Genomic DNA, 144,179 nt, shown 5'->3' with positions numbered 1-144,179 from the left:
CCATATGGTAGATTATGGAAGGTGAGTAAAAACTGGCATTAGGGAAAAAATTCACAGCATCCTTGACTGGTTTGCTACATGTAAATCATAGGAACTTGACTGTTCAAGACAGATTGTACATTATCATTAGTATGAATCCAAGTTGCTTCATGGTTCCTCTGCTAGTTGGAACATATTTTTAGTCTCAATCTCAAAACCTGTCAGAATTAGTTTTGTTAAAGCTAACAGAATGATACAGGTCAGATCAATTATGAAAAATTTAATTAAGACAGACCCATATGAAGCACTATAAAAAGAATGCAGCTGCAGATATGCCTACAAAGAAATGAAAGCACTTAACTGTATGAACATCCATGACATCATAATGTCCTTTAGTCTTTCATCTCTTTGCATGTGGGCTACACTGAAGGGAGGAAAAATCTGCCTCCTCTTGTCCTCTTTAGAAAACGGTGATATTTTTTCATACATTTTTCCCCCGAGTACACAAATTATCCCCCAACATAAAACTTTCTAGGAGAGTTTAGATTTACTTTCAGAAGCTACAGCAAACACTACCACTGATATGCTTAGTGCTCATAAAACACTTTTTTTCTTAAATTCAGAGAATATTTCCACTACTTAAATTATATTTGCCAACATAGGATGCTACAAACAAATTTTGCACAGTTTCAGCAACTTCCGTATTTCAGCGAAGTCTTTTTTTATTTGTTCATCATGCTTTTGAAAATATTAAAATTTAAAGGAAAAGAAATGTTTAAAGGGGGGGGAGGGATAGCTCAGTGATTTGAGCATTAGCCTACTAAACCCAGGGTTATGAGTTCAATCCTTGAGGGGGCCACTTAGGGATCTGGGGCAAAATCAGTACTTGGTCCTGCTAGTGAAGGCAGAGGGCTGGACTCAATGACCTTTCAGGGTTCCTTGCAGTTCTATGAGATAGGTATATCTCCATATTTAAAGAGACATTTGCAATAATGAGTTAAATTCACAAACATCTTCACTAGAGGGACACAACTTGAATCTTATAAAACTAACTCTTTTTGAAAAAAAAAAAAAACAAGCCTCTGATAGACCCTATTTTTAGAAGCATGTCCTGACATTCTAATTTAAATTCCATTTCTTTAAAATAAGAGAATTTTCTGCTTTCTTGTTTATGCTCCAGGCCCCAGCCCTGCAAATTCTTATGCATGTGCTTAACACTCTCCACAGGAGTGGTGCCATAGAGGAGGAGTGAAGAAGTGGTTTGGTGAGGTACCACAAGACTACTCACATAAGAAAAGTCAAACACATAGAAGTGTTTGCAGGATCAGGAACTTTGAGGGTCCTTTCAACAAGCAAGAGGGAGCCAATCTGAAGTACTCCTACAGACACATTTGGGTCTGCTCCTCTCAGCAAACTTCTGCCAGCCTCAGCAGCAGCTACGTTGAGGTAAAGTCTTCTGACCTCCCAACTCCTGTCTGAGACTTGCAGAGCAATCTTACGGAGTGCAGAACTCGCCCTGGGCTCCCTTTGGGTCATAGCCCTACAGAGGGATCTGAGAAGGGATCCCAGGTGTCCGTTGCTCCCTGGCTTGATGCAAAGGCTTGGGGAGTGAAGAAGGGAGCTCCCATTTTTCACCCCCAAACGCTTGGCTCCCATTGCTCTCAGTCTTGCACTGAGGGGCAAAGAAGTGGTTTGGTGGAGCAATAGACTGCTCTCTTGTCTCCTGTCATGCCCCAATTTCATGCAGAGGCCAAAAAGAACAAATAATTTCTGCCCCCAACCTCAGAAGCAGCAGCAACTCTGCTGCCAGCATTAATGGTTAAAATACATGTGCTGCCAGGCCTAAAGGAGAGCATGCAAGAGACAGGAAGTGCAACTGACAATCAACAAAACAGCAAAATCAACAAGACAAACTACTATCAAAAAGTCACAAAGGAAACAAACTGAAAAAGAAAAAAAATGCCTTTTCTCAAGCACTCCTTTCTGTCGCGGTGATAGTCATAACAAAAGGTCAAACATTTTCAGACATAAATGCCGCTTACATGTAAAAATGCCCTCTGCCACTACTACAAAACAGGAAGGAAATGATCAGTACCCTAAAGTGAAATATTCCAAGTAGTTTATATTAATTGAGCTAGGCATCTAGTGGAGTCCAAACATTAAGAAGTATGTCTGATCTATTGGGCTTGCTGGTATAGAATCTTTCAAATGTACACAGAATGCCAAAAGCATAAATCCAGTGACCAACATGGTATAAGATATGTCAAAGGGTGCATTTCAATTCTTTTAGTAGAAAGATATTTTATAACTCAAATACCTATACCTTATAAATATGGAAATTAATATCAATTTCAGAGTGGCCTGTTTTTTACTAATTTTTTTTAAGTTGACTGCTGGAGGCACAAGGAAACCAAATGATTTCTCCAGTGTGAGCTAGTCAAAAAATTTCCAAGTTTCTACATTTTCTAATAAAAAGGAAACATTTTGTTGCAAAAATCCTCCCCGCTAATTTTTAACCAGCTCCACTTAGAGAATGATTCAGCTGGGATTTAAATTAAAATCCTTACAGGTCCTAGCACTTTACTTTAACCACTAGTTCATATTGTCTCCCTTTTTTTTTTAAAAGAACATTTTCACTAAGTCCAGGTGAACTTTCATGTTCTTGCTACCTCCCATCTTCAGTATTTGCAATAAAATGGGATTGTCTTTGGGAGTTTGTAAATCAAACTTATTTCTTACACCAAATTTAGGATTTAAAAAAAATAGGATCTCTCCCTAATCCCAATTTTTTTTCTTGAGCTAAAAGTTGGTTAAAATGATTAGACACCCTATTTCAGCAAACCACTACAGATTTTCCAAGACCTATCCCACCATGACACCATATGACTTCAATAAGATTACTCAGTTGTTTAAGAATTTGGCTAGATCAAAGCATAGGATAAAGATCCTTTACCAGTGTTTTGAAAGACATGGGCATGTCTACATTATGGGTGCTACAGTGGTGCACTGAAGGTATACTGCTGTAGCTTCATAACAGATGCTTCCAACATCGACAGAAGGGGTTTTTCCAATGACATAGGTCATCCACCTCCTGGGTTAATGGAAGAATTCCATGCCTACACTGGGGACTAGGTTGGTTTAACTACAGCAGTCAAGGATGTGAGTTTTTCACATCCCTGAGCAACTCAGCTAGCTCAATCTAAATTTTAAGCATAGACCAGTGTGACCATTGTGTCTGGAGGGGCCTCAATGAGATTGCTCAGTCAGGGCAAACTGCAAAGAATGGGGCAGATAATCACCAAAACTGGTGGTTATTCCAGTGATTAGATTCATCAAGCCAGCAACAAAGCAGCGTCTACAATACCGTACTAGTTATCAAGAAGCTAAAATATAGCTCCCCTAAACAATCGAGCTCTGGGCTCCCATCCAGAGAGCCGAGTCACATATGGTGAGGATTATTTAAAATTTTATTCGCTGTATATAAAATTCTACCAATACCAAGAGATCAGACATTACCCACCATGTCAATAAATATTTCAGACTTTACCCAAATACACGCTTACAGCCAATTCTCATTAACTAAAAAGAATGATTGTTAAAATATCATTATACTTACAGATATGAATGAAGTTCTTAGGTCAGTTTCATAGTACAAATGGTGAGCCGCTGAGTTGCAAAAAGTTCTTTCACAATCAATTCCATACATAGGCATGGGAACTAGGGGTGCAGGGGGTGTTGCAGCACTCCCAGGTTTTATTAGGGGCTTCACTGTTGGCCCCCCACACCCAGGTCCTGGCTGCCAGCCCCCCACACTCCTTAGGTTCCCACACCCCTGCTGCCAGCCCCCTGCCCCCGGTCTCAGCTGCCAGCTCCAAGGGGCAGAGCGATCAGGGGTAAGGGGGCTGGCTTTCAGCACCCCCACTATTTGAAGTGTTCCTGCACCACTGATTCCATAAGTTATAATGCAATAGGTAGTCCATGTGCAGAGGCTGTACAAATTCTTGGAGCTGTAGACCTTGCACCCCAAAACCTCCTCTGACAAGGCAAGCAGACTTGAGATGAAAAAAGGATCAGGTACCAAAGTTATTTTATAGATTGTTGGCAGGCTGCGATATCCTCTTGACAGCAGGTAATACAAAGGCAAGGTAATGTACATTGTTGCTTTGAACAGTCAATTCCTATTTCCTATGTATATACAGGTAATTAGCTGCATTGATGAGCATAAGGCCATTAACCATCCAAAGGGACATCAGTAATTTACCACAAACTTCAAAGAGAAATAAAGACAATATTATTACACCACGTTTCATCTAATTCAGTGGTGGGCAACCTGCGACCGTTCAGCTCCCATTGACCAGGAACGACAAACTGCAGCCACTGGGAGCTGCAGGTGGCCATGCCTGCAGACGGTCAGTGTAAATAAACTGTCTCACGGCCCACCAGAAGATTACCCTGACAGGCCACAGGTTGCCCACCATTGATCTAATTGCTAATATTCCTTTTTGCTCTCTGAATTATTAGAACAGGCCTGCACAACCCGTAAAACAGTGAGAGCCATATTTCTCCAAAGAAAACAGCTGAGGGCCGAAACCGCCCCCCCGGCCCTGCCAAACACCTCCCCAGCGCCACTCAGCCCCCCTGAAATACTCCCTCCCCAGCACTGTCCGCCCTGCAGAAACAAACTCTCCTTCCCCAGCGCTGCCTCACCGAAACAGCGATATTGAACCTTGGTAATATGTTATAGTGAGCCCTAAGGTAGTATAATTAAGGTAAAAGAAAAATGTCTTTTTGCTAGTAGTAGAATAAGATCTTCCCCCAACTTTGTAATCAATTGCCCTGTTGAATGAATGAGGTGTGACTGAGGAAAGCGTGGAAGACAGGCACCTCCAGACAGCTGCAACCCTTGGAAAGGGGATGGGAGCCAGACCAGATCAGTAGAACAGGTCAGCCACTGACTCCTCGCTCGCCTCCACAGCCCCCAACCCACCCCCAGCTCGCCTACTCACCCCCCGCCACTGCCCACCCGCCTCTTCAGCCCCCATCTCTCACCCGCCACTTGCCTACTTACCCCCCGCGGGCCGCACAATGACCCCACCTATTCACCCCCTGTGGGCTGTACAATGAGCCCACGCGGGCCGCATGTGGCCCCCGGGCTGCATGTTGTGCAGGCCTGTATTAGAATATAGTAACAAACTAGTAACGGGAATAGAAGTTTACCATCTACAAGCTAATAAAGTCACATTGTTAACATATAAGAAGATATAGGTTAACAGGCAACTATAATTAGTATTTACTTATAATTCTCTACAATACAAGTTTGCATTTTAAACACTCTGACCTATCCAACATGACCTTGATAACTATCTATAAGAAATGGCCCTGTTCATCATTTCAATACTACTCGAATACTTTTTAAAAGGTTGATCTTGGATTACTTATAGCCTGCTGGTTGCTTAACCCTTTCTGGCTCAGTGTCACCGCCAGTATCAAGCATTCATCTGGTTGCTTTCCCAAATTCCTCCCCACATTTCAAATGATGGGCCCAGACAAGCAATTTAACATCTCCCACAGCAACTGAAACCTCTGCCAGTGCTTCTTGTTCTGTTATGAATTATGATGCCAGGAACTATGCCTCCACAAAGGCCAAATTAGAACAATTCATCAAGATGTTACTGGACAGGCATTACATCAGCTAAGCTTTCAGGTAGAGATGGAAGGGCAGCCAGACAATGCAAGTTCTAAGTTTGATACATTTTGATCTCTATCTATCAGCACTAAGAATTTTTGTATTAATCCTATGTAGTGCTGAATATCCACAGCTCCCACTGAAGTCAACAGTCAAGAGACAGAGGTCCGTACACAAACATCTTCTCTCCTGCTTTGGTGGAACTGCTTTTCCTACCTTGTTTAAAAAAATAAAACAGGGGTGGGGTGGAATAAATGTAAGCACTTGGTTTAAAAAAGACTGTCCATTCCAGAGCTGACAGGAAAGATGTTTCCAATGTCCAAAGGGAAGAGTGTACAAAAGAAACTGGAACAAAGACATTCCAACAAAGGTGACTATGTTCACTAGTCCTGAAAATATAACCCCCCCCCCCTTTTCACACTTGGGGATTCATATTAAAGAGCATTAATATAGCTCTGTCATACACCCCAGCTAATCGAACAGAAGACACTAAGCAGTACCTCAAAAATCAAAAAGTTTTTTTTTCACTACTTCTTTTCAAACATTGCATGACTTGCAGTGGCATTTAACACTAAAACAGACCTTCCTTTGGCTGAATTTATCTGGCTGACCTGTGCAGCAGAATGGGTCATGAGAAGAACGCAGAGTTCTATCTCACCCTAACAGCAAATGCAAAGGGAATATTGCTCAAACTCTGCTTCTCTTTACCTGCCTCAACGGAACCCAGCAAGAAGAAATATTTACCTCGTATGGATCGTAGAGTTGAATTATAACATTTTAGGACCATGAACTCACATTGTCTTTCTTTGTCTTACATACTAAGGAGATAGCACTTAGCTTTTTAAGAGAAGCCTAAGAACACAAGTAAATTGTACGTGGCACACCAGAATTCATAACCCTCACAATATTATCACAAGTCTTGTGATATTTGATGTTTTACTTTAAGTCCCAGCTTCTGGAAATAGCTGGCTATGTAAGAAGTTCAATTTTCATTGTTTTAAAAAGTACATTTCTAGCCCTCCTGGTTGCAGAGAAAAGCTTGAAAACATGAGTGAATCTTAAATCAGAGTTGACTGATCTAAATTTAAGTGATTTAAATTACTGATTTTAATCATGATTTAAATCAGCAAGCAGGAAATTTTTAATTTTGATTTGCATTTGTACTTAAATTATTTTCCTAAAGAAAGGTTGATTCTCATTAGGTGGTTACAATCAAAACATGTTGATTTACAACTAGATATACAATGATTCAATGCTTCTTTCTGCTAATCAGGAAGCTAAACTATATCTTTATACATTTATTTAAGTAATTATCTAGCTTAACTTACATTTATTCAGTTTCTTAATTTTTACTTTTTTTATTTATGTTAGAAAATAGTGAATGATGAATTTCTTATTTACTAGATAGTGATTACTTTTATATTTATGATTTGTGTCAAGCTCCATTTGGATAGAAATTAAAATTCAATTTTAAATGCTAAAAAGAATTTCAAAAAAATAATTAAATAAAACTAAATTTAAATGCATTGGATATATAAGAAAAATATATCAAAAGTTTATCAAAATGTGTTTTGTTTTTAAAACTAAGTGGTTTATTAAACATAGGAAGTGTTATCTGTAGCTGAATTGAAGTAATTGTTCCTGGTCACTAGGGCCTTCAAGATTTTAAAATCAGTAGATCTCATCCTCTCACGCCTAGTTTTTATTCATAGATTGGAAGAGGAAAACAAGCTTTCTTGCTTTTTCAAATCCCAATTTTTTTCTTAACTTTGAAAGAACTAGTCATGAACTGAATGAGGTGAATAAATTAAAATGAAGAAAATATTCTGTCTGCACTAACAGAAAAGGCTACCACTGTCAACACCCTCTGGTTCTATGTGCTTAACCAGTGACTTCTACCACTTCAGTGGTGAGGCTTTCTTTAAAACTTGAAAGCAAATGTACTGCTTAATATTTTTAAATTAATTTAAATGACTTTAATAGGATTCTAAAACTTTAAGCCTCAACATAGGCTGTCAATTTCGAATTTACATAAGAACATAAGACTGGTCATATTGGGTCACATGAAAGGTCCATCAAGACCAGTATCCTGTCCTCTAACAGTGGCCAATGGCAGGTCCCCCAAAGAGAATGAACAGATAGGTTATCATCAAGTGATCCATGCCCTGTCACCCAATCCCAGCTTCTGGCAAACAGAGGCTAGGGACACGGTTCCTGCCCATCCTGGCTAATAGCCATTGATGGACCTATCTTCCATGAATCCATCTAGCTCCCTTTTGAACCCCATTACAGTATTAGCCTTCACAACAGCCTCTGGCAAGGAGTTCCAGAGGTTGACAGTGCGTTGCATAAAAAAAACCTCCTTGTTTTAAACCTGCTACCTATTAATTTCATTTGGTGACCCCTTGTCCTTGTATGAGAAGGAGTAAAGAACACTTCCTTATTTACTTTCTCTATACCACTCATGATTTTATAGACCTCTATCATATCACCCTTTTATCGCCTCTTTTCCAAGCTGAAAAGTCCTAGTCTTATTAATCTCTCCTCATATAGAAGCCATTCTATACTGCTAATCATTTTTCAGAGTGGTAGCCATGTTGGTCTGTATCAGCAAAAAGAACAAAGAGTACTTGTGGCACCTTAGAGACTAACAACTGGCATCACATTACCTATCCTCCAGTCATTTGGTACAGAAGTTGATTTAAATTATAGGTTACAGATGACAGTTAGTAGTCCTGCAATTTCACATTTGAATTCCTTCAGAACTCTTGGGTGAATACCATCATATCCTGGAAACTTATTACTGTTTAGTTTATCAATTTGTTCCAAAACCTCCTCTAATGACAAAATGGGACAGTTCCTCAGATCTGTAACCTGAAAGAATGGCTCAGGTTTGAGAAACTCTCTCACAACCTCAACAGCGAAGAAATCATTTAGTTTCTCCTCAAGGGCCTTATCTTTGCGTGCTCCTTTAGCAGCTCAATCGTCCAGTGGCCCCACTGATTGCTTAGCAGGCTTTCTGCTTCTGATGTATTTCAAAAAAAAATTGCTGTTACTTTTGGAGTCTTTGGCTAGCTGCTATTCAAATTCTTTTTTGGTCCAATTATATTTTTACACTTCATTTGCCAGAGTTTATGTGCTTTTCTATTTTCCTCATTAGGAAATATCTTCCACTTTTTAAAGGATGCCTTTTGCCTCTCATTGCTTCTTTTACCCTGTTGTTTAACCATGATGGCTCTTTTTTGTTCTCTTACTACGTTTTTTAAATTGGGATATACATTTAAGTTGAGCCTCTATTATGGTGTCTTTAAAACATTTCCACACAGCTGGAAGGCATTTTACTTTTTGCGCTGTACCTTTTAATTTCTGTTTCACTAACCTCCTCATTTTTGTGTAGTCTCCCTTTCTGAAATTAAATGCTACAATGTTGGGCCACTGTGGAGTTTTCCCCACCATAGGGATGTTAAATTAAATTATATTGTTGTCACTATTACCAAGCAGTCCAGCTATATTCAGCTCTTGGACCTGATCCTGTGCTCCACTTAGGACTAAATCAAGAATTGCCTCTCCGCTGGTGGGTTCCAGAACTAGCTGCTCCAAGAAGCAGTCATTTAAGGTGTGAAGAAACTTTATATCTGCATCCTGTTCTGAGGTGACATGTACCCAGTCAGTATGGGGATAGTTGAAATCCCCCATTATTATTATTGAGTTTTTTATTTTAATAGCCCCTTTAATCTCTCTGAGCATTTCAGAGTCATTAACACCATCTTGCTATAGTCTTATTTTTCAAGCATGGAATTACTATCCACAGAGATTCTATAGTACAATTTAGTTAATTTAAGATTTTTACTTCATTTGATTCTACGCTTTCACATATAGTGCCGCTCCTCCACCAGCACGACCTGTTCTGTCCTCCTGATATATTTTGTACCAGGCCCATTGATTATTCTCATTCCACCAGGTTTCTGTGATGCCTATTATATCAATATCCTCATTTAATACTAGGCACTCTAGTTCACCCATCTTATTATTTAGACTTCTAGCATTGGTATATAAGCATTTTAAAAACTTGTCATTTTTTGGCTGTCCCCTATTGCATGACATAATTGAATGGGACTTTTTCATTTGACTGTTTCTCATCAAATCTTCCCTGTATTTTATCATTTTCCATCCTCTCCTCCTTATTAGGACATAGGTAATCTCCATTTATAGATCCTCCCCTAATAGATGAGTCTGTCCAAACCATATGCTCCTCCAAACCTGTCAGCTTTACCCCAGCCCTTAGTTTAAAACCTGTTCTATAACCTTTTTAATTTTAAGCACCAGCAATTTGGTTCCATTTTGGTTTAGGTGGAGCCCATCCTTCCCGTATAGGCTCCCCCTCTCCCAAAAGCTTCCCCAGTTCCTAATAAATCTAAACCGCTCCTCCCTACACCATTGTCTCATCCACACATTGAGACCCTGCAGTTCTGCCTGTCTAACTGGCTCTGCACATGGAACCGGAAGCATTTCAGAGAATTCTACCATGGAGAACATGGAGGTCCTGGACTTCAATCTCTTACCTAGCAGCCTAAATTTAGCCTCCAGGACCTTTCTCCTATCCCGCCCGATGTCATTGGTACCTACATGTACCACGAACACCAGCTCCTCCTCAGTTCTACACATAAGCCTATCTAGATGTCTCAAGAGATCGGCAACTTTCGCATCAGGCAGGCAAGTCACCATGCAGTTCTCCCGATCATCGGAAACCCAGCTATCTATGTTTCTAATGATCGAATCACCCATTACAAATTCCTGTCTCTTCCTAATAACTGGAGTTCCCTCCCCCGGAGAAGTATCCTCAGTGCGAGAGGATACCACATCATCATCTGGGAGGACGGTCCCAACTATGGGATTGTTTCCCTCTGCTCCAGTTGGATGTTCTCCTTCCCTGAGGCTTTCATCCTCAACAGCACAGAGGCTGTCAGACCAGGGGTGGGACCATTCTACTGTGTCCTGGAAAGTCTCATCTATGTACCTCCCTGTCTCCCTTCGCTCCCCCAGCTCAGCCACCCTGGTCTCCAAAGTCCGTATACAGTCTCTGAGGGCCAGGAGCTCCTTGCACCAAAATGCATTCATATGCCATCAGCTCTTAGGGCAGGTAATCATACATGCTGCATTGGGTGCAAAAAACTGGGTAGCTCCCACTCTGTTGCTGGACTTCTGCCTGCATTATCTTTTTACTGCCAAAGCTTGTTCCCTTGTTGGTGCTTTGTTTTTAATTAAGCGGTATTTTGACCTTTAAGTGCAAAGACTGTTAGGTGTATCTAGCCCCTGCTCACACTCCCTCTGTAAACTCCCTTGCCAAACTCCCCTGTTAGCTGCTCTGGTCGCTTAGGAGCGGGCTTTTTAAAGCCCTGCTCTGCCTGAGTAGCCCCAACCCCTGGTTAAGGGCTGATTGGATGCCTTGTCAAGAAGCTCCTAGCTCTCAGCTTTGCCTAGCAGGCTGCTAGGCTCAGCACACACACAGTCAGCACACGGTCCCCTAAACAAACAGACCACACAGTATATTTCAGTCAAGCAGCAAGCACACCACAAACACAAATACTACAGACAACAAACTTACCCCAAGGATCCCGCAATCGGTCCTCCTTCACCTAGAGAGTTCCTCTGCAAACTCCCCTGTTAGCTGCTTCTGTTTGCTAGCTCTGTTTAAATGTTTATTTTAAAAGAATGAAGCTGTATTTAAATTGTATTTTTGATTTAATGCAAATAAAAATATGATCTTGGTATTTTAAAAAAAAAATCCTGCCTGCAAGACCCAAAAAGCCAAAAGGCAAATACTCAACATTTTTTTAAAAATCTCATGATTTTAAAGCCAATCTCAGTTTTTTGGCTTGACTAATGATTTTTTAACACTTGCAGTTGCTAATACTGGGTAATAAGTATGATATAATGAATTATAGGACAAACTGGCAGCCAGCCTGCAAGGAAACAAGTCACATGCAGCAGCGGCTCCAGGCACCAGTGCTCCAAGCACGTGTCTGGGGTGGCAAGTTGTAGGGGGTGCCCTGCTGGTCGATACGAGGGCAGCAGTCAGGCTGCCTTTGGCAGCTTGCCTACAGGAGGTCTGCTGGTCCCATGGATTCGGCAGCAATTCGGAGGCGGGTATGCCGAAGCCACCGGACCAGCAGACCTCCTGCAGGCAAGCCGACAAGTCTGAGGGACCGGGGACTTCCCGCAGGCACACTGCTGATGGCAGCCTGCCTGCCATGCTTGGGGCAGCAAAAAAGTTAGAGCCACCCCTGATCACATGAGACCACATGAAACTGAAACAAAGCGTATTGAAGTTGTATATATGATCCATTAGATGATAGAGTGAAATGAATAAGGAATCACTATCTGTGCCTCTTTCTAACATGAATTATGTCTATTCCTACTCTTGTTCTGTATAAATTTCAAATAATTATTCTACTTAAGGAAGGTTTATCCATTTTACAACCATAGGATTAAATTAAACAAGATTAAAGGAAAACATTCCAATAGTATTGATGATTGATATAGCGGTGGAGTAGGTTTATCACCCAACCCATAGGCTGTAGGCTAATCAATATTTCAGCAGAACTCTGGCTTTCAGCATATGGAAGAATTATACATTTGAATAGCATTTATTATTATTATTGATAGATTATAACGTTTTGAGTGGAGAAAGAAATAAGTAACAATAAGAATAAACAATACAGTACATTTTTAAGGAAAAAATATATCATGGTCCTTCTTCTGCCTCTGTTTACTCCTCACACATCTTCCTCTTTGTGTAACTGGAATGAGGAAAGTGTCTTTCTTGTTCTATTCCGCAAAACTAGTTTCCTGCCTTGTTACAGGTCCCATACAGCTCAGGCTACGTCCAAGAATGGAGTTCGGGTCCAACGAAAGGCAGACTCTCTAGAGCTTGCTCAAACAGGCAACTTTCAAATATAGTCTTTTCCCATAGCTTAAAATCTGTTGAAAAAAATTCCAGATATGCAAATTAGATTCAAAATTCAAGAGTGGGGATTAAATATGTTTTTATTAAACCAAGCCAAGTTAATTACTCATATCAAAGCTAGGTCCAAGCCACCAAAATCAAATCTAGGTTTCAAACCCAAAAGAGGAACTTGCAAAGCATTTAACCCAAAGCAGAGAGAGGGAGGAATCTAGAACTATAATGAAATGTCTTTCCACTGCTACATTTATCATGTAGTAAGCATGGAGACACTGTACTAGTGCATGTTTCTCACTAAATTTAGGTAGGTCCATTTACTTTTTTTTTCAAGCAACAATCTTGATATTTTTTCAATTCTGGAATTCAAATTTTGTTCAGACAAATCAATTGTATTGAAGCATGTTCAGATTTAGAAGTGGGCATTTCAATGTGAAATTAGCTATTTGTTAAATGCTCAAGAAATGTGTTATGCCGGAGTAGTGGAATGGCATAGAAAAAAATGCAAATATTGTGAAATGCTGTGATTAGTAGGAGTAGGAGGGGCAAGGGAAGTCATTTTCTTTCCCCATTAGTTATAGGAATGAGTTGGAACTAGACACCTGCATAGATGATTTATACAATTCTCATTCTGGGACATATCACGTTTCAGGTCTTGAGTACTAAAGCAAAAAGAAAAGCATAATAACTTACAGAAGTACCTGCCTCCAAAGGCTAGGTCTGAGTCAAAACATCATGCTAGGTGTGATGCCATCTTCTACCAATAGCACAGAAGTAGTCAACTGAAGACAAACCTGAAAACATGGATAGGAAACATAACTGAAGATGTGGCCTACTGCAGGAGTCACACAACAGATAAATTACTTATGATACCCCGGAAGAATAATATCTATAGGAAGGAAGTATGTTTTTTATTGCCCTGGGCAGCAATAGTTTTCTTTCATCTTATTGTTGCTCCCTTTTTCCTCATCTAATTTATTTTTCTTCCATTATGGATGGGCTACAGATTTTGTTATGGTAGGATTACTCATTAATGCTGGACAATTAGAGTGCATAGACTGAATTCTTCATTTTTAGAAAAACAATCCTGGAGCATTGATTCTTGGGTGAGAAAATACCCTTCATAATTTATGAACTTTTCAAATAGGTTAGAAAATGAGTAGCTCAGTTTTTGAACTTAATAACCCTGAATGGGGGAATCCCTGTAAAAATCCTTAGATGGTGATTTCAGCAACAGTAATGTATTATTTCACAGATTTCCATTGCTCTAAGTTTATCAAGAAATTTTCAAGACTTCTCGCTATACATCAGAAAGAATTCTGTTATCAATAGACTAGAACTGATCCAACAATAATGAGAAAACTGACCTATATAGCCTACTTGGGAATTCCAGAGGAAACATAGCCTGGAGACCTAAAATCCATGAGATAAAATCTTGGTTCTATTGAAGTCAATTGGAGTTTTGCCATTGACTTCAAAAGAGCCTAGGTCCAAAATCATGAGACTCTTGAAGAATCTAGTAAATGCAGATGGATGTGGTGTTTAACAGTAAGAGAGTTACAGAAGCATATTCTTTCTACCTCCATCTGCATGGTAGAAAGTTTTCCCAGAAAGTTCATATGGCTAGTGTGATATAATGCCTTGATGACTGCGTGGTGGAAAAATTAATAGTAATCATCTGTAAAAAGATTGCTTTCAGTTGGAGAACAGTTTTACTCTAGCAATACCTAACATGTAAAGTAACAGGTTTCAGAATAGCAGCCGTGTTAATCTGTATCTGCAAAAAAACCAGGAGTACTTGTGGCACCTTAGAGACTAACAAATTTATTTCAGCATAAGCTTTCCTGGGCTACAGCTTACTTCTTTGGATGCATAGAATATCTTCTGTCTGTGTGTTCCATTCTATGCAACCAAAGAAGTGAGCTGTAGCCCAGGAAAGCTTATGTTGAAATAAATTTGTTAGTCTCTAAGGTGCCACAAGTATTCCTGTTCTTTTTGAGTATTCAAACAGTAATTCACTATTGCCTGGTGTAAAATACATCAAGATTATGCCATGAAACAATTATGTCAAATTCTCCTCACTTAGGACAAAGTTCTACGGGTAAAATACCTGAGTAATTTACTAGTATGCACTATTTTAAATACAAGAATAATAGTAAGTCTTTCTTGCTAGATTCAGACACCATAGATCAGTCACTTTAGTCTAGTATGTGGAATCATGAAAAGATGAGCAGTATCCAGTCTGCATCGCTGCAAGTGATCAATTCAAGGGCAGATAGACTCTGCCCTTCATATCATCACCGGTGCAACCTAAACAACTTTAGCCACCAGCCTTCCAGCCCTGGCCGCCATTGCTCCTCCAGCGGATAGGCATGAAGGCAGGGCCCTGGCTGCATTATTGCAAGCAGGCTACTATCAAAACAGTTTACTTCACAATTTCATCTCAAAGCCACATCAAAAATGCTGGGTAAAGGAAGATGCCCTTTTTCTGAAATAGTTGTGTCTCAGACAGCACATCACACACAACCTATCTAAGGAACAATGCAACAGCTGGCACAGGGTGACAGGACTATATTTTGAATTGATGATGCATTACTTGGAAGATAAACAACTCAGATTTGCATCCCTTAGTCTCTCAGTTGTCACATGCCCATCAGAACACCCATAGGAACTGAAAGATCCTTCCTCATTCATTGTGGTGATGGGGGTATAACTTACATCTTTACTGTTAGGAATTCTTGAGATCCCTGTCCTGCCCCTGTGAAGCTCAAAGATAAACAGTGCCATCTTATTATGGACCTCCCTCTCTACCATCTTAAGGTAGGTGGATGTATTTGACATCTCCAGATGATGCTGCCATGATAGAGTGGTTACATCACTTACCCAATTCTAATTCATTGTATCATCAGAAGCCATACACCAGAGGACTGCAAATGTATCCCTGCTGTGTAATTCCACAGAAGCCAGTTGTGAAATTCTCCCTTTGTTTACAATATTTTAATAAATATATTTTGCATAAATACATTTGTATACATTGCTTAAAGAAAATCAGAGAGCTCATTTTCAGAGCAGAAGGACAGCTCTTTGAAAGTGCTTCATTAAGTCCATTTGTCCCACGAATTGACCATCTCAAGTGCACAGGTTGCTGAAAACATTTGTCATCTTTATGCATAAAATACACAGTCATTTTGAGAAAAAGAAAATAGTTCCTATCACGTCAGAACTGACAAAGCTGACAAAGAACCTACATGCCCAAGTTGGCCAAGTCCTTATAGCACTAATAAACAGTTTCCTTATTAAAGTAACTCACAGACAGCACTTAAAGTACTTCTAAAATGCAGGACAACCAGAAACACACTAGTATGTAATGGAACATACAGCATGTTGTAATTAGACTTGTGCCTGAAACAAAACCCTGCAGGGGAAGTTCACAGTTAGCATAGAAAGGAGCCAACCATGACGTCTAACAGCCAAACTCAAACACGGTATACAAACACACATGAATGTAAAAAACGTCTGGATCCAGACATGGTGGGTGAGGCCTATCGTCATTGGTAAGAGACAATAGCATCCTTCTCTCGAGTGAGTACTCTTGGAGCTAGAGACAAAAGTGGGATTTTTTTTCCCCCAAGGTGCTTCCTGCATTTAAAAGAGTTTAACTCATTTTTATGTGAAGGTAAATGAGTGGCCTTGTAGCCAATATTCTGTTTAGTAGTTTTCTATCAAACCCTTTTGGGTTGTTTTGAGTCCAGAATGGAAAGTGGCATGAGAAAAGCCCATACCCTATCTGAAAAGTGTCTAAACAAAGCATTGAGGAGAAACTACTCAGAATGATACCAGGTGTGATACCTAGAAGTCACAGGACTTCTTAAAAGAGAGAATTCAGACACTGAACTGGTAAGAATGGTTTGAATAAAGAATAATTTCCTAAGGAAGTGCCACCGTGAGCAATTTGTAGAGCTCTATTGCTTGAAATATTTAAAAAAACATGGTGAACAAAGCCTATATGACTACTTGATAGGTACAATCCCACTCATTGCAGGGAGTGAATTAAATGCCATCACTTCTTATATTATTCTATTACTTTATTTAACAAAATAAATAAAGTAAGAGATTGCATAAATCCCAGAAAACTGACTGTATCTCCCTCTTGGTAGATAGTAAGGCATGGCTCCATGTCTGGAATCTCTCTCTTGCCTACTTAGACCCCAGTTTAGTAAGGTAATTAAGCACATGCTTAAGGTTAGATGTGTGATTCAATACCTTGTTGAATCAGGATGTTAGTTCCTTCCATATCTTCATGTGCATCTATTATTTTAAATGATATGTTTAACCTATATACTTTGCAAGCACATCCTTGACATAAATCCTTCCAAATAATTAAGCAAATATGTAAGTTTAACGCTATAGGAATAAAATGTGTTCCAGTGTTATAATAAAATTGATGACAGTTCAAAATTACTAAGTTTGTAGTGGAATGTTTGTCCTGCTATCTAAAGTTTCACAGCTAAGGGAAGTACAGGGTTCACTATGAAATATTATATAATGTAATCTTTCTGCCTGGTGTTGTCAATAGCAAAAAAGGTCAGGTTCAAATAGTTACCCTCTTAAAACTAAAATATCATCAGCTGGAGCTCAATCCCAGAATTTCTGGAATCATTAAACATCTTCCCTCTAGATAATCTTAATAGGCAATACTTTTCCATTTTCAAGCACTGAGTCTGGGTATGAAACAAGGATAACTTTACTAGGGGGAAAGGGGAACACAAAATCAGCTAGGGAGAACATAGCAACAATTTAGCTAAATGAGTAATAAACTGGCCATTAATTGATTCCCTGCTACCCTACTCATAAACATCCAATAGGCAAATATCCCTTTACCACATGACTGCTCCCTTCCTCATCAGCTAAACCCCACTCACAGTTTGGCGACAGTGGGTAGTGCAGTCCCAGAGTCCTGAAGTGCTCTCTGGCAGACTGTCCAGGCCCTTTGAGAAGCGGTATCTGGTCCTGTCTTGAGGCTCCTCCACCTACAGTGATTTCAGCTTGTATGTCTGGGTTGGAGAGGCCTCACCAGCATTCCCTTGAGTCTGCTGATATCCTCCATAGCATCAGCAAAGTGTCTTGTCTGCATTGCACTCCATCCAGGAGCTGCCTCTGTATCATCTCTTGTCACGAAGTTCTCAGTCTGTCTTCTCTTATCACAAAGTCCTCTCAACAGTGAAGGATCCTCAGGGTATGTGAACCAGTAATTTATGGGACTCATGAGCAGAAACCTTGCCATAAGTAGGAACCCTTTTCCCCCCATACTTTTCTCTCAGTATCAATACCAACCAATTCAGAGTTTGTGTACCATTGTGATAACTCCCAAAGTGGAGGAATTCTGTGTAGAAATCCCATGCAGATGATGCTCTTGCAGTAGCTATACATCTTCCTGTTTACTGACATATCATGGAAGAGGGAAGGCAGAGAGAACCTTCCCTTCTGGAACTTCTGATCATCTGGACTTCTGGGTAAATAGCTTATGCAGATGAAGCAGCTCTGTGGCTATTCTTCCCCCTCACCAACAGAGCAGAGCAGAGCAGAGCAGCTTCCCTATCCTCTATAGCTTCAGGCCACGGGACTAACAAAAATATAAACTTATTAGGTTCTCTCATTTCATAGAATTATGGAAACGTAGGGGTGGGAGGGACCTCAAGAGGTCATGTAGTCCAGCCCCCTGTTCAGAGGCAGAACCAAGTATACCTAGACCATACCTGACAGTTGTTTGTCCAATCTGTTCTTAAAAACTTCCAGTGGTGGAGATTCCACAATCTCCCTTGAAAGCCTATTTCAATTAGTTCGAAAGTTTTTCCTAATCTCTAACCTAAATCTCCCTTGCTGCAACTTAAGATGGATTACTTGCTATCCTACCTTCAGTGGATATGGAGAACAACTGATCACAGTCCTTTTTATAATGGCCCTTAACATATTTGAAGACTGTTATTTAATATGCAACTGAAAATAATATTCTGTCTCAAAATTATATACTCAGATAAGACTTTGATATGTTGTGATCTCTATATGGGTAATATTGAGATATATTTCTCTTCATGGTGAAGTACATGATATTCGTGACAAGTCTGTAACAGGAAGTAATGCAGCAATGACCTAACAGTAATTATCTTAATATCTCAGTAACCTCACATGGGGAAAATAGCCTTCAGATGAGAACTTTTCTACCCACAGATAAAAGTTTCAACCAGCATAAGATCAGTGGATTGTTTACACGTCTTTCAGAGCAACCCATACAATTAAGTTTGAATTTTAGAACATTAGTATTCTACACATTTACAATATTCTCCTGATACCGATATTATGGAGTCTGGGCCTGAAAACCTTCAGAGTGTGGAACTCCAGCTGGAGTCAATAGGAGTGCTGCACACAGATGACTTGCAAAATGAGGTCCTTTCTCCCCTTAAATTACTATAACAGTTTTGCTTGGACATTAACAATGTAGAAAGGAAAAAATCAGTAACATGCTACAAGATACTCATTAAAAACTGAAAAGGAACAATGGCATCAAACTTTTACAACATGTCTTTGTACTCTTTGCATTCTGTTAGCTACTTCCACAACACAAGAAACCTTTATGAACAGATATTTATTGGAGCCAGATTATACACAGACTGCCAGATTATTAATCTAAATTGAAGTATGGATTGAATTAACTCTTTCCTATTTTCAATTCTTAAATGGAAGCAGTAAATGAAATCCCAGTCAAATTGTATGTGTTTATAGAATACTAGTCACCACTGTAGCAAGGCTCTAAACAAAGCAAAAGGACAGAAGAATCAAACAGAAGTGGACTCTGCTCTCAACTGGTTTCTAGTCAGTGTTTGGGGTGGGCAGGCAGGTTTTTTTTCCCCTCGTTCTCACTATATGCTAAGTTCAGCACACTGTACAGTCAATTTCCATGCTGAACAGGCAATTTTTCAAGGCTTCTATGATCTATCAGAGAAGGAGTGGTTTTGCTCCCTTTGTCCTGTTATTAACGAATTCCTAGAATTATAAACCTGCATATATACACTACATTCTTATACTGGAGGCAGTGAAATACAGACCTACAAAAGGCAAATTTGGAACCTAATGTAACCGCTAAGCACAGTTTCATAACTGCAACTTTTGTAATTTGCATTTTGTGTGTGAGTGTATGTTAGAGAGAGAAAGAGAGAGAGAGAGAGAGAGAAAATCAGGCAGAAAGGGAAGTTTGAGAGGAGGGCCCCACAAAGTTAGTTAGCCAGCACTGCCAGTATAGTCTGGGAGAAAGTGGATTTGAAACTGTCTATATAAGACCAGCCATCCAGATCTCTGAACTCATCACTGTCATCTCCTTTTGGAACTTTTCCCACATGGTTGCAGCGGCCCTATAGTCCAAAAGGTACGAGTTCTCACTTTAAGGTTCCCTGAGTTTGGTGACAACAGGAACAGAAGAGAGAGACACTTAGATGTTTAAAGAGAATTTCCTTTGATTGATTTTAAATGTGGAGCCTGTAATTCTAAATTCCCTTTTGCATTTGAACTGAAAGAAAAGGCAAACAGGAGCATCCAAGATGACGACCTCTATGCATTTCAGGGAGATTTTTCATACCACCCTCATTTCACCTGTTTCTCATTCCCATCTCAAACTCAGCAGTGCTGCTTCCTTATACAGAATGTGCCCCATGCCTCCAATATTTTTTATTGTCCTTCTGCTACTAGAATGATCCGCAGAATGGAAAACCTGTCTTATGAAAGGAGACTCAAAGAGCTTGGCTTGTTTAGCCTAACCGAAAGAAGACTGAGGGGGGATATGATTGCTCTTTATAAATATATCAGAGGGATAAATATTAGGGATGGAGAGGAATTATTTAAGCTTAGTACCAATGTGGACACAAGAACAAATGGATATAAACTGGACACTAGGAAGTTTAGATGAAGGTTTCTAACCATTAAAGGAGTGGAATTCTGGAACAGCCTTCCAAGGGGAGCAGGGGAGGCAAAAGACATATCTGGCTTTAAGACTAAGCTTGATAAGTTTATGGAGGGGTTGGTAGGATGGGATAGTTTGGCAATTAATTTGGCAACTGATCTTTGATTATCAGCAGGTAAGTATGCCCAGTGGTCTGTGATGGGATGTTAGATGGGGTGGTATCTGAGTTACTACAGAGAAGTCTTTCCTGGGTGCTGTCTGGTGAGTCTTGCCCACATGCTCAGGGTTTAACTGATCGCCATATTTGGGGTCAGGAAGGAATTTTCCTCCAGGGCAGACTGGCAGAGGCCCTGGAGGTTTTTTGTCTTCCTCTGCAGCATGGGGCACGGGTCACTTGCTGGAGGATTCTCTGCACCTTGAGGTCTTCAAACCACAATTTGGAGGACTTCAATAACTCAGACATAGGTTAGGAGTTTGTTACAGGAGTGGACGGGTGAGATTCTGTGGCCTGCATTGTGCAGGTCAGACTAGATGATCATAATGGTCCAAAACAAGAGTTTACCTCCCCAAAGTTCCCTCAAGAGCAACTAGTTTTAAAGGGAAATTATCAAACACATTTTGAATGAAGTAGCAAGTCTCTCTGAAAATGTCTTTGGACTATTTAACTCCTTTCCTTCATCAAATCTGGGTAAAAAACTGATAGATCTTCATGACCAAAATGTCCTCAAACATTGCAGATCTTCACATTGGAAACCAAAATTAAAAGTTCGGGAGCAATCATCCAAAAGTAATCTTGATAAATACAGATTGGGTATTTCCTCTGACCCAGCTATCCACAAGGACTAAAACAACCAATCCTTTTTCCTAGCCTGAGCTCCTGCCAAGTATAAAGGCAAAAATATAATAAACTAAAGCAGAAACTTTACTTCGTGCCAGGAAACAAGTCAGACCACTGGAGACAGACCCCAGAAACAAATGTACCCCACCCAGAAAGCGAGTCCTTTGGTAATAGAAAGCATTTGAGAGAAACTCAGAATTGGCAGCCTACAGACTAATAGTAGTAAAGTTTGGTATTTATTTAGCACTTGTCAGCTGAGAATCTCAAAGGACTTTACAAAGGTGGGTTTTGTCTCATTTTACGGATAGGGAAATTAACACAGCCAGGTTGTGACTTTTCCCTGGGATGACCACAGGCAAAAGTCAGTGGCAAGGATCAGACCTCTGGATTCTTAAATATGCTAAATATGATTTTGCCCTTAGCATTTCAACACCAGATTCTAAGTCACATTTAACATCAGTGAACTGTGTTAGCTAACATTTTCAAACAAGCTACTTTTCCCCAGCGTAGAGATGGCCATTGAATTTTTGCTCAGTCCTAAACCAACTCCCAGAAGCTGTCTTTTTTTTTTGTATTTGTAATATTTTCCCTGATCTTTCTATTTATATCATGTTATGACTTTGTCCATTCTTTTTTTTATTTCACTCCAGCCCATCAAGAATACCACCATAAAACACCACCTTTCAGAAATGATAAGACTGGATTCATTTATTTCATAGCATTACTTGCCAGCACATATCATGAAACAGAATAGAATGCTGTAGCAACACATTTCTAAAGTTGGCTGACACAGGAAAGCAATTGTAACAGTCTCTTTGTATCTGTGGGCTGTGGTGGTGAAAATTCTGCCCTCGATTTTCTTTCCGTTTCTGCTCTAACTTCAGACCAAGACATTAAGACCAGTAATAGATGTCAAATGCTGGCATATAATTTTCTAGGAGTATCATTTGGTTGACCTCTTCTCTGGCCTGTTGTTCGGCTTCATGGCTGGCCATTATGGAAGCTTTAGAACTACCAACGGGTCTTCAGCAGGATTAGCCAGACACTGGAAGGTTTTGCCCTTCTGGATTTAATTTTCTCTTTATTTACACTCAACATGTTATTTACATGTAAACGTTGTGGAGCATTTTTATCTTTCCTTCCAAAATAGAGCCATTTGCCAACATGATTATAATCATAGTTTGAAAGTAGGAACAAATTGCTGACTTGAACACATTTGAACTAAAATTCCCAGCTGCAGATGTTCTGGTTTCATTTGCAAAGAGTGAAGCTGAATGCAGGTTAAGCTGAACAAGTGGAACTTTATTAAACGTTGGGCACTGCTCTGTCCACAAGGCTGGGTCGTTTACAGCCTAGCTCCCAGCATTCCTGGTTTTTTTGGTGTTCTGGCAATAACAGTCCCTCCAAGGAACATGGGCTCTCTGACTCCACTTCTACTGATTCTGATACAATATAAAAGACTGGCAAATGTTGTGCAACATTGGGCTAAATGTTAAGACAAAAACTGTCACTTAGAAAGAACGTTTCTTTTGTCATGGGACAAAGGGCCAATAGCTTACAGTATGGAGAGAGTTCAGAAACATTAAGAGCATGACAGAGATGGGCTAGAAATCACATCTCCACAGCAGTGCAGAAATGTGAGAAGCACAGCTATCCAGTACCTACTCTGCTTGACTAGAGACTTGTTCCAAAAGTAAGTGGGGATGATCCTGGCCCTTTGAGTGTTTGACTAATTGTAAAGTATGGCTATTTGCCAGTCCTCACACTTCAGAGACTAAGCAAGACAAAGTGATCTAGCAGACTGAGCAATGAGTGAGAAACTCCTGAATTCTAACCCCAGTTTTACCTCCTAACTCACTGTGTAGCCTTGAGCAAGTTATTAAACTCACTGTGCCCCCTCCTGTAAGAAATAGGGAGAGAGAAAGAAATACCTACTGACATAACTTCACAGAATGTTTTACAAATTAGTTAATAATTGCACAGTGCTGCAGGAACGTAATGCACTACAGACATCTCAGCCCAAACCAGAAAGTGAAGAAACACAAATAGCTATTAACTATAGTTAGTGTCACAGTTTTGGGGTAACTGCACCCTTCTGTTGTTCCTTGAGGGTACCCACTATAAGTGTCCAGCTCTGAGACGTAACCTCTCTTAGGTGGAAGACTCACCTCTCTGTCCCACCTTACCAAGGTTTTAAAAATGTATAGCTCCCTGCCTTACGCTGCAATATCCCCAAGCAAGCCAGACTGCCTAATAAGTCCAGCACCTGCACTTTGCTGCACTTTGCTAAGTCTCTGGAAAACCCAGCTTGAACTAGAATATGCACACTACTCCAGCAGGTTAATATCTCTCTAGCATGGATTAATCTCAGTGATTTGCCTTCATCAGCCCTGGCCCCCTCCACCACCACCACCACCACACAGTTTTTAGTTCTTGTATGAGCTGTGGTAACCCTCCCACATGAAGTCGCATACAATCTCTGGCACACAGTGATACATGAACTTAAAATATGATCCCCAAAGATATTGCCTATGGTTGTAATATCTGTTACAATTAGAAAAAAGTTATTACCTTGAAACCTTCCAGACCTCAAAAAGGTTAAATTTGAGCTCAATTTGTGTTTTAGTTTAAAGTTCAGACAATTATAGACCACGTGGCTATAACTCCACCCTTAATTCTCACTAAAAGCAGGGTTCAAAGTGGGCATATAGTTCTCATTCTTGTGGAAGATGGAAGTAATTTTTTGCAGCCTTGTGGATGGTAGCGGTTCAGATGTTCAGAAATGGGCCTCATTTCATAATATGTTAATATAATCTGAACCAGTTAATCCACCCCACTTCATGAGTATTTACATAAAGTAGAATAAGGGCCTGCTGTGCCCCTTCCTTATACCTTGTGCCATTTTCCCACTCTGAACTGGTAGCATTTCACACTCACAGGTCCCCATAATAAATACCTGAGACTACCAGCCCATGGAGAATCAGGCCCTATTCTTTTTCCTCTACTCTTCTTGATAGTGAAGGGTTCTCAAACGTCATTGCACCATGACCCCCTTCTGACAACAAAAATTATTACATGACCCCAGGAGGAGGGATCAAGACCTGAGCCTGCCCGCCCTGGGCAGGGGAACCAAAGCCTGAGCACCACTGCTCTGGAGATGGAGGGGGGGGGAGAGAGGGCAAGCCAAAGCCCAAGGGCTTTAGCCTGAAGCAGGGGGCCTGTAACCTGAGCCCCACCACTCAGGGCTGAAGCCCTTGGGCTTCGGCCCCAGGCAATGGGGCTCTGGTTTCAGCTTCGGGCCCAGGCCCCAGCAAACCTTACACCAGCCCTGGAGACCCCATTAAAATGGGATCATGACCCACTTTGGGGTCCCCACCCACAGTTTGAGAACCACTGTTAGACTATCCCTCTGCTGAGATGCCATTTTGGTGATTGTGCACAGACACTGGTAGTGCATGAAATGAGCTGTTTTATTAATTGTTTGCTCATTAAGGAAAGTGCAGTGCAAGTAACCTACATAGCTTTTCCAGAGCACCATGGAAAGGGAAAAAAGATGGACATTAGAGGGACCTCTGCAAGAAACTTCAGCAATAGAGCCATCGCTCAGGGACTTCTAACAAGCTGTGGAAAGGGGAGAGATCTTTTAAATCCCAGCTACTGGGGGAACTGGAAGTGGAACTGAAACAGAATGAGTGAGCTCATTTCAGTACACTGCAGCCTTAGTTAATTAATCCATTGCTCCTGTTTATTTGGGGGCTATAATGTTAAATTGTGTTTGATTCATAATCTGTAAAGAACAAATGCAGGCAATTTGGAAGTTTGTCCAATGTTTTCCTCACTGACTTGAGGATCTGCAATTTTATGTTTCTCAACTGCTCTATAGTGTATTGTGCTATTTCTGGGAAAGTCTGTGAGGCAGGCATGTTATTTTATTAATTCTTAGAGTGCCCCAAGACATGGCACTGAGCCCCAGATAGGAGAATCTTAAGCACATAGGATGTATTTGACACCCTGCTACTTTTGCATGCAAGTGACAATAAAAGAACTTTGAGAGGTATTTTTGCTGAAAATACATAACAAAAATCTTACATTATAAGCATACTTCAATTATTGAAAACCAACATTGTAGGAATGGATTTTAAACAGCCTCTCCTGGACAATAGGGAACAATTTCACAAGTTGTAACAGATAGATATGATTTTTCGTGTCCACAGAGATAAAAGATGTTTTCTTAGGAACTTATAATGCAATACAAAATATAGAAAATGCAATGGCAAACTACTTCAGGCAATCAGCACCTTGCTATAAGAGCTGGTCACTTCATTGACCTACCTATTATTTTCACACACATAGCACTGTGTTAACAGCTGCAAAAACCAGGGTCACATCTGCAGCAGTCTGGTGTGTAATGGGATCATTTGATTCTTTTAGGGAAAATACATGGTGAAGAATGCTTGTGATTTTTCATTCCCCTAAATTAACCATCCGTTCTCTCTGAAAATGGCACTTGTAGGAAGTGGACTAGAGAGATATCTTGCTGCCTTACAAAAGGTCAGCAGTGCCAAAGGATAAAAATTCTATTACTGCATCTTCCAACTTGATAGGTCTTACCCACCTGTTGGCAAAAAAGATGGTTACTCACCTTTGTAACTGTTGTTTTTCGAGATGTGTTGCTCATATCCATTCCAGTTAGATGTGTGCGCGCTGTGTGCACGTTCGTCGGAAGACTTTTTACCCTAGCAACACTCGGCAGGTCGGCTGGGCGCCCCCTGGAGTGGCACCGCTATGGTGCTGGATATATACTCCTGCCAACCCAGCCACCCCTCAGTTCCTTCTTACCGGCTACTCCGACGGTGGGGAAGGAGGGCGGGTTTGGAATGGATATGAGCAACACATCTCGAAGAACAAAAGTTACAAAGGTGAGTAACCATCTTTTCTTCTTCGAGTGATTGCTGATATCCATTCCAGTTAGGTGATTCCCAAGCCTTACCTAGGCGGGGAGTGAGATGTGGCAGAGTGCAGAACTGCTGAGCCAAAGGCTGCATCATCTCTAGACTGTTGGAACGACGCATAATGAGAAGCAAAGGTGTGGACCAAGGATCAGGTAGCTGCGCGACAGATTTCCTGGATTGGTACATTAAAGAATCAGAAAACTATGAGTAGCTAGGGAAGTGGAGGTCAGCTAAGCCGCGCTCCACTGTTCCAATGACTGACATGGGCGGTAAGAAGGAACTGAGGGGTGGCTGGGTCGGCAGGGGTATATATCCGGTGCCATAGCGGCACCACTCCAGGGGGCGCCCAGCTGACCCGCCGAGTGTTGCTAGGGTAAAAAGTCTTCCAACGAACGTGCACGCGGCACACGCACACCTAACTGGAATGGATATGAGCAATCACTCAAAGAAGAATTTGGCTAACAGCATAACACTGTCCTGGCATCATCATAATTTAATTTGTGGATTATTTACAGTATTAAAAATAACTTCTGTCTGTTACTTCCTATGAGTGAATTGTAAGTTCCTCAAAAGACTTTTCTATTCATTGGGCAAGCTCCTTAGAGGCAATGATAACTGCCAAGTGACTCATTTTGCTTCTATGTAACTGTTAAAGTTTAGAGAGAAAGAAGAGTAAGACTGTAAGGCAGGTGTCATTCTAGACATAATTGGTATTAGAGTTAAAATCAAGTGGCTGCTGTTGGAAGATAGCCTTGTAAGTATTTTATGGGAACTTTAGACATGACTAAAACAATTGCTGAAATGATTTTCAGCTGCAGAACAAGGTCATTATATATCTGTGTGTGCATGTGCATGTACATACACACACACGCACACACACCCCAGAAATTTCAAGATGACCAGTAGATCACAATCCAGCAGGAGTTCAGTGAACTCACAGGTATGGAAGGAAATTGCTATTAATCACTTGCAGTGAGCACGCAGGCTCGAGGCCAGTAAAAGGAAAATCACTTTAATGGGCAAAGCAGATGTTGCTAAACTCATTGCAAAAGTTAGATGGGCTGATGGCCAAGGGTTGCATGAGGGATGTTGCTCCGGCCTCCTGAATGGATAAAGCAGAGAAGTTTTTAAAAAATGGAGTTGTGTGCAATAAGTACTGGTTTTGAAGCTGGATTTTGTTAGAATGACTGGGAAAAATATAATGCTCACTCCCTCCAATGCTCATGTCTTCCAGCTCATTAAAGTACTTATTACTAATGACAAACATCTAGTGCATTAGCTAACACAGTTAGTCAGACTGTTCTGTCTCCCAAAATTTATACATGCACTTCCCCAGTAGCATCTCTTCAGTAGTATTTATGGGAAACTTCTACAAACCAGCTCTGCTGCTGCTATAAATTGGCATCGTTCCATCAACTTGGATGGGGCTGTGCTGGTTTACATCAGCTAAGAATCTGCTCCAAAGTATTCATGAATTATATGCCTTCTAGTATTGGATTTTTTTCTGACACTGAAGTGTATACTGCAGCCTAAATAAAGCCAAAAGCCAGAGGACTGATACAGTATATTGTTAAGTACACAATTTGCCTAGAAGTTAAAAAAGCCCAGATACTTCCACAACAACATTTTCCCCATTCCACAGTTAAGCTTCAGTCATCGCCTCCTATCCAAAAGTGTTCAGCTGCACACAAAATGGAACTGCCTCTGCTTTGACAATCTGGCCTCAGCTGACTGCCAACTTGAATATTTATCCTATGTTAGCAAAGCTGAAGGTTTTGTAAATGGTGTATAGATTGCAAGTGTGTAAGAAATGCTTAGCACTACTTTAGCTTAAGTTCAGTATGTAGCAATAGAAAAAAAGAAATGTTTGCCTGCAGTAGGCTTTTTCCTGGTCTTGGAAGAAGGACTGTAAACCTAATAAATTAGTCAGACTTTTATATAATTGTGGCCAAAATCTTCAACCTGGCTGCCTCAGATGAGGCTCTCTAGTCAATATTTAGGCACCTATTACCTTACACTGGATATAATCCTACAGAGACTATGTTAGGATGCTATTAAAGCTGATGACGTTTTAAACTCAAGTTAGGAAATTCAGAGTTAAGATTCCCAGAGCAACGTATATGTAAGTACTACAAAATGCTACTCATAATCAACCACAGTTCTAGGAAAAGGTGCAGTCCCTTTCCATTATGTTATAACAAAGACTGTCACATTGCCCAGTATTGTACAACCGTAATGAAAGGCTTTATTGTAATGCACAAGGACAGACTTTTTGTACAATTGAAATCTCAACCTTACTGGGTTCATGTAATTAAAACAGTACACGTAAGTAAGAGTAGGCAGGGAGACCAATGAGAAAAGGTTCCATAGAAGAAATTGTGCCCTGTTGCACTATTTTGCACCAAAAAGTGTGCATGTGTCCTAGACTTTGCCGCACTTGCACATCTCCCACTAAAATACCAATCAGGATTAACCTTGCGGGATACCCATGGCCGAAGAGTAGTGATGTTGTGTTCACTAAGCAGAGCTACACACCTGTAGAGTTTAATTATAGGTTTATTGAAAACAGGACATTATTCAATAAAAACAAAAATATAAAAATGAGCTTGGTTCTCTCAAAGTTTAACAATCCTAATCACATGAAAACAAAGAAGGATAAAAGTTCTCAAACATGTGCTTCTTTCCATGGTACAGAGAATTGCAATAGTATTAGATTGCATGAAAAACCCTTCACTCAGATGGACTTACTATGATTATCAGGAACCTGACCAACAACTGAAAGCAATGCAAGTTCGACGTTTTAATATATATTCTCCAAGTGGAAAAAGGAATATGAATAATTTTCTTACTGAAGAACTGAAAACTAAAGCTGAGCTGCAATTAAAAGCTATCTGGGTTTCATTCAAATTTTTTCAAGGAAGTGTCACTTCTGTGCTGTCCCCAAACTTGGGAAGTTTTAGCCCACAAAATATTTGAAAATGTCAGTGAACTTTAGAACAGAACTAACAGTAGCATTGCAGCTACAATGCTAAATGCTAAAGGATTTTCATTGGATACAGTAGTCTATGTTATATTAACATTTGGCCACTTTCCTTCTTTAAAGTTCCTCTATAGGTTTGAAAACAAGCTACTTTGAATTCTTTTTACAGTTAAAACAAACTGCTGTTGCTCTAACATGCATAGACATTTCAGTGTGGACAACGCAGACTTTCACAAGCATGTCCCAAACCACATTAGTTCTTATTGTTTGAACTGGCTCTTAAGCAGCTGTTAAAACATGCTGTAAGATATCAGAGTCGCTCTAATTAACTTCCTGCTTTACTAGTATTTCAAAGTATTTCAGAAAGATTTTAAACAGTATTTTTGTGGTAAATTTGAAAACATAGTTGCAGACTTGTTTATCCAAGACTTTTAAAATTATATAATTCGCAAATTAGCATTTTCATTTAAAAACAAGGTAAACGGTATATTTTCCTAATGAATTTCCTGGCTCTTTGGCACTGTCTATATTTTTAAAAATACACCAGTAAAAATCGGAATTAAAAAGAGAGATCTACTTAAACTCGTGCAAACCATAATGCAGACACATTTGAGCCACCTTAATCCTGCTCTGTATTAATGTAGCTCAGGTCTAAGTTACTGGAAAGGTTTAAATCTGTTTAAGAGAGTCTACATGTAGGGCATGGCTATACTTGCGAGTTAGAATGCATTAAAGAAGCCCAGTGCGCTCTAACTCATGACCCATCCACACTGGCAAGGCACGTAGAGCACTCCTGGTACTCCACCTCGGCGAGTGGAATAATATTTGATGCGCCCCCGCTGGAGCGCCGCAGTGCCAGCGTGGACACCTTGGTCGCTTAATGCGCTCTGATCAGCCTCCAGAAGTGTCCCACAATGCCTGTTCTAGCCACACTGGTCTACTGCCCTGCTCTCAGGTGACCAACTGTTAGACCCGCCCTTTAAATTCTCTGGGAATTTTGAAAACCCCCTTCCTCTTTGCTCAGCCAGGCATGGAGTGCTCTCAGCAAATCTTTCCAGGTGGCCATGCCTCCACACGCCAGGCAATCCCCAGTATGGAGCAATGGCAAGGTGCTGGACCTCATCAGTGTTTAGGGAAGGAAGCTGTCTAATCCCAGCAGCGCTCTAGCCATAGGAATTACGATACCTTCAGGCAGATATCAAGGGACATGATGGAAAGGGGCCATGACTGGGACGCTCTGCAGTGTGGGATTAAAGTGAAGGAGCTGCGGAATGCCTCCCTCAAAGCCTGTGAGGCAAACAGCTGCTCCAGTGCTGCCCCCACAACCTGCCGTTTTTACAAAGAGCTGGATGCGATACTTGGGGGTGACCCTATCTCCACTCCGAGCACCACCACGGACACTTCAGAGCCCAGTCTAACAAGGCAGGAAGAGGAGGAGGAACAAAGTGGGAGCAAGGGTGCTGAGGACAAGGGAGACACCCCAGCATCCCTAGATGCATGCAGTCAGAAGCTGTTCTCAAGCCAGGAGGAAGGTAGCCAGTCACGGCGGCCAGTGCTTGGGGAAGGACAGACACCAGGTTCTCAGTAAGTGGCTTTTATTTTGGGAAGGAAGTTATTTGGTGCAGGCTCTTGGGGTGAGAAGAGTTAGGGCTGCATGCATGCCTAGATGCAGAATAGGGCATTGATGTGCTCTCTCACATTGCAGTAATCAGCCTCAGTGATCTCTTCAAAGGTCCAAGCCAGAACTTGGGCAATGTGCTTGTGCAGGTTTCGTGGGAGAGCCACTGTGCTCCTTGTCCCAGTCAGGCTAACGTGTCTGCACCACTGTGCTGTGAGGGATGAGGGGGGGGACCATTGCTGCACACAGGCACGCTGCATATGGGCCAGAGTGGAAGCCGTATTGTAGGAGAAGACCCTCCCTTGCTTCCCAGGTCACCCTCAGCAGGGAGATATCTTCCAGGATGAACTCCTGTGGAAAATGTGGGGACAATAATCAGTATAGGGGCCCTCTGCAGCTGTTGGCCCTCCCCAAGGCACAGAAACCCAGAGGACAGTACAGCCATGAAACAATCAGTCCTCCTTGACCCTGTGCTTACTCACCATTTTGGGGCTCCCATGGGTTGTGTGCATTCGCTTTGGGATGGGCAAATTATGCTATTGCGTAGACTGTGCTTGCCCTTAAGTACAAGGGAATCATTGCACTGTCTGGTGTGAACAATGCTGCCTCTGTTAAGTGTTGCATTTTGCCTTTACAGATGCAACCTTGAGATCTCAGCCGTCAGTATTATCACTGGCCAAGAGGCTGCAAAGAAGCAGAAAGAGGCTACATAGAAGCAAAGATGACATGTTGCATCAAGTCATGCAGCACTCCCTTAATGAAAATCAAAAAGTGCAGGAGTGGCAGGAGAGTGAAAGGAGGGTCCACCAGCAGAATGCAGCTCACTGGCACCAAAGCATGGAGCAGCTGTTAAACATTATGGAGCGCCAAGCAGACTCGATCCAGGTACTCGTAGCCATGCAGGCAGAACACTACCGCACCCACCCCCCCGTAGCCCTTGTCCCAAAACTCTTTCCCTTGTGCTCCCATGTCACCTCCAACCCACTTTCCCCAACATTCAGACTCTTATCACCACCAGCTGACTCCAATACCTGTAGCTTCACCACCCAGCCCTGAAAACTATGACCCTTACCCACTGCACTCAACCCCCATCACCATGCAGTATAGCCATCCTGAAGTGCAGCACTCATTGCGCAGCACTCCAGACAGGAAGGCTGAGTATGATAACAAGACATACACAAATCTGTGATTGTACCGTTCTCCACCCCAACCCCTTGCCCTATTTCCCAAGCAGTTGTGTTTCTTTTCAATAAATGGATTTTTTTGGCTTTGAATAAATTCTTTATTATTGCATGAAGTAAAAGATACCTTAGCCCAGGAAAGCAACAGGCACTGCAAGTCAGTCTATTATACGTAGCAAACACAGATTCCTACTAACATTGGAACCACTGCACTTCACTCCTGTGCAGGGCACCAGACATTACTGTGGCTTTCAGCCTCAAATTGCTCCCTCAAGGCATCCCTAATCCTTGCAGCCATGTGCTGTACCCCTCTAATAGCCCTGCTCTCTGGCTGTTCAAATTCAGCCTCCAGGTGTTGAACCTCCAAGTTCCATGCCTGAGTGAATCTTTCACCCTTCCCTTCACAAATGTTATGGAGGGTACAGCACATGAATAGAACAGTGGGGATGCTGTTATTGGCCAGGTCCAGCTTCCTATGCAGAGAGCACCAGCGGCCCTTTAAATAATCAAAAGCACACTCCACGGTCATTCTGCACCAGCTCAGCCTGTTGTTGAACCGTTCCTTGCTGCTATCAAGTCTCCCTGTGCAGGGTTTCATGAGCCACAGCATTAAAGGATAAGTGGGGTCTCCAAGGATCACAATGGGCATTTCGACTTCCCCTACTGTGATCTTCTGGTCTGGGGGAAAAAGTTCCAGCTTGCAGCTTCCTGAACAGGCCAGTGTTCCGAAAGATGCGTGCATCATGTGCCTTTCCGGACCAGCCTGCGTTAATGTCAATGAAACACCCAGAGTGATCCACAAGCGCTTGGAGAACCATTGAGAAATACCTCTTCGGATTAATGTACTCGGAGGCAAGGTGGGCTGGTGGCAGAATTGGAATATGCATCCCATCTATCGCCCCTCCGCAGTTAGGGAAACCCATTTGTACTAAGCTAGACACAATGTCATGGCCATTACCCAGAGTCACGGTTCTTCTGAGCAGGATGCGATTAATAGCCCTGCAAATTTGCATCAACAGGATTCCAACAGTGGACTTCCCCACTCCAAACAGGTTAGCCACTGATCAGTAGCTGTCTGGAGTTGCCAGCTTCCAGATTGCAATAGGCACCTGCTTCTTCACCGTCAGGGCAGCTCTCAATCTCATGTTCTTGCACCACAAGGGTGTGAGAAACTGGAATAAAGGACAGTAACCACAGGGGTGTGAGTTATTGCTGGACCCAGACTAGGATGTGGCTAGTCAGTAAAAGAAACTTACTGGAACATTTCTGAGGGTGAGATTTCATCTGTAATCACTTTCTTACTGTTTTAGGTTTAGACTTCCGTGTTTTATTTTATTTGCTTGGTAATTCTCTGTGTTCTGTTATTACTTGGAACCACTTAAATCCTACTTTTTTATTTAATACAATCACTTTTTACTTATTAATTAACCCAGAGTATGTATTAATATGGAGGAGGGAGGGGGCAGCAAACAGCTATGCATCTCTATCAGTGTTATAGAGAGCAAACAATTTATGAGTTTACCCTGTATACTGGGTAAAATGGATTTATTTGGCATTTGGACCCCACTGGGAGCTGGGCATCTGAGTGTTGGAGACAGGAACACTTCTTAGGCTGTTTTCAATTTAGCCTGCAGCTTTTGAGGGATGTTGTTCAGACTTGGGTCTGTGTTTGTAGCAGGCTAGTGTGTCTGGATCAAACCAGGCAGGGCACTGAAGTCCCAGGCTGCCAGGGAAAGAGGGCTCAGAGGTAGTCTTAGCACATCAGTTGGCAGTTCAAGGGGTTTTTTGTGGTCTAACCCATCACACAAGCCTTCACTATTCATTAAGGGTAAGACAGAGACAATACACAAAACAGCAATGCTTTCTACAAGGGAATAGCCATCTGTTTGCTGTTGGGTTTGATTTTAATGCCCACTCTTTGATTAAAAATAAAATAAGTGGAATCAGCCTGGTGGCCTTTCTACAGCCATACAGAGTCTGAGTTTTGATTCCTAGTTTTGGTCTTTAGCTGCTCCTGGTGCTTGGGCTGTCAGTATTGCAATGGCTGGATGCTCACAGTGAAATCCTGTCACTATCAAACTCATTGTTCAATAGAGCCAGGATTTCACCCTCAGCTTCTAGGGCACAGACGGTGTAATCCTAGTTCACTGAAGTCAATAAGAGCTTTGACATTAACTTAAATGGGGCCGGGATTTGACCTAGAGTGCCTCAGAACTTTGATTATGACAACTCTAACAGTTTTGAAGAGCAGCCCTGAAGGGATCTCAATGTCTCACACTCCCACCCCAGTCCCTGTCTACTTCATTGTTGACTGGGATGGTGGTCTCCTGATGGGAGAAAGGGCGGAGTTAAAGTGAGTTTAGCTGAAGGAGTAGGCTGACCAGATAGCAAGTGTGAGAAATCAGGAGTGGGGGTGGGGGATAATAAGAACCTCAGGGCCACCCAGAGGATTCAAGGGGCCTGGGGTCTTCAGCGGCAGGGGCCCCTTGCTGCTGAATTGCCATCCTGGGACCCACCGCCAAAGTGCCAGAAGGACCCCCCACTGTGGGTCTTCGGGGCACTCCGGTGGCAGGTCCCAGAGAGGAAGGACCCCTTGCCACTGAATTGTCAACAACCGGGAACAGAAGAAGCTCCTGGGGCCCGGGCCCCGTGAGAGTTTTCTGGGGCCCCCAGAGCAAGTGAAGGACCCCGTTCCAGAGATCCCAAAAAACTCTGGTGGGGGACCCTGTGGGGCCCGGGGCCAATTGCCCCTCTTGCCCTCCCACCCCCTGGGCAGCCCTGAAAAGCCTATATAAGAAAAAGCCTCAAATATCAGGACTGTCCCTATAACATTGGAACATCTGGTCACCCTATGCAGGAGGAAGGCGCAGAGAAGTGTTCCCAGCACTTTGCTGCCTAGTGAAATAATCAACTTGGAACCATTTTCAGGAACAGAAATCCACCAAAAAAAAAAAATCATTAGCTTAATGGAAGGGGAATAGTTCCAGTTTTCCTAGTCATAGTTTTTAAGCCTTCCTTCTCGGTGACTTGACATTAATTGGAGTGAATCACTTCACAAGGAACTATTACAGCCCAAACTCCAAAGATACAATTGTATTTGTACTAGATGTCAAGGTCTAGCCTGGTGTCTCAAATGAAGATACACGTTTAATAGGATATTTGATCAAAATGGTAGTGAAAGTTCACTGAGTTAATTGTACCCTTAGCTGTTGTCCTAATTTTCCATGTGGCAGCAAAAGACAGACTTCTTGTTTTTTAAAGCAGTGTGTATATTAAACAAATCATTGTTCATTAAAAATGAGCTTAATGGGGCACAACTGAAGTTTACCACATTGTGCTCCCCTTCTGGCTACTAACACAGAAAGCCAGATTCCAGGCTAAAACTGGCTATTTAACAGAGAAGTTGCCAGCTTGAAACCACTCCTGGGGCTAGTCACTTTGGTGGTTGATCGCTTATGCTCACTAGGGGCTTCCTTGTTTTCCTGAATGATGCTCTCCTTTGATCTATAGTACATTCTCCAGGTCTTGAGATTCAAGCTCATGCATTTATCCATTTGTTTTAATCTTTTCTGGTCAAAAAAGGAATTTTCTCACACACTCAAATCTGCCTCCACTACAAACCCTCATGCCAGTGCTCCCTTGATCATCCCACTTGATTAATGCATTTATTTTCTCAGCCTTGAATATGCAGTAGAACTTTAATAACTCATGTATCAGTTTGGAATGGTTACATTTGTTAGGCCTGTCTCAGTCCTCCAAATACACTAGCAAAGTCTACACAAGAACTCCTGCTATGCTTTAATTTTTTTTCCAAAAAATGGCAAGGCCAAAAATAGAACATTTTCCATTCTGAGAAACAAGCAACATCCATGGGAATTCAGGCAATGATGTTGGCCTGTCCAGAAAATTTCTGACAGACACTCCTATAAGCTTACAAAATCATGTTTGCTTGGTTTAATTGCAATGGTGAATATCCCTATTTTATTTTGCAGACAAGCTAAATAATAAGACACACTAATAGCTGCATGGAATTCATAGGAACAATATTATGTGCCACCCCCATGTCCTTCTCAACACTGAGGACAGTGTTATTGCTCAACAGAGGGATAACTGTAAAGACATTTCTTTTAAAATCAGATGCTGCAAGTCATTTAGAGCCCAAGCCTTGTATTCTGCTGTCAGTGTGTGTAATAATTAGCACTGATATCTTCAACGAGGCCTGGATTTTTAGACAGTTATAGAGCATTGTGCCAGGAATCAAGGAAATTCTTCACATTGCAATATATAGTATTATGGTGATGATAATGGATTGTCATATGAGAAAGGAAAGGTTCCTTTGTTCACAGACTTTTTTGCAGGGGGGTGCTTGTTGGTTTGTTTCTTAAGTTATCTAAAACATTTCAGAAACTCATACTATTCAATTACTGGCCTACTGAATATTGTAGTTAAGCATAATCATTCTGACTGATTTAAGTCAGTTGAGAAGTATCCACCAAGGGCAGCAGCTTAATTAAAATCTATTTAAAAACAGATTTTAGTTAAATCTGTGCAAATTGTGTATACACAAAAGGAGTAAAAATTTCCAAAGTACCAAAAACTTACTGAAACCTTATTTGCATTTTCAAAAGTGACTTAGACAGCAAGTAATTTAAGTTCCATTGACTTTGTGACATCTGGGCTTCTAACTGCATATATTACTCTAGAAAATGAGACTTAAGTGCTTTTGAAAAATTTAATGAAGTCCTCAGATTACTAAACAAATAAAAATGAAATCTATAAAAGAGATTGACTATATGCAACAGAGATTCTAATCTTTGCAAAAACCAAAATGATGGCAAATATTCAACTTCCTCATACAGCACCCCCAACAGCACAGACAACATAGAAGTATGTGCTGATTTGGACAAAGATTTGTATTTAGAGTAAGATTCAGAGGGCCTGAATGAAGGAGAGATTTTTTTTAAACAAAAGTTAATATGAAAAAATTGTGGAGAACATGGATGTGCAAACCCTATAGCTTAGAAAAACTAAAGGGCATAAAAGTTGTTTGTACACAAAGCATTAACAGCTAGTAGCTAGAAAGATTAATTTTACAGGGAAGGAAACACTGAATATGGATATAGCTCTCATGTAAGTATCACGCTAGCACCGTCTCACTATTTTCTTGCTCATTTTCCCTACACAACTTGGGGAAAAAGATTTCAGTATTACACTTTGGAGGTAGAGAAACTGAAGTACCTTTGCATTTACTTTTAAACTGGCTGCAGTTCACATTATAAAGACAGCAAAACAAATATCAAGTACAAAATCTGAATGAAAATATTAAAGAACTCCAGCACAGATCTGTTGGTTCTTGCATACTCTTTTCTCCACTTGCTTTTGCGGTGAACATCTGGAAACACTGGCAAAAGTAGTTGGCTTCTGACAGTGGCCAATGCCAAGTGCCTCAGAGGGAATGAACAGAACAGGTAATCATCAAGTGATCCATCCTGTCACTCATTACCAGCTTCTGGCAAACAGAGGCTTAGGGACACCATCTCTCCCCATCCTGGTTAATAGCCATTGATTGGCCTATCCTCTATGAACTCTAGTTCTTTTTTGAACCCTGTTATAGTCTTGGCCTTCACAATATCCTCTTGCAAGTAGTCAAACAGGTTGATTGTGCATTGTGTGAAAAAATACTTCCTCTTGTTTTAAACCTGCTGCCTATTTATTTCATTTTGTGACCCCCTAGTTTTTGTGTTAAAAGTAAACACTTCCTTATTTACTTTCTCCATACCAGTCATGATTTTATAGACCTCAATCATATACCCCCTTAGCTGACTCTTTTCCAAGCTGAAAAGTCAGTCTTGTTAATCTCTCCTCATACAGAAGCCATTCCATACCCCAATCATTTTTGTTGCCCCTTTCTGAAGCTTTTCCAATTCCAATGTATCTTTTCTGAGATGGGGCAACCACATCTGCATGCAATATTCAAAATGTGGGCATACCATGGATTTATATGGAGTCAATATGATATTTTCTGTCTTATTTTCTATCCCTTTCTTAATGATTCCCAACATTCTGTTCACTTTTTTGATTACCACTGCACAGTGAACTATCCTCAGAAAACTATCCACGATGACTCCAAGGTCTCTCTCTCGAGTGATAACCCTAATTTAGATCCCATCATTTTATATGCAGAGTTCAGATTATGTCTTCCAATATGCATTACTTTGCATTTAACATTTAATTTCACCTGCCATTTTGTTGCCCAGTCACCCAGTTTTGAAAGATCTGTTTGTCATTCTTCACTGTCTGTTTTGAACTTAACTATTGAGTAGTTTTGGATCATCTGCACATTTTGCTACCTCACTGTTTACCCCTTTTTCCAGATCATTTATGAATATGTTGAATAGGACTGGTCCCCCTGGGGGATACCACTATTTACCTCTCTCCATTCTGAAAACTGACCATTTATTCCTAACTTTCGTTTCCTGTCTTTTAACCAGTTACTGATTCCTGAGAGGACCTTCCCTCTTATCCTATGACAGCTTTCTTTGCTTAAGAGCCTTTGGTGAGGTGCCTTGTCAAAGGCTTTCTGAAAATCTAAGTATACTATATCCACGGGATTCCCCTTGTCCACATGCTTGTTGATCCCATCAAAGAATTCTAGTAGGTTGGTGAGGCATGATTTCCCTTTACTAAACACATGACGACTCTTCCCCAACAAATTATGTTAATCTAAGTGTCTGACAATTTTCTTTTTTACTATAGTTTCAACCAGTTTGCCCAGTACTGAAGTCAGGCTTACCAGTTTGTAATTGCCGGGATCACCTTTGGAGCCTTTTTAAAAAAATTGGCATCACATTAGCTATTCTCCAGTCATTTGGTACAGAAGCTGACTTAAAGGATAGGTTACAAACTACAGTTAGTAGTTCTGCAATTTCACATTTGAGTTCTTTCAGAACTCTTAGGAGAAAACCATCAGGTCCTGGTGACTTATCACTGTTTAATTCAGGGGTCGGCAACCTTTCAGAAGTGATGTGCCAAATCTTCACTTATTCACTCTAATTTAAGGTTTCACTCGCCAGTAACACATTTTAACATTTTTAGGAGGTCTCTTTCTATAAGTCTATAATATATAAACTAAACTATTGTTGTATATAAAGTAAATAAGGCTTTTAAAATGTTTAAGAAGCTTCATTTAAAATTAAATTGAAATGCAGAGCCCCCCGGTCTGGTGGCCAGGACACGGGCAGTGTGAGTGCCACTGAAAACCAGCTCGCGTGCTGCCTTCGGCACCCGGGCCATAGGTTGCCTACCCCTGGTTTAGTTTATCAATTTCTTGCAAAACCTCCTCTAATGACACCTCTATCTGGGACAGTTCCTCAGATCTGTCACCTGAAAAGAATGGCTCAGGTTTGGGATTCTCCATCACATCCTCAGCCATGAAGACCGTTGCAAAGAATTCATTTAGTTTCTCCGCAATGGCCTTATCGTCCTTGAGTGCTCCTTTAGCATCTAGATTGTCCAGTGGCCCTACTGGTTGTTTAGCAGGCTTCCTACTTTTGATACACTTAAAAAAAATTGCTATTGCTTTTTGAATCTTTGGCTAGCTGTTCTTCAAATTCTTTTTTGGCCTTCTTAATTACATTTTTACACTTCATTTGCCAGAGTTTGTTTCTTTCTATTTTCCTCACTAGGATTTAACTTACACTTTTTAAAGGATGCCTTTTTGTCTCCCTGCTTCTTTTACTTTGTTGTTTAGCCACAGTGGCACTTTTTTGGTTCTCTCGGTTTCTTAATTTGGAGAATACATTTAAATTGACCCTCTGTTATGGTGTCCAAATTTTTTTTCCCATGCAGCTTGCAGAGATTTCACTTTTAGCACTGTGCCTTTTAATTTGTTTAACATCTTCATTTTTGTGTAGTCCCCCCTTCTGAAATTAAATGCTACAGTGTTTTCCCTCCACAGGTATGTTAATTATACTATGGTCACTATCACCAAGCAGTCCAGCTATAGTCAGTTCTTGGACCATATCCTGTGCTTCACTTAGGCCTAAATCAAAAATTGCCTCAGCTATTGTGGGTTCCCAGACTAGCTACTTCAAGAAGCAGTTTCTTGACACCTTAAATGACTCTCTCTACATCCCATTCTGAGGTGATATGTACCCAGTCAATATGGGGATAGTTGAAATCCCCCATTACTGAGTTTATTTTTATAGCCTTTCTAATCTCCTTGAGCAATTCACAGTCTCTATCACCATCCTGGTCAGGATGTGCCTACTGCTACAGTCTTATTATTAGAGCATGGAATTACTATCCATAGAGAATCTATAGTACAGTTTGGTTCATTTAATATTTTTACTTCATTTGATTCTATGCTCTTTCACATATGCCACTCCTCCATCAGCACAACCTCTTTCTGTCCTTCCAATATATTTTGTACCCTGCTATTAGTGTCCCATTGATTATCCTCATTCCACCAAGTTTATATAATGCCTATTATATCAATATCCTCATTTAATACAAGGCACTATAGTTCACCCATATTATTTAGACTTCTAGCATTTGTATATAAGCACTTTAAAAACTTGTCACTTTTTAGCAGTCTGCCCTTACATGATGTCATTGAATGGGACATTTTAGTTCGACTGTTTCTCAACAGAACCTACCCGTATTTTATCATCTTCCATTTTCTCCTCCTTACTAGGACAGAATCTCCTTTAATAGAGCCTCCCCTAAGAAAGGTCTCTGTCCAAACTACATGCTCCTCCACACCTGCCAAGTTTCCCCCAGCCCTTAGTTTAAAAACTGCTCTAACATTTTTAGTTTTAAATGCCAGCAATCTGGTTCCATTTTGGTTTATGTGGAGCCCATTATTCCTATATAGGTATTCTCAGTACAAGATGATACCATGACATCATCTGGAAGGAGGATCCCAACCATGAGACCGTTTCCCTCTGCTCCAGTTGGATGTTCTCCTTTCCTGAGACTTTCATCCTCCTCAACAGCACAGAGGCTGTCAGACCAGGGGTGGGACCATTCTACTTTATCACCAAAAGTCTCATCTATGTACCTTTCTGTCTCCCTTAGCTCCTCCAGTTCAGCCACTCTTGTCTCCAAAGCCTGTTTATGGTCTCAGGGGACCAGGAGCTCCTTGCACCAAATGCACATATACCCCACCAGCCCTTAGGGCAGGTAATCATATATGCTGCATTGGGTGGAATAAACTGGATAGCCCACACACTGTTGCTGGACTTCTCCCTGCATTCTCTTTTTATTCCTGCAGCTTGCTCCTTTGTTGATGTTTAGTTTTTAATCAGGGGGAATTTTTGGCTTTAAGTTTAAAGAATGTTAAATGTATCTAGCCCTCCCTACACTCTCCCTCTCAACCCCCCACAAGACTCCCGTTAACCGCTCCTGTTTTTTAGCATGAAGTAGGTTGTAATCACTTTAAAAGATATGCTGTAACTCAACCACAGATAATGAACCTGATTTAGGAATTACTTGGTGAAATTCTATGGCCTGTATTATGCAGAAAGTCAGACTAGATGATTGCAATGGTCTCTTCTGGACTTAAATATCTAGGAAGCTATTCTGCAATATAAACAGAGATAAAGAAGATTACTCAAACTTTTGCAAAGAGTTTCTTACATGATTTTCTTTATTGTAAATTTTTAAAAATTAACTTTCCTTATGAGTAAAGAAAGATAATATGCTGCGTTTATGGAGGACCTTTCATCTCAAAGAAGCCCAAAATATTTTACAATTTAAGCAGAAATATAAGCAGGGATCATTTCATCTAGTGGTGAAATGAAGCAGTCTGTGGGTGTATAACTGTACAGCAACAGAACAAGATCCAAATATACTTTAAGCAGTTGAAACTGCAGAGGGTTGTAGGTTGTCTGAAAGTTGTAATTCAGCTGTGTTGCCAAGTTTAATTCTCCCTATGCTTGCAAAAATATTGGGGGATCTTTAAATTACCTCCAGTGAATGGTCTAGCATGGAACATGTCCTTGTTCACTAGAAGAGGACACTCTAGCACCATACTTGGGGCTTAGATTGAGTACTGGCTCAAACGGAAAAGATTGACCATCATTGACTCATGTGATTTATTGGAATGCTCCCCTCCAAATGCTGCATTAGCAGGACTGCTTAGCTTGCCAGAATAGATGGCATCACAGTGAAGGTGGCGTGGCAAAACAAGCTTTGAACCTGCGACTGTCCTGCTAGTTAGGAGGAATGTACTACAGGTATATGCAATACAAGTGACAAAAATGGCAAGCAACAGTCTCATGTAAACTACATAATAGGCTGTTTGATGCTAGTAACAAGAAAAATTAAGATACGCAAAGATAGAAACTGATTATGCACTCACTTTTTTAAATTCAGCACTAGGAGTGCAAATTTCAAATGCACTTCATTAATAAAATACCAAAGATTGTGCTGAACACCAGCTAGATGACAGGCAGAACATCTACAGCCTGGTGGAGATGCAGATACCCATATGCCTAGGATCTATCACAGCAGGCTCATGTGGACAACCATCTGTACTCACACCTCAATGTTTTTTTTTGCCTCAGTCTTCACAGACAAGGTCAGCTCCCAAACTGCTGCACTGGGCAGCACAGTATGGGGAGGAGCTGAGCAGCTCTCAGTGTTGACAGAACAGGTTAAGGACTATTTAAAAAAGCTGGACATGCACAAGTCCATGTGCTGGATACAATGCATCTGAGGGTGCTGAGGGAGTTGACTGAAATGATTGCACAGCCATTGGCCATTATCACTGAAAACTTGTGGTGATCGGGGGAGGTCCCAGACAATTGGAAAAAGGCATAAATAGTGCCCATCTTTAAAAAAAAAAAAAAAAAAAAAAGGGAAGGAGAATCTGAGGAATTACATAACCATCAGCAACACCTCTGTTCCTGGAAAAATCATAGAGCAGCTCCTCAAAGAATCCATTTTGAAGCACTTGGAGGAGAGGAAGGTGATCAGGAATAGTCAGCATGGATTCACTAAGGGCAAGTCATGCTTGACTAATCATAAAAGGCAATCAGGTGAGAACTGGCACTGTGGATATGGGGAAAGCGGTTGATATGATATACCTTGACTTTAGCAAAGCTTTTGATATGTTCTCCCACAGTATTCTTACCAGCAAGTTAAAAAAACAGTATAGATTGGATGAATGTACTATAAGGTGTATAGAAAGCTGGCTTGATTGTCAGGCTCAATGGGTAGGATCAACAGCTCGATGTCTAGCTGGCAGCTGGTATCAAGCAAAGTGCTTCAGGGGTCAGTCCTGGGGCTGGTTTTGTTTGATACCTTCATTAATGATCTGGATGATGGGATGGTTTGCACCCTCAGCAAGTTCATGGACTACACTAAGCTGTAGGGGAGAGGTAGATACACTGGAGAATAGGGATAGGGTCCAGAGACCTAGATGAATTGGAGGATTGGGCCAAACGAAATCTGATAAAGTTCAACAAAGACAAGTGCAGAGTCCTGCACTTAGGATGGAAGAATCACATACAGTGTTACAGGCTGGGGACCTACTGGCTAAGCAGCAATTCTGCAGAAAAGGACCTGGAGATTACAGTGGAGAAGTTGGATGAGAGTCAACAGTGTGCCCACATTGCCAAGAAGGCTAACGGCATATTGGACTGCATTAGTAGGAGCATTGCCAGCAGATTGAGAAAAGTGATTCTCCTCCTCCATTCCGCACTGGTGAGGCCACGTCTGTGTCCAGTTTTGGGCCCCCCACTACAGAAAAGATGTGGACAAATTGGAGAGAGTTCAACAGAGAGCACCAAAATGATTAGGGGGTTGGGACACATGACTTATGAGGAGAGGCGGAGGGAACTGGGATTATTTAGTCTTCAGAAGTGAGGGGGGACCTGAACGGGGGCTCCAAAGAGGATGGAACTAGGCTGTTCTCAGTGGTGGCAGATGACAGAACAAGGAGCAATGGTCTCAAGTTGCGGTGGGGGAGCTCTAAGTTGGATATTAGGAAGAACTATTTCACTAGGAGGGTGGTGAAGCACTGGAATGGGTTACCTAGAGAGGTGGTAGAATCTCTTTCCTTAGAGGTTTTTAAGGCCCAGCTTGACAAAGCCCTGGCTGGGATGATTTAGCTGGTGTTGGTCCTGCTTTGAGCAGGAGGTTGGACTAGATGACCTCCTGAGGTCTCTTCCAACCCTAAGGTGATCTTGCACTGTAGATCCACAATTTACAAACTAGTGGTTCCTCATCTAGCACCTTCTACACTCAGGCTCCTCTCCTTCCTCATTCTCCTTCCTATATCCCAACATTCCCTTCATCTCTCATTTCACCATCTTCTGTTTACTTCAGAATGAGCCATAAGAAATTAATTAACTATTGACAGCTTGCACTCTAATGTAACTACCTACTTAACATTTTTATTTTATCTTTTTACCCCCTATTGACAAACTTTGGACCAAAATGAAACTTTTCCACCTATTACTGTTTGGTCTTATCAAGGGACATTTCTTAGGACAAAATCTAATCAATTTGCTCTCTATATGTTTGCATCTGAAGTGCTTACAAAATAATAATCTTAAAATGAAACTTTTAGCCACCTGTATTTTAAAGAACTAGATTAAGACTGTAATCAAACATTTGGGGGGATGGGGGAGAGACAGGAAAGAGAAGAGAAGAGAATGGAAAGACTCACTATTTTTCAAACCACAGACATGCCAAACTTTGTGCAATTTACTGACTTTTTTCTGATTGCCATTAGAGGGTCAGAAGAATTAGGACGGTCTTAGTGCAATGTGTTCAAAAGATGGTGGTAAGGGTTGTGTTTCTGAAAACACATTTAACCATCTTCTCCAGCTGTACACAGGAGATCAGGAGAAAGTATTTGTTTTTGTAGGAAAGATGAGCAGAAAACCTTTAAAAGACTAGCCCTGTGAAGAACATCCAGACAACGATGCAAGCGGAGCAGTATCAGTCTTAGTTTTGTACAGATCAACTCAATACACCAGGATGATGATTTTCTGTCAATGCTGTCATTCATAATGGGTTACAAAATGTTCCCTCCCTGCCCCAATCTGTTGAAAGAAACCACATTTTGGTCATACCTCCCTTCTCAGTTGTAGAACCCTTCCCCCGTTGCTTCTTTCTGCAAGTGCTGAGACAGACTGGACTTGCATTCAGCCAAGATCTGAAGTAGTCTGTCCTTTCCAAATGAAATCTCCAAGCCTTTATTCAACACCTCTACAATGTTACACAATATATTTGGTGATATCTTCCTCCCTTTCCACCTCATCTGTGGTTACCCCCATCTCATTTTCCCCACACCTCCCTTTTATTTCCATTCCATCCCCTTCTCTCCAGCCACATTAAGTCCATTTTGCCAGAAGTGCTTCAATTTTTTCCTACAAAGAGAATGTCACAAGTAGTTTATCAAATTTGTTACAGATAAGTATTTCCATCATTATAAGGGGGTTTAAATCCTCTAGCCTTAACAGCAGCTTGCATGGAGAAGACATGGGAGAAGGTAGATGGCAGCTTGGAAACTTCACTGTGGTCAAGGGTGTATGATTTAAAGAAATTATTCCATTTGATTATATATATGCAAACAAAAATTTAAACACGGGCACACTGATCCCCAACACAGTGCTGATGGGCATCTTTTGGCAACTCAAAAGCCACACTACCATCCATTACGTTCTGCCCTGACCTTCTCCCCCATGGGTTACTTTTATTAGCAAACTTCAGATTGAGAATTGTTAAAGATTGTAGTTACAAGGTGGGTAATGAAGAATTACATTCATAATATGTGTTGTGTAAGATAAGGAATATAAATAGATCAACTGATTTCCAACTTTCTCTCCCTTTGCAATTGTATAACACCTGACCAGCATGTTAAGGTGTTACAGGAAGTAGATCAAACTATTAGGCTCCCTGAGAATTTTAGTAACAAACACATAAGTCAAGCATTGAAATTCCCATCTCACAAGTGCTTTCCTACATAATCAACCTGCGAAGATCATTCTTCTCTGGCTCAATTTATAATACACAGAAACAAATGATTTACGGTATGTTATCACTAAAATCTGAGTCTAATCTATATTGGTATAAATAGTATAAATTAATATTTGTATAAAATAGTAAATCAGTTCATAATAATGTACTTTTTCTATAAACATCAAAAATAGCAGGTGATTTTAAAAAGTTGGTAAGATATTTATTTGTAAGCCTGAGACTGAAAACTAGTAACTGTTTCATAAATCTAATTATTAGGAAAACTAGCCCAAACTTCTTTAGTTGTTTCTTCTAACAGCCCAGTTCAAGAAATAAAAGCTTCTACAAATATTACAAATATGAAATAGATCTCCATAAGCATACAGCTCTCAAGGAGGAAGTATAAACATGCAAAATTAATAAAAGGATTGCTGCAGCAGTTAAATCAAATTATAGCATATGTATATCCTGTATTATTTTCAACACTTAGTGTTGGAGAAAAGAGTTTCTTAAATAACTTGATACAGGGAGTAACAAGTTGGGAACTATCCCCATCTTTTAGCTTAACAAATCACTATTTGAAGTGCGACATGACATGTTATCTTGTGATACTTAATAATTTGTATAATTCCCTCTTGGCTCCTGTGATTGTACTTGGCTGGTTCTCTCCTCTTACTAACCACTTCAGCATTTTGTCTAATGGCTCCTCATCCTTCCTCTTCCTCCCTTTCTTGGCATCTCTCCAAGTTCTGTCCTCAATCCCCTCCTTCTCCAATTACAACTTCTGTATCATCATCTACTCCCTTAGGCCATTGCTACACTGGCGCTTTACAGCGCTGCAACTTTCGCGCTCAGGGGTGTGAAAATAACACCCCCGAGTGCTGCAAGATACAGCGCTGTAAAGCCTCAGTGTGAACAGTGCCGCAGCGCTGGGAGCACGGCTCCCAGTGCTGCAAGCTACACCTGTAGAGGATGTGGAGTACGTGCAGCGCTGGGAGAGCTCTCCCCCAGCGCTGGCGCTGCGACCACACTCACACTTCAAAGTGCTGCCACGGCAGCGCTTTGAAGTGCAAGTGTAGCCATACCCTTAGTTTCAACAAACATCCTTATGCAAATAATTCCCAAGTTTTCCCCTGTAGCCATAACCACTTCCCCATTATCTGCTTCTCCAGCTGCCTCCCAAACAACTCTACTTGGATCTTTTCTATCATCTCAATCTCACCAAAACTGAACTAATTTGTCCTTCTAAACCCTCTCCCTTGCATACTTCCTCTATGGCCTGGTCTACACTGGGGGGTGCCGATTGATCTAAATTATGCAAGTTCAGCTCCATGAATAACATAGCTGAAGTCGAGGTACTTAGATCAACTTACGGTGGTGTCTTCACCGCGGTGAGTCGACTGCTGCCGCTCCCGTCAACTCCGCCTGCACTTCTTGTCAAGCTGGAGTAAAGGAGTTGATGGGAGAGTGCTCAAGGGTCGATTTATCACATCTAGACTAGACGCAATAAATTGATCCCCGATGGATCAATCGCTGCCAGCCAATCCAGCAGTAGTGTAGACATACCTTATGACAGTGGTCAATTCCACCACTCTTCTCACACACAAGACTCAATTGTCGTCTGCATCCCCATATACAGATTCACATAAGTCCTGTAACAACTTCTGTCACCAAACCCCTCCTTTTCTTTACTACCCCCATTGCAAAAAATGCTTGTCTGCACTTTAATATTGTTTCCATTGGTGTATCTTTCCTCCCTGGCTTATTTTCTTCCAAAATCATCCCTCTCCTCCTGTTTTATCTATGGAAGAAACAGCATTTTTGACACTGATCAAGTTTCTTGCTTTCCTGAAACTCTTCACTATCTAAAAGTTCCTTACTTGTTCACAGCCCTTCCAGGGGCGGCTCTTCACCTTCCAAGCCCCACATGATCCTGACTTCTGTTAATTTCTTTAAGCAAATTCCCTTACTGGAGCTCAGAAGAATTACTTGGCAAGGCACTAAACAGAACTCTTGAGCAAAGCCTGCATTGTTTGACTTACTGGAGTTTTTAAGGGCCAAATTTTGGCCTGTGATGCGTGATTACCAGAGGCTGGGACTGGACGACAGGAGATGGATCACTCAAATTGCCCTGTTCTCTTCATCCCCTCTGAAGCATCTGGCACTGGCCACTATCAGAAGACAGGATACAAGGCTAGATAGACCATTGGTCTGATCCAGTATGGCCGTTCTTATGACTGGCTTCCACTAGATTTAATGAGAATCACATGGAACATGACCAAGTGCAGAATTTGGCTTACAGCAGGAGGATCTTCCCAGAAAGAAAAGAAGGGAAGCCACCCAATTTTCACCAGTCAGAGTGCGCACCAGAGTTGAGAGGAACAAAATCAGTCAAAAAAGGAGAAAAGTCTTTCCTTTGTGCCATAACACCAGCATAATCCACAAAGAAAAGTGTACTGCTGAAAAACATGGTCCAGGTTAAATAATTGTGTATGTTAAGAGCAAACATGAAAGTTAGCATTCAGCTCACTGAACAAGTTCAGTACACAGGTACACCATTTCCTATTATATTGTCTGCACACCAGCTTGTTTATAGTGCATCAGAAATTAACTCAGGCATGTATAAATGCATCTTGGATTTGTTTAACCCATACAATCCTGACATTCTCCTGAAGTCATTCCTCAAGGGAAAAGCTACCAGAAAGTGGAAGAGCAGAAAGGATTTATTTTGAAGGCATTATCTAAAAAACAAGACTTTAAAATCCAAGAGAGAGAAAACAAAGTTACCCTTCACAGTTGTAAAAAAGTAGCAAGTGTAAGAGGGGAGAAAAAACGATAGAAACAGGTACAGAAAACAGAGGGAAAGATGGAAAAAGGAGAAGGGAACACTGACTATAATTCCAATACTTAGTTTTATAATAAAAACTGTTTTGCTTTTGCATGATATTTTCCATTACAATAAATAAGGGTTATAGATGGACAGAGGAGGGAGAATGGGGTGTATCTGACAGGAAAATGATGGGGAAGTCAGTGTTGAAAATATTTAATTTTCAAGAATCTCACGTTATTTCTAATTTTGCAGGTGCTAAAGCCCAAAATTAAAAGCCAGCATTGAATATTTGACATTTACTATATCAATTAATATACTCCTGAGCTATTTTAACACCTTTTGCATTCATTTATTTTTGTAACTGTCATTCATTGTAAAGCTTTATTAATGCCATGCTAGTTTAACGATTTAAATCCATGCAGATCAGGACATCACACCATTACTACCTTGGCATGCTCTCTGTTCTTCCATGTACACATCTATGTGTTATGTGCGCAAAATTGTAGGAAAAAAGGCAATTAAATAGTTTTGGAAAAATGCTTATTTTACATATAGCTTGCTCAAAATAGAGGTATAGTAAAAGACGGTTACTCACCTTTGTAACTGTTGTTCTTCGAAATGTGTTGCTCATATCCATTCCAATTAGGTGTGTGCACGCCGTGTGCACAATTGTCGGAGAATTTTTACCCCAGCAACACCCAGTGGGTTAGCTGTGGAGCCCCTGGAGTGCCTTCACAGAACTGGATACATCCCCCAGCCAACCCAGCACCCCCTCAGTTCCTTCTTACCACCTGTGACGGTTATTGGGACCGTGGAGCACAGCATTACTGTCCTCCACTCTCTCTAGCTTTTACTTTCTGGTTTGGATAATTGTCCTAGATCTTGTAGCTATATAGTTAGGTTGTATAGTAGTCTTAATAGTTGTAGAATTCGTTTGTAAATAAAGTTAGCGGGTTGGAAGGGGTTCCTTCCTCTTCCTCCCTGAGCTCCGTCCAGACTCATGCCCAAGGCTCCGGGGTTTAAGCCGTGCTCAGCCTGTTCAAAGCCTATGCCAATGGGAGACACCCCCGCACCCGATTCCTGTTTGAAGTGCCTCGAAGAATTAGCTACAATTTTTGTGTAATATGAATAGGAAGTTCCACTGGGCTGGAACCTCTCTATTTGGCTGTAAAGTACCTAGCATGCTTAGGCGCCATGAATAGTTTTCTCACTCGATATTTAGGTTTGTGTGCATCTTATTCTACCCCAGTCAGCAGTAATTTATCCAGGTGTTTGACACACTCTCTAGGCAGTTCTACATATTTTATTTCAGTACTGATTCGGCAGTCAGGGCTCGCATACCCCAATGATAATTTGCTTGGCAATTAGATTTATGCATTCTTTTATGCAAGCACTTCCTTAAGAGTTGGTTCAGCTATTGCCTTTTCCCCCTACTTTCCAGTAGGATAGCTAAGACTTATTACATTTTTCAAATAGGATTCTTTCAGCACTGTAAGTCTGAATCAGCAATCACTTTATATTTGGGGAGAGGAGTAAAACCACTGAAAGCTTTTTCCTTTCTGTCCCCTGCTGAAAGGAAGGATACATTTAGCCACTGTATTGGCTGGCACAAGGGGGAGGGATAGCTCAGTGGTTTGAGCATTGGCCTACTAAACTCAGGGTTGTGAGTTCAACCCTTGAGGGGGCCATTTGGGGATTGGTCCTGCCTTGAGCAGGGGGTTGGACTTAGATGATCTCCTGAGGTCCTTTCCAATCCTAATAATCTATGAAAAGGTTGGGAGAAAAAAAGTTATATAGGTGAATGGGTGAGAAGTTCTCAAGCAGTTTGTCCTGGCATAATGGCGCACACAATAATGAGACAGCAAGGGAATTAGGCCAAGCGTTAAGAACAAAAGCAAAAATACATTTTCCCACCTGATTTGTAGTTCAATATCAGTTTCATTTCCCAGGCTTCTGGACTGCCTTTTTAAAATATTGCTCGTGTTCTTCTCCACAAATACCTTCCCTATCTCTGTTTGCTTCCTCTGGGACCCTGACCAAATCTCCTCTACTGTTGGCTCCCACCCAATTACCAAACATTGTATTACGAGACCCAACATGAAACTCTTAGCATGCTACTTTTTAAAAATACTCATCTTTTAAAATAGTCTTAATGACGATATACATTTTAAAATGGCCTATTCCACCATTTTTATCAAGACATTTTTATGTTGTCAGTTTTATGGACACAATTTTTAAAAATGTTTTTAAAAATCTATCCATTTATGGCTGAAGTGGCCTGTATAAATTGAGTTGGTATTCCAGAACAGTTGTGCATGGAAAAAATGTTCACATAAAACCAAGATAAACCTTCATGGGATAGCAGCCAAGTAGAGGTCACAGACAGAATGGACATGGAGACTCAGAATTAAAGTACACTGTGCAGAATGTTTGCATTGTTGCTGCCCATGCTCCACCATGCATAAACGTACATGAATTATAAACAGGATGCTCTGAAACTGACATTTTAGTAAGCACTGCTGCACACTTGAAAAAAATGAAAGGCACAAAAAGCACCATAGAATTTGGCTTCAGTAGACAAAAGCTTAAAGAAAAAAAGAGTGGGGATTACAGCTCATATGCAGAGCTAAATGGTCACAGATTCCAAACATTTCATCTGAGAAAAACAGCAATTACACACACACACAAAAAGATACAAGTAAACTACAGACGTATCAGAGGAATTGTGTCTCAAGAGCAAGTAGCATACAATTTGAAAGACAGATGAAACCCAGAATGGATTCCAACAGAAGGCTTCCAAGTAGAAGTTGGAAATATTATAGTGTAGCTCTATTGGAGATAAAAAATAAGCAATTGAAGCAGACCATTATTATACTACCACAACTGCATAGGGATTCACAAGGATCCTACTCTGCACTGAAGTAAACTATACACCATTAGCTCACACAACAAATACAGAAACAATTACAATTGTCCTGACACCAGAACCTCTTCATGTAGATTCTTTTCTAATATTCTTTTAGAAACCACTCATTGAACAGAGTGCTGAATGGACTTTCTATGCATTTCTAATTACTCTGATACCAAAGAGCCCCCCTCCCCACCTTCCAGCCCACAGACAATTAAGCCTTTTAAAAACTTTTGCTTCCAGAACGTAAAAGAACTATTACCATAAAGACTATAGGCAGAAAGATGTACATGATTAACTCTAAACAAGTAATATTTATCTTATTGTTTACTGAAATGCAACCATTATTAACAAATTTAGTTTGGTTGTGTCAAACATCAACTAGGAGAAAGATTCCATCCAAGTTGGAGAAATCAAGCAATATTAAAGCAGCAACATGTTTTCGATTTCAATTACTATATGGAAATGGCTATAGCACTGAGCATACATATTATGAATTGATTCATAAAGCAGTATGGGAATCATTTTGACGACTTTTTCCTCAAACATCTATTAAGCCATTTTTAAATGAAAAAGCTTCAGTAAGGAGGCAGGAATACAGCATTTAGAAATGAAGTAGTTAGATGTGTAATTTTCATAATTCAAAATCCTGCTAAACCATCACCACATGTAAAACAGTAAAACATTTTCTTTTTTCACTTTTACAGAGCCACTGAATCTGTAGCAACCTCATTGAGTTTAAGCACAAATCAAGTAACTTCTTTCTTCCTTAAGGCTCAAATGGTAAGACAAGCTGAAAAAGTGACAGGATACAGTATTTCTACATTAAGACATGTACAAAATCTATTTTAAAAATAATTTCAGAGAGACCAGCAGGCATGAAAAAAATTCAAGCTTATTTTATGATATATATACACACACACATTATACTAGCCCCATTGGAAAAAGTAGCCTGCAGACTTTAGTAAGCCATTGGCAGTTTAAAGTTAGAAAAATTACATTGTATCTCAGTGAACTTCATTACATTTTCCTGAAAAGTTTAGCTTGTTTGTACAGGAAGCTCGATGTTATTTCAAAGAAAAAAATATGTATTGCTATACTAAAACAAATTGACCCGACAGCAAGTAATTTGGTTTAATTCAGAGTACAGTTTTATATTTCATAGGTTGGAGAGCATTAAAATGAAAGGCCCACCTATTTTTACTTATTCTATAGTTTTGAAAACCAATGCAAGCAAAACCCACATTTCCTATTCCAACATTAATTTGTTAAGACTCAATCTCAAAGGATTTTAACATGCAGCTTTCCTGAAATCTGTTTTGATACACAAGGAGCTCCTTTTAGAGAAATGTCCCTTACTCCCACGATCACACTTGATCCTTCATTTCTGAATAGCAAAATATAATCTGAGCAGTTTACACCCAAAATACTTCAATAAAACACCCACACTGTGACAAGAATGAGACTTTAATCAGTTTTAAGTGGAGTTTTAACACTAAGAGATAAAGGGTTGTTAAACACAACAACAAATGGACATCTGATTTGTATGAGGCATTATCCTGTACATGTCATATTTTGCTGTTTTTGTGTATCCTCAGTGCATAGCATTACACACAGAGCCACTGTTGCACAGCACAATAGTATCTGAAGAGACTGAATCAGAGTAAGGCTGCTTGACAAGTTTTTTGTGTGCGTGTGTGTGTGTATATACATACACACTCTCTCTCTCTCTCTCTCTCTCTCTATATATATATATATACACACACACACTCTCTCTATATATATGAAAACAGACTGAAAATTTGAACTAGCAGAGTAAAAGGCACCTCTGCCAAACTGCAGTTAAAGCCTCTTTTAGCACACAGTTCTACCTCTTCCATCTGCATGCATGACATTTTTTAACAGTATTTAAAGGTAAACGAGGCACTTTGTGGCAACCACAGGCATCGTTAACATATTGCACAAATTTGCTATAACTAAACATGGAACTTGCACACTGGCACCCTATTTTTATTTTTTAAAGCTGAAACGTTTGATGCTGTATGTAAACTCCACTTTAGTTTACAATTTGTGCCACAGCAAAGAATCTTGATGCTATTTATACAACTGCCCTTAAATTAACTGTGCCAAAACATTTCGAGTGGGGCTACAGATGACTATGGATGGTACAGGGCCTAACAGTAAGCTCTTATGAAAGTGATGCCTTCAAGTAATTTCAGACATGTAAGCTGCTGCACATCCAGGAGTTTAAGTATACAGTCTAGAAACTCAGAGATTACCTACCGAATGCATTTCAAGCTAATTATGAATACTGTCATAAATAACGTTTTAATAAGGATTCAAAAACCTTTCAGTCATAGTAATTCTTGTCAAGTTCTATGGGGATGGTAACTGAAAGTATAGGAGAGTATGTATAATATATATATTTTTTATATATATATAATATATATATAATGCCATTTTTCCATTTCCAATGACTATACCATAAAATGTAAGCAAGGCTTCTCAAAAACATTGAAACATTCATAATCAAAACCCTCATTCAGACCTTCACATTCCAAAGGAAAAACAACAGTGCAAAAGCCCATTATAATGTCATTATTTCCATTCTGGCCATCAGTGTTACATACAGGAACCACACATTTAATTTTGATATCATGAGCCCAAAAGTGGGACATAGTACAGTGTCAAAATCAAAGTATTTTAAAGCATGAATATTTTTGTTTATTAGCCAACATGATTTTCAATTGCTAAAAGCAGACATAAGGTGAAACATGTATCAAGGCATAAAGTCTGGTCTTCAAGTAGCCATTGCCTGCTGCCCAATTTAACAATGGGAATTCTGAGTGCTGGACCAGCATTTTTGTTCTGTTAAAACCTTAAAATCTAATTTAACTTATGAATCAGAAAATCCTATAATAGCTTTGTTATAAGTTTAGATCACGAATTTGACGAGCAAAATTGACCAATAAATACTGAAAAAGCATGTTACACCTTTGTTTACCAAAATGTAGGTGAAGTCCTGCCTTATCTTTTTACAATTCATATTCTGTTAATGCTGTTGTACTGGGCCCTATGGATCACAGATTCATTTGTTAACTCGGTAAGAACACAGCTAATAAACAACTTCGGCGCCAGTAAGTTAATTAAAATTGGACTTTACACCATAAAGTGTAACTTTTGGGGTAGATATTCCAGAAGTTTGAAGGTCATGGTGTATTTCAGAGTGAACAGAATTTAAAAAAAAAAAAATTTCATATCTGTATTCAACAATAGTTGTACTCTTAAATTATCTGCAGTCTGGGCATGTCAATCATAATATTCAAAAGTGAAGCTCAATCACTATTTCTGGCTATATCCCTATGAAGGAATGATACAACACTGCTAGTTTGGATATCTAATTCTTTTAATAGCAAACAACAGATAGAATATTTGGGACATGTTCTACTTTTAAAAAGTACACATCTTTGTATCTGTGCAGTGTTGAGAATTTATTGAAAGACTGGTTTCCTTTATACCATGTGTAATGTCTCTTTTTAAACATTGTAGGTACTAAGTATTCAAGTAAAATTCCCTAACAGTTAATGACATTTTAAAAAAAGTGTGCAAAACTGCAAAACTCATTGTAATGAATGTAATAGAATGTGTAAGGTCAAAGGGGGGGAAGGGCTGACAGCTGTTTGTTTGAATAAATGAATCCATAAATCTTCAAAATAAACACTAACCTGTAGAATTTCAAATTGAAGTTTCTCATGCACCGTTATAAAATATTTTATATTTAATGAGAAAAAAAGCTTGCAATGCAGCACATGAAGCATTCACAGCAGGTATATGATTGAAAAACTAATAAAATAAGTAAGATGTTGACTGATGTACGTACTAATAGCATCTGACTTTCAGCACTGGCCTTGATTACACAGGAGATGGAGCAGCCATTACAATTGAGAAAAACATTTAATAAATCATTGTCTTTTTTAGAACAATAGTTTCAAGCCCATTTTAGGTTGATAGCCTCCACATTTGTATGGTTAAGTCATTGTTGCTGTGTTTCTTATCTGTGACCCCATTTTTTTCATATCCCTTCATTTGTGGGTCTTTAAGATGTTGTGGAAGGTTCATTCCTGTACCCCTATATGGAATCACTCCCTCTAGCTGCCTTTTCTAGCACCATTATGCTTAAAAAAATAAAATGCACAAACAACAAGCAGTGACAGCGGCCGATTCCTCAAACGTCCAGGATTAATTACTGCAGCATGCTAAAGAAAGGTGCATGTAAGTAGCTGGATATGGTACATAGTCCAGGGTCCAGCATAATATATTCCTTTCAGAGCATTTCTTTCATTCCCCTATCCAGAATACATGCATCAGAATGTAGTACAACCCTTTAGAAACTTCTCTTAGCCAACTGCGGACTTATCTGTTGCCACTTAAGTGCAAAAAAAGGGGCAGGATGTGAACCTGTATATCAGAAAGCTTTTTTCCCCCCCAACTGCAGTTGGTGACAGACAAAAGGAAAAATTCCTACGCATACACATCAGATCTGTCTCCACTTTTATAAAACTGGAATAAAATGGGAAAGTGCCATCTTTATATTTCCTAATTGAAATTTTAATGTCCTTTTGACACAAAAAGGTATATACATAACATAGCTACGTAACCTTTTTCAACTGGACAACAAATGTCAAACCCTGTAGATTTATAGGGCAAAATAAGATTGGTCAGGAAAGAATTGTTCCTATAATTGGTAATCTGACACAATGTTCTATTGCCATTTGAAAAGGTCCTTTTTTTCAGTTTATTCAAGTTTGTCTCTTCGTGGTTTTTTTTCCCAGATAAAAAAAATATTCAGACTTTTGTAATCTGCGTATGCTGATCTTCATCAAAAGGTTCATTCTCTGGATCAGAGTCAGTGGTGTCAGAATATCTATAATGATCAGGTTCATTGTCACTAACATCCGGTGTTACTGAAGTAGAACTGCTAGCCTCTGGATTTGATGGCTCCTCTGTTTTCGTGAAAAATAGCTTCACCTAGGAAAGGAAGAAAACAAAAGGTTAATATAGTCTGAACTTTTCTTTCTTAAAGTAGTTGAGACAATACAGGCCAAGCCTACACTTGGAAGGCTTTGCTTGTATAGCTATACTGGTGAAGTGCTCCTAGTGTGGACACAGTTTACACTGGAAAGCTTATTCTAGCTCTGCACAGTGAAATAAGTTAACCAACAAAAGCACGGTATTGACATAGGTCCTTTAAAATCATTCTACCATGTACATGTGTTTAAAAACCTCCAACTACATACAACCTTTGATATTAAACTTTTGGCATACAAAATGCCAAGTCCCAAATCTAAAACACTTACAAACTTTTCAGTAGCACAAACGGTAAGAGTCGTGAATCCATGTCAACAAGTACCTTAGGATAGGGACCATTAGGAGCTCCCACGACAATCATAAGCAATAAGAAACACCCAATTACAATCACTGTTGTGCTCTTTGTGGCACTATTAATTACTCACTACCAATTATCCTTTTTCCTTTTACTTATCTTTATACAATTTATGTATCAGTGGTTATACTGGTTAAGACAGATGGATATTGTAGTGATGTTTCCAAATAGCAGAAGCATCCTCAGTTCAAAGAACTCTTATGGCTAGAAAGACAGTATATAGAAATGGCACCTTCTCCACAAATACACTCCCCATGTGGATTCAGTCATGTCTATTCACTTAAAACAAGGTTGAAGACTCTGAAGTAGACAGTGTTAATTAATAAATACAGTTGTGTTTACACTTGGAAAAAGAAGGTTACTCACCTTTGTAACTGTTGTTCTTTGAGATGTGTTGCTCATATCCATTCCAGTTAGGTGTGTGCGCGCCGCATGCATGCTCGTCGGAAGATTTTTACCCTAGCAACACTCGGTGGGTCGGCTGGGCGCCCTCTGGAGTGGCGCCACTATGGCGCTGGATATATACCCCTGTCGACGCAATGGCCCTTCAGTTTCTTCTTGCCAGCTACTCCGACAGAGGGGAAGGAGGGCGGGTTTGGAATGGATATGAGCAACACATCTTGAAGAACAACAGTTACAAAGATGAGTAACCGCCTTTTGTTCTTCGAGTGATTGCTCATATCCATTCCAATTAGGTGTTTCCCAAGCCTTACCTAGGCGGTGGGGTCGGAATGAGATGTTGCAGAATGCAAAACTGCTGAGCCAAAGGCTGCATGATCTCTGGACTGTTGACCCAGAGCATAATGAGAGGCAAAGGTATGTACTGAAGACCAGGCAGCTGCACGGCATATCTCCTGGATGGGTACACGAGCCAGGAAGGCAGCAGATGAAGCCTGGGCCCTGGTAGAATGTGTGGTGAGGCGGCTCGAGGGAACATTATCCAAGTAACAACAAGTACGGATGCAGGCTGTCACCCAAGATGAAATCCTCTGGGAGGAGACAGGTAGGCCCTTCATTCGGTCCGCCACTGCAAGAAGAGTTGGGGCGTTCTACGAAAGGGCTCTGTTCGCTCGATATAAAATGCAAGCGCTCTACGAACATCTAGGGAGTGCAACTGTTGCTCCCTTCATGTTGAGTGTGGTTTCGGGAAGAAGATCGGAAGGAAGATATCCTGGTTGACATGAAAGGCCAATACCACCTTAGGGAGGAACGCCGGGTGCGGTTGCAACTGCACCTTGTCCTTGTGAAACACAGTAAACAGTGGATCCACCGCGAGAGCCCGAAGCTCGGAGACTCGTCTGGCCGATGTAATGGCTACGAGGAAAGCTGTTTTCCAGGATAGGTATAGTAGCGAGTAGCTTGCTAGCGGCTCTAATGGGGCAGACATAAGTCTGGATACAACCAGGTTGAGGTCCCAGGCTGGGGCAGGGTGGCGTAACTGGGGGTATAGGCGCTCCAAGCCCTTGAGGAACCTAGAAACCGTAGGGTGCGAGAACACTGAGCGGCCACTCTCCCCCGGGTGGAAGGTAGAGATAGCTGCCAAGTGCACCCTCAATGATGATATTGCTAGGCCCTGCTGTTTGAGAGACCAGAAGTAGTCCAAGATGGTGGGGATCGGGATCTCGATGGAAGTAACATTTTGCGTTTCTCACCAGCAGGAGAAGCGCTTCCACTTGGCCAGATACGTGGCCCGAGTGGAAGGTTTTCTTCTACCCAGGTGAGCACCCCAGCCGAGGGATGACGCGTCCACTGTCAGGAACATAGAAGGCAGGGGCGGATGGAACGGCATCCCTGCACACACCAGGGAGGGCGTCAGCCACCAGTTGAGGGAGCGTATGATGCTCGGGGGAATGGTGACTATCATGTCTATGGTGTCTCTGCTCGGGTGGTATACTGAGTTGAGCCAAGATTGGAGGAGATGGAGGCGTAGCCTGGCGTGTTTGGTCACGAAGGTGCAGGCAGCCATGTGACCCAGGAGACTGAGACACGCGTGAGCCAAAGCAGTCGGGAAGTTCTGTAGGCCTCGGATAATTGTTACCATCGTCTGAAACCGAGGCTGAGGTAAGCAGGCTCTGGCGAGACTGGAGTCCACAGTGGCCCCAATGAAGTCTATCCTCTGTGTAGGAACCAGAATAGATTTCTCTGTGTTGATCATCAGGCCTAGACGAATGAATAGGTCCTTGACGATGCCCACATGATAGGAGACTTGTGACTCTGAGGTCCCTCGGATGAGCCAATCGTCCAGATATGAAAAAACATGTATCTGACGGCGGCGGCAAGCGGCGGTGACTACGGCCATGCACTTTGTGAATACTCTTGGGGCTGTAGAGAGGCCAAACGGTAGTACTGTAAACTGGAAATGCTGACAGCTGGCCACAAACCAGAGGTACCGCCTGTGAGGATGATAAATGGTGATGTGAAAATACGCGTCCTTCATGTCAAGGGCAGCATACCAGTCTCCGGGATCCAAGGATGGGATGATAGTCCCCAGGGATACCACGCAGAACTTCAACTTTATCATGAACTTGTTGAGTTCTCACAGGTGTAGGATAGGTCTGAGACGTCCCTTCGCCTTGGGGATTAGGAAATAGCAGGAGTAAGACCCCTTGCCCCTTTCGTCGTTTGGTACATCCTCTATGGCTCCCATGGCAAGGAGCGACTGCACCTCTTGTAAGAGGAGTTGCTCGTGAGAGGGGTCCCTGAAGAGGGACAAGGATGGAGGGTGGAGGGGGGGGCGTGAAATAAACTGGAGGTGATACTCACGTTCCACCGTGCGTAGGACCCAACAATCTGAAGTTAGGAGGGACCACGCAGGAAGGAAAAAGGACAGGCGGTTGGAAAAAGGAGGGAAAGGATCCTGGAACATAACTGGTATGCTGTCCTCAGACGTAACTTCAAAAGTTAGGTTTTGGCCCCGTAGGTGGTTTAGAGGGATCTTGATTTTGGCCCCCTTGGGATCCTGACTGTCGTCTACGGCGGGCCCTACCCCGCCTTCTACCAAAGTCCTGCCTTGGTCTAGGCGGAGGGTACGGGCGGTGAGGCTGGGGACTGGAAGGCCTGCGCTGAGTCACCGGCGTGTGCATGCCGAGAGCACGCATGGTGACCCTGTTGTCCTTCAGGCTTTGTAGCCTAGGGTCCATCTTTTCAGAAAACAGGCCTTGACCGTCAAAGGGCAGGTCCTGTATCATATGCTGAAGTTCTGGTGGGAGGCCTGACACTTGGAGCCATGAAATACGCCTCATGGTGACTCCCGAGGCCAGAGTTCTGGCGCCAGAGTCAGCTGCATCCAACGAGGCCTGGAGGGAAGTTCTCGCCACCTTTTTCCCCTCCTCCAAGGGGGCTGCAAATTCCTGACAGGAGTCCTGGGGAACTAGCTCCGTAAACTTGCCCATCGCCACCCAGGTGTTGTAGTTGTAGCGACTAAGCAAGACTTGCTGATTCGCCACCCGGAGTTGGAGGGCCCCTGCAGAGTACACCTTACGGCCCAGTAGGTCCATACGCCTAGCCTCCTTCGATTTTGGTGCAGGAGCTTGCTGGCCATGGCATTCCCTCTCACTGACGGATTGTACAAGGGAGGAGGATGGACGTACAAGTACTCATACCCCTTGGAGGGCACCATGTACTTGTGCTCAACTCCCCTGGCTGCGGGTTGAATGGAGGCTGGAGACTGCCAGATGGTATCAGCACTGGCCTGGATCATCCGGATAAATGGTAAGGCCACTCTTGTGGGGGCATCAGCTGACAGAATATACATCATCAGGTCCTCTATCTTGGGAACCTCCTCTGCCAGGAGATTTATATTGAGCGCCACACATCTCAGGAGGTCCTGGTGAGCTCTCAGGTCAATTGGAGTAGGGCCCGTGGAGGATGTCCCTGCCACTGCCTCATCAGGAGAGGACGAAGATGAAAGGTCAGGGACAAGTGGGTCATGTGTGGCCTCGTGGACCTGGACGCCCTCTGGCTCCCTTGGTAACTCAGACTCTGGAGGGGGAGCTAGCACTTCCTCCGTAGTGGGAGGAGGGGGGCAGCTAATGGTCGCCTTCGGCACCCGGTGCTCTGATGCGGCAGAGCGAGATGGGGCTGGAGGTACACCTTGGGCCTGGTGATATGCCCAAGGCATCCAGAATGACCACTGATGGGGGCCTTGATCTTGGCCCTCGGGTGAGCACATCGGGGTCCTGGTCCTGTGTATATGAACTGTCCGCCTGGGACAACACGGATGGGTGGCAGGATGGCCAAAGAGGAGCTGAAAAACCCTCTTTTTGCTTTAATGAGGCCCCGAGGATCGTTACTGGGAGCCATACCGGTACCAAGAACGAGATTGGGACCTACGACTGGAGTGGTGCCGGGAGGTCAACTGGGATCTCGAAGCTCGGCGTCTGGATCGGCTGCGAGAGTCACGGTGCCTGGAGCGGTGCCGGGAGCTGGATCAGTACTGAGAGTACTGGGCCGGTGAACGGGACGCTGATCTGCGCCGCGAGTATGACCAGTACCGAAGAGGTGATCCGTGCTGGGACTGCGAGCGGCGTCGGGACCGGGATCAGCGACAGGACCGGGAATGCCGGCGGGATCGCGAGTGGTGCCGTTCTGCGGTGCCAATAGAAGGCGGTCTTATCAGGGCAGGCTTGCCCACAGACTGTATGACCCGCACCGGTGGTGCTGGGGGTTGAGGTAGCACAGACACAGTCATTGCGATGAGATCTCTCACCGTGGAGAATGTCTCTGGCGTGGAGGGAATCGTGAGCTCAACCACGGCTCTTGGCAGGGAGCTTTCAGGGACCGGAATCGACGGTGCCAAGGTAGTCGGTGCTGCGACAGGTGTAGGTGCCGGGCGGTTCGATCTATCCGGGTGTGGCGCAGAGGGCAAAGAAGCAGCGGAAGTCTTGGGCCTTTTCACCCTCGGGGAAAGAGAACGGTGCCAAGGAAGCACTGGTGCCAGAGATGGTCGGTGCCGAGGGGTCTTAGCCGTGCCGGCGCAATCCAGTGCCGAAGAGGCACTTCTGGCAGTAGATTGTCCAGCGCTCGGTGCCAAGTGCGGAGGAGTAAGAGCTGCCTCCATCAGGAGCTGTTTGAGATGGAAGTCCCGCTCCTTTTTTGTCCTCAGCTTGAAGGCCTTGCAAATGCGGCACTTATCGGCGAGGTGAGATTCCCCGAGGCACTTAAAGCAGGAGTTGCCAGTGAACTGGACATGGGCCCCAGCACCGAGTGCGGGGAAGGGGCTAATCCCCGAACCTCTCTTAACTATATACACTAAGTAAAGAAGTACTAAAAAAATACTAAGTACAGAAATTTCAACTATATACACAAGAATAATGAGAAAAACTATGAATAGCTAGGGAAGTGGAGGTCAGCTAAGCCACGCTCCACTGTTCCAACGACCGACACGGGCTATAAGAAGGAACTGAAGGGCCGTTGGGTCGGCAGGGGTATATATCCAGCGCCATAGCGGCGCCACTCCAAGGGGCACCCAGCCGAACCACCGAGTGTTGCTAGGGTAAAAATCTTTCGACGAGTGTGAATGCGGCGCGCACACACCTAATTGGAATCGATATGAGCAAGCACTCGAAGAACTGAAATTAATTAATTTACTAGACTTGGTTTAAGCACAAGTGGTTCTGTACGTGCATCAATCATTTGTATTCTGAATCGCTGCCGTTAGCCATGTCACCACCATTCTTTATCACTCTTTGAAACTTTTTCGGTTGCAATACCTCCTTGGTTTCAAACAGTTCCCAGAGCAATAGATTTCAGAAAACTACTAAAAGCAAGTTAATCCAAACAATATTTGGATACTGTATTCTGAGATCTCCCATAATTTTCATATTCCTTCATTTGTGGGTCATTTGCAGAATGTGTGTAGGGAAACAAAAGTTTTATAAGCAAGATAAGAGTACCAAAAGGTTCTTGGAACCAGACATTTCTTTAGTAGAGACAAGGATTTAAAACACAAGCTTCTGAGTGACATGAACAGAATCAGATTATGGAACAAATGCTGAGACAGGAGGCAGAGTGTATGCAATCCTGCACACCAAGGAACTCAACTCAAATATTTAGTGTAGAGCTGGTGCATCCACTTGTCAGCCCATGAAAGGAACATACGAACGGCCGTACCGGGTCAGACCAAAGGTCCATCTAGCCCAGTATCTGTCTACTGACAGTGGCCAATGCCAGGTGCCCCAGAGACAGAGACAGTGAACCTAACAGGCAATGATCAAGTGATCTTTCTCCTACCATCCATCTCCATCCTCTGACAAACAGAGGCTAGAGATACCATTCTTTACCCATCCTGGCTAATAGCCATTTATGGACTTAACCACCATGAATTTATTCAGTTCTCTTTTAAATGCTGTTATAGTCCTAGCCTTCACAACCTCCTCAGGTAAGGAGTTCCACAAGTTGACCATGCGCTGCGTGAAGAAGAACTTCCTTTTATTTGTTTTAAACCTGCTGCCTATTAATTTCATTTGGAGACTGCTAGTTCTTGTATTATGGGAATAAGTAAATAACTTTTCCTTATCCACTTTCTCCATATCACTCATGATTTTATATATCTCTAGCATATCCCCCCTTAGTCTCCTTTTTTCCAAGCTGAAGAGTCCTAGCCTCTTTAATCTTTCCTCATATGGGAACCTCTCCAAATCCCTAATCATTTTAGTTGCCCTTTTCTGAACCTTTTCTAGTGCCAGTATATCTTTTTTGAGGTGAGGAGACCACATCTGTACGCAGTATTCGAGACATGGGCGTACCACAGATTTACATAAGCCAATAATATATTTTCAGTCTTATTCTCTATCCCCTTTTTAATGATTCCGAACATTGTTTACTTTTTTGACCGCCTCTGCACACTGCGTGGACATCTTCAGAGAACTATCCATGAGGACTCCAAGATCTTTTTCCTGACTCACTGTAGCTAAATTAGCCCCCATCATATTGTAATGGAAATACAAGCAGCACAGAGACTATTATATCCCTAGGTTTCCTACTTGCTGCTAGTGTAGATCTGTCAAGTTTGAGTGTTTTAATTTTTCAGACCATGACCATATTCATAATTTATGCTGTGTAAGCTGATCAAAGAAACTCTTCAGAATTAAAGACAAAAGTTACAATTGAAAAAAATGATATCTTAACTCCTGAAAATCTACCACCACCTTCTGCAGTAATTCTAGTATCAGTTACTGAATTCTTAAAAACAGATAAACTTAAGCAATGACATATTCAGATATATTGCTTGCCTCAGTATAGGAAGTTATGTAACAAATGGTTCCTAGAGGAACATGTTTTGATAATGCAGTATATTTTAAATAACTACACACAGCTCTTCAAAATTCTGTTTATTCTATGCTCTTTAAAAAATACTGACCTTGAAGTTTGGGGAGAAATATCTGTTGGCTTTGTCTTTATTTGCCTTATCTAGATCATTTTTTGTTAACGTAAGGATTAGATATTCCTTGTCATTATCTGAGCGTTCTGTGCTGAAAATACCATCAAGTTCCTGATCTCCAACTAGACTTCCATTTTCTACTTTGTCTGAATTTTCATCCAGTCCTATGAAGAATGTATTTACCCAAAAGTGAAACATTTTGTCCTGTGGGAAAAAGCAAGCTTGCTTTAGTATTTACAGATGGTACATTATCTTATTTGAATACAAGCATCATCTGTTTTTAAAAAATTGATGAGTTTAATACCACCAAACCACACAAGACATAAAAATCTAAACAGTACTACACCACTGGCACATCAACTCTCAGGAAGTAGATTTTCATTAGTCTTCCTACATAACATACAGATCTTATCTATATTAATCACCACATGGATTTTCCTCAGGTAATCAAATAATTTAATTTTTTAAAAAGGTCTTTCATAAACCAAAAAGGCTTCAATAAATTAAACGGCTAAATATACAAAATGGGAGATTAAAAACTTAGTACAAGTCGCAAAAAGTGCCAAAAAAAGAGTTACTAGGCATATAAAATAAAAATTTATTTTGTACACAGATACATACAGTAGCTGTTCCCTGACAGACAATCCTTACCAGGCTACTTGGATCAGTAGCACTGATAGTCAGTGAAGGACATCTGTTTTAATATTTGTAATTTAAGTACTGTTCCATTAAACAGAATATTTTGCTTTTATTTTTTATGAAAAAAGTTTTAGTAAGAAAGAACACCATCAATACAGAAAATATCTGAAAAGGATTAATTTTATCCCCTCGTGTAGATCACCTAAAAGCAAATGTTTGCCAAGATGGCTGGGGAGGGCAGGGGGAAAGAGAGAACAGGAGGTCAGCCACTGGAAAAAGTATTTGCAGACCTCTGAAAAGAAAGGAAAGTAATATAAATGTTTATTGAGATGCTCAGTTATATTTGCTGGCATATCTACTGATCAAATCAAGGCTGAAACATTCTCTCAAGCATTCCAAATGACAGTAAGCAGGGAATAGTTATTACCTGCAAAAAAGTATAAACCAGTTTATCTTGCACTGCAGTGTTCCAATGTGCACATGCAAGCAGATGTAAATATTAAATCCAAGTCTCAGACTGATTTATACATTCACCGATGTAACATACAACTAATAAGCACCGATAATTTATGCTCTTGATTTTAATTAGAGGTGTTGTGAGACACTATTGCAGATGCTTGTTTTTTCACATACATTCCTAGGCAAGCAGCTATAAACGTGTTCTATCCCTTACTGGGTTAAATCTCTGATGAAAGTTAAGATACTATTAAACTTAACCTTTACAACCCCTTAATATATGTAATGTCCACATCTGGTTCTCTCCTCCATACTGGCCAACCAATACCAGATCTTCAATGCCATTAATGTCTGGGTCCAGATTCTCTCTAAGATTGCTTCTCTCCTTGAAACCCACCATGACAAATGTACTTCCCTTCTGAATCCCCCCCGCCCGACATAAAATTCAAAATGGATGTTACCACCTTCAGAGCAAAACGCAGAGCAATTTTTAATATTGCTACAGTCATTCCCATAATAGTTACCCTGAAGAATGACCTGGCAAAATGGGAGGAGAGTGGAGGGAGAGGGGGGTGTATGTCCACAAAAAAGCAATGGTCTAACAAAAATAAAAAATAAAAATCAAGCACTGAATGGTGTTATACATGAGCAGAATTGGGATTGGACTCCTTCTGAACAAATGAAACTATGATGGAATCAGATATATTTCTAACAAAAAAAATTAAAAAAAAAATGCCCAACCCTTCCAGATCACACCACAGTGCTGATGATTTGGAAGGGTTGGGGGTGGCACAGAAGCTATGGTGGCTCTTCACCAACTCAGCATTCCTTATGCTGCGAGAATCTTTCACTAGCCTTGTATTTAATCTCTGCAACTGTTTCATTACTATTTTGCATATAGATCTGCAAAAACACAACCTCCCGTGCATGTGTATATATTCCTGTCATTATGGAGAGGATATACCCACTTTCAAGGAAATTTTAAATCAAGGGTGGATTTGCAGAACCCTAACAGAGACAGATAGTAATGATAGTCAAAATTGCCTTTATATACAATTAGCTAGAGAATTATCACTGTCCTCTAATGTGTACCTCACTGACGTCATCTATGCCTTTGTGGATCTCTCAACTGGATTACTGGAATGCACTGCAAGTAGAGTTAGTCTTGAAGACTCAATATATTGCAGAACATGGATCCCCACTCCAACAATATCAAACAAGTATACATCACTCCAAAGGCTGCATTCATTTTCTTTAGCTTCCAGGTGAAATTACAGATGGAAATCCAGAACTTGAAAGTCATGTGTTGTCTGGGTCCTGGATACTGGACAGAAACTCTCCTACATGGCCAACATTTTATATTAGCTGAGGTGGTGGTGAACAGTCACTAGATTAAGATGTTTGAACTGGGGGGAAGTCACTCTTGGAACTTGGTCCGCTCCCCTGGTCGCTCTGAGCTCAATTATATTGGATCAGGCTTTATGCTATGCCCTGATGGCTAGAGCCCTGTGCAGATACAAAAATCTTTATCTGCATTTGATCCATGATCCACATAAATTGTCCGTGGATGCGAATAACTGCAGATATTTGCGGATTTGCACAGCTCTGCTAACAGCTCCAAAGGTCACCCCACACCTGTAATGCAGGGCTGTGCCAAATCCTCAAGCACCACCCACTTCTCCCTGGGGACCTCCTGCCATCACTGCTGTACCCTCTTCCCTGCTCCAGGCAGGCAGACTATATCCTGGACCCTTGTGTGCAGCGCCACCTTCCCATTGGTGCTCAGACACCCCTACGCAGCTGCAGTTGCTCTAACACACAGCTGCGCTTCACTCACTGCACAAGAGCACACGGTCATGTTCCCTTCTGGGAGTTGTAGTTTACCTCCTCCATCCAAGCAAGCAGGGGACTACAACTCTCAGAATGCCCAGTGGGCTATTACTGCTGCTGCACAATTCAGAGAGCCGGGCCAGCTCGAGGGCTCGGTGATAGTCGCTCTGTTTTGGTGACTGTGTACTGCAGAGCCCTGTGCAGATACAAATTATATGTATCTGCACCCAAGCTACGATCCAGAAAAATGATCTGTGGATATCCAAGAGTATAAAGCGGATATCCGCAGATTTGCATGGGCTTTACTGATGGCCATCTCCATCTCTAATTGATCACATCTTTAATTCTTTGCCTGTGTGGATGGTAGAGCTATTCAAGGAAGGTGTCCATTTGACGTGTTAGTTTTCAATGTTCTTTAAACTTTTTACCCTGTACATGTCCTTGGAGCTTTTAAAATAGGTATAAATTGAGAGAAAAATATAAAGTTTTCTGTCTAGAATTGCATATGTAAAATATTTTAATTTTGACACTCAGTGTCTACACAGTACTCTTAAAAATTAAGAGTGCTATGTGGTATGTTTCCACCACTTTTAATGCTAGAGTCATTTAACAATCCCTCTTCTTATAAGGGACTAATTTAACAGTCACATAACTTGACAGGAAAACTGACAAAATATCTTCATTTCATAAAATACATTGTCCTTGATGCAGACAATATTCAGCGGTTCTGGAGCTAAATTAACGCTCCCAAGTTACTGAAAATGCTCTTCAGACACATCAAGGAGAAAGTTAACTGAAGTCTATCAGACCAAGTGAAACTTATTTTTAGTAACTTACTGTGTTCAAATAAGGAATTTACTCACCTTCAACTTCTTTGACCATACCTTTCAGGATTCTCAACCTTAGCACAAAGTGGTAGAACTACCTTAATTCGTAAGATTTATTTTAACCCTTACAAAAGCAACTGCAGTAGAATGTGACCCAAGTCCCCTACCAGCCTTCAAGAGTCACCCACTTCCATTTATTCTACTGCACAGAAGGCAATGTTTCCAGAAAGGTAAGGCAATTCGAGATGGCCAATAAAAATATATGCCTGAAAAATGAACAAGGCCAGGTCTGGTGTAGGTATCTCCCAAACATCCTAGGAAAACTGATGCAAAGAAGTCATCTGGCATCTCAGCAGCAACCTTATCTTCCTTAATTGGTCCATTGAAGCCCTAGATGCAACAGACCCACCTTTTGAAGGCTTCCCACTGCCAATATACAGTAGAATCTCAGAGTTACAAACACCTCAGGAAGTGAGATTGTTCATAACTGAAACTTTTGTAACGCTCAACACAATGTTATGGTTGTTCTTTCAAAAGTTATAACTTCACTATGAAGAAAAATGCTGCTCTTTTTTTTGAAGTAGTGTACATTTAACAGTACTGTATTTACTTCTTTTGTCTCTGCTGCTGACTGACTGCATACTACTTGCTCCAAATGAGGTGTGCAGTTGACTGGTCAGTTCGTAACTCTGGTGTTCGTAACTCAGATTCTACTGTACTTGAAGACAGAAACCAGGAGCAAAACACCAGGAAAAAAATTTCAGTTGACCAATAAGGGATATCATTAAAAATCTTCTTGGGTGAAGGGAGAGTGGCCTCCACTACCTCGAAAGCAAGGTCTAAAGCATGGACAGTCTGAACTGGAATTTTGTTTGGAGGCCAAATGTAAGCAATGATGGATGCTTTCTAAATCTGTGGTTAAAAGACTATAGAACAACTTTGCAAAAACTGATGGAAGCATTTCTGAAGCAGGCAATGGCAGTGGTCTTCCTCGCGATCAAGACTTCACATGGTTTTTAGTTTAAGGCACGTGGGGTTGTAAGCAATGCAAAATGCTTGCCTTCCCTCTCGATTCTCTCCCTTTGTTTGTCTCCCCTCCAACCTCATCGCATCTCTTTAGTATTTGAGCATTTAAAACTTTCTTCCTTTCTATCTGCAGGAACAGAACTATCCTAACTAGCGTTACAGGGTCTTGTGTATTCATAGGCATGTGTGTGCTCATAAATATTAAATGTGTGTGCAAAGAAACTGAGGAAAGGCTAAGATGACACAAATTTTGTATCTCTCTCAAAACTGCCAGTTTTATGGCCACTGTTACCGCTTCCAGGAGTTCCGCAGTCTAAGTGCAAGCTCCTATTAAAGATCAGTGTCCTGCACTCACCAACTGGATGACAGTTTCATGGGAGATCATGGCTATGAAGAGGTAACTATGATTTACTAAGGGTCAAATCCCATGGAGGGTTATGAATATCAGCAATAGAAGGCTTGAACTACATTCTGTTTTAATGGGAAGCCAATGCCCAAAGGAGAGTACCAATGAAGCATTTACAGCAACCTGTGTTGTTGACTTTTGTGCCTGTTGGAGCCCTTTCAGGTTGTTTTGCTTTATTGCCCCCCCACACACACACACAATTGGTTACAACAATAAAGCTTGTATTCACCACTGTGGCCAGCTTTGTTTCATACAGTGTGGACAACGAAGGATGAAAGTGGGCATTTACATTACGCTATTTAGGCATCCAATAGCACAGAAGAGATAAGCTGTGGACTGATTTAGTAATCAGAGCTGATGCTCTTGATAATGGAGAATGCTAGAGAGGCTACAAGTTGTTCAAAGCCTTTCCCTCTTACTATCTCCTTTACCTTGCCTGGGTTCTGCTCTAGCCAGCTGCTGAATTTAGCTGAGTACTGAGAAAACTGGGAGTTTGCTATCTATACCTGACAAACAAGTAGTACTGCTGCGTGTCTGCGTACTGCTGGCACTTCAACTTGTGTTGTTCCACCAGCTCTCAGTGCACTGTTGAGATCTGAATAATAAGTGGAAGATTACCGAGCCTTATGGGACTCCATGTTATGGAGCATTACAGAACTCTGGAGGCGAAGGAAGTGTTGCCATGACTAACAGAGTTTGATTTGTTAGGAAGGATATGAGCTGTTTCAGGGGTCTTCTGCTAACACTGCAGTTTCTTGCAGCTGGGACAGGAGTATTTGGTAATCAGTAGTATCAAATGTCACAGATCCAGAACAAGCACAGGTATACTTCACTTTACCACGGAGAGGTGGTGGTTATCAAACAAGGCAAAAAATGCTCTCTCAATACCCTTCCCTGAAGCCTTCGAGGGGATCCAGGACACTAGCAGTTAACAAGCAGTACTGAGTTTGTTAGCTTCTTGATTAGCATGTTTAGGAAAGATTAAAACACTGGGAGGGTCTCTAGCAGAGACTATTTTAGGTTGGTGAAAAGGAGGTTTTGACAGTCTTATTAGGAATCTGAGGTGTTCCCTAATCTCTTTTTAATACCCAGGAAGGGCAGGTGTCAGAGATGGCAGCCCAATTCCCCTCTATGGTTCCATGACTGCCTGTGTGAATAAACCAGAATCTTGGAAGGAAAGTGCTTATTTTTAAGTTCTGCTCTTGGTTTATTTCTGGAAGCCTCTGACATCATGAATACAGGTGATTTTCTCTAAAGGGAGAGAAAGCCTCTCAGTGGGAGGTGCTGCAGTCTGAGGGCATGTTTCATTGGCAACGTGGCCTGTGAAGTTGCAGCATAGCGCTGGGAGACAGCTCGTCCAGCACTCTAAAAAAGCCACCTCCATGACAGGAACAGCTCCCAGCGCTGGCATACTGTCTACACTGGCACTTTACAGTGCTGAAACTTGCAGAACTTGGGGTGTGTTTTTTCACATCCCTGAGCAAGAAAGTTGCAGCGCTGTAAAGTGCCAGCGTAGACAAGCCCTGAGGTTGAGTAGATGCAGGCTGCATACAAAGCAATTCAGAGTCTGGAAAAGACCAATAGGGCCTTACTTTGCTGCCTTCATGACAGAGGAGAGGAAACTCTTGTCTCCTACACAGCAATGGAATACCAGGACTATTTGTACCTATTATTTTTGCCACTAATATTCAACTTTTCCTTCCTGTTGCTTTTGCTATTACAAGGGGGTCAGAGAATCACAGCAGTCTATAGGTGCTGGTGCTGGAAAAGATGATACTGTGGCATTAATGTCTACACCAGTCATCAGGGAGAAGTTCTAGTGCTTCACTCATTCTTCTGCTCCTTAACCTCTTGGTTGGATAGGCTATCAGCAAGTTTGTAATTTGGCAGAGTCTAAGGACCTAAGTGCTAGTCTACACTGGCAACACTAAAGCACTGAAGTGGCAACACTTTAATGCGCCTTGTGCGGTCTCAGCGCTCGGGGGGGAGGGGGAAACGACACCTCCATGAGGGGCACGGCTCCCAGCGCTTGTGCACTGTCTACACTGGCACTGTACAGCGCTGAAGCTTGCGGCGCTTAGGGTGGCGTTATTTCGCACAGGTGCAAAGTAACACCAAAAATAAGAATGGTAGTGCTTCACACCCACTTTGCACTGGTGTTAATGTCTACACAAGGTGTAGAGCAATCAAGAAATGGGACAAGAGTTTTGGGGAGCAGATCACGGTGATTTCTACTTGAAGTGCAATGGGGAGATGTTTTCCACCAGATGCAGGAAGCAGTCTGAGCAGGGAAGTGGGTCTTATTTCTTGACAGAGTTTTGTCTTCCCTGGTTCTCAGACTTTAAGGTCAGAGGGGACCACTGTGATCCTCTACTCTGACCTCCTGAACACTGCAGACAAAAGAACCTCACCCACACACTCCTAGACCCCTAACCTCTAGCTGAAGTACTGAAGTCCTCCAATTATGGTTTAGAGCGTTTAATTTACAGAGAATTCACCATTTACGCTAGTTTAAACCTGCAAGTGATCCATGTCCCAGGCTGAAGAGGAAGGTGGAAAAGGGTTCTTGGTCTGTGCTGAAAAAAACAAAAATATCTAAGCACTGATAAGTGTGTCATGGAACCTACAAATTTAGCATTGTATATGAATGTGCGGGAAGAAAGCACAAAAGATTAACAAGTTACCCAACAAAAATCATTAGAATCCTGAAGCAATAGCAGATGACATGCTGGACCTCGTGGGGAGCACCTTGGCTGACCAGAGGCAATATAAACATTTGCATTGATTTGGAAGGACAGCAATTATACCAGGGAGGAGCTGGCATGAAATGACCAGCAGGGGGCCTGGCTTACATTCAAACCTTCACCCAATTGCTCCCAAAGGTATTAAAAAAAAAAAAAAAAAAAAAAGGAAGGGTTCCAAGCTTAGGCTAAAGAGCTAAGATTCAGGCATGAGAACTGTGTACATATAACATTATAAGATAATTTTTTTAATCAAAGTTTACATTTAAAATACATTTCCTTATATTTTAAGACTCTAAAAGGAAATCACAAGATAAATCTAGTAAGACAAGGATTCTGCTCCTTCCTACCTCTGTTTTCTTTTTTTATTCCCCCCATGTCCACCTTTCTTAGACTAGTCTATACAACTGGAAGTCCCCTTGATACTACTTTCTCCACACTTACCAGTGTGCCTTATATTCATTACGTTTATGTTCAGAAAAGGAATTTTTTAAACATGTCCAGAAAAATTTTATAGCTCTCTGAGCCCTGTGTAGCTTCTCCTGAACTAAGATTCCTGGTTTAACAGGTGAGAAATAAGAAATAGTCCCAATACAATACAAAAGTTTAAAATTCACAATTGCAAAACAGTAACAGAGTGAATACAGCATATATGGTGGAGTAGTACACAGGTTAACATTTGTTTGGAATGACCTGCATAATTTGTTTGTAGCTTTGCCAATTGTCAGTAATCTAGTCATCCACAAATTTAGCTGATAAAACCTTTATATCCCACCACAATGTATTGCATACATGTTATTCACAGATATCAGATGTATGCATTTGGCTATACAATGGCATCTCTTTGCTTTACAATCTCTTGCATATTTGTCTCCTAATCTACTCCAGTATCTTGTTCTTGTGTTTTGTCTTAACTCAGAATCTAAGCTCCTCTGGGCAGCAAATCTTGCCCCTGTATTGACATTGTAATAATGGCTATCAATTAAATACAGAATTGGTTATAAAAGAGTGAAAAGCAAGTGTTCCAAGTTAATCTAAACATTACCTTCTGCCTTCAACTATTCCCTACCCTATACAGGTCAAACAAAAAAAACCCCAAACTTATTTTACCTCTGTCTCCTGATGAGCATAAACTAAGCTCTCAGATGCCTGTTAGCACTTTAGACGCTTCTCCATAGCTTCTCTGAAAGCTAATCCAGCACATAAGAGTGTACAGGCTTTATTTTTTTATTTTTAATAAAGAACAAGACTGCCTCTTTCAGTTAAGTATCCCCATAACTATGCAATTGCATGCATACCTCTCTAGCATAATTTTTACCTACCTTCCACACACATTATCCTTCTTTTAAAAGGGTTCTCAGACTAGCCAGTATTAGTTTTGTGGCAGGAGTCAGGATTTTGGTAAACGACGCGAGAGGCTTCTTCAACTCTGCAGCTACCCTCACGGCTGAAAATAACTCCTAACAGACCCAAACCCTACAACAGAAGCACCCAGTTCCCACTTGCGCTGCACGTTTACATTTCCCTTGATGGAGAGAACAAACCTTTTTCAACATCTTGTTCTGTTTGTGGAAGAATTCTACTTTGATATCACCGCACACCGGCAATGGCTGAGGGAATTCAAAGTACATGTATTTGTCTTCTCGTCTTGGGGGTCCTGAAGGGGAGGTAAATATCTTTACCTTTAGTTGGTATACCACAAACTGAGGATCTGCATGGTAAAATACAGAAGAGTATTATTTCACAAGCAATACCTTTTAATTCTCAAAACCTGGGTTAACAAACTCAAAGGATTATCCTTTACAATATGTACAACAGATTTTAAAAGTATGTATGTAGAACTATCCACTGTGATATGGTCAAAAAAATAAACCATTTTTCTGAAAGATCTTTCAAAACATTAAAGCATAGCAACATTGCCTAGTAGAATCCTGTAACTCTTGTAATGTCAGAATTTCAACCTATGATACCACAGTAAGAGGCTTAGAAGTTTATTCCACATTATAATTTATAATAAAATTATGGTAAGAAGTGACTATGTAAAAATGGCAACTTCTTAATAGTTTGATCACTTTGTATATTCAAGACAAGTATAGTAGTGTCTGCTTATTTTAATGACAAAAGTAAGTTTTCTACCTTTTAATCCTGTTTGCACTGCAGAGCCAAAAACAGTTTGCCAGAATAAACTGGATTCAATTCTCATTTACACGTAAACAGAACTGTTAACTAAATTCCAATTACTGTGTCAAAAATGTGAACCTCGACAAACGTACAGACACACTGACAATGACAACAGAGCTATGAAATCTGAATTAATCCAGCCCACAGAAACATTACTGCTAGCGATGATCCATAAAACATTAGCAATTTAACTTTTAACTCAAGCTAAGTCTGCGGATAGGAGTTAGAAAAGCTTTTTAACTTGTAAACTAAGCATATTTGATCTAGAAATTACTGAAAGAAAAACATAAAATCCAGCAACTTTATCACAATCACTTTTAAGACCACAAACACACTTTAGGTCAAATCCTATCCATTAATATCTAATCCAGGCTGTTCACTGGGCATCTAAGGGATTGGGGATCTTGACTGTGAAGCAACTTTGAATCTATTATTGCAGCCTCAGAACTGTAGAGCCAGAGCACTCTAGCTACAGGGCTGAATAGCATGACACTTACAATTGCATCCCTTCGCTCAAACCCTCACATATAGGGTCTTCAAATCCTGCCACCACTCCTCTTTCTGCAGAAAAGCCACATTGATCCTGCTGAGTCAGGGACCACAGAACTCATGAAAGGGGTGGTAATATTTAGCTCTTTATGCCTATTGAAGTTAATACCATTACAATAGGTCCAAATCGAACATGCACAGATTCAAGAAGTAGTCAATTACAGGTTTGTTACCTGAAAAGGCATTTAAAACCTCATAGAAATCGCACTTTTGTGAGGAAAAACACATTGTGGTATTTCAATGCATTTGTCTAAGTCATTAACTCACCAGGAGTAGATGTAATAGAGAAGCGTACCAAAAGTACAGGTTTAAACTTATATGCAGATTGCTAATGTAGAAAGCCAGCTAAGGATAATTTAAAAATTTAGCATTAACTTTTTGTATGATGAGGCCTGAATTTTGCTGAACAGATATTTGTAAATATATCTGTGCAATCTTCACTTTACCATTTTGGTGGTTTCTCTTTTTTGTTTGCAGACAGCCTCCTCCCTTCCTGTTCTTGCAAATCAAGCTAGTTTTTATGTATTGCTATAAAAACCTGCACTTGGTTACTTTTTTAAGTCTACGTATGTTCAGGTTGTGTACTGCAATGGCATTAGGTTCAGTATATTGCCCTTTACAGTAATTCCAATACTGAAATGATGGAAAGCAACATTTTTGTATGTGAATAGAAAATGAATGCATGCTACCATGCAGTTATTACTTTGAAATGCAGTCTCAAAGACAAAGGTGAATATGGATTTTCATTAAAGAAGAAATTGTCAGCTGACTTGAGTTGCTTTCCAATATATAGCATATTCGCAAACCAAACAGACTTACATCTGACTAGATACGTTACTTTATAAGCCTCTGAAATAAGCCCTTCCTTCACAAAGAAGCAAACAGACGGAATATATCCAATAGAAACACATATTTTAGAGTCCACTGCGAAGAAAAATGTCATGAGCTGGTTCAACAATCATGGGGATCTTGTTGTATTTGAGAGTCTACGTACCATTCACAGAATCAAAACTTTATTTTTCAGCAATAAATATTATTTCAGTAACGTTGCTGTTTTAAATTGACTTTTGAACAACCAGAACAATGCACTTTTAACTTCTCAACTATTTTAAATGTTTCCCAATTTAAAGTTTAATGAAACAGCACCTGTTTGTAAGGTGGTGTAAAACAAATCCCACAAAGACTACATGGAACTCTTGCAAGGATGAAAGAGTGCATACCCCCCTCCTGCCAGGATTTGAACCCAACAGATTCCAAGACCCTAAACAGAGTTCTTTATACCACTAAAACATCCTACTACTTAAAAAGGTAAGTTGGCCCTGCTATATAACGGCATTAGTATGTTGCCTCAATAACAAGGAACTACATAAGTTAACCATACACAAATTCAAATACCTATACATTTTAGCAGGTAAGATCCACTAATATGGAGTAAAGTGTACTTACTACAAGTTCCGCCACTGAACATTGGAATTGTTTCAAACATCATCTTATGGAACAGCAGTGCCACTGGTCTATAATCCAGGTGATTCTTTAACAGGTAACTATAGTAATACACATAGCGTCTCTGACTGGGAATAGTTACTCCCTAAATAAAGAGAAACTAAACTTCAAAAACAATCCAAACCATTAATTAGTGTTTACATTAATTGGCTCCTGCCTGTTGTTAATTAAAAGTCAAGCTAATAAAATCAGTTCTAAGTCACAGTGGACACAAGTTCAACATTTATGCATCTTAGTGTAATATCTTCACTGCTGGAAATTAGGGGCTGGAAAAAGTTACCCCAAACCCATTAGTCCAAAGACTAAACCCACTAGCTAAGGGGAAAAATTGTCTCCAAACTAATTTCCTGGTTGGGGGTCGGGGGCAGGAGAGGTGAAGGCATCCTCTATAAATTTTTTTCCTCAGAAATTATCCTGGCTTGTTCATTTTTGGTATTTTCAGAACAAAATTAGTGGCAAAACATGGTCAATATTTTTCCTACAGAATTATACAGTTCAAAAACAATCTACAATATAGTATGCAACTTACAGTATATGGATTCAGACAGAAGTAGTACATATTAATATTCACATTCCAATAAGAGAAAACTATCTAATTTTTTTCAGAAAGGTCTTTTGCGCGTGTGTGTATTATATATATACACACACACACACATATATATTATATATATACACACGCACATACACACACACACTTTGGTCTCAGTAACTAGTATGAAGCTGAACATGTTAATTTAGGAAACATTTCAACTCTGAAGAGGCATGCAGCATTTGGCCTGAAAGTACTTTTTGTAGGGCTGCCAATTAATCGCAGTTTTAATTGCGCTGTTAACCAATAATAGAATATCAACTGAAATTGATTATATTTTGGATGTTTTTCTACATTTTCAAATATTCATTTTGATTACAACACAGAATACAAAGTGCACAATGCTCACTTTATATTTATTACAAATATTTGAACTGTAAAAACAGAAAATATTTTTCAATTCACCTCATACAAGTAATGTAGTGCAATCTATTGTGCAAGTGCAACTTACAAATGTAGAATTTTTTTTTATATAACTGCACTCAAAAACAAAACAGTGCAAAACTTTAGAGCCTACTAGAGTCCATTAGTCCTACTTCTTGTTCAGCTAATAGCTAAGACAAAAGTGTTTGTTTACATTTATGGGAAATAACGATGCCCACTTATTTACAATTTCTCCTGAAAGTGAGAACAGATGTTTGCCCAGCACTTTTATAGCTGGTATTGCAAGGTATTTACGTCCCAGATATGCTAAACATTAATATGCTGCTTCATGCTTCGGACACTGTTCCAAAGCACACTGATGATGCTCATTAAAAAATAATGTGTTAATTAAATTTGTGACTGAACTCCTTTGGGGAAAATAGTATTTCTCCTGCTCCATACAAATTTTGTGTTATGGCAGTCTTGGATGACAATCCAGCATATGTTGTTCAATTATGAATACTTTCATTGCAGATTTGACAAAACACAAAGAAGGTATCAATATGAGATTATCAGCCTTCTGTTGGTGGTATCTGACTCAGATGATGAAAATGAATGTGCGTCAGTTCATACTGCTTTGGATCATTATTGAACAGAAGCCATCAGCAGCAGGGAAGCATGTTCTCTGGAATGGCGGTTGAAGCATGAAGGGGCATACAAACGTTTAGCATACCTGGCACATAAATACCTTGCAATGCCGGCTACAAAAGTGCCATGCGAATGTCTGTTCTTACTTGCAGGTGACATTGTAAATAGGAAGCAGGCAGCATGACCTCCCATAAAAGTAAACAAACTTCTTTGTCTTAGCGACTGGCTGAACAAGAAATAGGACTAATTGGACTCTAGTAAGTGCTGAAGTTTTACACTGTTTTGTTTTTGAGTGCAGTGATAAAAAATAATTCTACATTTGGAAGTTGCACTTTCACAATAAAGAGATTGCACTACAGAACTTGTATGAGGTGAACTGAAAAATTTATTTTCTCTATTTTATAGTGCAAATATTTGTAATAAAAATATAAAGTGAGCACTGTATACTTTGTATTGTTTTGTAATTGAAATCAATATATTTAAAATGTAGAAAATATGCAAATATATTTAAATAAATGGTATTCTGCTATTAATAGTGTGATTAAAACCACAATTAACCATGATTTTTAATTTGTTTGTCAGCCCTAATTTTTGTCTTTATAAAAATGCTGCAAAAATAAGGCCTTTTACAACTCCAAATGTTTCTATACTACATAGATTTTTTTCCCCTATGGTACCTGTACAATGGATGTCTGCAAGTAGCTGTCATAGACAACTCAGTCTGATGACAAGGTTTTGACTTCAGACATCACCTCAACAGCTGCTTTATCAGATCCATTTCTTATAGAAGCTTTTAAATATTTTCCTAATACAAGTCTGGACTTTGTTTAAATTCGGAAACATAACCCTTAGCCTAAAAATGACTAACATGCAGCTTGGCAGAGCTTCAGAAGGGGGGTGGCTACATAGAAAAACAGATAGGAAAAAGTTTCCTCTTCTACTTATATTATCTCCGCTCTGGAACACACACTTCGTACAGGAATCTCTCCAATCCTTACCAAGACAGCTAACACTGAGACCAAATTGAGAAATAGTTATATGGTAATAGTTGATACTGTGAATGCTGTATCAACTTAGGCACAAATATACTTGTTGAAGTACAGTAACTCCTTGCTTAATGTTGTAGTTATGTTCCTAAAAAATGCAACTTTAAGCAAAACGATGTTAAGCAAATCCAATTTCCCCATAAGAATTAATGTAAATAGGGGCTTAGGTTCCAAGGAATTTTTTTTCACCAGACAAAAAACTATATATTATATAGATATACACACAGTACACGTTTTAAACAAAAAATTTAATACTGTTCACAGCGATGATGCTTCTGAACCTTGGTTGAGGTGGTGAAGTTAGAGGGTGGAAGAGGAAGGGATATTTCCCAGGGAATGCAGTTACTGCTAAATGATGAACTAGCACTAGCCCTCAAGGGTTAACACATTTTTGTTAATGTAGCCTCTCATCAAGGCAGCACAGTCAGGAGTGAGGGGAGACAGCATAGCAGACAGAGACACACCTTGGGGGTTGGGGGGGGTGGGGAAGAGAGGTGCACACTGCCCCTTTAAGTAAGCTGATGTACTCTTAAGTGTATTGTCTTTTTAAGTGAATCAGGAAGTTGAGACAGCACCTGCTGCACCAGGCTCTCTGTCTCTCTCCCTCTCTGTCCCCCTCTGTTCTATAAGGAGGAGTAAGCAGGGTGCAGAAGCAGGGAGATACCCTAACATCAGCCCCCTCCCTCCCGCACAGCAAGCAGGAGTCTCTGGGAGCAGCTCCAAGAGAGAAGGCAGAAGGCAGGAGCAGCACATGGCAGTGGGGGGAGGGACAGCTGAACTGCCAGCAATTAATAGCCTACTGGGCAGCTGCAGCCCAGGGAACTTAGGGGAGCAGGGAGCTGTTGCGGGGGCTACCGGTCCACCCTGGTTCCAAGCCCCCACCAGCTAGCTGCAATGGGCTGCTCTTCCTGCTAGCCGTGGACAAAGCAGGTGGCTGCCAAACGTTAGAAGGGAGAATTGCACAACTGTAAATGAACATGTTCCCTAATTGATCAGCAACTGTAACAATAAAAAGACATTAACCAGGACAACTAAGCGAGGAGTTACTGTAGATGGTGAACCACCCATCTTGCCAAGTAGCAACTTCGCACATCTTGGAAACAAAGACGAAGGGCTTGTCTACATCAGAAAGTTGCAGCGCTGGTGAGGGAGTTACAGCGCTGCAACTTAGGAGGTGTACACATCTGCAGGGCACCACCAGCGCTGCAACTCCCTGTTTGCAGCGCTGGCCGTACTCCCGTTTTGTCTCGGGTGTAGAGGATCCAGCGCTGGTGATCCAGCGCTGGTAATCAAATATAGACACTTACCAGCACTTTTCTTGACCTCCGTGGAATAAGCAGGTATCCCAGCATACCTGAGGAAGCCTCTGGTATTCAAGCTGGTCTCCTTCCCCGGTTTGCTCTCGCGTTCCCCGAACCCCGAGCAAGCAGGTCTCCTTCCCTGAGGTTTGCTGGGTGGTTCCGGGAACGCGAGAGCAAACCGGGAAAGGAGACCAGCTTCGCCGCGGTTTGCTCTCGCGTTCCCCGAACCCCGAGCAAGCAGGTCTCCTTCCCTGAGGTTTGCTGGGTGGTTCCGGGAACGCGAGAGCAAACCGGGAAAGGAGACCAGCTTCGCTGCGGTTTGCTCTCGCGTTCCCCGAACCCCGAGCAAGCAGGTCTCCTTCCCTGAGGTTTGCTGGGTGGTTCCGGGAACGCGAGAGCAAACCGGGAAAGGAGACCAGCTTCGCCGCGGTTTGCTCTCGCGTTTCCCGGAACCACCCTGCAAACTGCAGGGAAGGAGACCTGCTTGTTCGGGGAACGCGAGAGCAAACCGCGGCGAAGCTGGTCTCCTTTCCCGGGTTTGCTCTCGCGTTCCCCGAACCACCCAGCAAACCGCAGGGAAGGAGACCTGCTTGTTCAGGGGTTCGGGGAACGAGAGAGCAAACCGGGAAAGGAGACCAGCTTCGCCGCGGTTTGCTCTTGCGTTCCCCGAACCTCCCTTGAAGCCGCCCAACAGCGCTGCAGTGTGGCCACATCTAACACCACTTGCAGCGCTGGTTGCTGTAAGTGTGGCCACTCTGCAGCGCTGGCCCTATACAGCTGTACTAATACAGCTGTAACAACCAGCGCTGCAAAATTTTAGATGTAGACATGGCCGAATTTTCTTTCAGCCCAGACAGCAATTATGCCTCAAATCAACAAGGCTCTTATTCTCAAAGGACAGGGTCTTTATGCCTCAAGTCCTAACACACTGAGGGTATGTCTACATCTACAATTTTGCAGCGCTGGTTGTTACAGCTGTATTAGTACAGCTGTATAGGGCCAGCGCTGCAGAGTGGCCACACTTACAGCAACCAGCGCTGCAAGTGGTGTTAGATGTGGCCACACTGCAGCGCTGTTGGGCGGCTTCAAGGGGGGTTCGGGGAACGGGAGAGCAAACCGGGGAAGGAAACCAGCTTCGCCGCGGTTTGCTCTCGCGTTCCCCGAACCCCCCTGCAAACCGCAGGGAAGGAGACCTGCTTGCTCGGGGTTCGGGGAACGCGAGAGCAAACCGGGGAAGGAGACCAGCTTCGCCGCGGTTTGCTCTCGCGTTCCCCGAACCACCCTGCAAATTGCAGGGAAGGAGACCTGCTTGCTCGGGGGTTCGGGGAACGCGAGAGCAAACCGGGGAAGGAGACCAGCTTCGCCGCGGTTTGCTCTCGCGTTCCCGAACCCCCCTGCAAACCGCAGGGAAGGAGACCTGCTTGCACGGGGGTTCGGGGAACGCGAGAGCAAACCGCAGGGAAGGAGACCAGCTTGATTACCAGAGGCTTCCTCAGGTATGCTGGGATACCTGCTTATTCCACGGAGGTCAAGAAAAGCGCTGGTAAGTGTCTATATTTGATTACCAGCGCTGGATCACCAGCGCTGGATCCTCTACACCCGAGACAAAACGGGAGTACGGCCAGCGCTGCAAACAGGGAGTTGCAGCGCTGGTGATGCCCTGCAGATGTGTACACCTCCTAAGTTGCAGCGCTGTAACCCCCTCACCAGCGCTGCAACTTTGTGATGTAGACAAGCCCTGATAGATACACTGAACTAAAGTGGTGTATCAATTTTTTTTTTGCCTTCCTGAGACAAAGCAGAAGGGGAAAAAAAGCAGAGATTTGCTTAAGTGGTATAGTTTTATAAAAAAAATACTTGAGTTTTAATCAAGTCCGTGGAATGTCTGCTTATCCTTATTGAAGAAAGAATTATGACCAAAAAAAAAGGAGGAGGGGGAGAAATCTATTAGGGTGGATTAATTTTAATCATGAGTTCAATCATCAAACAGGGAAACCTTGATTTAAACAGATTTTTATTTTTTTTTTGCATTTGTATTTGAGTTATTTTCCTAAAGAAAGCCTGATAACCATTATAACAGATTGATCTGCAACTAAATAGAGCCTTTGCACTAAATTTAGTGCTTCTGTTTGCTAACCAAGAGGACATGCTGTAACTATGCAGTTAAGCAATTAACCCTAATTTATTCAGATTCAGATTCTTAATTTTTACTTTATTTGGTTAGAAAATAGTAAATGAAGCATTTCTTATTTACTATTTTTATTTGTGTTTTCTGTTAAGCTCTATTTGGATAGAAATTAAAATTCAATTAAATGTACAAAAAGTGCATTTTTATTAATTAAATGAAACTACCTTTATGTGATGGAAACATTAGAAAAATAGTTTTAAATGCAAAACACATTTTTATAAACAACAATTATTAAACAAAAGAATCTCTAGTGAATGAATTGAACTGTTCCTGGTCACTGTGCCCTTAAAAAATTTTAGAACCAGTATATCTTCTTTCATGCCTGGTTTTTATTCAGAGACTGGAAGAAGAAGAAGAAAACAAGCTTTCCTGCCTTTTCAACTCCCAAATGGTTTCTTAACTTTTACTGAACTAGTCAGCGAGCTGAACTAGTTGAATAAACAGAAATAAAGAAAATATTCGCTTTGCACCTGCAGATGAGGCTACTGATGTCAAAAAGCTGGTTTAGCACTTCAACAATCTCTGGTATCAGGTGCTCAGCTAGTGACTTCCACCAGTGCAGTGGTCTGACTTTCTTTAAAGGTTGGCAGCAAATATGTACAAAATAATTTTTAATTAATTCAAATGATTAACAAATTACAATAAATTCAGGCCTTAACACAGGTTGTCATTTCAAATTTAATTATAAATAGGTTAATTTTAAAAATAAATCAGGATTTAAATAAAAAAATCCAATTCAAATTTTAAAATTTGGTTTAAAAAATATATATTTTTTCCACCTTAGAGAAGCTGGTGTTTTCTCAGTAGACTAGTTTATTGTATGGATGCTAGGCAAGTGTATGCCCACAAAAGCAGATCTACTGAAACGTGTGCTGGAGTTTTGAATTCACTGATATGGTCTTTCTACATCAGTACCAGAAGACAAAAACTGAGATTTGAACGCAAAGATCCAACGTTGCAAAACATTGATATGGAGCATGGTGCTCCTGGGCGGACTCTAAATGTGCTGATGTGCCTTACCCCTTTACTTTTGCACCATAAAATGGACAGTATGTCATCAAAAGCAGAACCTGCAAGCTATTTCCATCACTGTCCCTCTAGTTCAAGGGGGTTTGGGACCCCTTAGGCAGTTATGAGGTTATTATGGCGGGGTCACAAGCTGTCAACCTCCACCCCAAACACCACTTTGCTCCAGCTTTTATAATGGTGCTAAATATATTAAAAAGTGTTTTTAATTTATAAGGGGGGGGGAAGAAATCGCACTCAGATGCTTCCTCTGTGAAAGGGGTCACCAGTAAAAAAAGTTTGAGAGCCACTGCTCTAGTAAATTTTCCACTGGGGTAGCACTACCAACATCCAAAGCTACAAGCATTGTCAGATTTAACACAGGGTATCACCCAAAGATTGAGTAAAATATGTTAAATCAGCCTCTTGGGTCAGACACAAATAAGTCAGATATGACACGATGGACACGGTTTGAACAAAGTCAGATATCCAATCATAGCCATTCTGAGACACCATTTCAGAACAATTCATAAACATAATTCTGTCTGAAAAGACAATGGGTAACAATCATAACACCAATTCCACCGGCTCAAGGAGCAGTTCCTCCAAAGGCAGGAACATCAAGATGTGGACAGATGTTAAAAAGGGCCCTTGAATTAAACATCCCAAACTGTAACACTGTCATGGTTGCTTCCATCTGGGACCAAGTCTGCACCTACTAGTAGTGCCATAGCTACTATTAGAACCACTGCTGAGAAGGCACTAGATGTGAATGCCAGTACCTCTTTTTATGGGAACATGCAGGAAAGTTCCCTGGCTTCACTGTCACAATGATGCTTTAATGTCCATCTTAAAATCGCCATGTGCAATAAAGCCAAGCATTCCCAGATCAACCACTGGTTGAAGCATTCCAGATCTCTTTATAATTACAATAAGGAGGAAGTAGATCTCCTGAAATAATTGACTCTGAAAAGTATTGTTTGTATGAATACCCTTTTTATGCTGAATTTTAGAAAGCATTATATTCTGGTATCCTAGGTCCAAGAGTAGAGGATACATGATAAATCCCTTTTCCAGGTTGTCAAACATACAGCTAAGAGTAACATAAAATTCCTCCTGGGTAGCTGTACTAAATCTTTACCTGTAAGGTATAAGAAGCTCAAATAACCTAGCTGGCACCTAGGACAAAAGGGCCAATGAGGAAAGAAGATACTTTCAAATCTGGAGGGGGCTGAGGGGTGCTCTCTTTGTTTGTTCCCTCTTTGGACAGGGAGAGAGAGATCAGGCAGGAAAAAGCATCTCCTAAAAACATACCTGAAATGAGCATCTAAGATTACAAAAATTGCAAGTAAAGCAAGGAAATGTGTTAGATTATATTTTGTTTTAGCTTGTGAATTTTCCCTATTTTAAAGAGGTAGTTTTATTCTTGGTTTTTTTTGTAACTGTGATGTTATTCTTTTACTATTTTCTTTATAATAAACAACTTCTTTTAAGAACCTGATTGATTTTTAGTGTCCTAAATACCAAAAGAGTTTCCTACCTATTGGTTGGTATATTATTCTCAAGCCTCCCCAGGAAAGGGGGCGAAGGGGCTTGGGGGAATCCTTTGGGGAAATAGAGACTTCAAGTGGTCTGTTTCCTGAATTTTTGTCTAGATCACTTGGTGGTGGCAGCAAAACCATTCAAGGCCAAGGAAAGGATTTGTGCCTTGGGGAAGTTTTTAACCTAAGATGGTAGAAATAAGTTTATCATAGAATATCAGGGTTGGAAGAGACCTCAGGAGATCATCTAGTCCAACCCCCTGCTCAAAGCAGGACCAATTCCAACTAAGTCATCCCAGTCAGGGCTTTGTCAAGCCTGACCTTAAAAACCTCTAAGGAAATTCCACCACCTACCTAGGTAACTCATTCCAGTGCTTCACCACCCTCCTAGTAAAAAAGTTTTTCCTAATATCCATAAACCTAATAACCTAAACCTCCCCCACTGCAACTTGAGACTATTACTCAGGGGGTCTTTCATGGGGTCCCCACATCTGTACCCCAGAGTTCAGAGTGGGGAGGGAACCCTGACACAGGGGAACAGAACTAATGTGTTACCTTCTATCCACTACTTCAAACACTCACTTCTAATCTTTTGTCTGTCCATATTTTTTTGGGAAGTTAAACTTTGACTTTAAGGCGGAAAGGGGCTGACGGCCTGTATTTTTGGCATCAAGTTTTCTTTAGTGGGTGTAGACACATTTTACTGTCTCTGGAGCTAAAGTATCTAATAACCAAGTTCTGCTCCAGATAACTGACAGAATCTGAAATGGCGCCTGCCAGAGGCAGCACCTGCCCTGTCCTCCCATTATTTTGGCCAAGAGTAGGACAGATATGCTTCCTTTTTTTGTAGAAAATTCAAGAGTAGCCTCAGCTTCTCTTACTCATCTGGTGCTGCAAAGGCCTTTGGGAAACTTCTTCAATATGGACAAACTGGAAAAGTGAGCAATAAAAATACTAGTGCCTGTACTCTTCAATTAGTAATACTTCCTCTTGTAACTGGATTCATACTTCCTGTCTACATTGTCTTTAAGTGCTACAAGACCCTTGAGAGAATTAATTTGCCTTGCTTGTTAACTTCAAAACTCTCCCTAGTTACTGTCCCCTGGGATTTGAATCACTAAGCAGGGTATATGCAGATCGTGGGCTGCTTTGGACAGAGAATTTAGAATAAAATTAAAGCCAATTTTTGGTTTTTGTCCCAAAAGAAAAAGGCAGTTGGTTGTCTTGGGCCAGAGTTTGTTCTTTTGAGCCATATTCTATTTCCAACTCAGTAAGTCAGTTAGGATTTTAATTTATCAGGAACTATAAATCTTCAAACAGCACTTAAAATACAACATTAAGATATACAATGGACATATAGGGAAGTACAAAAGCTCTTGGAAACTACATTTTAAAATGATATTTGTCTATAAACAATATTTCTAAAGTTAATTACTTTGTGCATATTATCCTTCAACCAAATAATCAGGGTCAAGTAGAGGGGAGACAGTAGATCTTAGAGAACAGACTGTATCATCATCATCAACATGATACACCTCTACCCCGATTTAACGCTGTCCTCGGGAGCCAAAAAATCTTATAGCGTTATAGGTGAAACCGCATTATATTGAACTTGCTTTGATCCGGCGGAGTGCGTAGCCCCACCACCCCGGAGCACTGCTTTACCGCATTATATTTGAATTCATGTTATATCAGGGTAGAGGTGTATTTAGGAATTTACAATGAGACTTTAAACAAAGGGTCAGAGCCCTATTTAAAGATATAGGGTTTTCATTAGAACATCTGTAAGTACTTATGGCTCAAATCACATATCTGAGGACCTCACTATTTACCCTAAAAAACATCCTTGATGTGCATAAATCTCTCTTCCCCCCCATACCTTTTAAAAAAAAAAAACAAACCAGAGGGCAGGAAACAGGCACAAGGATCTTAAGGACTGACTCAAGATGATACAGGCAGTCTGAGGTAACAAGAATATTTAATTAACACATCAGAACAAAATACCATTGTAATCAATACAAATTATCTAGCGTTTCTTTTTTTTAACTAGAACTTCCATAGGGATTTCATCATTACTCTCCTTCAAAAGAAAACACTGAATTATAGCTTGTTCCTATAATATGAGGATATCACCTTCCTACTGTACAATGACAGCTACTACATTCAGCATCTACCCATTTGACTATTAATGGAGATTAACACATCTGTAGAATAGATATCTGACAGAGATCATCTGCAAACAATATGAAAAATGTGACTCTTCAGTAGGTTTTATTAGTTACCTTTGCCAGTTTTTGCTGGAACAGTCAGTATTCTGTTTAGATATCTGATCTCACTCAATTGTGACGATTCTGAAGTATCATTTCAGAACACAAGTCATTCTCATCTTCCCATTCAGAAAGACCTATATTATAACCATTAATTCTGCTCTCCAAATGCCTATGGTTAAATTATTGTTTGTCTATTTGTGAAGTAAGACCAATGCGTGTGGCAAGGGGAGGAGAGAGAGAGAGAGAGAGAATCTAGTATTCGTTGATTTGTTAATCTTCTTTATAGTTATGGAGTAAAATCTAAGCTGGAATCACAGTAACTGATATTGGGGTTTGCTGAGAAAGGACTAGATTTGGTCATTCTCATTATGGAGACATGCGAGAAGGGTTAGAACCTGGGGAGAGGACGGCCAGTTATAGCAGAGATAACGAAGAGACAAGAGAAAACATGGGGGGAAATCCAATCAGTACCTTAGGTGTCTGTATACTAATGTTAGAAGTATGGGAAATAAGCAGTAGAAGAGGAGGTTACTCACCTGTGCAGTAACTCATGTTCTTCGAGATGAGTGTCCCTGTGGGTGCTCCTCTCCAGGTGTTGGTGCACCCCTGTCCTTTTGCTCGGATATTTTTTTTACAGCAGTACTCGCATGGTGCCTGCTTTAATAAAATGTGGAGCCTGGGCTCCTCAGTTCCTTCCCTACAATGGAGACTACCCCAAATGCTGAAGTAGAGAGGAGGAGGGTCAGTAGTGGAGCACCCACAGGGACATCTCCAGGTGACTGAACAGCAATATCCAAGTTCTCCTACACATCTGGCAGATGTAACGGCAACTAAAAATGGAGTTTTCATGGATAGATGTAGGAGACAGCATGTTTCAAGCGGCTCAAATGGATGGCGCATCAAGCGAGGACCAAGTGTAGGTCCCAGGGTTGAGTGGGTGGTCTAATGTCCAGGTATAGGGCCTGAGGGCCCTTGAGGAACTGCTTTGTGATGAGGTGGGCAAAGATGATAGTGTCTCCAGTCTTACTGTGAAATGCTGCAATTGCTGCTAAATGTACCTTTATGGAGCTAAAGGAGACCCCAGATTATCTTTTAGAAATTAAACTGTCTAGTATTAGTGAAAGACAGGCGGAAGCAGGAGCATTTGCTTGGAGATGGGTGGTACATGTGGATTGTGTTCTGCTATGTAATAGTACTCTTTGCACTATTCAGAGCAGCCTAATTTCTCATTAGAGAACCACTGAGGAGCCAAGCTTTCAGGTGCAGCATCATTACATTGGGGTGGTGTAGCTGACTGATGTTGTGATAATAGGTTGGGGGGGGGGGGGGGTGTTGAGAGAGTGGAATCAGTAGGCAAACTGACATCCTTGTTAAAAATAGGTACCATGCCTGTCTGGGTCATGTAGGGACTACTAGTATTACCCTGGCCCTCTCTGCTCATATTTTTTGTAATACCCTGTGAAGATGTGGGTATGCATATAATAAATGTGGGGGGAATGCATATAATAAATTGTCGCTCCATTTTATGATGAATGCGTCTCCCATCAAATGCTTTCCTAGGTCTGCTCTGGAACAGAATTCAGGGCATTTTTTGTTGGTTACAACTGCAAAAAGATCCAGTCACAAACAGTCCCCATATTTTGAATACGTTGTGTAGGATGGTATCATTTCTCCCGTTTGTGATCTAGGGGAAAAGAACTGTTAATCTCATCCGCATTTGGTGTTTAGTGAACCAGGTAGGTAGGAGGCTGAAATTTGGATATCATGATGGAGGCAACAATTCCAAAGTTTCATAGCCTCTGTGCAGAGCAAGTGAGATCAAGCTCCTCCTTGCCCGTTTTATATAAAACATGCAGGCAACGTTGTTGGTCATGATCCTAATGTGTTGGTTCTGGCTGTTTGGGAGAAATTGGAGGCAGGCATTGCGGGCCACTCAAAGCTCTAAAAGATTTATGCATAGAGAGGCTTCTGTAGGTGACCAGAGTCCCTGAGTGGTGTGGTGTGTGCCCCCCAGCCTCTGAAGGAGGCAGCTGTGGTAATTATAACAGAGGGGGGCTCCTGCACGAATGGGACTCCAGAGCAGAGGTTGTGTGGAAGAGTCCACCACGTGAGTGAGTAGTCTGTCGTAGGCATGAATAGAAATCTGTTTAGGCCGTGCACATTCGCGGTCTGTAGACAGTGGTCATCCAACCCTGCAGCCAACACACATAGAGGAATGCATTCTTGACCACAAAAGTGCAAGAGGCCATATGGCCAAGAAGTTGCAGACAGTCCTGGACAGTGACCTGCAGGCTGTTTTGCAACTTGGAGATAAGATTCTTTATGGTGTTGAATCTGTTGGATGGGAGAGATGGAATCAAAGTGAGTGCCTATGAACCTCTAGTTGCTGAGTAGGAGTTAATGTGTATTTGTTTTTGTTTATTTGTAGGCCCAGACTCTGGAAGCAGTTGATGGTCAACTGCATGGCTTGAATGGCCTCCCCGAGAGTCTGTGCCCTTGAGCAGGCAATCATCCAGGTAAGGAAAAATTATGACTCCTCCTTTCCGTAGGTGCACCCTTGCCACCGTGAGAATCTTGGAAAAGACGCAAGGTGCTGTTGAGAGGCCAAAAGGGCAGAACCTGGTATTGGTAGTGATTTTAGCACATAACAAATCTGAGAAAATGCCTGCAGGCGGGGTGTACAGTTACATGAAAATAAGCATCCTACAGGTCGGGGGCTGAAAACCAATCTCCGTGCTCCAGTGCTGGAATTATGGTTTTGAGAGTAACCATTTTGAATTTTTGCTTTTTGATTAACTTGTTGAGTAGCCTGAGGTCAAGGATGGGACATCATCCCCCACTTTTCTGTCAAAAAGTAGTGGGAATAAAAACTCTTCCCCTTGGAGCAAATCGTCGTGAGAGGAGTCCTTGAAGAGGGATGGGATTGGCAGGGGGGAGGGTATGGACAGGAAGGTGATGGAAAAGCCCAACTGGATGACCTCTAGGGCCCATCTGTCCATGAAGATGATTCGCCAGTTGTGGCACAATGGGAGTGAACAGTGACCAAAAATTTGGATGGGAAGTATAAGCACTAGAGTGGGTTGGAGCTCTTCTATATCCTTGACTAAGGCTTCAAATTTGCTTATTAGGTGGAGAGGGTTAGGACAGTGCCAGTGTTATGAGGTGTCGTCGTTGATGCCTGGATCTCTGGCGGTGTTGCTGCTGGTGGTCGTATGGCCTCTGTTGTTGTACGCCGGGTGTGACAGAGTACAGTGTGGGGAAGATTGACCTGCAAATTTTGTGTGGGAATTTTACTGGGACCATCTACATTGGTGATGGGATATCAGGGTGTGACTTCACTTGAGGAACGATACCCAAGCAGGTAATCTGAGCCAGGAAGGGGCTGGAGCCAGGTGACACCTTCTGCCTAGGAAACTTGACAAAGGCTGGAGGAGGAGCCGAGGGGTATGGCTGGCTGAGACTGGAGGGGGTTGGGGGGTTCAGTTTGGAGCTGGCTGCGAAAACGGAGGAAGACCCAGGGCCAGGGTCTAGGCTCCCTGTCCCCCAAGATGGACCTGACTGAGGGGGTCCTGTTGTCTGTACCTACAAGATCTGTTTTGGCCTATGTTCCTGTCTAATAAATCTTCTGTTTTACTGGCTGGCTCAGAGTCATGGTGAATCACAGGAAGTGGGGGCTGCAGGGCCCTCACTCCCCCACACTCATGGGCATTGGAAAGGCTGATATCTGTATTCTCTTCTAGTTGCTGGTGTATGAATACCTAGGGATCCAAACGCATCTCTGGAATCTTCCATGGGGTGCAGAACCTTGTTGGGTTTTGCTGCAAAGTAACTTCTCGCCATCAAAGGGGAAATCCTCCATAATGTTTTGCATCTCGCATGGGAAAGAAGAAGAAGAGCTAAAGCATGAAACCCAGCGCATCACTACAGACATCACAGTGGATCTGGAAGCGGTGTCCGCAACATCGAGGGCAGCCTGCAATGCCAAATAGGAAATAATCTGTCCTTCAGAGACTATTGCTTTGAATTGTTGTCTCTTGTCCTCTGGGATGTCATTAATAAAGAGTTTCCCGTAATTTCTATGATCATATTTGGCCAATAGGGCCGCGTAGTTTGCCACTCTAAATTGTAGCACAGATGATGCATAAACTTTGTGGCCAAGTAGGTCCATTCTTTTTCTGTCCTTGTCAGAGGAAATGGACTGGAAATGCTGCTGTTTGTTCTTTTGGTTGGCTGCTTTTCTACCAGCAGTGAATTTGGTGCTGGGTGCGTGAAAAGGAATTCTGAGCCCCTAGAGGATACATAGTATTTCCAGTGTGCCCTTTTGCAGGTAGGGGGTATGGTGGCTGGGGTTTGCCAGATATTCATGGCAGGGTCCATAATGACTCCATTAATAGGTAGGGCGATCTTGGAGGACGACAAAGGCTGTAATATGTCGGTCAGCTCATGCTGAGTCCCCAACACCTCCACCAGAGTGATCTTGAGCTCATTCGCCATTCTTTTGAAGAGGCCCTGAAAATGAGTAAAATCATCCACTTTTGCTGCGGGTGGGGACATTATAGTCTCTTCTGGTGAGGTGGATGAATTATTATTTGGGGAGGCTTCAGGTGCCTCCTCGTTTGCGTGCACTGTTGCAGATTGCTCCTGTCTGTCCATTGCAGAAGCGTGAACAGGTACAGGGGAAGATCTAATGTCGCCTCTGCATGGGCTGTACTGGCTACTGTGGTGCCTGCTGTACCGCCATGGGTTCTAATAATGCCCATTGTCTGGGGAAGGGCATGGGTGGTTCCATCCACAGGTGTTCATACCAGGGTGGTAAGTCCCTGGAATATGAGGGCCTGTGTCTCCATGGTCCCATGCTAGTAGGAATGTGAAGAGGGGAGGAATGGTATGGGGAATAAACTCCCTCCATTTCATCATCCTCATCACTAGAAAAGTGAGAGGGAATAGCGGGATAGCCGTCAGTGCCATGCCAACGGTCCCGGTAAGAGATTGGTACCAAATAATGGGGAATCTGGAGTTGGCGAGACTAGTAAATTGCTGGAATGAATAAATTGTGGTGCCGAGGTAGAAGGAGCCAGAATATATAGCGCTGGGTGTGACGGTGGTGCTGTAGGGTCAGCCGGTGCTGACTGGTGCAGCGCTTTATTTGGCGTCATAGGTGGGAGAGTTGTTGGTAGTGGGACAGCAACTGTACTTGTGTGAGGCACAGGAAGGCTCAGCTGAGAAGGCATAGAATCCTTTGAGGTACTGTGCTGGGCCGTACTAGAAGAGGCACTGGAGTGGCACCAACAACAGCTGGGGGATGGATGGTGCCAGACGTGCCCGGAGTGTTGTATGTGCTGAGCCGCGGAGTGGTTGGCACCAACACCACAGACCTGGTTGAAGACCTTTTGGATGACAGCTGGTCTCTGTGAGGTGATGAAGCTGGCTGTTTTTTGTTTTCTTGTCCTTAATGGACTTAGGAGGGCTCTATCTCAAATAGGACTCCTGACCTGGGTCAGAGGCAGGTCTGAGAGACTTCTCCTTTAGAATTAACTTGAGTCTCAGGTCTCTGCCTTTCTGTGTGCTAGACCTCAGTTTACTGCAGTGGGTACATTTCTGGGGACAGAACTCCCCCAAACAGTGAACACATTGAGAATGGCCATCAGAAATAAGGATGGCATCTCTGTACGTAGTGCATCTCTTAAAACATGGCAAGCCAGGAATAGTATAAACTCTCTAACGGACAGAAAAAAAACTGTGAAAGTATTTTTTTTTTTAAAGGGGGAAATGAAACTTATCTGACTAAAAAACTAGCTCAACTGTATAAACTAACTATCTAACGCAAGAAATAACTGAGCAAGACTGCTGAGCTCTGTCTCAGACCACGGACCATAGAGAAGGAACTGAGGAGCTTGGGCCAAGCGCACGTTATTGAGGCGCATTTGGTGGGTGAGGCAAGCACTGTGCGGCCCATGCAAATACTGCTGTAAAACTCTCCGAGCAAAGGCATAGGGGCACACCAACGCCTGGAGTTGAGCACCTACAGGGACAAGAAGACAAAGACGAAGAACTAGAAATGCTAGTTAATAAATACTAGGACAGCTGGCATCACAGACTTGGTGGGATAATACATATGACTGGAATATTGGTATAGAAGGACACAGATAGATCAGGAAGGACAGGAAGAGAAAAAAGGGAGGTGGTGTTGCCTAATACATAAAAAATTGCATACAGTTGGACTGAGGCTGAGATGGAAATAAGAGACAGACTTGTTAAAAGTCTCTGGGTAAGGACAAGAGAGGTAAAAAACAAGAGTGATGTCATGGTAGGGGTCTACTCCAGACTTCCTAACAAGAAAGAGGCGGTAGATGAGGCTTTTTACAAGCTAACAAAATCATCCAAAGCACAGGATGATGTACCCCATCACCGTCAATTACCCAGACATCTATTGGAGGTGGGGTTTGAAACCAGGCAGGGCACAGATCATCAGACCAGTCTTGGAATGTATTGGAGACCATTTTTTATTCAGACGGTGAAGAAAACCAATAGGGAAGAGGCTGTTTCAGATTTGATTTTGACTAATAGGGAAGAACTAGCTGAGAATTTGAAAGTGGAAGGCAGCTTAGGTGAAAGTAATCATGAAATTATGAGTTCATGATTCTAAGGAATGGTAGGAGGGAAAATAGCACAATAAAGAAAATGGATTTCAATAAGGAAGACTTTAGCAAGCTCAGGGAGTGCATAGGTAAGATCCCTTCAGAAGCAAACCTAAGAGGAAAAACAGTTCAAGAGAGTTGGCAGTTTTTCCAAAGACACATTAAGGGCACAAGAGCAAACTATTTCACTGCACAGGAAAGACAGGAAGTATGGCACCACTGGGGCTTAACCAGGAGATCTTCAATTACATGAAACTTAAAAATTAAGAATTCTACAAAATGTGGAAACTAGGTCAAATTACAAAGGATGAATATAAACGAATAAAACGAGTATGTAGGAACAAAATTTAAAAGGCCAGGGCACAAAATGAGATTAAACTAGCTAGAGACATAAAGGGAACCAGAAAACATTCTACAAATACATCAGAAGCAAGAGGAAGACCAAGGACAGGGTAGGCCTATTACTCAAATGGGGGACGGGGTGACGACAAAGAGAATAACAAAAACATACGGAAATGGCAAAACTGCTAAATCACCTTTTTGTTTCAGTTTTCACCAAAAAGTTTAGTAGCAGCTGAACATCTAACTTAATGAATGTCATTGAAAATGAGGTAGGACCAAAGGCTAAAATAGGGAAAGAAGTTAAAAATTACTTAGACTAGCTAGATGTTTTCAAGTCACCAGAACCTGATGAAATACATCCTAGAATACTCAAGGAGCTGACTGAGGATATATCTGAGCCAGAAGCAATTATCTTCGAAAAGTCATGGAAGATGGGTGAGACTCCAGAAGATTAGAAAAGGGAAAATATAGTGCCAATCTATAAAAAGAGGAATAAGGACAACCCGGGGAATTAGACCAGTCAGCTTAACTTCGTACCCAGAAAGATAACGGAGCAATCAATTTGCAGACATCTAGAAGACAAGATGATAAGTAACAGTCAGCATGTATTTAATCAAGAACAAATCATGTTAAACCAACCTAATAAGTTTTCTCTGACTGGGTAACAAGTCTTGTGGATAAGGAAAAGTGGTAGATGTGGTATATATTGACTTTAATAAGGCTTTTGATACTGTCTCAATGAAATTCTCAAACTAGGGAAGTACAACCTAGATGGAGCTACTAGGAGCTACTATAAGGTGAGTGTACAACTGGTTGAAAAATAGTTCCCAGAGTGTAGTTATCAGTGGTTTCCTAGACAAGCTGGAAGGGCATATCAAGTGCGGTTCCCACAGGGATCAGTTCTGCATGTGATACTGTTCAATGCCTTCATCAATGATTTAATAATGGCATAGAGAGTACACTTACAGAGTTTGCAGATATCAAGCTGGGAGGTGTTGCAAGTGCTTTGGAGGACAGGATTAAAATTCAAAATGATCTGGACAAACTGAAGGAATGGTCAGAAGAAAATCAGGTGAAATTAAATAAGGACAAATGCAAAGTTCTTCACTTAGGAAGGAACTATCAGTTGCACACATACAAAATGGGAAAAGACTGCCTAGGAAGGAGTACTACTGGATCTGGGGGTCATAGTGGATCACAAGCTAAATATGAGTCAACCGTCTAACACTGTTGCAAAAAAACCAAGCAACATTTTGAGGTGTATTAGCAGGAGTGTTGTACGTAAGACATAAGTAATTTTTCTGCTCTACTCTATGCAGATTAGGCCTCAACTGGAGTATTGTGTCCCGTTCTGCAACCCACACTTAAGGAAAGATATGGACAAACTGAAGAAAGTCCACAGAAGAGCAACAAAAATGATTAAAGGTCTAAAAAACATGACCTGTGAGGGTAGATTTGAAAAAACTGGGTTTGTTTATTAGCCTGGAGAAGAGAAGACAGAGGTGGCACACAAGAACAGTTTACAAGTAGAGAAAAGGTTGTCACAAGGAGGAGAGAGAAAAATTGTTCTCCTTAACCACTGAGGATAGGACAAGAAGCAATGGGCTTAAATTGCAACAAAGGCAATTTAGGGGAAAAACAACTTCCTAACTGTCACTAGTTAAGCACTGGAATAAACTGCCCAGCGGACACTGTGGAATCTGTCTCATTGGAGATTTTTAAGAGCAGGTTAGACAAACACCTGTCAGGGATGGTCTAGATAATACTTAGTCCTGCCATGAGTGCAGGGAACTGGACTAGAAGACCTCTAGAGGTCTCTTCCAGTCCTACGATTCTATGATTCTGGCGTAGTCCTCAAAGAGTAGAATAAAGATTTAAAGGCATCCAAAAGTTCAAGAATTGCTCTGTTCTTGGGTACTCTAAAGAAATACAACCATCTTGCTTAAGCATCAAGCTGCCTCTTCATCTCAGTTCATTTTATCATTTATTTATTTATTTTGTCAGACTGGTTTTCAGCAAAGAACACATGTAATTATAGAAATTGTTAGTTTTCTTTTCATACAATACTATATCAATATGGAGACATATGGACTAATAGTCTCGTATCTCTTATGACTGGTTAAAGTGGCTATCTGTATAAGATAGTTTTAATTTGCTCCCTCTAATAAGTCACCAGCCAATCTCTTCAGTTGCTCAACTGATGATTCCAAAACCAAGAGCCTTTGAATGTGCCAACCTGTGTAGAGATCTAGATGCTAAGAAATGTATAAAACCTAAATGCAATCCCACTCTCTCTCATACATAAAATTTTTGTGCAGCATTACAGCAATTCAAAGATACCTACCCTGAGAAGGACTGGAGCTGACATACATACATCAACTCCGGTCCTTTCCAGAATAGATGTATGAACTGCTGTAACACTACAGATGAAATTGGGAGAGAGGAGGGAGACTGATTATCTGAATTTGAAAGACAAGACTCCAACGTAGCTGGAAAATATTTTGACTAGGATGCAGAACTGAGAAAAAAATATTCTGAGGTCCTAAGGCACTAGAGATTACCATCAGCAAGCTGTAGCCACAGCTTGTGTACAAAGACCTGCCTTTGCCAGACAAGTCTTACACAGGGCTGCCACTAAGTCTACTAGCAAGGAGTTAAAGGCCATGAAAGCTTTCTACCATTCTCAGATCAGGGAGTGACAGATTCCTCTCACTGAGAGACTGGTGTAGGGATTGGAAAGGTGATGATCTCAATGAGGCAGGCTATAAAGGGATGCTGATGGCAGCTTCTGCCTTGGCCTATTACCCTGAAAGTTTCATCCCTACAGAACAGAAGCCAAGTAAAGTGAAAGCAGAAAGTTCTGCTGAATAGTTAAGGCAACCCAGATACATTACAGTGCCTCATAGCATTTCAGCCATAACAAGCACCTGAAGGAAAGGAGTAGCAGAATGCCTCAGAAGAATACAAAAGAATTAAGAAAATGGAGGAGCTGGACAGCTCATCCACTAAAGGAACCAAACTAGAATAGTCCTGTCTTTCAATTGGTTGAAGCTGATGCCTGTATAGATGAATGGGAAAATGCACCATCCACCACCAACTTGATGTAATATGATGCAACACACACTTTGAAGATGAGGTCCGATATTCCTATGGCTAGCATAAACATTCAGAATCTTCTTGAACATAAGAGAAACAAGGAAGAGACAACTTCAGCATTCTGCTTTCAACAGAATCTTATCAAGAGCACTAATGGTGTCATTTCTTTAAATCAGAAGTTAAACTAGTAAGTCAAACACAGTCATACCTTCTATTGGAAGCCTTTCCCAACTGAATTTATCTTAATTAGAAAAAGTACCAAGGAATAGGTGATAAAGTGGAAAAAACAGAGTACAATAACTCACCTTCTTGTCTCTGGTCCTTACTTCCCCATAAAAATCTAGAGCTTCTTGAGCCTTTAAAAACTTGCCTCGATGCAACAAATATGCACAAATCATTACACCAGTTCGTCCCTTTCCAGCTTTACAATGAATTGCTGCAACATGATTGTCATCTTCACTCAGCCATTGGTCAAGATCTTCACAAAAAGGTTTGATAAGCTCTAGCTGTGGTGGGTTATGGTCTTCAAAAGGATACTGTGCAACTGTGATAGGAAGATAAGATGTACAATGAAGTCTCAAATTTAATGCATTTTAAAACTAATTTAACCAGAGATACTAACTTTACAAAATGGATATCATGCAATTAACAGTTTAAAGAGGTAACTGAATAGGTTAAATGGTCTGACACAAGTACCATAATGATCGATGCCAGAAAAGTGGTATACAAGATATGGAGCACATGCCAATAAATTGGCCTCTCAAATTTCAGCAAATTCCCAATTATACATACTCTTAATGTCTTACTCAATAGAGCAATTTTGCTCATATCTGACAATCTGTCTTATAACAATCCATCATCCCATAAGTGGTCTTATACCAGAACCTATTATTACAAGAATATAGGGTTAAGCCATGCCCACTGATCAAATAAGGCAATTCTGCTGAAGAGTTCTGAGATAACAGTTTACTCTATTCCAGGGACTGAACTGGTCATGTCCACATAATTAGTTCCAAGAGGCTCTAAAATGTGTAATAATACATAATCATAACTGCTAATTGTAAACAAACAAAACCACACACCCAGGCCTTTGTTATTGTTTTAACAGTAAAACCCAGGCATTTCAATTTTTTTCTTTACTCATACATAATCCAATCAGACAAGAGAGATGCAAATATTTGGAACTGGGAAGCAAGGAAAAAACCCCAAAAACTCAGAAAACAGAAGAGAGAAATATGCGATAACCAGGAGACTGCAGAACCCAAAAAACAAACACACCTATCTTGCAGTGTGTCAAACGAAAATAGATAATATCCATATTGCTGCTCAGTATATTGCTGCTCAGTATATTTAGTCATACAAAGCTGTATTTTCTCTGCCCAACAGGCTCCCTCACTGACTTTGAGGACAGACAGGCTCTTGCACAAATCGCCACTCAGATCTAGTCAGAAACTATCACATTGGAAGCTCTCTCTCTAGTTTTGGCCAAAAAAGAATGAATAAAGCATTCAATTTTGGGCAAGTCTTTTTTACTGGCTTGTCATACACTCAGGTTATGTAAATTCTTTTGGAAGAGACAGTTTAGGTCATGAGAACAGAAGAGATGATGGTTATGGTTGAATCATGATATTATTTTAGCAGAAAATTCTGGTGCAGTGCAGAGTACTATTTTGTCTGGAAAAACTGCAAGGACAATTTATAGGCTCACAGCACAAGATATCCACGTCATTTTTTGGAAGCGCAAAAACCCCCCAAGTAACTGACAAAAATGAACAAAGACTGACATGGCTTTAAAAGGAGGGTCCATGACACTTCACAAAAGATTCAGATTCCATCAAAGCAGCAGAAATGAGTGCTAGTCTTGCAAACAATCCCAAAGTAAAAATGCACCATTATGCTTCCTTTCAGATGGAAGAGTGAGTATTCCTAAAATGGTCACTTCCATGTGAAGATTACAGTCCTAGGCCCTTTAGACAGCTGTGTTAAAGGAAACTGAAGTAGTCCTTTAGCCACTACCAACATGACATGGTTAAGGGAGACAATATTCTGAGATGTATCTCAGAATATTGCCACCAAAATTTGGAGGTAGGTTCCATTTTAGATGAGAACCAGTCAAGGTTCCCTCTGGAGAGAAAGCCACAGAGGAAGAACAGCTTGTTGTGAAAGCTCTCCAGGGACTAGAGCTGAGTCAAGGCTCGCACGATTCCTTGCCGAGAAGGAACCATAGGCCTAGGAAGGGCTCAGCTGAAGATTCCAGAGAAGGCCTAAGGCAAATGTATGAAATGGCCCTAGGAAAAAGTGAAGCAAGACAGTTTGGAGTTTGGGATGCCAAAGTGATTCCCCGTTCAGAGACCCAGGGCAAGGGCTAGATCCTGAAGTAGTCGGGAGGGCCCAGGCTCCTCTACACCACCTACTTAAAGACTGCGGGAAAATCCCTACACACTGGCAAGAACTGAGGGAAGTTGAAGCATAAGACTGGTGAAAGACAGCTTGATCCCTGAAACAAGGAGAGACAATACTGAGAGGAAAGGACTTAAAAGGTTACACAAACCTAGGCAAAGAGCTATGGGTCTACAGGGGGTCGTAGCCTTGTTCTGGATAGCTTTTCATTTTGTTTTGGACTTAATTTGCCCCACAAGGAAGATACTTGATTTGGCTGACAACCCACTGTCTGAATATCAGACATCTTCGAGATGCCTCATGCTGAGCACCCAAAATCACTTCTCATTTCTGAGTACCTTAATTATTAAAGCTTCCTCTTCTCCTATGGAAAGGCAAAGTGTATAGAAGAAGGGGAGTCTCAGAGTCACTTTCTCAGATATCAAAGATGGATTATTGTTTTTGTGATGAAAATGAAAAGACAGAAATACAAAAAGTAATGCAACTAACTGAGCAACCTCAGCTAAGGCAAGATAGAACAACTGGGATGATACATAAACATTCAACTGTGTTAAGGACTCTGTGTAACATTCTAGAGTAAAAGGATTTCAATAAACTAGTGATTTCGAAATGTAAGCTCCTGCTTCATAATGCAAAATAAAAATGAAAGCAATGACGACATCTGGCCATGCATTGTTAAAGGCCCACCCAAATTCATTTATGCATAACTCCCTCCTACTCTTGGAAGTCCTGGAATCTATCTTAATAGGATGCTTCCTCTCCTTCCTTACATGCTTTGACAATCAGTGAAATAGTTAAGAAAGATGACATTTAAAGAATCACAAGCGACAAATGAGTTAGTACTCACTGAAATGAACATTTTCTGCCTGTCTGTAAACCCAGGCAGACACTGCAGACTCAGTTAAACTCTGATTGTGTTTTGATGGTCTCCTTTGCAACCATAAACAGCCAGAGATTTAGCTTCTACTAAAAAAAATTACACAGACTCAGGAATAGGATTGAGAGTTCTGTCCATGCTCCCCAGTTGGGGCACACATCCCTCACTTTGGAAAATTTTGGAACAAACACTGAAGGAGACTTCACCACTGACTAGATAAGAAGAAGGGTATTGGAGAACCTAATGAACTTAGATTGGAGTCCCAGAGATTACAGTTGCAGCATGGCCCATTAACGCTAAAATCCACTCTACTAGATAACATACCGGAGGTGCTTCCCTTTAGAGTGCCATCTGAAGCAAAGTAAGCTCCTTCAAATGCTCTTAGGTCATCCATGCTGAAGAGCTTCTATTTATCTATCCATCCATTCTATCATACCCATTCTGAACCATGGTATGAAAGTGAACTACTAATGCACAGTGTCCAGAGAGACTCCTCTGCCAATGTTACCACGTAGGAATCTAGAGCCACCACTAGAGAAAAGTGCTGACATGAAGCAGCGACATTCGTTTACTTTCAGGTGTCCTACCAAAAGACTTTAGTTAACTGAGGGTCAAGAGGCACAATTCTCAGTAGCACCCAAAACATCCCCTCACCAGCTGGCAAAGCTCCAAGGCAGAGTGACACTGAGCTGCCCCATTTAAACAAAGGCAGAATACTGAAGTGTTATGTCGTTTTAATTCCTTATATAGGGGAAGCCCTGATTCCAGAACTTTCTGGCAGAGCTACACTGCAATAAAAGACTCATGGCATGGCTGTGGCTGGCTTGAGTCAGCTGACTCAGGCTGATGAGGCTCATGTTGCAGGGTTAAGAATTGCTGCATAGACTTTCAGGCTCAGACTGGAGCCCAGGCTCCAGCCCAAGAAGGAACGTTTACACTGCAATTTCAGCCTCGCAGCCCAAGCCCTGCAAACCCAAGTCAGCTGACCTGGGCTCTGCGACTTGGTGTCATGGGTAATTTATTGCAGTGTAGATGTACCTTCTGACCAGTAAGCATGGCTTATTCTCCATTTTCATTCTATGGACTTTTGTATATTAGAAAGGACCTTTGTCCCAATTTCAGTAAAAGTCCCCATTTTTGATCAACTAAGTGTTGATTAAATTAAAAGGAGTACTTCATGGTTGGTTTTAAAATCAGCTTTAAGTCATAACCTCAGGTTTACACACTGAAATTTCAACTATTTGTGTTTTTAGCCCATGACAGGTAATTGCTAAGAATATACTTTCTACGCAGTGTCAAGCACCACAGTAAGCTTCTCATGAAGGAATCTTAAGTTATGTTAATATCATTCTTCTCTCTCCCCCCAAACACTACATTAATATTTGACAGTTTTACTTTGTTCCTTAGTTCAGAAAAATAAAAGGAGAGATTGGAAGGGAAAAAAAGCCAATAGCCTAGACCCTAGGCAGCACAAACATACCTCTGCAGTTAAATTTGGCGGTGTCATAATGTCTTTCAGCACATCTAAAAAGAAAAGATTAAAGTTCAACATAAGTATGTTAGGTAAGTCTAAGGCGTCTATCACACTTTTTTATGTAAGGATCAGCATATGAAAGCCAAGAAAAAAAAACTTAAGTCCACATCACTTTTACAGCTCAACACCACAGTTAGACTTGGTCCATGAAATTCAGAATATTTTGTTTAAAATATATTGGTTAAGTTGCTATGGCAAACTCAAAAGATTTTGCTGAAAAATAATGGTTACCCTACAGTAACTGTCATTCTTTAAGATGTTGTAGTCATTGTACATCTCCCTTTAAGCATGTATATGCTTCATGAACAAGATAAGACTTTCTGGAATAGCTGTGTTCATCAAGGTCTTGCATGCACCCTGTTCTCTTTTGCTCCCGTACAAGGGCATAAAGGGCAGAGTGGCTGTGACTCTTCCTCAGTTCCCTCACATTTTGAAACTTCCATTAGCTGAAGACACTGAAAGCAGGGAAGGAGGATCTATTATAGGGTCCACACAGACATTCTCATCTCAAAGAACTGCAGGGTAAGAAAAACTGTTCTTCAAGTATGTCAGTGTGGATCCCACCGCAGGTGACAGATAAGTAGTACTCCTTCTGGAGGGTGAAATAAGGAGTGCCAGTTGCATCAGTTGAACAGTGCTGTCCTGAACTCGCCATCTGCCCTTGTGGCTAAGTCCAATGCACAAATGTTTGGTGAAGTTCAGTGATTACTCTATGTCACTGCCTTGCACATTTCAGAAACTGGCACACTTCTGAAGCAGATGGAGAATGTCACTTGAGCTTTGGTGGACTGAGCCGTGATAGACACATACACCAGCCAACTGGAAACAATGAGATACATTGTGTTATCCACACAGATATTCTCTGAGCTCAGATGGCTTGGCCTTTGGAATGGCCAGTTATTGCCGGAAATAAGTGGGTAGACAATCTGAACTACTTAGTTCAATCAATGTAGTAAAGCAACACTCTGAAAACATCCAGTGTTTACCTTATGTTCCAGTGTAGAGTGGGACTCTGGAAAGAATACAAGTTAATTGAGTTCCATCTGAATTGGAGGCCACTTTGGGGATGAACTTTGGGTAAGATTTCAACATCACCTTGTCTCTATGAAAGATTATATAGGAAGGATCAGCCATAGCGCTCAGAGTTGCTCTCCTAACCAAAGGAATAAAGCAAGTAGGAATGCAGTCTTCAGAGTGAGATGAAGGAAAGAGCATTCTGACAGTTTCAAAGAGAGGGCCCATGACCATAACTCAAGAGGAAGACCAAGCATAAAACTGTACCGCTAGATGGGTAGCAGAGATCGCTGCAAGGGGGACCTTAATGGAACTGAACTCTGGGCCAGAGCATTTTAAAAGGTAGGCAGCAAGGAGTTGAGGATCTTGGATAGTATAGCCTGCATGAGGATCTTTGATGGTATAGCCTGCTGAGTAAAAGCTATGTTGGGTCACACATTAAAAACCTTTTCCATTAAGACAAGTGTTTCTGGTAGATGTCATCCTGCTTTGTAAAAGGATACCCTGAACTTGCTATCCATGGTACTTAGCCAGCCAACATCCAGCCTGTCAGATGCAATACTTCAGACCTGAAGTATATTACTGTGGTACTGCGATATCTAGTCCAAGCAGTTTGGCAGCTGAGCAAGTAACTAAACAGACATCTGTTGCAAGTCTGTCAGCCAAAACTACCCTCGCCAGTAAGGAGCTATGCAAATGATGATGGTTCTGACTCATTTGATTTCAGATATCACTACGAGGGACCAGGAGAATCAAAGAAAAGGCACACCTCAATTCCACTGCAGAATGAAGGTGTCTGGTAAAGACCCCAAGGTCATGGCCCCTCTAGACCAAAAGCTCTGACACTTGGTGTTGTGCTTGGTGGCAAACAGTTCTCTCCCTCAACAATGGAATATCTGTTTTATGATAGACCTCTTCAGTGACCACTTATGATTGTTACTAGTTTACTCAAGAAATCCATCAGATTGTTGTGGACACCTTGGATGTGGAGAACCATCAGGGTGATCCTGCATTGACAGCTCTATGTCCAAAGTTTGATGACTTACAGAGAGGTGATGAGATGACAATTCATGGCTTGTTTATACAGTGCATTGCTGAGGCATAGTCCGCCAGGAGCTGCACTGGAATTTTGGAGGACAACTTGTATGTCATTTCTACCTAATATGATGGCTCTGAGTTCCAGGATGTCTGAATAATGTCTCAAGACTTGAGGGCCAACGCCACCGTATTTGCAGGTGGTCCAGTTGGGTTCTCTAAGCTGTTGCTGCAATACCCATGATTAGTGTCCTTGTCAGGGAGGGAGCTGGAGTACAGTACTATGCCCCTACATGTTCTTGGGTTCTAACATTCCAGTTTTGCAAGAACATGAGGTGGTACTCTGACCTTCTGGTGTTATGGTAGAGAGTAGACTGATCTGAGGCAGAATTATAAGGGCCACAGGTGAAATCTGGTAAGCAGGGTCATGTACACGTATTCCAACATGTGGCCCAATATCCCAAGGCAAGTATGCATGTCATAGGCTGGTTTTATCTTATCTTGGTAGCAGCCCTCACAAGAACAGGTACTTGTCTTTGTGCAGATATACTTTCTCTGGCTTAGAACGGATCATAGCTCCTATAAACTCTATAATCTGTGATGGGATGAGAGTTTTTTCAAAGCTCACCATGAGATCTAAGTCAGGCAAAAAGGAGAAGAGAAACCATGCAAATGTATATATTCTAGGCCTGTTGCTGTCTCCTGCTGGGATCTTCTTCTGATCAGTCAAGTGTAATGGCAGATGTGGATCCTATCTTCTCAGATGTGCTGCCACCACCACCACCCACTAGGTATTCTATGTAGATTCTCAATACCATGTAGAGTCTGAATGGCTGTACCTTGTACCGGTAGTGATTTGGCCCCACTGTGAACCTCAAGTACTTCCTATTGGCCAGGTTGATAGCTATGTGGAGGTACATGTCTTGTGGGAGGACAGCCAGATCCAGTCTTGATCCTGAAAAGATGAGATGATGGAGGCAAGGGTTACCATCCTGAATCTGAGGCGGCATATATATCTGTTCAGTCTCCTCAGGTCTAGGATAGGATCCCTTTCCTCTTCAGGATAAGAAAGTATCAGGAGTGAGTCTCTTCCTCTGTACTTCTGAGGTATCTCCCTCCTCTGCTCAACAAGGGCAACTTTTTTTTGAATAGGCTCTCATGCAAAGTTTCTTGAGGGACAGCTGGGGAATATGGTGTAGAAATGAACAGGGTAGCTGTTGGTGATTATCAATACCTGTTTGCCTGTTATAATAGAACTAAACCTAAAGACTACAATGGGCAGCTCCTCTAGTATATGGTCTTTTCCTTGGCAGATACTTAGGTTGTCTGCTCTAGGAGAAGGAACGTGCCTCTTACGGAGCTTACTATTTGTATTGTTTCTGACAGAAGCTAGTGTATAGATCCCTACAAATCTTAATGTGACCCAAGAGTCCTTCAGTAAATGGGCTGCTTTCCTCTGTTCTGCATCTAAAAGAGCTCCATCTCTTCAAAAGGCAGGTCCCTCTCTGGTGGCTTGCACCTCTTTCGGGAAGCGTGAATGCTAGGAGTCATTTCAGGATGACTGAATAAGGTTTTCTTCATGATGACAGCCATGGTCATTGATCTCAAACCATATTTGGACGCATCCATGGTCATTTGCAATGCTTTTCTGACCACCACCTAGGCTTTTTATAATCTATTTCAGTTCCACTCCTTTCTCCTGGAAAATTTCAGACAGAAGTAATTTATCTTTCCCAGCTGAGGAAGTTACATTTTGCAAACAGGGCGTTGCAGTTCACAATGCAGAGCTGCAATGAGGTGGAAGAATACCTACTGTGTCTGAAGAGGTTCAGGTTTTTGGTTTTGGAGGGCTGTTTTTTTTTGTTTGTATTTTTTAGAAGTCCTTTTCCTTTGATGTGCCTTTTGTGAGCACAGACTTCTCTTCTACTGCTGATACCACCAGAGACCCCAGAGTTTAGATGTGTTCAAAGCCTTCTGAAATCACCTGGTATCTCCTTTCCACTTATATACATGTATAGGGCAAAGTTGGCAGGGTGTGCCATAGTACCATTGACAGCTAAAGTTTACCCTTATTGATTGGGAGGGTGATCCTGGCAATGGTTGTAAAGCTTTGTATTTCAAATAGCTTTAGGGACTTTTACTGGATTACTGTGATTTCAGTATCCGGGGTCTCTGTAACCCAGACCAGGAAGCTTTGAAGTCTAGTTACCCAACTTGTGGTGATGATTCCCTTAGGTACAGACTGAGTGGCTGCTGTACCTCCATTGTCACATGATCCTAGAGATCAAAGTCTGACATGAGTGAGTGACCTGGCTAATGATGCCACTGTAGAGTGAAATCTTCTCTTCCTCAATGTGTGGGAGGGGGATCTGCTCCAGTTCACATGCAATGATGGTACCCAACATGGCCAGTGCAGAATTCTGTAAGGGTACTAGCCATGTTGAGGTTGGCCAACTTAATGCCATCCACATCTTGCTTGAGGGGGGTACATACTGAGAAATTGCCAGAGTGGGGTTTTTGCTTTGTTTTCTAAGGAACCATCCAATTTGAAGAAATGGAGATGACAAAGTTCTTCGCAGTTTGTTGTTAAAAACACAAAAGTTTTGAAGCTCTCAGAGTAGTGGGTTAGACAGTCACTAGATTCCATCTTGCTGTCATATTTGATAAGAGGGAATGGTGGGAGGGCCACAGCTGATCCATCTTTTATGTAGTTGCACAGGAATACAAAAAGGCACCAGGGGCGCACACAGCCTCAGACATTGCTATGCAAAATTTTAATCTCATGCATGAGACAGACACTAAAAGTACTAAATCTTACCTATTCTTTCCACAATTAGAATTTTACATGTTTCTGTTTAAAAATCCAATTAGAACTGTAATAAAATGTAAGACAGTAAATGAGCCTCTGAGACTTCAATTTTTTTTAATTCATCCAAGTTCCAGCTGTGTTTTTGTAGCCAATCTTGACATCAGGAAGCCCTAGCAGCTTGAGTGGCTTCAAAATTTTGAAAAGTCACTTAAGCTTTAAAATGGCCATGATTTAACTTGCAAGCAATTTGCACCTTTCTGGCTGTCATACAAACAGGAGATATTATCCATCAACTTGGCTGACAGGTTTCAAGGCCAAAGAGAAGGCAACAGCCTGTTTTGAACATGTGGCTTCATGCCAGAGCCAACTAAACCCCGATCTTCCCCCATGGTGAGGAACTTTGCATAGAAATAAGAGGACACACAAAGGAACAGCCTCACAACTAATTACTCAAAGGAGAAGACTGCAAGAAGTTGTGTACAAGTACAAAAGTAGTAAGAGTGAAGGACAGGAAAGAATGAATAAAAAAGAAACCAGTTAAATTTACAAATATTTTCTAGGAAGTGAAATGTCAAATTGTTACAGTAGGCTTTATCTGCACAGTTTGAACACCAATTTAACTAAAATGGTTTAGAAACCGTAAGTTAAATTGATGCATCTGTCTAATGTAGATACTATTTGAGATTTCATACAACAAACTACATTAAAACAACTTTGAGGTTGCAAAGTCAAGCACTAAAAGTTCACATATATCATTGTTATGGTAGTCTAATTACATGATCAAATTTTCCACAAGACTCCAGCTCATTTTTTCAATACTCATGTCAGAAAATTAGTACTGTCAACAACTCTGCTCATTTTTAAATTAAAAGTTAGTAACTACAATGGGAAGGAATGTCTTGGGGACTGATATACATAGATGCCATAACTAACGTGCCCCTCAATGGTGCCCAAAAGATAGCATTTGATCCTTTTCCTACCTTGGAGACAAACACTGTGCTGAATTACCCCTTTTATAATCCTACTTAAATTTATGATTACCTAGTGTAAGCATTTGTACAGATTCTGTCCATGTAATAAGAATTAAGAGATTTCCTGGATTCTCAACACAAATGAGTGGCATTTACAAAGTATGTTTACCATGGTTGTAGAGTCATTTTATTCTGAACCTGTTCCCAATCAATTCACTTGGGGGTGGGGGGGGGGTGGAAAAGGGAGGAAAGAGAACCTCTTTAGGCACATTTTTCACATGAAAGCCTCATCCAAAAAGTAAATTTGGAGATTCTAGGTCATTATTAAGTCACCTGCACCAGTTCTGAGTTAACCAAGCAGGGAAAGAGTGAAATGCGCAGATACAAAAAGGTATCCACATCCGATTTGCGAGCCGCAGATATCTGCAGATTTGCAGGGCTCTAAACAGTTCCTCAGGTCACCGTGCAGCAGTGACACAGGGTTGTGTCAAGGCCCCAACCAACCCCTCCAGCCCCCAGCTCCACTTCTCCCTGGAGGCCTGCTACCTCTCTGTACCTCCTTCCCTGCTCCAGCCAGGGAGACTACAACCCTGGGTCCTTCTATCCAGCGCCACCCTCCCCATGGGGGGCTTGGACACCCCCTACGCAGTTGCAGCAGCTCTAACGCACATAGCCATTGTCGCCTGCCTGTTTAACGAAGAACTTCACCTTCAAAATGGTGCTTGGCTCACTACTTTCTGGGAGTTGTAGTTTACTTCCTCTTTCCGAGGAAGCTGAGGACTACAACTCCCAGAATGTCCAACACACTGATTCAGAGAGCTGAGCTGGAGCCTGCAGGCTGGGTGACAGCCGCTCTGTTTGGGTGAGTGTATGCTGCAGAGCTCTGTGGAGATACAAAATTTATATCCACATCCATGCTGCAATCTGCAAAAATGGTCCGTGGATACCCACATCCGTGGATACACAGCAGATACCTGCAGATTTGCTGGTCTCTAACCAGAATGGTCAAGACTAAGTGGAGGATTTTTATCATCCTTCCATCTCCATTGTCCCCCCAAATCCAGTTTGTAGGAGCCAGTTTTTTTTTCCTGGAAACATGTGAAATAGGATAACTAACTTCTTCCTGCTTCTTCAGTTTTTAGTGATGTGTGGCCTCGATATTAGTCACAAGATCAGGGAGTGTTGAACTGCTCATTACCGAGTGTGTCATTTGAAACTGGCACAATTAGTGACAGGTTTAAAAACAGGACAGTAAAAACACATATCAAAGGCTCTTGTTTTTTCTCTGTATTAAGGGAACAATGGCTCTTACCACATCCTCCTCATTTTCACTCCTATTAAGTTTTACTTATTCCTGCACCTTATTTTTGAAACACATATATTCGCAAACTTTGGCTGAAATCAACATAACATAACTGTACATTTCAGAATGCAGAAACAAGCTCAGGATCAGGTTTAAAACAAAAGGAAAAAGACAACAGAGGAGATAATTAGCAAAATCCTACTAAGTATTCTGATCATAAACGTATGTATAACTACTCAATCCACAGAAGCATTATACCTATAAATCTAAGGCAAGCTCAACTCCACTAGCTGTTACAATGACTTATTCAAAATTGCACATGGGGATAGCAAGAGTTCATGTAGATGCAAAATAGAGCTGTTTAAATAAAGTGTATACTACTGATACAGTGCTATTTAATAAATTTCAAAACAACAGAAGATATCTGTTTTGCAGTTCCATCACTGAAGATGTCATTAATGTATTACCAGAAACCATGATGTGAATTACTTCTGAATTTGCCACATGGTTACAGGATCTAAAATAGGCTCCATGCCATGCAACTTGAAGTAGATCAAGTATCACGAGTTCATACCAGCATTCCATGTAATTTCTTCATTACACTTTACTAAATGAAGTAACAGTGCTCTCAATTAGTTTTCTTGAAATAATTGTTTTAAGAAATCTGTAAAACAGTATATTCAGTTCTGTCCAAGCATAAAAAGAAATCATTTTCACTCATGAGCTATGTTTATAACATTGTTTTGAAAGGTGTAGATATAAAAGCATACTTACAGATTGTATATCTTGTAATGGTTTTTATGTTTTGAATCCAAAAACCTTAAAAGAGAAAAGGCAATTTACATAAATTTATTTTGGCTACTACTATTTCAAAGATATTTTAATATATTTACAATACAAAAACGTTTTCATATGAATTTCAAACTAAGCAGTTTTGAGTCTGAAATTCAGGCTAATCCCCCACAATATCTCTTGAGACACAGTGATGGGGCCCAACCCTGCACGTCTTGCTCATACAAGTAGCCTCACTAGCATCAACAGGATTACTTGCATAAGTGAAGGCAGCAGGTTTTAGGCCTGTATAGTTAATTACAAAATATATTTTTAGTATTCATGCTCCATTTGTCAACAATATAGATTTTTTTTAAACTTGTATTACTGCGTTTTAGGTTTACATTTTTTACCAGAAGGATATCTAGTTAACTATTTCAATAAAAAATGGTTATAATAATTACTTCCAATGTAATCATATACACAGAATATTTACCAGAAACATACCTTATGGGCTTCTCTGTAAAGTTTACTCATCCACTTGTACTGATACACCAAACACAACAAGAGCCATACTGGGTCAGACCAACAGTCCATCCAGCCCAGTATCCTGTCTTCCTATAGTGGCCAATGCCAGGTGTTTCAGAGGGAGTTAACAGAACAGATAAACATACCATTGCTCATTCCCAGTTTCTGGTCAACAGAGGCTAGGGACACTTCAGAGTTTTGCATTCCTGCCCAGGCTGTCTAATATTCTCTGATGGACCTGCCCTCCATAAATTTATCTAGCTCTTTTCTGAACCCTGTTATAGTCTTGGCCTTCACAAAATCCTCTGGGCAAAGAGTTCCACAGGCTGATTATCTGCTGTGTGAAAAAATACTTCCTTTTGTTTGTTTTAAACCTGCTGCCTGTTAACACAAGAATCGAGGATCAACCTGTGAAGTTATCTGAAGGAATAAATAACACTTATTTGTTCACTTTCTTCACACCATTCATGATTTTACAGACCTCTCATATTCCCCTTTTCAAGGTCTCTTTTCCAAGCTGAACAGTCCCAGTCTTATTAATCTCTCCTCCTATGGAAGCTGTTCAATAACCCTAACAGTTTTTATTACCTTTTCATGTTCCTTTTTCAATTCCAATATACCTTTTTTGAGATGCATGTGCTATTCAAGATGTGGACGTACCTGGATTTATACAGAGGCAATATAATATTTTCATTCTTATTTATCTATCCCTTTCCTAATGGTTCCCAAAATTGTGTTAGCTTTTTTGACTGCCACTGCATGTTGAGCGGATGTTTTCAGAGAACTATCCGCAATGACTGCAAGATCTCTTTCTTGAGTGGTAACGGTAATTGAGATCCCATCATTTTATATGCATAGTTCAGATGTCTTCCAATATGCACTGCTTTGCATTTATCAATATTAAATTTCACCTGTGAGATCCCTTTGTAACTCTTTGCAGTCTGCTTTGGATTTAACTACCTTTAGAAGTTTTGTATCATTTACAAACTTTGCCACTTCACTGTTTACCACTTTTTCCAAATCATTTATGAATATGTTGAACAATACTGGTCTCAGTACAGGCCCCTGGAGAACATCACTATTTACTTCTTTCCATTCTGAAAACTGATAATTCATTATTATCCTTGTTTCCTATCTTTTAACTAGTTGCTGATCCATGAGATGACCTTCCCTCTTATCCCATGATAAACTTACTTTGCTTAAGAGCCTCTGGTGTCAAACGCTTTCTGAAAATTTAAGTACATTATATCCATTGGATCACCTTTGTCCACATGTTTGACTCCCCTCAAAAAATTCTAATAAATTGGTGAGGCATGATTTGTATTTATAAAACCATGTTGACTCTTGCCCAACAAATCGTGTTCACACATGAGTCTGATCACTCTGTTATTTACTATCGTTTCAACTAATTTGCCAGGTACTGAATTTATGCTCACTGGCCTATACTTGCCAGAATCACCTCTGGAACCATTTAAAAAAAAAAATTTTGGTCTGACATTAGCTATCCTCCAGTCATTTGGTACAGAAGCTGATTTAAATGATAGGTTACAAACTACAGTTAGTAGTTCTGCAATTTCACATTTGAGTTCCTTCAGAATACCATCTGGTCCTGGTGATTTATTACTGTTTAATTTATCAATTTGCTCCAAAACCTCATCTAATGACACCTCAATCTGGGACAGCTCCTCAGATTTGTCACCTAAAAAGAACAGCTCAGGTTTGGGAATCTCCCTCACACTCTCAGCCATGAAGACTGATGCAAATGATGCATTTAGTGTCTCTGCAATGGCTAATCTTCCGTAAATGCTCCTTTAGCATCTCGATCATCTGGTGGCCCCAGGGGTTGTTTAGTAGCCTTCCTACTTGTGACGTACTTAAATCTCTTGCTTCCCCACTCCCCAATCTTGGGCTAGCTGTTATTCAAATTCTTTTTTGGCCTAATTATATTTTTACACTTCACTTTCCTGAGTTTATGCTTTTTTCCATTTTTCACAATAGGATTTAACTTATATATTTTAAAGGATGCCTTTCTGCCCATCACTGCTTTTTATTTTGTTGTTTAGCCACAATGGCACTTTTTTGGTCCTCTTATTATGTTTTTTAATTTGGGGTATACATTTGAGACACTTATGGTGCCTTTAAAAAGTTTCCATGCAACTTGAAAGGATTTCACTTCCAGATCTGTACCTTTTAATTTTTGTTTAACTAACATGTTAATTCTTGTACAGTTTCCCTTACTGAAATTAAAAGCTACCATGGTGACCTGCTTCGGTGTCCCTCATCCCATCACCAGGAGGTTAAATTTTATTATTTTATTGTCACCAGTTCAGCTATACTCACCTCTTGAACCAGACCTTGTGCTCCACTTAGGATTAAATCAAGAACTGCCTTTTCACTTGTGGGTTTCTACTCCAAGAAACAGTCATTTAAGGTGTCAGGAAACTCTCTCTATGCATTCCATTCTGAGGTGACATGTATCCAGTCACTATGGGGATAGTTGAAATCTCCCATTATTATAGAGTTTATTTTTATAGCCTCTCTAATCTCCCTCCACATTTCACAGTCACTATCACCATCCTGGTTAGGTGGTCGGTAATATATCCCTACTGCTATATTCTTATTATTAGAGCTTGGAATTACTATCCAGAGAGATTTTATGGTATAGTTTGGTTCATTTAAGATGTTAACTTCATTTGACTCTACGTTTCTTTCACATACAGTGCCACTCCTCCACCAGTACAACCTATTCTGTCCTTCTGATATATTTTGTACCCTGTATTACTGTGTCCCATTGATTATCCTCATTCCGCCAGTGCAATTAAAAATCAAATTCCAAAATGGATTGAAATAACCATTATTAGCCATTAACGCATTGCATAAGGAGTTCCAATTAGTACTTTGGGCACGCAGAGAGGGAGGAAGGACGTTATTTTCTAATTACTTGAACCAGCATCAATCTCCAAAAATAGATTGAATGTTTTTTCCAGTGCTAAAACGCTAATGATCATTTTGCAATATAATCCTCTACAATGTTACTAAAGTTTCAGATAGCAGCATGAAGATAAGAATACTTTGGGCTAAATTTGATACTTACACTGATTTATGTGACTGTCAATGTTAGACCGTCATGTTTTTATAATGTGGTACAATCAAAATTCTCAAAGCCTTTCAAACCTGTTTCATCACATCCTCTTGAGGTGGAGAGCACACTCATTTTAAAGTTAAACAAGGCACAGAAGTTAGATGTGCACTGTCAGAACAAGAATAGCTTTTTTATTTGCTTATTTTGGGTGGGTTTTTTAAAGTGTTCTTACCTATTTTACAGAAATCACCATAAATTAATGAAACTGGTAATTTTAAAAATAAAATTAATCAACTTTTCATAGACCATAGTTTAGGTAGGGTAGACTAATGAATTTCACTGTTTCCCATTTCATTTTTATCTTCTCACACACTAGGATAAGTTTGGATTGTTTGAGTTGAAAAACCTAACAGGAATTTTGATGTTGTTTTTAAAATAGTACTGGTATTTTTTCCTATTGATCTTGGATTTTGTAAAAGTTTATTTAAATAAAAGTCTAAATTTGAGGTCAAATTCAATCTGACTGTTTCCCTCTAAGTGTCCCTCACTTACCACAGTCAGTCAACTGGAAATCGAGGAACAACCCACAGAATTATATGTGATGAATTTTCTGAACTAAATAGGAACAAAGTCAAGTTTTCCCTGCTTTGTTCAGGTCAGCTAAAGCACTGTCCAAACACTCTTCTCCCCCATCAACGGTGGGGAAGGGGCAAGAGAAGAAGTCTTTTCTACTCTTCATGTAGCAGCTCTATGAGCTGAACTATAACCATGATAAACCAAAAGTACCGTTATTATATATATGTCATGTCACCTGGCAATGTTCAATAAGAAACAACATACAAGTGTTTACACTTATCAACAAAGTGTGTTTGCACATCAGCCAGAATGAATTAAATTAATTAGTCATGGCAGTACATGCTGTTCACATTGAAAAGAAACATGAGCTGCTAAAATCCTGGAAAGCTCAAGCAAAAACAAGCTCTAGTTATCAGTCATAATACTGCAGAAGAACCTCTGTGGTTAAACTGATGTGTTAAAATAAGAACAGATGTGAGTACAGCACTGAATCCTAGGACTGCAATTTCATGTACAGAAAAATATTTTAGAACACAGTTACAACTGGCAACCTTGTAGGCAGTTTCAGGGAGGTCAAATGGCTTAATGAACACCAATTTATCGCTAGAGATGTCCCCACGAGGTTAGAGCTGGAATACATGGGAAGGCAGGAGGGAAGAAGTTGGCACTGGTTCTGCCAGTAGTTTACCGGCTTTGTGAATGAGTTTTAGTTTCCAGGGTTGTCAAATAAGGCATTTTTCTAAGCCTTCACAAAAAGTTAAAAAACTTCAACACAGCACTACAACAAACTTAAAAGTAACTGCTTGCATTTTAAAAGATGAAGAGTAATGTTTCTAAAAACAGAATATTTCCAATACAATAATGTCATTAGTTAATTTTACATTTGACACTGACTATTCAAGAAAAATCTTGTGTTTCGAGAACCAGATAATAATTTCTCCTGGACCTCGAGTAACTGTACATGGATTGTGTGGAAAACATTAGTAAACTCAAAAATTTTTCATAAAATGAAAAAAGGTTACTGCCACTGAAACAGTGTATGCATATACTTTTGTACAGTCAGCTTCATGTTTGAAAACAAGGAACTCAAGATAAAACAACCCAGGTCACATCCAGGTTCCCTACAGGTATTTAATCTGCATATTTTAAAATATCCAATGTCATTGCTTACATACCTATGATATTGCTTTGCAAAATGAAAATTTCTCCTTTAGCCACCTAACTTTATGGAAACATTTTGCTCAAACTTTTATTTAAAGTCTATGATTGGCAGATAATGTACAGTGTTTATTCTCAAAACCAAGTACATCTCTTCTACATTCTATTAGAATTAGAATTAATATTTGGAACTGTGGAGGGTAGACAGCCAAAGCTACACTTGCAATATTAATCTGGGTTAGACCAAAAGGCTGGGGAAGATTTCCCACCCTTTTTGACATTGTGTGTGTAGAACCCATACTCAATAAGGGATGTAAGTCGGGCTTAGGAAAACACACAGGCAGGCTGACCGGGTTCACTGGAAGCCAGAAATCACTTAGGATAGGAATTTTGGAGTAAGGGTGAAGCACCAGCACAGTCTTATAAAGCATAATGTAAAATGGGTCAGCCAGTAGCATCTGTATCTCTGCCACTAGGCTGATGCAATGGACATGAGAAAGTAATCTGATGAGACATGCGAGCACCATATTGATAACTAAAGATGGTGGTGATTCAAAGGCAAAGCATATGGAGTAATCATTTTAGTAATAATGAAGAGGCGAGAAAATTTAGCACTAGGGAGTTGAAAGTTGACTAGCAAGTTGAACTCACTGAACAGAGGAAAGATTTCGCTGCTTGAAATATAGAAGACTATAATGAAAAGGATGGATTTAAAGAGATTATTTCTGTTTTATTGTGGCTGTACAGAAAACTGCTTCATAGCAAAAGATTTTCTGCTTTTCTTTTCATTATCTTCTGTTTTGGTTGTCCACATTCAAGCCGTCAAATACAGAGACATATGATGGAGAATCCAGCTTCGGCTCTGTGACATCAGATCTAGAATGCCAGGAAGTGGGACTTACAGATCCAGTAACAAATCCTTGGCCTGATCACCAAAGTGCTTTGCCCTGGCTGGGGCTGCTTAACAGTGTTCCTCTCCTGCCTACACTTATCAGTCTGGGTGTGAAAGGGATTGGAAGAAACGCATAAGGAGATTTGAGACTGTTCACAAATTAGACAACTGTCAGCCATGATTCCCCGCCCCAAGAAAAACTGGTATTACTTCTTGTTCCAACGATGGCACACAGATCTACCCAACAATTTCCTTCCCTCTGGAACAGAAATCCAAAGATAGTTTCCTTCAGGGATCACTTATGTTGAGCATTGCACTTTCAGTTCAAGACACTGACCTGACTGTTTCCCTTGCCTTATAGCTACAGACTCAGAGCTCAATCTATTTAGCTCAACAAAGAGAAGGTTAATGGGTGACTTGATTTCAGTCTATAAGTACCTACATGGGAAACAAATATTTAATAATGGGCTCTTCAATCTAGAGAGAAACCTGTAACAATCAAATAGTTGTACTAAGTTGGCTGTAAGTTGAAGCTAGACAAATTCAGACTGGAAATAAAGGTGTAAATTTTTAATGATGGTATATTTTTCCAGTTATCAAGGGTTGTGGTGGCTTCTCCATTGCTGAATTTTTAAATCAAGATTGGATGGTTTTGTAAAATATATGCTCTAGGAATTATTTTGGGAAATTTCTATGGCCTGCATTATACAGGAGGTCAGACTAGATGATCATAATGATCCCTTCTGGCCTTAGAATCTATGACACAAGAAGAATTCAACCAACCATAATGAGAAATGACATACAAGGTAGAGGGTAGTATTCGTGAGCATTTTGAGAGAGAAATACCTACGTTAAGGTAGGCATGCCTCACAGGTCAAGCAAATTGATCTTTGTGCCTGCAAAGCAGTAAGGCTGGACTCCCCTCGAGTCCAGAGCACCTAAGTTAGTATCTAGTCCAGGTGATCCCCCCATTGCCAAGTGGAGGAATCCATGAATACTGTAGGCAGTAATGTCTAGAATGGGACACTTTCACAGCCCTGGCAAAGTTTTGTTCATCAACATACTAAACTGATGCCATTGTTCCACAGATGATGGTTGACGTCATCCCAACAAGGGTCAGTATACAGTCCTTAACCATCCTTACTGAGGATGTAAGTAAACCTACATAAGCTCACAAGCCCATCTCATCTAACCACAGTTTAGCATTGGTTCGGCAGAAAATAAGCTTTCACTGATCTATACTGCAGGACTGCCCCATCAACTCTAGTGTCTCAGCCAGCAGCAAGATGGACATTTTTTTAGAGTAATTCTTGGTCTGAATGAGTAAAAATCAGCAGACTGTCCTCAGGGTTCTCCAAGCCCTGAAGTGACTTATCCCATATTAGCCAAGGTGAGTACAAGAGCCCAGTCTCAAAATAGTTACCACCACTGCTAGACACTGAAGACCATGGGCAGCTGATACTGTTGATCAACTACAGTGAATTGAGGATACTTTCCATGAGCTTCCTGGATTACTAAATATAAATGTGTCCTTCTGGTTGGGAGCCAGAAACCAATCCTGGAGACCAGTGGTTCTCAACCAGGAGAGGGTATGCCAAGGTCTTCCAGGAGGTACATTAACTCATGCAAATATTTGCTGAGTTTTACAAGATACATAGAAAGCATTAGCCAAGTCAGTACAAATTAAAATTTCATACAACTTGTTTATACTGCTCTACAGACTGAAACATACGTACAATATTTATATTCCAATTTATTTATTTTATATGGTAAAAATGAGAAAGCAAGCAATTTTTCAGTAATAGTGTGTTGTGACACTTTACAACATAAGACACAAAAATACAGAAAATAGTTTAAAGTGAAGTGTAGCCTGGGGGTACACAAGACAAAGACTCCTGGAAGGGGTACAGTAATCTTAAAAGGCTGAAAAACACTGCTGTAGAAGGCACTGGATTATGAAGGGGTTGATCACCAAGCAGAATTTCTGAGGAATGACAAATTTGTTGAGTCATCTGAACGGGATGAAACCTCTACCCTGTCTCGGTAATAGGAAGTAATGACAATGAACTTCTCTTCCATTAACATATTAGGGACCATCTCTATTATGCCATTGTCAAGGTTTTTTCCTCCACTTTGAACTTCAGAGTACAAGAAGTGGGGACCTGCATGAACACTTCTAAGCTTAATTACTAGCTTAGGTCTGGTACGCTGCCACCAGCCAGAATTTAGTGTCTGGCACACTTTTTGTTACCCCAAAACCTTCCCTGGGGAACTCAAACCCAACCCCCTTGGGTCTTAAAACAAGGAGAAATTAACCATACCCCTCCTTTTCCCCCCCAGACTTTCCCCTCCCTGGGTTGCCTTGAAAGGCTTCATACAGATCCAAACTCCGTGGATCTTAAAGCAAAGAGGAATTAACCATCCCCCTCTTTTCCCCCCACCAATCCCTGGTGAGTTCAGACCCAATCCCTTGGATCTTAAAACAAGGAAAAATCAATCAGGTTCTTAAAAAGAAAGCTTTTAATTAAAGAAAGAAAAGGTAAAAATTATCTCTGTAAAATGCTTTACAGGGTACTCAGATTCATATAGACCAGAGGGACCACCCTCCCAGCCTTAGATTCAAAGTTACAGCAAACAGAGATAAAAATCCTTCCAGCAAAAGAAACCTTTACAAGTTGAGAAAACAAAGACTAATCCACCTTGCCTGGCTACTACTAACAATTTTGAAACATGAAAGACTGATTCAGAAAGATTGGGAAAGCCTGGGTGTACGCCTGGTCCCTCTTAGCCCCAAGAGCGAACAACGAACAAAACAAAAAGCACAAAGACTTCCCTCCGCCAAGATCTGGAAGTATCTTGTCCCCCTATTGGTCCTCTGGTCAGGTGTCAGCCAGGTTTACTGAGCTTCTTAACCCTTTACAGGTAAAATGGACATTAACCCTTAACCATCTGTTTATGACAGCCATGTAGAGGAAGGATGCAATTTATTCACTTAGCACTGTCTTGTGAGAGAGGGAAAAAATGATAGGAATGCAAGAGCAGAATTAGAGGGTGCATCCTTGATCCACTCTTTCCAAGACCAGTTTGGTCAAAGTAATTTCACTTCATACCACAAGGAAGGACAAAAGGTAGTTGCCAAAAGGGGTATAGATCCCCAAATAGTTGCTAGATCCGAAGTAACCAAAACAGCATAATCAACCATGCTTCTAAGCACAATATGTGGCTGTGCTTCGACTCCTTCTGGGAGGGCTACTATGCCCATGGTAAAGTTTGAGAGGTATCCCATGATACCTAGGAACAACCCAATAATAGGATATTTTGTTCTTTTTAAAGATTTTTTTAGTTAAGGAGAAATTTTATGTATTGATATTTTGGATAATTTACAAGACATTATGATGACATTGTCTTGACACGTATAGGTACATATCTTAATATAGAATTAATATTAAGCAACATATTGTATATTTACCATATGTTATATCAACATTCTTTTTAAAACAACACACTGGGAGGATGATCAGTAATACATAAACCATTCATATTAACTTTGTTTTCTTTTTTAGAAAACGTTTTCTGGAGTCGAGGGGGAAGTCTCAGGAGAACAGAAAGAAAAGTTAAGGTGTGTATGAGGGAGTAATTCAATTATCCTCTGAATAGTCTTCTTGCCTAAGTATAGAATTATGTTACTTACAAAGCATCTCAGTGATTTCAATATTTCTATTATGTTTTCCTGTGAAAGCTGTACTATTTCCTTGGTGAAATCCATCTAGCACTATTCTCAAAAAAAGATTTTCAGTATAAGATAGTTTATTAATATTTTATTCCAGTTATCTACAGTAGGAATCCTGGGTCCAGGATTCCTACTGTAGATAAGTTTAAGATAGCTTTTTTTTTTGCTTATAAAACATGGCAATAGCAAGCACAGCTTCCTTATTCCTGGTTTGAATCTTTTTAACAGGCTAACTCTCAACACATCTTGTAAGTCCAATTCAAGTTCCATCACTGATTTGTGTGTTTTTTTTTAATTTCATGATGGTTTTCCAAAAGTGTTTTACCATCCAGCAGTACCATATCATATATATGAAAGAGGGCCGACTGTTTTACATTTCAGACAGACATCTGGCACTATATAATAAAATAAATACTGAGCTGGAGAAACCTACATTCTATAAACGAAGGGTAGTCTATTTTTTGTCAAGGTCCAAATTTCTTTTTCAAAGTATAGTCAAGGTCCAGACTAGAGAAAAATAAAAATGATAGTAAATAAATAAAGATTCTGGGGCTCATTCAAAAGCGTCTGGCAGTCTGGATTTGTCCTGTGGTCCACCAAGTCAGTATCCCTGCTATAAACTGAACAGTACTGAATTTGGTTAGTCTTAGAGCCAATATTTATCATTATTTAATTCCATTCTTTTGCTGTTATTTCATATTTACAGTGTGCACTTCGTAACTTAATAGCTTTGAGAAATTTCTTATTTAAAAACAGTCATGAGATTATACATTCTAGACAATCTTGAGTGATGAAACTCTTGAGACCTTACATAACATTTTCTAATACAAATTGCTTTGTTGGTTCCTTTCTTCTCTGAAAGTGATTTTTAATAAAGTAAACCACCATGCAAACTCAAATTGTGCATTCTTTTCTTTTTTTAATATATCAGATATCTTTTTAAGGGTTGCCCATCCCCAAAGAAAGTCCTCTTTTGTTGGGGCAAATTTGCCCCAACATCTAAAAACTGATTCAACCTGGGTTTAAAAGCACTAAACTTTTTAGTAGTAAGTGATGTTTCATGGATGCTAGAATTTTAGGATACAAGTCCAGTACATAATTATACAATGATATTGAATTTGGCAGTTTCTGTTCTATCTCTATGCATGAGGAAGTCGCTCTGTTAGAGATCCATTCCAGTACTGGTCTTATCTTTGCTACCTACAGTATCACTGAAGTTTGGTAGCACCTAACCTCCCCTTTCAATTGGAGATTCCAGCCATTTCATTTTGATTCTTGTGTTCCCAGCTGACCACATTAAATGTCTTGAAGAAATTTTCAGGGGGTGTAAAGAGAATCATAGAAAAAGACCCTGGGGAAGACATTCATTTTAAGTACATGAATTCTACGTATCAAAGTCAAACATAGGTATGTTAACCTTACCACATCACAGTAAATTTTCATTAATGGCTCAACATGTAAATTAAACAGCTCCCCCACTTCAGGTGTTACATTAATGCCTAAATATCTAATTTTATCATCAACTACTTTCAGAAGGCGTTTATTAAGCATCCTCTGGAGCCGAAGCACATTATCTCTAATTTAGACTAATTAAGTCTATATTAACTCCACCAGAGAGGTCCTTTGGGGCCATCTGCCTGTCCCAAGTCAGGATAAAGGAGGAGGGTTGGGCGTGGGGCTAGCAACTCCACCTCGTAAAAAATCAACCTGCTACAGAAATGCCAACAATAGAGACAACAGAGACTTTTAACCTGGAAAAAGAACGGTCGAAGATGCATGATGCTGGGTGGTAAAAGCCGTGAGGAAGCCACTAAGCCGATTACCCTTCCTGCAACCAGGAGGATTACCATAGGCACATGGAACGTGAGGACCATGTACGAGTCAGGAAAGACGGCGCAGGTTGCAGCAGAGATGAGGAGCAACCACCTGACCCTATTAGGCATTAGCGAGACAAGATGGACGCAAGCGGGACAGAGACGACTGTTGACAGGAGAGCTGTTGCTGTATTCAGGACATGAAGAGAGTGACGCACCCCACACACATGGAGTAGGCTTCATGTTGTCCAAGCAGGCACAGAGAGCACTGATTGGTTGGGAGGCACATGGTCCCAGGATCATCACAGCATCCTTCAGAACTAAAATGAAGAGGATTAAGATGTATGTTGTTCAGTGCTACGCTCCAACTAATGACAGCGAAGAGGAGGACAAAGATTATTTTTACAACAGACTCCAGAAAATATTAGAGATTCTCCCCAAAGACATCATCCTCCTTATGGTAGACTTTAATGCCAAAATTGGACCTGACAACACAGGATACGAACAAGTCATGGGGACCCATGCTCTGGGAGAGATGAGTGAGAATGGAGAGAGATTTGTGGATCTGTGTGCACTTAACAACCTGGTCATAGGAGGTAGCATCTTTCCTCACAAGTGGATCCACCAGAGTACCTGGGTATCACCAGCAGGCATGACAGAAAATCAGATCGATCATGTCTGCATTAGCAAGAAGTTCAGAAGATCCTTGCAGGACATTAGAGTTAGAAGAGGAGCAGACGCGGCGTCCGACCATCACTTAGTGGTGGCCAGATTGAAGCTGAAGCTGAAGCTGAAAAAGAACTGGATAGACGCGTCAGACAGAAGAGTGAAGTACAACGTCAGCCTTCTGAAGGACCATAAGACCAAGTAAGATTTTGGACTGACACTGATGAATAAGTTTTCAGTATTACAGGATCGGTCTGAGGAAGAGGAAGACAGTGTACTAAACAGATGGCAGAAAGTGAGAGACACACTTAGGTCAGTATGCCAGGAAGTGCTTGGAATTAAGAAACACCAGCAGAAAGAATGGATCACAGCAGAGACCTTGATCAAGATAGAAGACTGAAAGAAGAAGGCAGCAGTCAATAACAGCAGGACTAGAGCAGCAAAGGCCAAAGCTCAAAAAGAGTATGCTGAAGCCCATAGAGCAGTGAAGAGGAATATCAGGAAGGACAAGAGAGAGTATGTGGATGAACTGGCAGCAGAAGCGGAGCAGGCAGCATACAGCGGTAATATGAAACAGCTGTATGATACTACCAAGCAACTGTCTGGAGAGTTCAGCAAGCCAGAACGTCCCGTTAAAGACAAGCAGGGAAAGTCTATAACAGGAATAGAACAACAGATGGGCGGAGCACTTTGAGGAACTCCTGAACAGACCAGCACCACCAAATCCACCAGATATCAACCCAGCCAACGAGGACCTCCCAATTATTTGCGATAAACCAACCAGAGATGAGATCAGAAAAGCCATCACCATGATGAAGAATAGGAAGGCGGCTGGACCTGATGACATCCCAGCAGAGGCCCTGAAAGCAGACCTGGATGCTTCAGTGGAAATGCTGTACCCACTCTTTGAGAAGGTATGGGAAGAGGAAGTGATTCCGGTAGACTGGAAAGAGGGATATCTCATCAAAATCCCCAAGAAAGGAGATCTTAGCAACTGTGCCAATTACAGAGGAATCACACTCCTGTCAGTGCCAGGGAAGGTCTTCAACCGAGTCCTCTTAGAGAGAATGAAGGATGCTGTCGATCCACAGCTACGAGATGAACAGGCAGGTTTCCGGCAGAACAGATCATGCACGGACTAGACAGCAACGCTTCGCATCACAGTCGAGCAGTCTATGGAGTGGAACTCCTCATTGTACATCAACTTTGTTGATTATGAGAAAGCGTTCGATAGCGTGGATCGAGAGACCCTCTGGAAGCTCCTTCGGCACTACAGCATCCCAGCAAAGGTGGTCAACCTGATCAAGAACTCATATGACGGTATACACTGTAGAGTGATCCATGGAGGGCAGCTTACTAACAGCTTCCAGGTGCAAACTGGAGTCAGGCAAGGATGCTTGTTGTCACCACTTCTCTTTCTCCTCATGATCGATTGGATTATGAAGACATCCACTTACGAGCGTAGGAACGGAATCCAGTGGACACTGTGGACCCAGCTTGATGACCTGGACTTTGCTGACGACCTTTTCACTCCTTTCGCACAGTAAACAGCAGATGCAAGAGAAGACCAACGTAGTGGCAGCCACATCATCACAGGTTGGCCTCAACATTCACAAGGACAAGACCAAGATCCTTATGATTAACTCCATCAGCAATGACCCAGTCACACTGAATGGAAGCCCCCTGGAAGAAGTGCAGTCCTTCACCTACCTAGGTACCATCATCAACCAGCAGGGTGGCACAGAAGCAGACAGCAAAGTAAGGATTGGTAAGGCAAGAACAGCCTTCTTACAGCTCAAGAACATCTGGAGCTCCAGAGAGCTGTCTTTAACAATAAAAATTCGACTGTTCAACTCCAATGTGAAATTAGTCCTACTGTATGGAGCTGAAACCTAGAGGACAACCAAAACAACCATCAGGAAGATCCAGACCTTCATTAATAGCTGCCTCAGAAGGATTCTCCAGATCCACTGGCCAGACATCCTCAGTAACATCCACCTCTTGGAGAGGACCTGTCAACTCCCATCAGAGGAAGAAATCAGAAGGAGAGGGTGGGGTTGGATAGGACATACACTACGTAAGACGCCAGCTAACATCACCAGACAGGCATTGCGGTCGAACCCCCAAGGCAAGCGGAAAAGAGGCCGTCCAAGAAACACCTGGCGACGCGACCTTCAGGCTGATAGCAAAAAAATGGGCTATACCTGGAATCAGCTAGAGCGAATGGCCCAGGATAGAGGACTCTGGAGATCTGTGGTTGGCGGCCCATACCCCAACTGGGGTGATGGGCGTGAGTGAAGTCTATATTCCTGTACCATACGTTTCAACTATTTCCTGTAATACAGACCAGCTTTTATTTATATTTTTTATCAAAAGAATAAGATTAGTTTATAATGAAACTTTCTATTCCCAATATATTTAGTTCCCTGAATTCAGGATCTTAAGTTCTTTTGTGCTAAATGTTCAACAATCAAATCAAATAAGTGATACCCGTGTCTTGTTTCTTTTCTTTGTCTGAAGATATAGGCTTGGTCTTTATGACATTTCCCCAAATACATGTCATAGGATTTCTGTAGATTTTAAATCCACTTTGAAAGCATTCCCCAAACCTATACATATCCAACCTTCTAAATAAAAAAGGGCATTCTACCAAGTCAGAAGCCTTTTCTGCATTCATCCTAAGAACACAGACCTCTTTATTAGCGCTTGTGAAATGCTGCAGCACATGTAGGGAGTTTTCTTATATTATTTCAGGGGTTTCTTCCTTTTATAAATCCAGTTGGACTTTGTTCCATTAATTTAGGCATTGTCATCTCTAATCTGGATGACACTATGGTAGTAAAACAATTTCTATAATTATTAATGAGCTGGGCCTATGAAATACTAGATTTGTTATGTTTTTATTTGGTTTTAGGTATCAAAAATCTCTCTCTGCTTGATCAAAGGTATTTGGTAAGCACTCAGTTGCCCAAAGAAAAAAAGAACAAGGAGTACTTGTGGCATTTTAGAGACTAAAATTCATTTGGGAAAAAAGCTTTAGTGGGCTAAAATCGACTTTGTCGGATGCATGCAGTGGAAAACACAGTAGGAAGATATATACACACACACACACGCACACACACATACAGAGAGAACGTGAAAAAAATGGGTGTTGCCACACCAACCCTAACAAGACTAATCAATTAAGGTGGGTTATTAGCAGGAGAAAAAAAATTAGTAGTGATAATCAGGATGGCCCATTTCAAACAGTTGACAAAAAGGTGTGAGTAACAGCAGGGGGAAAATTAGCATGCGGAAATAGTTTTTACTTTATGTAATGACCCATCCACTCCCAGTCTTTATTCAAGCCTAATTTAATGGTGTCCAGTTTGCAAATTAATTCCTGTCTGCAGTTTCTCCTTGGAGTCTGTCTTAAGTTTTTTTTGTTGGAGAACTGCGACTTAGAGATCTGTAATTGAGTCATCAGGGAGGCTGAAGTGATCTCCAACTGATTTTTGAATGTTATAATTCTTGATGTCTGATGTGTGTCCATTTATTCTTGTGTCGAGACTGTCCAGTTTGGCCAATGTACATGGCAGAAGAGCATTGCTGGCACATGATGGCATATATCACATTGGTAGATGTGCAGGTGAACGAGCCTCTAAAGGTGTGGCTGATGTGATTAGGTCCTATGATGGTGTCCCTTGAATAGATTTGGCAACGGAGATAGTATTTTCACCATCCTGGCCACTATGGATGTAGAAGCCCTCTAACCAACATTCCACACGAAGATGTACTACAAGCCGTCAGGAACAGTATTCCCGATAATGTTACAACAAACCTGGTGGCTGAACTTCGTGACTTTGTCAGCACCCACAACTATTTCATACTTGGGGACAATGTATACCTTCAAGTCAGCAGCACTGCTATGGGTACCCGCATGGCCCCACAGTATGCCAACGTTTTTATGGCTGACTTAGAACAACGCTTCCTCAGCTCTCGTCCCCTAACCCCCCTACTCTACCTGCACTACATTGACAACATCTTCATCATCTGGACCCATAGAAAAGAAGCCCTTGAGGAATTCCACCATAATTTCAACAAATTTCCATCCCACCATCAACCTCAGCCTGAACCAGTCCACACAAGGGATCCACTTCCTCGACACTACACAGATAAACAATTGTGACAAACATCACCCTACACCGGAAATCTACTGACCGCTATACTTACCTACATGCCTCCAGCTTCCATTCAGGACACATCACACGAACCATTATCTACAGTCGATTTCTAAGATACAATCACATTTGCTCCAAACCCTCAGGTTGAGACAAATACCTCCAAGATCTCTATCAAGCGTTCTTAAAACTACAATACCCACCTGCAGAAGTGAAGAAACAGATTGAGAGCCAGAAGAATACCCAGAAGTCACTTAGGGCATGTCTACACTACAAAATTAGGTCGATTTTATAGATGTTGATTTTTAGAAATCTATTTTATACAATCAATTGCATATGTCCACCCTAAGCGCATTAAGTCGGCGGAGTCCGTCCTCACTACCATGGCTCACATCGAGTTACAGAGCTACCCCACAGTTCCCACAGTCTCTGCAGCGATGGTCTGTGCTCTTATTGGCTTTCCTGCCGCTCTATCAGATGCCTCATGTCCGTTTGCTCCCACATTAGCCTCAGTATCGCATCCTGCCTCCACTCTTGGTGCTCACTTAATTCTTTCCTGGCCTCTGCCACTGAATGCCTCCATGAATTAAGCTGTGCCCTATCAGTGCGGGAGGACCGCATGAGCTCAGAAAACATGTTATCGCAAGCGCTTTTCTTTCACCTTCTAATCTGTGATAACCTCAGGGAGATAGAAACATTCTACGCTCGGGGGTGGGAGGGGAGGAGAGACTGCATGGTCACCTGTGCCACTGAGTTCGCCACGCTGACCAAACAGGAAATGAAATTCAAAAGATCCCAGGGCTTTTCCTGTGTACTTGGCTAGTGCATCAGAATTCAAAGTGCTGTCCAGAGCGGTCACAATGAAGCACTCTGGAATAGCTCTCAGAGGCCAATACTGTCGATTTGGGTCCGCACTAACCCTAATTCGACCCAGCACAGTCAACTTTAGCGCCAATCCTCTTGGCAGGGAGGAGTACAGAAGTCGATTTTAAGAGCCCTTTAAGTCGACAGAACGGAGTTGGTTGTGTGGACGCAGTCATTTTTAAACTGACCTAACGCGGTTAAATTCGACCTACCCCTGTAGGGTAGACAAGGCCTTAATCCATGGCAGGCCCAACAAAGAAAGTAACAGAATGCCATGAGCTGTCCCCTTCAGCCTCCAACTAAAACCTCTCCAGTGCATCATCAAGGATCTACAACCTATCTGAAGGATGATCCCTCACTCTCATAGATCTTGGGAGACAGGCCAGTCCTCACTTACAGACAGCCTCTCAACCTGAAGCAAATACTCACCAGCAACCACACAACAAAAACACTAATCCAGGAACCTACCCTTACAACAAAGCCCACCTTAATTGATTATAGTCTCATTAGAGTTGGTATGGCAGCACCCTTTTTTCATGGTGTGTGTGTGTGTGTAATCTCCATCCACCCATACACACACACACACCCCTTCCTACTGTATCTTCCACTGCATGCATCCGATGAAGTGGGTTTTAGCCCACGAAAGCTTATGCCCAAATAAATGCGTTAGTCTCTAAGGTGCCACAAGTACTCCTCGTTCTTTTTGCTGATACAGACTAACATGGCTACCTGAAACCTGTCAGTTGCCCAAGAAGGTTGAAATACATTTGCTAACAAGGGCATTACCTATTTTTTAAAATTTTAGGAGACTTCAGAAGCATATCCACCTGGAACAGGACTCTTCCCTGATTTCAGTGATGCCTACACCATTTCTATTTTTTCTGGTGTTACAGGGCTAACTAGTACTACTCTTTCATTGTATGTCAGTCTGGGCATGTTAAGATACTGCAATATGCTAGTTCTCAATTCTTCCATTTATACATATTTGCTAGTATCTCTCTCTCAAATATTCCACTAGTAATTTGTAAATCCCTTGGGTTTTCTTGGTGTACTCCATTTTGTCCTTAAGGTACTGCATAGCTCTTCTGGGTCTTAGGCTGGAAATAAGTCTGCTAGATTTGTTCCTCCATTCATAAAGCCTTTGTCTGGCAAATAGGAAAGCTGTTTTGGTTTTTTTTCACGACTAGTGCTTCTTGGTGTTTTTAATCTCTTGGTTTTAACTTTGTATCATCAGTCAAATAATGATTCTGCAAACTGTAAATTTGTTCCTCTATGTCCACTTATTTTTGCTTGACTTTTCCCCCACAACTACTTTCTGGGATAATTATAGCTTTAAAGGCCTCCCACCTAATTATATACAGGATATATCCACAAGAACTATCAATGTTTTTTCCATTTTATTCACAAAGTTTTTGTCTTAACAATATATTACCAAATGTCTTCTTTTCCCTTATTCATGAATTAGACTATTTTAATGAAGACAGGTGCCTGGTCCAAGATATGTATTAATCAAACTCTAACCTTAAGAATTCAGTGGGAAAGAACTTCCTATTACCAGATTCCCTGCATATACATTTAGTATATACATTCCCTGCACATACATTTAGTATCAATACCAACTATAACAACTGTAAACCATGTATTTCAAAGAAACACTCTATTTTAATTTCCTCCTTATACTTGATATTTCTAATATCCTTTTAATACTTACAAATTTTCCTAACGTTAATTTCTGTGCCATGATTTATTGAAAACTACTTAATATTCCTAATACACAATATAAAATCATTCTAAAGATTTCTGCCATGGAGGCAGTATTTTTCTGAACACGCATAACCATTTTGTTGTTACATTCAAAAGCTGTCCCAATTCCACTTTCCTGATACTTAAATAGCACTTAATCAAGGGCCCTATAACTTTAATCTAATTAATTCCCAGTTCCTGTCTCCTGCATTTGGTTCCACGACTGAGTTCAGGAACTTTTAGGCTTCTGGTATACAAAGAGTGTGAGATTGACCCACCCTGTATATTTTCAGGCTTGCTGGGGGAGAAGGGGAGGGAGGAGAATTCAGATTGAAGCTTTTTCCTGTGGAGCTGTGTGCAGATTTGTGTAAACTCAACTCTTTTCCGCTGTGCACCGATGAAAGGGTCTTGATAGGAGTTGACTCAGTTGCCTTCCACTTTTATTTCTTTTAACTTCCCAGCTATGTTGAGAACCAAAACCTGGTCTCTAAAGTTGTGTAGCTGTACTATGACAGGATGTGGTCTAGTCAAATTTCTGTTGTGCAAGTGTTATCTCAATCCTGTGTGCTCTTTCAAGCTTAACTTTATCTGATCTGACCAACCAATTCAAGACTTTCAGACTCCAAGTTTCCAAGTATTTATAGGTTATTTGCCTTTGGTCCCTTACAGCAGCCCTAGAATCCTAGTATTTTTTCCTAGGTCCCCCAGTTTCCACATTCTCCACCTTTTCAGTCAATGGTTTGATAGGAGACACTGGGTTCATACATCTCTCCTCTTGACCCTCCAGGACATCCTCAATGCAATAATTCTAGAGTTCATCTCTGTAACGGATACTACTAGTTCATCTATTTACTGTCCAGCTGTCATTTAATTTTTGTTCAAGCTTGCTCAAATGGGTTTCCAGCACCAGAGTTAAATTGGCAGTAATCTGTGGCACTCTGAGCCATCTGCAGGACTGCTAAATCTTCTTCTCACTCCAGTTCTTTAACTTGTATATTATCTTCTTTTGTTTTACCCTTCTCCAAACTTTTCAGAGTTGCCCACTTGTTGCTCAGATTTCTAGATAGATATTAACTGTAAGTCCACCTACTTCACACTTTGTTTTCTGGCATCACTGCTGTTCTTTGTGATTCTCCAAAGGGGATGGACCTGCCAGTCATGTCACTTTCTCAACTTTCAGACAGGAGAACAGTGTGCATCCTGCTGCTGCAGCACCAGTGAGTTCAAGAGATCGTCCTCAGGCTGCAACTCTGCTGCTCCTGGAAAGCAGGGTGGACAGGCCAACCCATTCACTTCTCTTCTCAGCTTCCCAGAAAATGGAGACAGACCGCCTCCTGCTACCAGAAAGGCTACTGGTCTGGTAACACCTTTCACTGTGTATATCTCAACAAGGAGGCAAATGGGCCTCTCGTTCACCTCCAGCAATGCTGACAGTGTAGCTCCAGTGGTGGTGGGGAACAAAGGCCTTCTGCCTGCTCAGATCTTCTCTGCTCCTATTCCTACCAATCTATTCTTACCTGTCTCCACTCTCCTCAACTCCCAAAATGGTATAGTGCCACTGTCAGTGGAAGGCTCTGCTGCAAATTTTGCTGAAAATTAGAGAAGGGGTGAGTGGGAGCTAACCAGAGCTACTTCCTTGCTCCACCAGAAGCCACATGACCCTTTTAGAACTTCTTGGTAATGGTCAAAGATCTCAAGCTGTTTGAGTCCTTTAGGGCATGGAAAGAGAAAGTCATCCATGTTGGAGCTCAATTCCAGTCCCTCGAAAGGAAGAGCCTCAAGTGTTGTACTCACTTGAGGAGTCCTGAAATCTGTAGTCAAGATACCCCTAAGGGAGCCCAGGAAACAGAAGGCAACAAGAAAGCTGCTGAGACAGGATAAATATAGGAATCCTGGAACCAATGGAGCCCAGTATGAACCTCTAACCTTCACTCCTAGTAGCAGTTTAACTGACATCCCCTAGAACCAAATAACTGCGGCACATCATTGAGGAGAAAGAGAGAGAATGAGGGAAGACAAAGGCTGTTTCTCTGCTCAGCAACAAAGCAAAAAAAAAAAAAAAGCAAAAATCGGGCCCAAACAAGCAGTAAAGCAACAAATAAAAAACTTAAAAAAACAACAGGTTAAAAGTCCTACAGGTATAATGACAAAAGTACAAAAAAAGCAGTAAGTGCAGGCATAAATCCCTGAAACAATACTAAAAATGGTAAAATCTAAGTTAATAAAGGTGTCATTTTAAAAAATAATGAAGTAATTTAAAAAAAATTAACTCTACAAAGGCTAAAAAAATTAAGCAGTTAAACTTTGTAAAAATGTTAAAAAGGACCATGTAAAAAAAATTCTTGCTTTGTTTGCAGCCATTCTAAAGAAAAAATGGGCCCTTTTCCAAAGGAATGTCTGTAAATAATCCAGGTTAAAAAAAACTAAAATCACTTGACTATAAATCCTTTAGTCAAATTTGTTAAAAAATACACCACCTCATAAATTTAATAACTAAACAGTAAAATAATTTCCCCAAAATCCTTAAAAGGTAGAAGCCATTAAAACCTTGCCTGCCTATAAAACAAAAACACAGAAAAACATGGGGGTAATTCCTCCGTTTTGCCTGCAATCAGCAAGGGTATTTGTAAAAGGAAAAAAATATATTTTAAGCAGTAATAAAAAAAATTTGTCTTTCAAAAAATCAGAAAAAGCTAATACTAGCTACAGAACAGCCTAATATAAAAACAAAAGTTTAAAAAAAAAAAAAAAACACACAACACCATACAGCTATAAGTATGGAATATACTAAAATGCAGATACTTGCTTTGTCCACCTTGAAACAAAATGTTGTAGGTAATATCAAAAAACTCTTAAGATTTTAATACACTTGTTAAAGCAAAGAAAAAAATAATTGTTTGATACTTATCAATATAAATAAATGCTGTATGTCTCCAATACGGTAAAACCAAATTTGTTAAGTAAAAGAATTATTGTTAAAATCACACACCAACAGGCTCTGAAAGCAAAGATATGGAAAGTTTGCCCACTCTCCATATTGCACATGAAATCATTCCGGCTGCCCCGGACCTCAAGCCAGTGGGCTGAAAAAAACAAACAAACAAAAAAACTAAACACCAAAGCTTGTACCAAGTGGACTCCTCAAATGTGGGTGTGCTGGTTCACACCTGTTGCTCCAAAGCCCTGTAGTAAAAACATTTCACTAAAATCTTCTATGTGAAATGTATTAAATAATAAAACCGAAGTACTGTATAATGGGCAATGTGTATGTGTTAATTCGTAAAAAAAAAAAAGTATTTTAAAAATATAAGTGTTAGCAACTCACCAGTAGACAAATGTAATGTAAGTACTGTGTTTACCAATAATCACATTTACTATTTGCCACAACCAAAAAAAAGTCTCAGCTTACTGTAAGCACTGATTTAGCTAAATTCTCTCTCAATCTTGGCATTAAATAGCAAACAGTTACCAATTATCTGTTAAAAAGTAAAAAGGTAATGTAGTCCCTAAAAAAAACCAAAAAGGCAATGTGGAAAACCAAACCAAACCATTCTTATTATAGATGCAAACGGGGACATATTAAAAATTGCCACCGCAAAAAAACTTAACAGCTTACCATTGGTATAACATTTTCTGAATGGTCTCCCACAACTACTGGCATACCAATGTTACTATCTCTCATTGTTTTGGTTTTAAATTGTATGTGTTTAATTAAAATGTTTAAAATGTGCTGTTAAATAAAACAAATGTATGCAAAGCTAGAGCCACAGAACCAAATCACCTCCCAGTATTTTCTATTATGCAAACTAAATAAGAAGTGACACTGGCGATTAATAATCTTAGTGTCAAAAGGGGGATATGTAGGAATTGGATTTTATAATGTCCCATAAGAATTAATATATGATTTGATTTCATCCTGCTAGCCACCCTTTTTAAATAGTAAAAAGAAATTACCCTCTGGGACTATGAGATTCTGTTCTCCCATATGCATTACAAATTGGGCCATCTTTAACTCTGTTTTAAAATTCAGTTAGTAAGAGACAGGATTCTCTATTGTGTCTATGTTAAGTAGATTAGAGGAACATTGAAGGCCTGGGTCTCAATGTAAATTGTCTTAGTTCTTAACTGTAAAACTTAGCAAGGCTTAATTTGCAATGCCTTTTTGCTCAATATAAAATATTACTGTTTGTATTCTCAGTCTGTTTGTGTAAATGAGGAATGTATGCATCAGGAAAAGATAAGGTGTGAAGCCCATTGTTATAGCCGGATGGTCAAGGAAGAGGTAAAACGACTTAAAGGACATCAAAAAATCATCAATGCCCGTCCATAAGAAAGGGCAGACTGACAACCCTGAGGACAATTTATTAAATCAGAACAAAGGACAGGATGACCCTCTCGGAAGTGTACTGGATTGTTTACACCAATTTAGTAATAACGGGTCACAAACTGACACCGCAAAATCCATAGACTTCAACAAAGAAAAAACCTATAAGAACAGAGTGCTTGGCCATGGGACTTTGGGTTCATCTTGTCACACTCCAGGAGCATCAGGTCGCAACTGATAGAGCCCTGCTCCCCTCTGCGACCAATCTGGCTGGCCACTAGATTGATCCAGACTATGGACTGGTAACCATAAACATCAATGCAGGAGGGAGATGGTGTGCGCGCGTGTGACTAAAAAGCATATGCTAACTGCTGTATTTTCAATAAATGCTGCGTACCTGCCTTCCTCTATAAAGACCCTGTGTGCTTTGTATGAGTATAACAAGAGAGGACTTTGGGCAGCACTTACCTTGGGGGGCTCCCCGGAAGCCATGACGTCCTCCCTCAGCTCCCAGGCAGAAGTGCAGCCAGACAGGTCCACGCGCTGCCTCCGTCCACAGGCAATGCCCCCACAGCTCCCAATGACCGTGGTTCCCAGCCAATGGGAACTGCAGAGGCAGCGCACAGAGCTACGTGGCTGCACCTCCACCTAGCAGCTATGGGTACATGTGCCGCTTCCAGGAATCTGCACGGAACCAGGGAGAAAGCCTGCCAGCCCCTGCCAACTATCCTCACCCCAGCACCAGTGGTGATCCTGAGCTGCTCCCCCCCAGAGCACCTGTGGCACCTCAAGGCTGCCCTCAACTCCCATGACAACCCCAGACCCTCCCTCCAAGATTTAGTAAGGAGTCTATAGTACAAGTCATGGACAGGTCACGAGCCGTGAATTTTTTTTTTTTTAATTGCCCATGACCTGTCCATGGACTTTTACTGAAAGTACCTGACATTAAAAAATAGCCTTAATTATGGACTGATCATCCAAGTTACTGGGCACCCTGAGTATTGCGAATAAAATCTCTCCTGAGGAGCACAGTGACAATACTTTGTTAAAAATTGTAAACAAAAGTTGTTTTGTAAAGAAAAAATTATGACAAAGACCAGTCAAGCACCACCTTGGGAGTTCCCAGATCTACCTACTGAGACTGTCATGAAACAGGGCACAAAATGTGTGGTGGGGGGGGGGGTGAGAAGGGGAATTGACAGGACTGATTTGCAAAGACCAGGACCCACATCTGTGGTTTCTCCCATCGGTGCTGAAATCACACAGATATGCAATGAACTGGTTCAATAAGAGCTGTTACTTGTAAATAAATCAATACTACACCTCTCTCACTCCACCCTTACTATGATTTGTGAAAGGCCTCTCAATCATAATTTACACACACCCTACTAGACAGTCCTTCACACACCCTTTACCAAGCCCCTGAGAGGCTGTGGCCCTACACCTTGAGAAATGTTGCTCTAATAAGTGCATTAAGATGTGTTAGCATTGCTCATGTAATATTAGGAACACTAGGACACATAGGCTTACTTGCAATACAAAATTAAACCATTATGCACACAGTTGTAATAATTTGGTTTAGCTAACCTGGTACTGAGCATGGTTAAGCTTCAAGTGTAGACAGAGGCAGCTAGTTGTGCAGGTTTTAACCATGTTAGAGTAAACTGAAACAAACTATGTAGGGTTATCTAAATGTTGTTGAACATGGTTTGTCCCCATTTACAGTTGAAGCTCAAGCACACTCAGGCCTTGGCTACACTCACACTTTACAGCGCTGCAACTGGGGTGTGAAAAAACACCCCCCTGGGCGCTGCAAGATACAGCGCTGTAAAGCGTCAGTGTAATCGGGGCAGCAGCGCTGGGAGCGCGGCTCCCAGCGCTGCACGCTACACCCGTAAGGGATGTGGTTTACATGCAGCGCTGGGAGACCTCTCTCCCAGCGCTGCTGCTCTGACTACACTCACACTTCAAAGCGCTGCCGGGGCAGCGCTCCCGCAGCGCTGCCGGGGCAGCGCTTTGAAATTCCAGATGTAGCCATACCCTCAGTATGAGTTCAGTCAACCCAGCTGCTGACAACTGTGCGCATAATGGTTTCATGTTACAGTGGAGACAAGGCCAAAGCACTATGCAAGTATTGAGTACAGTGCCTTTAATCTAACAGAGAATTGCCTTAATATTCTGAATTAATATTGCAAAATCCCTTTTAATTTAAATATCAGTGAGGATGTGTTTTAAATTAGGTTTGTAACTTCTGGCATACATACATATACACATATACACACATACATACATACACACATACATACATACACACATACATACATATATAAATAAAATGTGTGTGTGTGTATGTGTGTGTATGTGTGTGTATATATATATATATATATATATATATATATAAAAAAGAGAGATGGACAAAGCAAGCCTGAAATGTCCCCCTTCTCCTCTCCAAGGCACTGGGGTTTTAGGTTGTTTTCTTTAATGACATTTACACCTTGGAAATACCAGGAATACCAAACCAGGTCTTCTCTGGTTTTGCCTAAGTATTCCCCCCTCAGACAAAGAGGAAACAATGCTGAAACTTTAATGAACATTTTTCTACAAAGTGTTTTTTAGACATTGCAGTTAAATGGACAAACCAAAAATACTTTAAGTAACTAATTGTGCTTCCCTCTCAATTCCTTAGTTTTAACTCTTGTGAGATCATAATTTCACTTATTCTCCAGTTGCCACAGAGGTGGAATTTTCAAAAGCACCTGAAGTGATTTATGAACATGAGTTCCATCAACTTTAAAATGGGACTCGTGCTCTTAACTCATTTATGTTTCTGGCAAGTATTTCTGCTTGGTATTTTACATTAGAAATTTAAGGTTAGCTGCTCTGAAAACCTCAGTAGGATTTTCAAAAATCATCTGTATGAGTTAGGGGTCATGCTCCTAAGTCATATAAGCACTTTTCCAACACAATTAGCCCAGATCAATGTTACACCTGAAAAGCTGATTGTATGAATTTGAAGTGTACATAGAACAACGGCCTAGAATACAATCCCTAGAAATACACTTCATTTTACAGAAACAGAACCGAAGACCACTTTTACACCAGACTTTGCCCTCCCGTAAGTACCTCTAAGCAGAAGATCACGTGTACTCTATCCAACCTACTTATTACAGGAATTAAAGGTTAAACTATTGCATGAATTATGAGTATTTAAAAAAAAACAGATAAGCAAGTAATTCATAGAGTATCAGCAAAAATATAAATCTTACCTTACTACATCATCAATGTTGTTTCGGTATACTCCTTCAAGTCTGTCCGCAGGAAAACCCATAGCAATTATGTTTGGATAAATATCTGAATATTCAAGTTAAGGAAACCTTTGGAAAACACATTTGCAAAGTATGAATTAAGTTCAACAGTTCAAAATTACTTTAATGAAACATGGCTGTTAATTAAGGAACAAAAATAAAATAAGCAATGATTCTTTCCAGAAATTTTTTTTTGGGGGGGAGAGGAAGAGGAAATCTTGCATAACAGACTAATCCCTACTCCTGAGAGCATTCTGCACCAAAACATTAAAAATTTTGTGCCAAATAAAAATTCTGCACACAATATTTTAAAATTCTGTCAAATAAATGTGAAGGCTTGAGCATGGCAATAGAGAGCACAGGCCACTTGCGGCACAGGGAGGGAGATCACTGTGCAGCTTCCTCGGGATACAGACTCAGTGGTGAGGCTGCATCCAATTCTAACACAGCACAAGGACCGGGCCCATCTGCGCCAGGTGTACCAGGAGTGGACAGGCAGGCTCAGCACGAGGTTCTGAGTACAATGGTAATGGGACTCTGTAGAAGTGTCCAGGTGAAGTGGTTGAGGCTCAGCTGAGGGGGTCTGAGTGTGGAGGGAACAGAGCTCAGCAGGGGGTATGGGTCTCGGGGGCAGATGCAGCTGATTGAGGCTCGGTGTGGTTTGGATCTAGGTGGCTCATCGGAGTGATCCAGGTGCAGGGGGAAATGGGCTCATGGAGGGGCGGTGAGGCTCCGCAGGAGGGTCTGGATACGCAGGGCTTGGGTGGATGGGGGAGCAGCTCCCTGTATAGAGATCCCACCTCTTGCAGTTGAGGAGCAATGGGCGCAGTAAGAGGGAGGGAGAGTTTGCAGAGCTTCCTTCAGCTGGGAGAGAAATCTGGGAGTGGGTCTGACCTGGCCCAGGATACCATGCAAGGGAAGAGGAAGTCCCATCCTCCCCAGTCCAGTTGGGACTAGCAGCTGAGCCCAGCACAGGGTAGAAACCACCAGCTGGATCTTCCCTAGTCCCACCTCCTGCTCCACAGTGATTTACCTCTCTGCCAGCTGTCCTCGGAGAGTCGCATGACCAGTCTTGTGGCTTTCCTTTGCTTCCCCCTCAGAAAGTCATTTTTCTGTGGGGAAGCGAAGAAACCTGTGGGAGACAAATTCTGCGCAGTGGTGCAGAATTTCCCCAGGAATATAATCCCAGAGCACACTGAATGTCTGCCACAAAAAACAACAAAAAAAAACCAAAAATGCAAACAGACAAAATTAATCCATCAGAAAAAATTACAGTTGGACAAAACACTAACATTCACTAGAAAAACAATCCATTACAGAACCAAGATAACAAGAACTTAGAGGAAAAAGTGCTATACTTCTTCACACCTACAGCAGCCACACCTATAAAAGTCTATTTTAAAAATAAAAATGTTATGCAGTTTTAAATTACAGAAACATTCCAAACTAAAAGCTACGTTAAGCCATCAGCAAGATCCTAAAATAGGTAGCTCAGTACTAAAGAGCAACATTCCACTTAAAGATACTGAAATACACGTCTCAGGTAAGGAGGGACTGGCAACCCTACACAAATAATGCCATCTATCACTCAGAGCTAATGGTTGAGGTGGCATTCTATCTTCAGTATGTCTGAAGTCCTAAATATGCAACAGTCAGCAGATGAGCATTTACAGAATCTCGGAAAGATTATGAAGGTATTTCTTTACAGTATAGATGGGGAAAGCCCAATTTCCCCATTTTGGCCCCAGCATTAGACTATTCTGTCTGAGCTGCTCCTGATCACACATTTATCTCAATGCGATACATATAATCTGAGGAAAGAACATAACAAGCATCCTCTTTAAAAAAGTTGACTGCTTCTTGGAGCAGCTACTCCTGGAACCCACAAGAGAAGAGGCAACTCTTGATTTATTCCTAAATGGAGCACAGGGATCTGCTCCAAGAGGTGAACATAGCTAAACCACTTGGTAATAATGACCATAATTTAATTAAATTTAACGTTCTTGGGAGGGGAGGGGGGAAGACATGAAAAGCCCACCACAGTAGCTTTTAATTTAAAAAAGGAAACTACACAAAAATGAGGAAGCTAAACGGAAATTAAAAAGGTACGGTCACAAAAGTAAAATACCTGAAAGCTGCATGAAAATTTATTAAAAAGACCATAAGAGAGGTTCAAATTAAATGTATACCACAAATTAAAAAACAAGAGGACCAAAAAGGTGCAACCATAGATAAAGAATACAGTGAAAGAAATGCTTAGAGGCAGAAAGGCATTCTTTAAAAACTCGAAGTTAAATCCTACTGAGGGAAATAGAAAGGAGCATAAATGTTGGCAAATCAACTCTAAAAGTATAATCAAGCTGGCCAAAAGAGACTTTAAGGAGGAACTAGCCAAGAGACTCAAAAGCTAACAGCAAACCATTTTTTACGTACATCAAAAGGAGGAAGCCTGCAAAACATTGTGGAGTCACCACTGGATGACTGAGGTGCTAAAGGGACACTAAAGGAAGATAAAGCTATTTTAGAAAAATTATAACATTTCACTGCAGAGGATGTGAGTGAGGGAGATTCTCATACCTGAGCCATTCTTTTTAAATCAAAACTCAGGGGAACTGTCCCAGGTTGAGGTGTCAGAGGAGGTTTTGGAACAAACCAAACAGTAATTAAGTCACCAGGACCCGACGTTATTCATCCAAAGGGTCTGACTGAACTCATATATGAAATTGCAGAACTATTAACTGAGCTATGTAACCTCTCTTTTAAATCAACTTCTGTACTAGCTGACGGGAAAACAGCTAATGTGATAATTTTCAAACAAAAGGCTCCAGAGGTGATCCTGACAATAATAGGTCAGTAAGACTTCAGTAATAGGCAAACTGGTTGAAGTGAAAATAAAAATCAGAATCATCAGACACAGATTAACACAATTTGTTAGGGGAAGAGAACATGTTTTTTTTTAAAATGGGAAATCATGCCTCACCCATCTACTAGAATTCTTAAAGGTGAGGAAAGCAAACATGTGGACAAGGAGCATCCAGTGGATACAGTGTACTTAGATTTTCAGAAAGCCTTTGACGAAGTCTCACACCAAAGGCTCTTAAGCAAAGTAAGCTTATCATGGGATAAAAAGGGAAGTCCTCTCATGGATCAGTAACTGCTTAAAAGACAGGCAACAAAGGATAGGAATAAGTTATCAGTTTTCAGAAGGGAGAGAAGTAAACAATGGTGTCCCTCACACAGATCTGTACTGGGACCAGTGCTACTCATAAATAATCAGGAAAAAAGGCTTATCAGTAAAGTGGAAAAATTTGGAAAGGATACAAAATTACTCAAGATAGTTCAGTCCAAAGCTGACTGAAGAGTTACCAAGGGATCTTACAAAACTGGTTGACTAGATAACAAAATGGCAGATGAAATTCAGGGTTGATAAATGAAAAGTAATGCAATTCGAACTATACATACAGAATGATGGGAACTAAATTGGTCATTACCATTCAAGAAAGATCTTGAGAGTCATTGCGGATAGTTCTCTGAAAACATTCGCTCAATGTGCAGCAGCAGTCAGAAAAACTAAAAAATGTTAGGAACCATTAGGAATAGATAAGACAAAAGATCATGCGCCACTATATAAATTCATGGTATGCCCACACCCTGAATATTGTTAGGAGGTCTGGTCACTCCATCTCAAAAAAGATATTCAAATTGAAAAAGGTTCAGAGAAGAGTACAAAAATCATTAGGGATATTGAACAGATTTCATATGAGAGATTAAAAAGACTGGGACTGTTCAGCCCAAAAAGAGAGGGCTCAGGGAGGATAGGAGAGGTCTGTAAAATCATGAATGGGGTGGAGAAAGCGAATAAGTACGTGTTATTTACTCCTTCACATAATAAGAACAACAATGATGGGGTCATCCAATGAAGTTAGTAGGCAGCAGGTCTAAAACAAACATAAGAAAGTACTTCACACAATGCAAAGTGAACCTGTGGAACTCATTGCCAGCGGATGTTGTGAAGGCCAAAATTAAAATGGGCTTCAAAAAAGAATTAGAGAAGTTCATGGAGGATAGGTACATCAAGGATCATTAGACAAGATAGTTAGGGATGCAAGCCCATGCTCTGGGTGTCCCCAGCTTCTGATGCTAGAAGCTGAGAGTAGATAACAGGGGATGGATCACTCAATTATTACCCGTTCTGTTCATTCCCTCTGAATCACCAGCATTGGCCACTGTCAGAAAACAGGACATTGGGTTAGACGGATCACTGGTATGAGCCAGTATGTCCGTTCTATGTGTAAATAAAATGTTAGTAAGAAAAATTAAATGTTTAAATATGAGCAGCTACATACCATAACAGTGTTCAACATTTGCACTAAAGTCCCAGATATTGTAATCAGTATCTTTGTATAGTATCAGAGGGGTAGCCACGTTTACTCCTTTTACAGATCCAGACTAAGAATCCTGTGGCACCTTATAGACTAACAGACGTATTGGAGCATGAGCTTTCATGGGTGAATACCCACTTCATCGGATGCATCCAACGAAGTGGGTATTCACCCATGAAAGCTCATGCTCCAATACGTCTGTTAGTCTATAAGGTGCCACAGAACTCTTTGCTGCTTTTATCTTAGTATAGTTGAGAATTTATTTTTTCACAGACTAAGTTCTAAAATAGAGATAATATGCATACATGAAATCAGAAGAGCTTAGAAAAGGAACAGTGAATTTGAGTACAGAAAGCCTGGCTGAACAAAATTTAAGATGCACTATTTAAAGATGAACCTTCACTGGATGTTGACTAGATGAATGTAGGGTTAAATAGTAATCCACTAATTAAACTTTAAATTATAGTAACTCCTCGCTTAACGTTGCAGTTATGTTCCTGAAAAATGCAATTTTAAGCAAAACGGTATTAAGCTAATCCAATTTCTCCATAAAAATGCATGGGGGAGGAGGGGAGAAGGGGTAGGTTCCAGGGAAATTTTTTTCACCAGACAAAAACACTATTTTATTTTATACACACACTCTAAGTTTTAAACACATACTTTAATACTGTTGAGGTGGTAGAGTCAGAGGGTGGGATATTTCCCAGGGAATACCTTACTGCCAAAAGATGAACTAGCACTCAGCTGAGCCCTCAATGATTAAACATGCTGTTGTTAATGTAGCCTCACATTCTACAAGGAAGCATGAATGGAGAGAGGAGGCAGCATGACAGAGACCACACAGTGTGTGTGGCACACTGCCCCTTTAAGTACGCTGACCCCACTCTAAGTACACTGCCTTTTTCAGTAGATCAGCAAGTTGAGAGAGCAGCTGCTGCCAGAAGCTCCCTTCACCCTGAGCCCTCTCGTGTCCTGTACCCCCCACTCTGGAGTGGAGGTACAGGGGGAGAGCGACACCCTGACATTAGCAACCCTCTTACCCCGCCCTCTGCACAGCAAGCAGGAGGCTCCCGGGAGCAGCTCCAAGGCAGAGGGCAGGAACAGCACACTGCAATGGGGGGGAGGGACAGCTGAACTGCCCAGCAAATGATAGCCTGCTGGGCGGCTGCCACACAGACAACTTACAGGAGCAGGGAGCTGATGGAGGGGCTGCCAGTCCACCCTAGTTTCAAGCCCCCACCACTTAGCTCCAATAGGCTGCTCTTTCTGCAAGCAGTGGACAAAGCAGGCGGCTGCCAAACGACGTTATAAGGAAGCAATGAACAACTTTAAACGAGCACATTTTCTCTAAATGATCAGCAACATAACAAAACATTAACCAGGACAAGGTTAAGTGAGGGGATATAGTACTGTAATTTAAACCATGAATTCAGAGATCTGTCTTCACGTTTTCTTCTTTTCTGAATATTACTGTAGTCCTTCAGATATTAGAATACAGAAAGATATGAGTACACAATCAAGCTAAATAAACTATAAATACAATAAATGAATTTTTAAAAGAAATACTACCCTTATTATAAAGAACAATGAAAAAGCTGAAGAAATCACTAAGATAGTAATTTGCCACATCTTTTGAAGATATGAATGTTTACACAAATTATCCAGTATTACTCAAAGATTAGCTACAAGGTAACAGTTAAGCAATTTTAGTTAACCATTCCAAACTCCCCACAAATCTGTTTGCAGTCTACGTGGCTTGTACTGAAGTAATAAATTTGAGACCTCAGTATTTACAAAAACTGTTAACCAAAATATTTAACAAGTTGTGAAAAGTACAATAAAGTCTTAAAACAGTTTAAGAATTTAAACTATTAAACTTTCAAAAAAAGTCACAAATATTTAATACATAGTAATCCTAATATTAGGGAGCAGTATCCATTTTAATTTAAAACAAGTTTAATCTCAGGTACTAACAAAAATATGACTATAGTCAAAACATCTAGATATCTACTGTTAAACATACGCCCAATAGTTTTTAAAATGCTGTCTAATTTATTCTGAAATTCATCAATCTTGTACAATGAGTAATGTATTAGTTACCTTTTTCTTTTATTAAACCTCAATTTTTAGTCAAAGTTAAAAATAGAATTTACCATTTTAATATTTAAGTCAGTAAGCTGTTCTTCTTTCAGACCAATGACAGATTTATTGGATACCATATGAAACTCCAAAATACAGTCAAACCTCGCAATAACGCACTCCGCCATAAAGCAAAATCGCATACAACACAATCATAAGTTCACTCCCCTTTAAGGCCTAATACTAGTGGGCCCCAACACCATGGCGCCCGCCGGGACATTGATGTGCCCCAACCTAG

At 41.1% G+C, this 144,179-nt stretch overlaps 1 protein-coding gene across 4 annotated transcripts; it reads right to left on the bottom strand.

The window, feature by feature from the left end:
* Nucleotides 1-53,304: 53,304 nt before the first annotated feature.
* On the bottom strand, nt 53,305-137,483 carry PTEN (phosphatase and tensin homolog). 4 transcript variants are annotated; one of them, XM_050959621.1, is made up of 8 exons: nt 137,382-137,483; nt 110,582-110,626; nt 102,622-102,665; nt 98,170-98,408; nt 76,781-76,922; nt 74,149-74,315; nt 64,659-64,883; nt 53,305-56,883 (listed from the first exon to the last, which is right to left on the bottom strand). In XM_050959621.1, the coding sequence occupies exons 1-8, from the start codon at nt 137,441-137,443 to the stop codon at nt 56,701-56,703; spliced, it is 1,107 nt and encodes a 368-aa protein (XP_050815578.1). In that variant the 5' UTR covers nt 137,444-137,483; the 3' UTR covers nt 53,305-56,700. The 4 variants fall into 4 exon arrangements, with proteins under 4 accessions (XP_050815578.1, XP_050815580.1, XP_050815579.1 ...); XM_050959623.1 differs by lacking the exon at nt 98,170-98,408 and having other exon boundaries at nt 137,382-137,432; XM_050959622.1 differs by lacking the exons at nt 102,622-102,665; nt 137,382-137,483 and having other exon boundaries at nt 110,582-110,617.
* Nucleotides 137,484-144,179: the final 6,696 nt, after the last annotated feature.

This window comes from Gopherus flavomarginatus, chromosome 6 (assembly GCF_025201925.1).
Source record: "Gopherus flavomarginatus isolate rGopFla2 chromosome 6, rGopFla2.mat.asm, whole genome shotgun sequence".
Taxonomy (NCBI): domain Eukaryota; kingdom Metazoa; phylum Chordata; order Testudines; family Testudinidae; genus Gopherus; species Gopherus flavomarginatus.
This window is presented reverse-complemented; position numbering and strand designations above follow the sequence as displayed.

Excerpts from the sequence above, each read along its gene's own strand:
- PTEN (XM_050959621.1), bottom strand. The coding sequence starts at position 137,443 with ATGGGTTTTCCTGCGGACAGACTTGAAGGAGTATACCGAAACAACATT. Across the intron at positions 102,666-110,581 it reads CATTACAAGATATACAATCT|ATGTGCTGAAAGACATTATG; the intron begins GTAAGTATGCTT and ends TTTTCTTTTTAG. Across the intron at positions 64,884-74,148 it reads AGAACAAGATGTTGAAAAAG|GACAAAATGTTTCACTTTTG; the intron begins GTTTGTTCTCTC and ends TTTTTCCCACAG.